The sequence below is a fragment of the Loxodonta africana genome, chromosome 2 (genome assembly GCF_030014295.1).
Source record: "Loxodonta africana isolate mLoxAfr1 chromosome 2, mLoxAfr1.hap2, whole genome shotgun sequence".
NCBI lineage: Eukaryota > Metazoa > Chordata > Mammalia > Proboscidea > Elephantidae > Loxodonta > Loxodonta africana.
The window spans coordinates 108,151,053-108,295,231 of record NC_087343.1 but is presented as its reverse complement, the minus strand read 5'-3'; the positions used below and the strand labels follow the sequence as shown (position 1 = coordinate 108,295,231).

The 144,179-nt window shown below is 38.4% G+C and overlaps 1 protein-coding gene across 2 annotated transcripts; it reads right to left on the bottom strand.

Annotated features, from left to right (window-relative positions):
- Positions 1–78,255: 78,255 nt before the first annotated feature.
- Positions 78,256–139,486, bottom strand: FAM174A (family with sequence similarity 174 member A). Of its 2 annotated transcripts, XM_064274427.1 has the most exons (3): positions 138,820–139,450; positions 107,159–107,293; positions 78,256–82,711 (listed from the first exon to the last, which is right to left on the bottom strand). In XM_064274427.1, the coding sequence occupies exons 1-3, from the start codon at positions 139,254–139,256 to the stop codon at positions 82,708–82,710; spliced, it is 576 nt and encodes a 191-aa protein (XP_064130497.1). In that variant the 5' UTR covers positions 139,257–139,450; the 3' UTR covers positions 78,256–82,707. The 2 variants fall into 2 exon arrangements, with proteins under 2 accessions (XP_064130497.1, XP_003405043.2); XM_003404995.4 differs by lacking the exon at positions 78,256–82,711 and having other exon boundaries at positions 107,155–107,293; positions 138,820–139,486.
- Between the last annotated feature and the right edge of the window lie 4,693 nt (positions 139,487–144,179).

The window sequence follows — 144,179 nt, the reverse complement described above, 5'->3', positions numbered from 1 at the left end:
AGGAAAGAAAGAAAAGGCCAAAATGGATGTCAGGAGAGACTCTGAAACTGGCTCTTGAAGGTCGAGTAACTAAAGCAAAAAGAAGTGATGAAGAGAAAGAGCTGAACAGGAGATTTCAAAGGGTAGCTCTAGAAGACAAAGTAAATTATTATAATGAAATGTGCACAGACCTGGAGATAGAAAGCTAAAAAGGAAGAACTTGCTCCACATTTCTCATACTGAAAGAACTGAAGAAAAAATTCAAGCCTCAAGTTGCAATATTGAAGGATTCTATGGGCGAAATATTAAAGGACGCACGGAGCATCAAAGGAAGATGGAAAGAATACACAAAGTCACTGTATCACAAAGAATTTGTCAACATTCAATCATTTCAGGAGCTAGCGTATAATTAAGAATCCATGGTATTGAAGGAAGATGTCCAAGGTGCACTGAAGGCACTGGTGAAAAACAAGGCTCCAAGAATTGATGTAATACCAATTGAGATGTTTCAACAAATGAATGCACCGCTGCAAGTGCTCACTTATTTATTCCAAGATATTTGGAAGACAGACACTTAGCCAAACATCTGAAAGAGATCTATATTTGTGCCCATTCCAAAGAAAGGTGACCAAAAGGAAGTGAAAATTATCAAACAATATCATTAATATCACATACAAGTAAAATTTTGCTGAAGATTTTTCAAAAACAGTTGCAACAGTACATCGATAGGGAACTGCCAGAAATTCAAGCCCAATTCAGAAGAGGACATGGAATGAGAAATACCATTGGTGATATCAAATGAATCTTGGCTAAAAGCAGGGAATACTGGAAAGATGTTTACCTGTGCTTTATTGACTATGCAAAGGCATCTGACTGTGTGTTTCACAATGAATTACGGATAACATTGTGAAGAATGGGAATTCCAGACCACTTAATTTCGCTCATGCAGAACCTGTACATAAACCAAAATGTAGTCATTCAAACAGAACAAGGGGATATTGTGCGGTTTAAAATGAGGAAAAGTGTGTATCAGGGTTATATCCTTTCACCATACTTATTCAAGCTGTATGCTGAGCAAATAATCCAAGAAGCTGGACTATATTAAGAAGAACAGTGCATCAAGTTTGGACGAAGAGTCATTGACAACCTGGGATATGCACACGACACAACCTTCCTTGTTGAAAGTGAAGAGGACTTGAAGAACTTGTTGATGAAGATCAAAGACCACAGCCTTCAGTATGGATTACACTTCAACATAAAAAAAAAAAAAAATTGTCACACCTGGACCTATAAGCAACATCATGATAAACAGAGAAAAAATTGGAGTTGTCAAGGTTTCATTTTACTTTGATCCACAATCAACACCCATGGAAGCAGCAGCCAAAAAATCAAAAGACACATTACATTGGGCAAATCAGCTGCACAAGAGCTCTTTAAAGTGTTGACTAGCAAAGATATCTCTTTAAGGACTAAGGTATGACTGACCCAAGCCATGGTATTTTCAATCTCCTCATATGCTTGTGGAAGCTGGACAATGAATACAGAAGACCAAAGAAAAATCGATGCCTTTGAATTATAGTGTTGGTGAAGAATATTGAATATATCATGGACTGCCAAAAGAGCGAATAAATCTGTCTTGGAAGAAGTACAGTCAGAATGCACCTTAGAAGAGGCAGGGCCAAGACCGCAGAGTAGTCAGATGCTTCCAGTGATCCCTCTTACAACAAAGACCTGAAAAAACATGTGAAGCAATTACATATATATGATAAGCTACCCCCCCCCCCGCAAAAAAAACCCTAGTGCCGTCAAGTCGATTCTGATAAGCTAGGAGCCCTGAAAATCAAAGGCGAAGTTAGGAAATCAGATCGAGTGGCAGGGGGAGGGAGAGATGGTTCAGAAGTGGTGAGGAGTTACCAGATCTGACTCAGTGGGAATCGGCATCCCTCAGGTACAATCCCCTGGCACGACCATGGCAGGGCTGGCAGTAGCTTTTGGGATGTGGTTTTCTCAGGAAGAGACAGTGAGCCTCACAGTCTACTCATGCTTCTGGAATCAGAGAAGAACAGAGCTCTCAGCAATAGATAAGTACTTGCATGTAATTTACCATATCCCCAGCCCCCAAGTTGGCTTCAGTGACTGTTCATTTCCCTGGGCCTGAGGTAGGTCCTGCTGTGTGCTCCAAGCCATTCTCCCAGCCTTGGAGAAGGAATAAATTAACCACTGGGTGAAAAGATAATCTGCTGGCTCCCCTAAGCTGGGAATTCAAGACAGAAGCAGCTCCTGCCCAGGCACAGTCCACAGACCTTGAATGCCTTTCACCCCTGCATGGACCTGTATGGGCCCATCTTAAGAGCTTAAGCCCTTGTTGGCAGACTGCAATGCTGTATGTCCCTGAGATCTGACTTCAACTGTTTCAGCTGTGCAGTGGAGAGGCAGGGTTTTTGACGTTTGTCACTATTCTGCCTATTAAGCAGGGTCTTTTTTACCTACCCACATCACAGGCCTAAGGACTGGTGGCTCTACCCATGTCACCTAGCCACCGGTGACGGGTCCAAAGATAAGTGGTGCTTCCAGACCTTACAACCAAAAGCATTGGGTGCCCGTGGTCTGGCTGCAGAACCCACCTACCTGTATGCTGTAGGGAACAGGGACATTCTTTTCTCACAGACATTTGGGGGATTATTGTCAGTCCCCTGCCCTGCTCAGAGTGTGACCACCTGCAGCAAACAGGCACATGTGCCTACATCAATTACTCTTGCCCCTCTAATACTGTAGGACATAGCCTGCACCACACACTTGGTGACTGACTACCTGGACACCTGAGCTGAATCCATACAGGAAAAGTGAATGGACTCCTAGGCTTATATGCCTGGTAACAGCTCTAGCCATCTGGTGACAGGATGTTAGAGCTTCAAAGGCAAAAATAATCAAGCTAGCTCACTCAATCAGCCTATTTGGGCATATCAAAAGAAAACTAAGCAAGAAGCTCGGATACAGTAAGCAAACATAAAATAAATTAATACAATAACTTATAGATGGTTCAGAGACAACAGTCAATATCAAATCACTTAAAGAAGCAGACCATGATCGCTGCAGCAAGCTCTCAAATCAAAGAATCAAGGAATCTTCTGGACGAAGATGTATTCCTGGAATTACCAGAGGTAGAATACAAAAGATTAATACACAGAACTCTTTGAGAGATCAGGAAGGAGATCAGGCAAAATGCAGAACAAGCCAAGGAACACACACATAAAGCAGCTAAGGAAATTAAGAAGGTTATTCAAGAGCATAATGACATATTTAATAGGCTGCAAGAATCCATAGAGAGACAGCAATCAGAAATTCAGAAGATTGACAATAAAATTTCAGAATCAGAATGCTCCTTAGAAGTGAGGATGGCCAGACTTCTCACAGGGTTTGAACATGTTATCAGGAGGGACCAGTCCCTGGAAAAGGGCATTGTGTTTGGCAACATAGGCAGTTAGCAAAAAAGAAGAAGACTCTCAATGAGATGGGTTGACACAGTGACTGCAACAATGGGCTCAAGCATAACAATTGTGAGGATAATGTAGGACTGAGCAGTGTTTCCTTCTGTTGTACATAGGGTCACTGAGTCAGAAAAACTCGACAGCACCCAACAAATCTTTAAAAAGAAGGGCAAAAGGAGGACTAACCCCAATAATTCATGATTTTCTTGTTAAAGGTTTAATTATTCCATGCACTAGCCACTGTAATACTCTTGTGTTCCCTGTTAAGAAGCTAAGTAATCACAGCAGTTGTGTACAGGATCTATGTGCCATTAACCACATTATGGTTACTAAATTTTCTGTGGATCCTAATCCACATTTACTCCTTTCTAATATACACCCTGAAGCCTTTCACTTTAGAGCGATTGATATTTACAGCACATTTTTCAGTATTCCCATACATCCTGAGAGCCAATATTTGTTCGTTTTTACTTATGTGTACCAACCATACACTGGACTTTGATGCCTCAAGGCTTCACCAAGTCCTCCACCTATTTTTCTTAGATTTTACTCACAGACCTACAACATCTGTGATTTGCTTATGGATGCACTGTATTATAATTTTTTGATGATTTACTGGTCTTTTCTGATGCTCAACAAACTTGTCTTGACAACGGCATTCTTTTATTAAAATATTTGGCTGAGGTTGTTACGAAGCCTCTAAAAAGAAATCACAATCAGCCCAGCTATCAGTTAAATATTTAAGACATAAAATCTCAACAAAGGGATTTCTATTGATGCCAAAAGAAAAGAAACTATCTTAGCTCTCCCTGTCCTCAGTACAGAAAAAAATAAAAAAACACCTAAGGGAATTTTGGGGACTTTGTGGATATTGCAGGACTTGGATACCAAATTTTTCATTGCTAGCCCAAACATTTTATCAATACCTAATGGCTTCAGTGCCTGACCCCTTTCAATTTTCAAAGGATGGCAAAAAAGCCATACTGACTTTAAAATAGGCATTAGCTAATAGCTTTAGGATTCCCTAATTATCATTTATATTTTTCACTTTTCATTTCTAAGGTATTTACGAACGCCTTAGGGGTCCTCATTCAGAAACATGGAGGACAACAAGGACCAGTCGTCTACTATAGCCTCCAACTAGATTCAATTGCCAGGGGTTACCCTCCTTGCCTCAGAGCAGTTGCTGCCATGGCCAGACTAGTGGAAACAATGGAAAATATAGTTTTAGGAAACTTCCTGGATGTTTATGTTCCTCATACAGTGTTGCCATTTAAACTCCACTTTAACAGAACATTTGTCATCTAGCAGGCTGACATAAGGTCATCCTCCTGGCTGTTGCTAACATTCAGCTATGTATTGTAGCTGCTTAAGCCCAGCCACCCTTTTACCCATTCTATATGGCAGCAATCGCCCCTAACACAATTGGTCAGACTTAACTAAAAAACTTTTTCTCCTAGAAAGGTTTAAAGGAAACTCCTCTTTTTAATCCTGATTTGATTCTGTTTGTGGATGAGTAATATTTAGGACCCTACTCCAACAGATCTTATTACCAGGGAAGCTATGCTGTTACCATCTCTACCAAACTTCTTGAAACTACTGTCCCTCCTGAAGTCACCTCAGCTCAACAAGGGCTTGCACTCACAAGGGCTTACAAACTGGCTTCTGGACAGTCAGTAAGTATTTACATGATTTGAAGTGTGGTGTCGGCGTATAGTATGCTATAAAAACAAAGGGTGTCATGGAATGAATTGTGTCCCCCCAAAAAATCTGTCTACTTGGCTAGGCCATGATTCTCAGTATTGTGTGATTGTCTGCCAATTTGTCATGTGATATGATTTCCTTATGTGTTGCAAATCCTGTCTTTATGATGTTGATAAAATGGAATTAGTGGCAGTTATGTTAACAAGATTAGATTGTCTCTTAAGCCAATCTCTTTTGAGATATAAAAGAGAGAAGTGAGCAGAGAGATAAAGGGACTTCATACCACCAAGAAAGCAGCACTGGGAGCAGAGCACATCCTTTGGACCCAAGTTTCCTGTGCTGAGAAGTTCCTAGTCCAAGGGAAGATTGATGACAAGGACCTTTCTCCAGAACCTACAGAGAGAGAAAGCCTTCCCTTAGAGCTGGTGCCCGGAATTTGGACTTCTAGTTTCCCAGACTGTGAAAGAATAAGCTTCTCTTTGTTAAAGCCATCCACTTGTGGTATTTCTGTTATAGCAGCATGAGATAACTGGGACAGAGAGGGTTCCTAACATCCTCTGGGACCCAAATTAAAAATGCCCCCCCCCCCCCAGTGGCAGACCTCTTAGAAACCCTTTTGCTTCCTTCCAAGACTACTGTCATCAAAATACAATCCCACCAGCTTAAGGGAATACCTTAAACAGAGGAGATTAAAGGAAACAGTTTAGCAGATAAAGCAGCTAAACAGACTGCCTCCCAAATCATCATTATCCCTGAAATAGCTAAAAGAATTCTCATGCATAATCATAACTCAGATCATGATGAAAAGGAGGGAGATAAGGATGTCCATGACATGATCATGGAAGATTTGACCCCTTCAGAAGTAACTTTAGAGAGTTTTCTTAAAATACAACAGGTTACTCTCATTGCAGGAATTGAAGATTGGAAACAATCAGGTTGCTCCTTTAAAAACACTGCTAGGTTATGGATGTGACCTGATGATAAAACTGTCTGTCATGGATTGAATTGTGTGCCCTCAAAATATGTGTCAACTTAGTTACACCATGATTTCCAGTATGTGTTTGCCCTCCATTTTGTAATTTTCCTATGTGTTATAGATCATAATCTCTGCCTGTGGTTAAAGAGGATTAGGGTAGGATGTAACACCCTTGCTCAGGTCACATTCCTGGTCCAATGTAAAGAGAGTTTCCTAGGGGTATGGCCTGTACCATGTTTTATCTTAAAAGAGATGAAAGGAAATGGAAGCAAGCAGAGAGTGGGACCTCATGTATCACCAAGAAAGCAGCACCAGGAGCAAAGTGTGTCCTTTGGACCCAGAGTTACTGCACGGAGGAGCTCCTAGTCGAGGGGAAAATTGATGACAAGGGCCTTCCTCCAGAGCTAATAGAGAAAGCCTTGCCCTGGGGCTGATGCCCTGAATTTGGTCTTCTAGCTTACTAGACTGTGAAAGAATAACTTTCTCTTTGTTGAAGCTACCCACTTGTGGTATTTCTATTATAGCAGCGCTAGATGACTAGGACACTACCCTTCCCATATCTCTGCATGTCCTTATGGCCCTGGCTTTGCATATGAATTCTCATATAGGATGAGATACAATAATTGAAACCTTGAAGACATATTGGTGGGGTAAATTTTTTGAAGCTGCTGAACATATCACAGGCCATTGCTGCCTTTGTCCCCATTATAACCCTAGGAAGCACATTCAAATGCCTCCAGGAAAATATTCCTTGTCCTCTGGGCCCATGTTTGAATGGCAATTAGATTTTATTCAGCTTCCACCATCAAATAGATGCAAGTATGTTTTAGTAATTCTATGCTTATTCTCACACTGCCCTTGGGGAGCCCCCAAAACTGTCTTCAGTGACTGGGGTACTCACTTTATTGGGCAAGTGATTCAAGAGATATGTAAATTTTTTTCCAATTTATGAAATACTGCCTTGCCCATACCGTCCACTGTCTTCTGGATTGGTGTAAAGAACCAGGTGTAATTAAAACTTAAATAGCTTAAATTTGTGACTCATTGACCCCGCCCTGTTCTAAAATTTTTCCCTTAGTCCTCCTAAATTTGAGATCTGCTCTATTTGGAAAGCACAAACTCACTCATGAGATAGTAACTTGCAGACCTATGTCCTTGTCCTGCATGGCTTACAAGGACCACAACTTAATACAATAAGACATATATAAACATTGCCAATCTTTGCTGCATTATTCAAAAACTTATTTTTCCCAAATTCAAGAAGCTTTTAATAATGATGAACCTAAATCTCAGTTTTTACCCAATGTTTTCCCAGGTGATTTTGCCTATTGGAAAAAGGCATCAGCTGAAGTATTCCTTAAAATCTCACTGAAAAGGACTCTAGTTAGTATTCCTCATCAACCTTTGTGTAGCCAAGCTAGAGGAGTGAACTCTTGGGTCTATCTCTCACAGCAAAAGAGGGGAAAGAATCTGCTTGGACCTATGAACCCACTGGGGACTTAGGGATTACCCACAAACACCAAGAGAGCCAGAAGCAGACAGCTTCAGAAGTAGACAGCTCTTCTCAAGATCACAGAACAAGACCCCACAAAAGTTCTTAAAATCTTTGAACTTTGCTTTACAGTTTTTGCCATTCTTTTGTTGATTACTTCGTTACATTAAGTTATTGTGGTATAATTCCCTGATTTGACATTTTATTTTTTCCATGCAAGTACTAGAGAGAATTTATTTTACTTCTGTGTAATAATGCCAGTTGTTGAACTTTAATACTCGCTGCCTTTGAAATAGCCTTATTCTACCAACTTGGATATATTAACAGGTAAATTAATCAGTATGAAAAATTTCATGCTTTTCACCTTTTTTTTTTTTAACCACCTTTGCTTCTGCTAAGGCTTTGGAAATAAAATGCTTTCATTAGATTAGCCCAATCAGTAGCTAGTGCTGCTAGTTTAACTGACTGTTGGATCTTTCATCCTTCCCTACTAACTGTACATGAAAACTCAGATCCCCTAGCTTCTCCTGTGCTGGATTATAGCTATGTGCCCCCCATAATTGTTAATTTTAACATCATCTTTAAACTAGCTATATGTGTTAGATTGTGGCATTCCCCTGGGTTACTGGCTCAACCCCAAATTTCCTGTTTTGACTTAACCTTTATCAAACCTAAGAATTGCTCTAATGTTGCTTGGAACCCCCCTGAGGACTATCCCCATGAGTTTTTAGTCTAACGTACCAAGTTCCCTAGATTTCAAATGAATCTCCTTGCAGCTAACATAAATAACAGTCTGGCTTGACAGAGTCCAGCGAGTAAAAAAAGTGAGACTTGTACTATAATTTGGAAGCCAATAATTCTAGAATTAGTATGCTTACTCATTTGTTACAGCTCTTTAACAAATAATTGGTTTGAGAAGATCAATCAAACCACCCCCCCATCCACTATCAATAGAAAAGATATGGTTTGTGCTTCTCATGAGTATGTATGTGCTCCTACATGGAAAAGCAAAACAACCCTATATTGATATAACAAACCCATGTGATGGGCCCCATGCTTGGACACTGCCCTATCTAAATGGATGGAATATGACAGGTCAATGCACTCTAGGTCATTTAGGCATACCGTTGCAGATATTCTCCTAAAATGAAAGCATCCTTTGGGCCAGCAATTTAAAAATCTTGACTTGTACCAAGAGATCTACTGACAACTATGGATATTACAACCCCATCCAACTTAGACCAGGGATGGGATGTAGATTTTTAAGATCATTCCTTTTATGGAGTATCCAAATTAGAATGAGAACTCAAGAATATTTCCACCTCCATGGAACAAATCATGAATGAAATTGCTGATGGAATTGCAGCATAGCAAAAATCCTTAAACTCTTTTGTAAAAATGTGTATAGACAACAAAATAGCCATAGATTTTCTTTTAGCACAACAAGGAGATGTTTGTGCTATAGCAAATACTTCTTGTTGCATCTGGATTAACAACACCCACGAGGTTGAACAAGGAGAAAATTTTTCAAAAAGCTACCTGGTTACATATAAAAGACTCAGAATCTGAATCCTTTTACACTGATATTTTCAGCTTGTTACTTTAAGGTATTGGATACTGGATTAGGTTTGTATTGCTAACTGGATTAATGATATTCACTGTTGTGATAATAATTGCTGGAATAATCAAATGTTGCATGAAATGTATAACCAATGTAATGATGGAAAAGACCAATTTGATGCCTATGAAAAGATTTATGTACATAGATAAGACCAATTTCCCAAATGGACTCAAGGTCATGCCCTGAATCAGTCTTTTGTACAGTCAGGCTCTTCCTCTAATGTTCCTTTCCTCCACACAGACCCTAAGATTACAGAAACTGAATGCTAAGTATGGCAGGGCAAAGAGGTCAGATGGTGTCCAACTACTAAATAGTGTGTCAGGTGTCTTAAAGGCTTACCTAAGTAAAGCAGCCACCTTTGGAATCATGTGTCATCATCTCAAGCCCCTGCAGAAGAAAGCATTCGTATAATAGTTATCAAAGGGTGTTAATGAAATCCTGGATCAAGGGAGGGAATGCGCGAAAGTTCCAAAATTGAGGTTCCTGACTTGTACCAAAATGAGGGGCTCAAGTCTGAGCCCCGACTCCAACTTGTTGTTGTCATCATTAGGTGCCTTCAAGTCAGTTCTGACTCATAGAGACCATATGTACCACAGAATGAAATACTGCATGGTCCTGAACCATACTCGCAATCGTTATGCTTGAGACCATTGTTGCAGCCACTGTGTCAGTCCATCTCATTGAGGGTCTTCCTCTTTTCTGCTGACCCTGTTCTTTACCAAGCATGAGGTCTTTCTTCAGGGACAGATGCCTTTTGGCAACACGTCCAAAGTACGTAAGACAGAGTCTCGCCATCTTTACTTCTGAGGAGCATTTGGGTTGTACTTCTTCCAAGACAGTTTTGTTTGTTTTTTTAGCAGTCCATTTTATAGTCAATATTCTTGGCCAACACCACAATTCAAAGGTGTGAATTCTTCTTCAGTCTTCCTTATTTATCTTCCAGCTTTCACATGCATATGAGGTGATTCAAAAATACCATGGCTTGGGTCAGGTGCACTTTAGTCTTCAAAGTGACATCTTTGCATTTCAACACTTTAAAGAGGTCCTTTGCAGCAGATTTGCCCAGTGCAATGCATCTTTTGCTTTCTTGACTGCTGCTTCTATGGGTGTTGATTATGCATCCAAGTAAAATGAAACCCTTGACAAATTCAGTCTTTTCTCCATGTAACGTGATATTACTTATTGGTCCAGTTGTGAGGATTTTTGTTTTCCTTATTTCTTCTGAAACTGTCAAAACCTTAGTTAGACTTAAGTACATAAGAAAGGATTTTCCCTGCAACCATCAAAACCTTAGTCAGACTTAAGTACATAACAAAGGATTTCCTCTTGCAACTGTCAAACCCTTAGATGGACTTAAGTACTGTCGTGGATTGAATTATGTCCCCCCAAAATTGTGTGTGTCAATTTTGCTGAGCCATGATTCCCAGTATTGTGTGGTTGTCCTCCATTTTGTGTTAAAGGGGATCAGGGTAAGATTGTAACAACCTTACTAAGGTCAAATCTCTGATCCAATGTGGCCTGCTCCACCTTTTATCTTATAAGAGATAAAAGGAAAGGGAAACAAGCAGAGAGTTGGGGACCTCATACCACCAAGAAAGCAGTGCCGAAAGCAGAGTGCGTCCTTTGGATCTGGGGTCCCTGCACAGAGAAGCTCCTAACCCGGGGGAAGACTGATGAGAAGGCCGACAGAAAGAGAAAGCCTTTCCCTGGAATTGACACCCTGAATTTGGACTTTTAGCCTACCGTGAGGATAGAAATGTTTCTTTGTCAAAGCCATCTACTTGTGATATTTCTGATATAGTAGCACTAGATAACTAAGACAAGTACATAAAAAAGGAAAGGCTTTCCTCTGTGGTTAAACTAAAGACATAGAAAGAATGTTCCTAAGGGAGGGTCTTGACACAGGACCCTTATCAGAAATCCCCTTAGCATCCCTCAGGAAATGTTTTAATAATTACCTTGGACCACCCTGTAAAACCCCCCTTAGTCATGTATTTAAACTAACCAATTCAAGTAGCCCACATTCCTGTTTCCAACCAATCACTGTAAAGCCCCCACTTTGAGTTGTTCCACCTCCTGCTGACTTAATCTTGCAACTTCCGATCAGAATGTTGTATTTTACCTCATAAAAATGCCTCTGTAACTCCACCATTTTGGAGCATTTGGTTTCACTTTGTGAGATCAGACGTGTGCCCTCTGGCTTGAACTGTTCGGAACCTTCAATAAATCTCTTTGCTTTTATTTTGATCAGAATACACTTTCCTACTTGTTGACAAGACTTTTACTAGGAACATGGATGTTGGAGACTGCTAGTGAAAACTCAGAAGAAAGTGAGGAATATGGTATAGAAAACTACATAATTCAGGTCTTCACGACTAAAGTTAAATGGTGATTTAAAATGCTCTGTGTATGTAGCAAATAAGGAAATATCCAGCATAGTCATAGTATTGGAACAATTTGTTTGTACATGATTTACTTTGAGACTGAGCTACCACTTGTGTCCACCAGCATGACTGGCATGAAGCAGCTCCAGGCCTCTCTTGAATCACTCTTACTTTCATAACAACAAAACAATCCCCACATAAAAAAAGGAAATGTGAGAGTAATTAAATTTCACTTTACTTTCCTGCCAAGAATCCTTTTTTTTTCTTTATTGTTATGCTCTAAATGGATTTACCATGTGCTTTTTTTTTTTTTTTTGGTCAAAAAAAGACTTCTCAAGAAGACATTCTGCTGTTTTGTGTTTTTTCTACATCTGTGTCTTACATAGCAAATGTGCTCACTATACAAGTCAAAACAAGATTTTTTTGTTTTGTGTTGAAGTTCAATTTTCACTCTCAAAATCAAACTGTTCTTTCTGCTTCACATCTAGTATAACTGATAATGATCACTGAAAATTTTGGGAATCGGATATGGTCTGGTAATATTTTTGATACACACAGCTAAAAAGATTTTGTCTGCCATTTCCACAGGCAGGCAGTCTAATTTTACTGTGACGACAGTAGCAATCAGATGATTTAGGGCTCATAAATAACCAAAATAAGTCCCATGAAATGTTGGAGAAGCAGATAAAAAATATATATAGAGACATTACAATAAAATATCATTAATAAGAAGGAAATCCTGATGGCGTGGTGGTCAAGTGCTACTGCTGCTAACCAAGAGGTCAGTAGTTCAAACCTGCCAGGCGCTCCTTGGAAACTCTGTGGGGCAGTTCTACTCTGTCCTATAGGGTCGCTATGAGTCGGAATCGACTCAACAGCAGCAGCAGCTTTTATATAGAAGAAGGTTATTTAAAATTGTTAGGAAAAAATATAACTTTTGATAATTTCAAATAAGCACAAATTTGTTCATATAGGGGTTATGTTATAATTCATATGAAGCTAACAAAGTACTATTAACTTGTAGGATCTTTAAGTCATGTACTTTAATAACAGCATATGGTATGTAAGATCATACTATGGCTTTTTATAAGTTTGTTATTGTTATGCTTATGTAAGGCTATGTTCCTAGAAGAATTTCAAATAGCTCATTTATAATGCCCTTTAGGAAGTCCTAAGAGCCCTGGTGGTGTAGTGGTTAACCATTCAGCTGATAAGTGACAAGTTGGCAGTTTGAAGCCACCAGCCACTCTGGGAGAAAGATGTGCCAGTCCACTTCTGTAAAGATTGACAGTCTTGGAAACACTATGGGGGAAGTTCTACTTTCCTATAGGTCCACTATGAGTCAGAATTGACTCAAAGGCAATGAGTTAGGTTAAGAATTCTTTCCTGGTCTTATTCCTTAACTTTTGATACCTACTAAAATGAGGTTAACTCAACCTTGATAAACTTCACACTAGTCCAGTGAAATTCTGTTAATGATGTCTCAAACAAGATGATTTCATTGTATCAGTAAAGCTAATAAGAAGGAGAATAGTTTCTTAAACATTCTTTCCTGCGGCTTCAAAGGACTTCAAAATGTTGCCTAGAACATGGAAACATGGAGAAACTATTTAAAAAACAAATATTATTGAACACGAAAGGAGAGGGGAATAAGACCTCAGTGGAGCTTATAAGTGTGATCACAGCTTTAAGAAATCTGACAATCACTTTTATGGATTCACAGTCTGCCATCCTTCTGCTTCAACTTTTATCCCTGAAATATATTGGCAGTCAGTGCAGTCTCCTGTAAAATAATAATAATAATAAATAAAGAGAAAAGACTTCAGCCCAAATGAAAAGCAGGAAGCCTGGCTGACATCCCTGAGCTAGACACTGCTGTTTCTCTATGTGCTGGCTGATAGCACGGCTCACATAATCAAGAGTACAGCACTGGAGAAATGACACTCATGGGGAGTAGAAAAATGATCGCCAAAGCAAAGACACTCTTGAGAAACTATTCAGTGTGGTGCTGGTGACCCCTTCTTCTGTCTCCTTTATACTTGCCACCTGTGCACCCAATTCTATCTGTGACTGCAGGCGTCTTGGTCTGTTTTATGTGGCTTCTGCTAGATACTGAGCAAGTAGGCTTTATCATAACGAAAAGATGGCGTACTAGTCAGAAGCAGCAAGCCATTCATCTGCAACAAAGACCCCCAAAAAAAAACCAAATACAACAGATACAGACATCAATCTGGAAACTTAAATTTTAAATGAAGGGATAAAATATTAGATCGGAAGCCACCAAAAGGAAAAAACTCATCGGAAACAGGAAATGAGTAGAGTTATGGAGTGGAGTTTCCCTGACAACAAGCATGGCACAGGGCAGTCATCTTGAGATAAAGCCAAAAAACCTGCTCAAAGAACACAGAAAATTACCTTCATGGAACTCCCAATAGAAAATAGAGAAATGGCATGGACACACCCAGAGTAAAATAAGGTCCTGTTTGTTGGCTGCAGCTCAAGGATGTGCCCAGACACTCTCACATGGTAACCAGAGGAGCGCACTCTTATTACCACCACGCTTCTGGTGAGTAGTGGCAAGAATTGTCCTTTCCCAGCAGCTCTGACTACAGGAGACCACATAAAAAACTCCTTATTCCTCTTCCTTCTAGATCTATCTGCTCCCCCTTCATGTCCCCTCCCACCTCTCTCTTCCTGCCAGCTAGCTATATGCTGCTGTGTTGTAGCTGAGCCACCTAGCTCAGCATACCTCACTTCCTGCTTGCCAGTCCAGCTGTATCACAGTGGAGCAACCCAGTACCACAACCCATTCCTCCCCACTGGCTGTGCACTGCTGCACAGCAGCTGGGCAACTCAGCCCTCCACCCATGCTCCATCCCTCCCTGCTGATTCTTCTCTGCTGCATCAAATCTGAGCATCCCAGTCCATGCTTCTTCCTCCCTGCCAGCTCCAATCACCCTGCTGTGCCAGAGCCAGGTGAACTGGTCCCATACCCAATCACTCCCCACCATCTCTACTCCGCCACACCTCTGTTGGTCAACCCAAACCAGCCCTCTTCTCTCCCTACTGCCTCCACCCCACTGCACAGCAGCTGAACGCTTCAACTGGTGCCCTTCCATCCCTGATGGCTCAGCCTCCCTGGGCAGCAGCTGGGTGACCCTACCTCTGCCCCTCCCTTCCTGCCAGATCAACTCTACTGTGCTGCAGTGGAGCACCTGGCCCTCTGACCCCCCCCCCCCACCAGCTCAGCCTCACTGCATCACAGCTGAGTGGCATGTCATAGCCATTTGGACAAGGTGGTGAAAGCTATCAGGCTCACAGACGAGCAAGCAACAAAGCAGGTCTGACCCATCCGCCTAGACATATCAAAACAAAAAAGCAGAGTGAAACAAACAAACATACAACCAATAAAGAAAATAATACCTGAATGCCTAGGAGAAAGCAGATAATATGAAAACGTATAAAAAAGTAGGGCAATATAGCTCTGACAAGTGACCAAAATAAAGAATCAGATGACTTTCTAGTAGAAGAAAAGGCAGTGGATCCACCTGGTATGGAATTCATAAGACTAATATTTAGGAACCTCCAAGAGATTAGGAAAGAGATTGCCTTAGTTAGCTAGTGCTGCTATAACAGAAGTACCACAAGCAGATGGCTTCAACAAAGAGAAATTTATTCTCTCATAGTCTAGTAGGTTAGAAGTCCAAATTAAGGGTGTCAGCTCCAGGGGAAGGCTTTCTCTCTCTGTCTGCTCTGGAGGGAGGCCATTGTAATTAATCTTCTCTTGGTCAAGAATCTTCTCAGGCACAGGGACCCCAGGTCCAAAAGATGTGCTCTGCTCCCAGTGCTGCTCTCTTGATGGTATGAGGCCATCAACTCTCTACTGGCTTCCCTTTCCTTTTATCTCTTGTAAGATAAAAGGTGGTGCAGGCCACACTCTGGAGAAACTCCCTTTACATTGAATCAGGGATGTGATCTAATCAAAGGTGTTACATCCCACCGTAATCCTCTTTAACATAATCAAAGCTTGCCTCATTAACCACAGGCAGAAATTTAGGATTTAGAATACATAGGAAAATAATATCAATCACAAAATGGAGGACAATCACACAATACTGGGAATCATGGCCTAACCAAGTTGACACATATTTTGGGGGGAAACAATTCAATCCATGACAAAGATCAAGGAAAACACAGACAAAACCAAGGAAAAAATATGCAAAATCGTGAAAAACATAGAGAAAACCAATGAAAATAATTGAAATCAAGAAAATACAAACAAAGGAATAGAAGAATTCAGGGAAATAATAAAAGAATAAAACATCAAAATAAACAACTAGAAATCACATAAACAATGAGAAATCAAATCAGCAACTAGAAATCCAAAATATGAGCAACAAAATTTCAGAAACTGAAAACTTAATAGAAGGCTTTAAAGCAAATTTGAAACAATGGAAGACATAATCAGTGATGTTGAAGAAAAATCCTTGGATTCCACTTTGTTTGAGGAAAAATCAGAGAAAAGAACATAGAAAAATGAAGCAAACCTAAGAACTATGTGGGACCCAATTAAGAGCAAAAATTTGCATGTGATTGGAGTTCCAGAAAGGGAGGGGGGAGAAAAATGCAAAACACAGAGAGGATTGTTGAAGATTTGCCAGCAGAAAACTTCCCTGACATCACAAAAGACAAAAAGATGATCATCCAAGAAGCTCAATGAGCGCCATATAGGATAGACACCAAAAGAAAGTCACCAAGACATAACCACACTTGCCAAAATCAAAGACAAAGAATCCTGAGAGCAGCTCGAGAAAAAAGAAAAGTCATAAAGGGAAAACAATAAAACTAAACTCTGACTACTCGGCAGAAACTATGTAGGTAAGAAGGTAATGGGATGACATATACATATAGGGGGAAAAAAAACCTGCCAACCAAGATTAATATATCCCGCAAAACTCTTCCTCAAATATGATGGTGAAAGTAGGACTTTTCCAGTTAAACAGCAAGTAAGGCTATTTGTAAATACCAGACCAAACTTAAAAGAATTATTAAAGGGAATCCTTGGATTAGAGAACCACTAAATCAGACAACAACCTGAGGCTAGGACAAAGGACAGCATCAGCCAGATACAAACCTAGTTAAAGAACTCTCAATAATAAAACAAACCAAAAAGATTTAAAACAGGTAACCAGAGATCTCAATCTGTAAATGAAGACAATGTCAAAACAATAAAATGGGGAATAAATAATGTAGGTATAGAACTTTAAATGGAGAGGAATCAAGGCAATATCAAGTAATAAATGACTGGTTTAAACTTAGGAAGATAAGCACAAATTTCAACATAACCATAGAGACAGTTAACAAACCTGCTCATGAAAATAAAAAGAAGAAAATCATAAAGGCTCAATAAACACAAAATACATAATAATGAAGGAAATGAAAGGAAGTTTCACAAAGAAAAGCAACTCAGCACAGGAAAGTTAAGAGGTGCAAAAAAAAAAGTCAGCACCACAAAAAATGCACAACAAAATGGCAGCAATAAAATTACAACTATCGATAATCACACCAAATGCAAACAGCTTAAATCTACCCTTAAAGAAACAGAGAGTGACAGAACAGATAAAAAAAAAACGCAACACATTAATATCCTGTCTACAAGAGACAACCTTAGGCACAATTACATAAATATATTAAAAGTCAAGGGATGGAAAAAAAATCTATCAAACAGTAACAACAAAAGAACAGGAGTGGCAATACTAATCTCAAATAAAATAAAATTTAAGGCAAAATCCACCATAAAAGACAAGTAAGGACATTGTATAAAGGCTAAAGGGACAATCCACCAAGAAGACATAACCTTATTAAATATATGTGCACCCAACAATGACACTCCAAAATACATAAAACAAACTCTAAAAGCACTGAAATGAGAAATAGAAGACTTCAGCACACCTTTCTTGGTAAAGGACACAATATCTACGAAGAAATTCAAAAAAGATACAGAAGATCTAAAGGCCACGATCAATCAACATGACCTCACAGACGTATATAAAACACTACCCAACAGTGGCAAAGTATATATCATTTTCCAACACACACAGAACATTCCCCAGAATAGATATTTTAGGCCACAAAACAACTCTCAATAAAATCCAAAACATCAAAATAATGCAAAGCATTCTTTCTGATCACAACACCAGAAAAGTAGAAATTAATAACATTAACAGCAAGGAAAAAATAAAAAATTTGGCAATTGAATAACGCCTTGCTTAAAAAACACTGAATAATAGAAGAAATAAAAGATGAAATAAAAAAAAAATTCTTAGGGTCAGGTGAGAATGGAAACATATCATACCAAACCTTTGGGGCACAGCAAAAGCAGTGTTTAGAGGTCAATTTATAGCAATAAACGCACAGATCAAAAAAGACAAACTGGTCAAAATTAAAACGTTAGCCCTGCTATTAGAAAAAATATGAAGAGAACAGAAAAAGAAGCCCAAAACCATCAAAAGAAAGGAAATCATAAAGTTTAGAGCAGAAGTAAATAAAATAGAGAACAGAAAAACAATAGAATCAATAAGACCAAAAGTTTGTTCTTTGAAAAAATCAACACATAATGACCAAACTGAAAAAAAGAAAAGCAGGAGAAGAAGCAAATAACCCAAATAAGAAATGAAATGGGGGACATTACAATAGACCCAACTGAAATAAAAGGGATCATAACAGAGTACTGTGAAAAACTGTACTGCAACAGATTTGAAAACCTAGAGGAAATGGACAAATTTCTGGAAAAAAGCTGCCTACCTAAACTGACACAAACTCAGATAGAAAATCTGAACAGACCTATAACAAGAAAAGAGATTGAAAAGGTAATTAAAAAAAAAACCTCTCCACCCCCACTCCCCCCAAATTAAATAAATATATAAAGCTCTGGCCCGGATGGCTTCACAGGAAAAGTGTACCAAACATTCAGAGAAGAGCTCACACCAGCACTACTCAAATTATTTCAGAGCATAGAAGAGGAAGGGATACTCTCAAATTTGTTCTATGAAGCCAGCATAACCCTGATACCAAAGCCAAGCAAATTTCCACCACAAAAAAAGAAAATTACAGAGCAATATCTCTCATGAATATTGATGCAAAAATTATCAACAAAATTCTAGCCAATAGAATTCAGCATCAAATAAAAAACCAATACACCACAACCAAGTGGGTTTCATACCAGGTATGCAAGGATGGTTCAACACTAGAAAATCAATCAATATAATCCACCAGATAAATATGATCATCTCAGTTGACACAGAAAAGGCATTCGACAAAGCCCAACACCCACTCCTGATAAAAACTCTCAATAAAATCGGGATGGAAAGAAAATTCATCAACATGATAAAAGGCATCTATACAAAACCAGCAACCAACATCATTCTCAATGGAGAGAATCTGAAAGCATTACCCCCTGAGAATGAGAAAAAGACAAGGAGGACCTTTATCACCACTCCTATTTAACATTCTTCTGGAAGTCCTAGCTAGAGCAATAAGAAGAGAAAACAAAAGACATCCAAATTGGTAAGGAAGAAGTAAAACTATCACTATCTGCAAACAATATGATACTATGGTATCACACATTTGTCAATTTGTCATACTGTGGTGATTGCACATCACCGTGATAGTGGATATTTTGCTACCATTATTTCAAATACCAGCAAGGTCACCATTGGTGGACAGGTTTCAGCAGAGCTTCCAGACTCAAATAGACTAGGAAGAAGGACCCGGCAGTTTAATTCTGAAAAAAATCAGCTAGTGAAAACCTTATGAAAAGCAGTGGAACGTTGCCTGATATAGTGCCAGAAGATAAATGGAGAAAAGATTGAAATTGTCCAGGATTTCATTTGGTTGGAATCCACAATCAATGCCCATGGAAGGAGCAGCTGGGAAATCAAACAATGCATTGCACTGGGCAAATCTGCTGCAAAAGAACCTCTTCAAAGTGTTAAATAGCATAGATGTCACTTTGAGGACTAAGAGGTGCCCGATCCATGCCATGATATTTCTACTCACCTCATATGCATGCGAAAGCTGGACAACAAATAAGAAGACCAAAGAAGAATTGATGACTTTGAATTATGGCATTGGCTTAGAATAATGAACATACTGTGGAGTACCAGAAGAACAAACACATCTCTCTTGAAAGAAATACAACCACAGTGCTCCTTGGAAGCAAGGATGCTGAGACTTCATCTCATGTACTTTGGATAGGTTATCAGGAGGGACAAGTACCTGAAGAAGAACAACATGCTTGGAAAAGCAGAGTGTCAGAGAAAAAAGAGGAAGACCCTAGATAAGATGGATTGACACAGTGGCTGCAACAATGGGCTCAAACGTAACACCAATTGTGAGTATGGCACAGGACAGGGCAGTATTTTTTTCTGTTGTATATAGGGTTGCTATGAGTTGGAACTGACTTGACAGCACCTAACAACAACAGTGATATGATACCATACATGTTCCAGTTCCAACTCATAACAACCCTATGTACAACAGAATGAAACACTGCCCGGTCCTGTGCCATGCCCACAATAGTTGTTATGCTTGAGCCCATTGTTGCAGTCACTGTGTCAATCCATCTTGTTGAGGTTCTTCCTCTTTTCCGCTGACACTGTAATTTATCAAGCATGATGTCCTTCCCCAGGACATCTGCAGCCAGAGTGAGCAAAAGCTCATGAGCCTTTCCAGATGAACAATTATATTCAATGCAGGCCACACAACCAAGGAAACTCCCTTTCAACTGACTGGATGCTCACAGCAGGTCCCATCATGAATGTTATCATATTATATCAGATCTCATCGTAGAAGTGATCACAACATCACAGGACTGCCAAACCACTGAGAATCATGGCCCAGCCAAGTTGACACACAACCATAACCATTACAACTACCAAAAGGAAATCAGGAGAACAGTATCTTTTATAATAGTCCCTAAAAAGATAAAATACACAGGAATAAATCTAGCCAGAGACATAAAATACATACAAAGAAAACTACAAAACCTTAATGTAAGAAACAGAAAGGGATGTACATAAATAGAAAAACATATACTCATAGATAGGAAGACTCAACATTGTGAAAGTGTCAATTCTACCCAAAGAGATCTGCAGAAATAATGTAATCCTGATCCAAATACCAACAGAATTCTTTAAAGAGATGGAAATCTAATCACAAATTTTATACAGAAAAGAAAGAGGCCTTGGATAAGCAAAGCATTACTGAAGAAAAAGAACAAAGTAGTAGACCTCACACTACCTAATCTCAGAATACATTATGCAACCATGGTAGTGAAAACAGCCTGGTACTTGTACAATAACAGACACTTAAATTGATGGAACAGAATTGAGAACCCAGACATAAATCCACCCACCTACAGTCAACTGAACTTTGACAAAGGACCAACGTCCATCAAATGGGGAAAAGACAGCCTTTTTAACAAAGCCACACTACCTGATCTCAGCACCTATTATACAGTCATGGTAGTCAAACAGCCTGGCACTGGTACAATGACAGACACATACACCAGTGGAACAGAATTGAGAACCCAGTTGTAAATCCACCCACCTATCGTCAGCTGATCTTTGACAAAGGACCAAAGTCCATTAAATGGGGGAAAGGACAGTGATTTTAACAAAATGTGCAGGCAAAACTGGATCTCCATCTGTTAAAAAATGATACAGGACCCATACCTCACACCATACATAAAAACTAATTCAAAATGGATCAAAGACATAAATATAAAACCTAAAAGAGTAAAAATCATGGAAGAAAAAATAGGGACAATGCTAGGGGCCCTAATATATGGCATAAGTGGAATACAAACCATAACTAACAATGCAAAACCACCAGAAAATAAACTAGATAAGTGGGAGCTCCTAAAAATTAAACACTTATGCTCATCAAAACACTTCACAAAAAAAAGAATAAAAAGATAACCTACAGACTGGGGAAAAAAAAATTTTGACTACAACATCAGACAAGGGCCTAATTTCTAAATCGATAGGCTACTGACAGCACCTTAACAATAAAAAGACAAACAATCCATTCAAAAATTGTGCAAAGCATATGAACAGGCACTTCACCAAAGAAGACATTCAGGTGGCTTAGACGCACGTGGAAGTGCTAGAGATCACTAGTCGCTGTTGTTGTTCAGTGTCATCGAGTCGGTTCCGACTCATAGCGACCCTATGTACTACAGAACGAAACACTGCCCTGTCCTGAGCCATGATCAAAATCGTTATGCTTGAGCCCATTGTTGCAGCCACGGTGTCAACCCATCTCCTCGAGGGTCTTACTCTCTTTTGCTGACCCCCTACTTTATCAAGCATGATGTCCTTCTCCAGGGACTGATCCCTCCTGACAACAGGTCCAAAGTCTATAAGACGCAGTCTCACCATTCTTGCTTCTAATGAGCATTTTTTTCGTGCTTCGTCCAAGACAGATTTGCTCGTCCTTTTGGCAGTTCATGGTATATTCAATACTCTTTGACAACACCATAATTCAAAGGCATCAATTCTTCCATCTTCCTTATTCACTGTCCAGCTTTTGCATGCCTATGACGCGATTGAAAATGCCGTGGCTTGGGTCAGGTGCACCTTAGTCTTCAAGATAACATCTTTGCTTTCCAACACTTTAAAGAGGTTTTTTTTGCAGCAGATTTGCCCAAGGCAATGCGTCTTTTTACTTCCTGACTGCTGCTTCCATGGGTGTTGATTGTGGATCTAAGAAAAATGAAATCTTTGACAACTTTAATCTTTTCCCTGTTTATCATGATGTTGCTTATTGGTCCAGTTGTGAGGATTTTTGTTTTCTTTATGTTCAGGTGCAATCCATATTGAAGGCTGTGGTCTTCGATCTTCTTCAGTAAGTGCTTCAAGTCCTCTTCATTTTCAGCAAGCAAGGTTGTGTCATCTGCATAACACTGATTGTTAATGAGTCTTCCTCCAATCCTGATGCCCCGTTCTTCTTCGTATAGTCCAGCTTCTCAGATTATTTACTCAGCATACAGATTGAATAGGTATGGTGAAAGGCTACTACCCTGACGCACACATTTCCTGACTTTAAACCACTCAACATCCCCTTGTTCTATCTGAACAACTGCCTCTTGATGTATGTACAGGTTCCTCATGAGCACAATTAACTGTTCTGGATTCCCATGCTTCACAATGTTATCCATAATTTGTTATGATCCACACAGCTGAATGCCTTTTCATAGTCAATAAAACACAGGTAAACATTTTTCTAGTATTCTCTGCTATCAGCCAGGGTCCATCTGACATCAGCAGTGATATCCCTGATCCCACATCCTCTTCTGAACCCAGCCTGAATTTCTGGCAGTTCCCTGTTGATACACTGCTGTAGCTGCTTTTGAATGCTCTTCAGCAAAATTTTCCTTGATAATTTCCACCTTTCTTGGGAATAGGCATAAATATGGATCTCTTTCTGTCACTTGGCCAGGTAGCTGTCTTCCAAATTTCTTGGTGTGGATGAGTCAGCACTTCCAGCACTGGATCCATTTGTTGAAACATCTCAATTGGTATTCTGTCAATTCCTCGAACCTTGTTTTTCGCCAATGCCTTCAGTGCAGCTTGGACTTCTTCCTTCAGTACCATCAGTTCCTGATAATATACTACCTCTTGAAATGGTTGAACGTTGACCAATGCTTTTTGGTATAATGACTGTGCAGTCCTTACATCTTCTTTTGATGCTTCCTGCATCATTGAACATTTTCCCCATAGAACCCTTCACTACTGCAACTCAAGTCTTGAGTTTTTTCTTCATTTCTTTCAGCTTGTGAAATGTCAAGCGTATTCTTCCCTTTTGGTTTCTATCTTCAGGTCTTTGCACATGTCATTATAATACTTTACTTTGTCTTCCTGAGCTTCCCTTTGAAATCTTCTGTTCAGTTCTTTTACTTCATCATTTCTTCCTTTTGCTTTAGCTGCTCAATGTTCAAGAGTGAGTTTCAGAGTGTCTTCTGACATTCATTTTGGTCTTTTCTTTCTTTCCTGTTTTTTAATGGCCTCTTGCTTTCTTCATGTATGATGTCCTTCCACAACTCATATGATCTTCATTCATTAGTGTTCAATGCTGTTCTTGAGATGGTCCCTAAATTCAGGTGGGACATACTCAAGGTCCTACTTTGGCTCTCGTAGACTTGTTCTAATTTTCTTCCGTTTCAACTTGAAATTCAATGGGAACAATCAATGGTCTATTCCACAGTTGGCCCCTTGCCTTGTTCTGACTAATGATATTGAGCTTTTCCTTTGTGTTTTTGCATAGATGTATTCAGTTTTTTCCTGTGTATTCTATCTGGCGAGGTCCATGTGTATAATCGCCATTTATGTTGATGAAAAAAGTTATTGGCAATGAAGAAGTCATTAGTCTTGCAAAATTATGTCATGTGATGTCTGGCATCATTTCTCTCACCAAGACCCTATCTTCCGAGTACCAGTCTTGCCTCTTTGTTTCCAAATTTTCATTCCAATCACCAGTAATTATCAATGCATCATTATTGCATTTTCAATCAATTTCGGACTGCAGAATCTCGTAAAAATCTTCAATTTCTTCATCTTTGGCCTTATTGGTTGGTGCGTAAATTTGAATAATAGTCGTATTAACTGGTCTTCTTTGTAGATGTATGGATATTATCCTAACACTGACAGCATTGTACTTCAGGATAGCTCTTGAAATGTTCTTTTTGATGATGAATGCTACTCCATCCCTCTTCAAGTTGTCATTTCTGGTATTGTAGGCCATATGATTGTCTGATTCAAAATGGCCAATACCAGGCCATTTCAGCTCACTAATGCCTAGGATATCAATGCTTATGTGTTCCATTTCATTTTTGACAATTTCCAATTTTCTTAGATTCATACTGTGTACTTTCCACATTCAGATTATTAATGGATGTTTGCAGTTGTTTCTTCTCATTTTGAGTAATGCCGCATCAGCAAATGAAGGTCCCAAAAGCTGGACTCCATCCACGTCATTAAGGTCAGCTCTACTTTGAGGAGTCAGCTCTTCTCCAGTTATCTTTTGAGTATCTTCCAACCTGGGGGCTCATTTTTGGCACTATATCAGGCAATGTTCCACTGCTATTCATCAGGTTTTCTCTGGTTAATTCTTTTCAGAAGTAGATTGTGGGGTCCTTCTTCCTAGTCTGTCTTAGTATGGAAGCTCAGCTGAAACCTGTCCTCCACTGGCAACTCTGCTGGTAGATGAATACCTGTGACATAGCTTCCAGCATCACAGAAACATGCAAGCCCCCACAGTACAAGCTGAGAGACACATAGTGGCAACATACACACACATACATATAAATGCAAATCAAAACTACAATGAGATACTATCTTACTCTGACATTACTGGCACTAATTTAAAAAAATAAAATAACATTGTTGGAGAGGTTGCAGGGAGATTGGAACTCTTATGCAATGTTGGTGGGAATGTAAAATGGTACAACCACTATGGAAAGGATGTGGTGCTTCCTTTAAAAGCTAGGAATAGAAATATAATATGATCCAGCAATCCCACTCCTAAGAATATATCCTAGAGAAGTAAAAGCCGTCGCACCAATAGACATATGCACACCCATGTTCACTACAGCATTATTTACAATAATAAAAAGGTGGAAACAACCTGTCAACAGATGAATAAATAAACAAATTATGGTACATACACACAATGGAATGACACATACTGATAAAGAATGAAGAATGTGTGAAACATCTCACAACATGGATGAATCTGGAAGGCATTATGTTCAGTGAAATAAGTCAATCACGAAAGGACAAATACTGTATGAAAACTGAAGAAAAGGTTTATACTCAGAAAGAAACAATCTTTGATGGTTATGGGGGGGTAGGGGAAATCACTAACTGTTGTTGTTGTTAGGTGCCGTTGAGTCAGTTCCGACTCGTAGCAACCCTATGCACAACAGGACGAAACACTGCCTGGTCCTGCACAATCCTTATAATCGTTGTTATGCTTGAGCTCATTGTTTCAGCCACTATGTCAATCCACCTTGTTGAGGGTCTTCTTCTTTTCTGCTGACCCTGTACTCTGCCAAGCTTGATGTCCTTCTCCAGGGACTAATCCCTCCTGACAACATGTCTAAAGTATACAAGACACAGTCTTGCCATCCTTGCCTCTAAGGAGCATTCTGGCTACACTTCTTCCAAGGCAGATTTGTTCTTTCTTTTGGCAGTCTATGGCACATTCAATATTCTTCTCCAACACCACAATAGAAAGGCGTCAACTCTTCTTTGGTCTTCCTTATTCATTGTCCAGCTTCCACATGCATATGATGAGATTGAAAATACCATGGCTTGGGTCAGGCACACCTTAGTCTTCAGGGTGACATCTTTGCTCTTCAACACTTTGAAGAGGTCCTTTGCAACAGATTTACCCAATGCAATGCGTCTTTTGATTTCTTGACTGCTGCTTCCATGACTGTTGATTGTGGATCCAGATAAAATGAAATCCTTGACAACTTCAATCTTTTCTCCATTTATCATGATGTTGCTCATTGGTCCAGTTGTGAGGATTTTTGCTGTCTTTATGCTGAAGTGTAACCCATACTGAAGGCAGTGGTCTTTGATCTTCATTAGTAAGTGCTTCAAGTCCTCTTCACTTTCAGCAAGCAAGGTTGTGTCATCCACATAACGCAGGTTGTTAATGAGTCTTCCTCCAATCCTGATACCCCATTCTTCTTCATATAGTCCAGGTTCTCGGATTATTTGTTCAGCATACAGGTTAAATAGGTATGGTGAAAGAATACAACCCTCACGCACACCTTTCCTGACTTTAAACCAATCAGTATTCCTTTGTTCTCTCCGAACAACTGCCTCTTGATCTATGTAAAGGTTCCTCATGAGCACAATTAAGTGTTCTGGAATTCTCATTCTTTGCAGTGTTATCCATAGTTTGTTATGATCCACACAGTTGAATGCCTTTGCATAGTCAATAAAACACAGGTAAACATCCTTCTGGTATTCTCTGCTTTCAGCCAGGATCCATCTGACATCAGCAATGATATCCCTGGTTCCACATCCTCTTCTGAAAGCAGCCTGAATTTCTGGAAGTTCCCTGTCGATATGCTGCTGCAGCCACTTTTGAATGATCTTCAGCAAAATTTTGCTTGTGTGTGATATTAATGATATTGTTCTATAATTTCCACATTTGGTTGGATCATCTTTCTTGGGAAGAGGCATATATATAGATCTCTTCCAGTCAGTTGGCCAGGAAGCTGTCTTCCATATTTCTTTACACAGATGAGTGAGCACCTCCAGCATTGCATCTGTTTGTTGAAATACCTCAACTGATATTCCATCAATTCCTGGAGCCTTGTTTTTCACCAATGCCTTCAGAGCAGCTTGGACTTCTTCCTTCAGTACCATATGTTCCTGGTCATATGCCACCTCTTGAAATGGTTGAATATTGACTATTTCTTTTTGGTATAATGACTCTGTGTATTCCTTCCATCTTCTTTTGATGCTTCCTGCGTCGTTTAATATTTTCCCCATTGAATCCTTCTCTATCACAACTCGAGGCTTGCATTTTTTCTTGGTTCTTTCAGTTTGTCGTACTGTGGGGGCTTGTGTGTGTTGCTGTGATGCTGGAAGCTATGCCACCAGTATTCAGATACCAGCAGGGTCACCCATGGAGGACAGGTTTCAGCTGAGCTTCCAGACTAAGACAGACTAGGAAGAAGGATCCGGCAGTCTACTTCTGAAAAGCATTAGTCAGTGAAAACCTTATGAATAGCAGTGGAACATTGTCTGGTATAGTGCTGGAAGATGAGCCCCCCAGGTTGGAAGGCACTCAAAAGACGACTGGGGAAGAGCTGCCTCCTCAAAGTTGAGTCAACATTAATGACATGGATGGAGTAAAGTTTTTGGGACCTTCATTTGCTGACGTGCCATGACTCAAAATGAGAAGGAGCAGCTGCAAACAGCCATTAATAATCAGAACCTGGAATGCACAAAGTATGAATCTAGGAAAATTGGAAATCGTCAAAAATGAAATGGAACTCATAAACATCATATCCTAGGCATTAGCGAGCTGAAATGGACTGGTATTGGCCATTTTGAATCAGACAATCATAGTCTACTATGCTGGGAATGACAACTCAAGGAGGAATGGAGTTGCATTCATCGTCAAAAAGAACGTTTCAAGATCTATCCTGAAGTACAACACTGTCAGTGATAGGATGATATCCATACTTCTACAAGGAAGACCAGTTAATATGACTATTATTCAAATTTATGCACCAACCACTAGGGCCAAAGATGGAGAAATAGAAGATTTAATGAGCTGCTGCAGTCTGAAATTGATCGAACATGCAATCAAGATGCATTGATAATTACTGGTGATTGGAATGCAAAAGTTGGAAACAAAGAAGAACGATCAGTAGTTGGAAAATATGGCCTTGGTGATAGAAACAATGCAGGAGATCAAATGATAGAATTTTGCAATGCCAACGACTTCTTCATTGCAAATACCTTCTTTCACCAACATAACACATGGACCTTGCCAGATGGAACACACAGAAATCAAATTGACTACATCTGTGGAAAGAGATGATGGAAAAGCTCAACATCCTCAGTCAGAACAAGGCCATTGGCCGACTGTGGAACAGACCATCAATTGCTCATATGCAAGTTCAAGCTGAAACTGAAGAAAATCAGAGCAAGTCCAAGAGAGCCAAAATATGACCTTGAGTATATCCCACCTGAATGTAGAGACCGTCTGAAGAATAGATTTGACACATTGAACACTAGTGACTGAAGACCAGATGAGTTGTGGAATGACTTCAAGGACATTATCCATGAAGAAAGCAAGAGGTCACTGAAAAGACAGGAAAGAAAGAAAAGACCAAGATGCATGTCAGACGAGACTCTGAAACTTGCTCTTGAGCATCGAGCAGCTAAAGCAAAAGGGAGAATTGATGAAGTAAAAGAGATGAACAGAAGATTTCAAACGGCCTCTCGAGAAGACAAAGTAAAGTATTATAATGACATGTGCAAAGAGCTGGAGATGGAAAACCAAAAAGGAAGTCACTAGATATTATATAAGTGGTAACTTTGGCGAAGGGAAGACGGTACACATTATAGGGGAAGTCAGCACAATGTGACCACGGCAAAATCATAGAAACTTCACAGACACATCCAAACACCCTGAGGGGCCAGCTGAGTTAGTTTTCTGAAGACTGGGGACCATGGCCTCAGGACATATTGAGTCAATTAGTATAACATAGTTCAAAAAGAAAATGTTCTACAGCTGACTTTGGTTAGTAAAGCCTGGGGTATTAAAAGCTTACTATTGGTCATCTAAGATACATATACTGGTTCCATACCATCCAGAGCAAAGAAGAATGAAGAAAACCAAAGACACAAGGGGAATGTTAGTCCAAAAGACTGATAGTCCACAAGTACCACAGCCTTCACCAGCCTGAGTCCAAAACAACTGGATGGTGCCTGGCTACCACCACTGACTGCTCAAACAAGGATCACAACAGAGGGTTCCAGACAGCATGGGAGAAAAATGTAGAAGAAAATTTCAAATTCACAAAAAAAGACCAGAATTACTGGTCTTACAAAGACTGGAGGAACCCCAAGACTATGGACCACAGACACCATTTTAACTCAGAACTGAAATCACTCATAAAGTTTATCTTTTAACCAAAGGTTACACAGGTCTATAAAACAAACAACAATGCACATGAGGAATATGCTTCTTAGCTCAGCCTTATAAATGAGAACAAATGGGCAACACTTGCCCAAAAGAAAAGACAAGAATAAAGGGAGGGATAGGAACACAGGACAAATGGAAACAGGGAAACTAGGATGGAGAAGGGGAGAGTATTGATACATTGTGGAGATTGCAACCAATGTCACAAAATAACTTGTGTATAAATTGTTGAATGAACAACTAATTTGCTCTATAGACTTTCACCTAAAGCACAATTTAAAAAATTTCAAAATATATATCAGTGCAGAGGCTCTTAAATTTTCATCTTTTTTTTTTTTTTCTGGTCCACAATCTTACTATTTCTGCCTTTAGGGTCTCTGTGTTAAGATGATTATTATCTCTTTTAGCATCCATCATTACCTCCAATTTGGGCAGAAGAAGGCATTTCTTTTTTGACATTATTCCTGAACTTTGCACCCTTACTAATAGCTCCACAAGACCTCAATTATAACACTTTATACATTGTATTATGAGTATTATAGTATTTATCTCTATTCTGGTCTGTAAATACCAAAAGGAAAAGTGTAATAGTTTGTAATTTTAAGCCCAGGGTTGAAGCTGAATAAGTGTTCATGGAAAGTCATTTGAGGAAGGCAGAATTGAGCATTGCTCATTGACATATGTGTCTTTACGGTCTTACCAAAACTGTGTTATGACGCTATAGATACTGATACTATTTCAAAATTATACCTTCTTCTTCCTGGATGGCAGGAAGAGGGTATTATTAAATTTTTAAATCAAAACCAAAAATTTCAATGAAAAATCTGGAACTTCAATTGGCATTATTTCAATAGGATCCTTTAGCATTATCTACCCTCTTTAGAATGCTCTGAGAAATGACTGTTCAGTCAAGATTTTCCTTGTAAACAGGGAAAACAACACTAACTCTAGCAACAATGAAATTTATTACAAGATTGTTTATTGGAAGGAATTAGTGGAGATTTTAGAGCCTCAAGAAGAATATTGGGAAGCTCACAGAGACTCAGGAGCTCAGGTGAGAATGAGTAAGATCCTGAGACAGGAAAAATCTCCCCAGGATGCTGCCTCTGGTGCCGCCCCCACTGGAGCTGCACCTGGATGCTTACATCGCCACTGTAGTCCCTGCAAAATAGTTGGATACTTGATGTGTTTTTGAATCACTTCCTCAAGACGCAAAGTCCAGAAACAATTGTCTAATGGGTTGCACCTGTGTTACATAACAATTTTCCTGCCAGGTGGTTGGGAAATAAAACATGTATCCTCTTTAACTTAAAGGAAGACCAAAGTGAGGAGTTATAATGTAAGACTACTGAAATGTTAAATGTTTGCTGTAATGAGATTCCATGAGGTTCTGAGCCGTTTGAGATCAAACTCTGTTGCTAAAACCTTCATTCTTGGGACCTTATTATTTTAGAGTTTTACATGTTCAAATTACAAAAGGCAGAGTAGGAACAGAGACATGGTAAATTATTTAGCACTGGTTCTCTATCTTTTAAAATAAATATTTTAAAATGTGGGCAACTAATGGGTTTAGGTTCAGAGCATTTTTCCACTGTCTCTGTACATAAATAAAGTAGAGGACACCCTCTTCCATTCAGTAGTTTCACTTAGGGTTTTTGTTTGTTTGTTTGTTTTAATTACAGGATATACTAAATCATTTTCATTCAACATCCGTACATACAATTTCCAAAGCACAAGTGTGTTAAGCTGTTCCATATACCTACGTTAATTGAAAACAGAAAAAAAAAATGTCTTACAGATTACAAGGCTTGTTTATAAAAACATTCTTAGCCCACAATGGCAAATAACACTATTTTAAGATTAGGAACTAATTTAAACTATTAAGCAACACAACTTGTTATGATATTTCCAGGTTGTTGGTTGGGGAAAGCTGATTTGAGAAAGGTGATGTTATATCTATGACTTGTGTGGAGGAGAGAAGACAAAATTCTCCATGTTCTTCAGAAAGGAGCTGAGGAGGAAGCGATAATGGACAAAAGGAGATAAGTATGTACACATTTGTGAGATTATCTGAAGTATAATTCAGTCAACCCAAGAAATAAAATATGGAAAGGGAAGGTGGGAGAAAATATGGCACATTATAGGAAGTAAGAAATGCTGCTACTTTAGCCTCTAGGAGTCACTACAGACCCAGAACTATTATTTGGGGAAGGAGATAAAAGCAAGGGTGAGAAATTTATCCTTCACAGGTAAGTACAGAGTGTTCACAATCTGGAGGATATTCTCAAACCGGATGTTCATCAACCAGGAATCTGTTGTCTTGTATTTACAATGCCATCTGATCTTTTTTTCTGAACACAATTAACATGCATTAAAAGTTTCTTAAGAAACAAAGTAGGTGAGAAAAACATTAGCTAATCAATCCATTAAAACCTTCATTATTCTAAAATGCTCCAAAATGCTATCATGTAATGAATGAAAACCAGTTGCCTATTTTTTCAGTTTCTCTTAGTTCATATAGATGGAAAATAAAGCATATCTCATGACAAGTGTCAATATTCTGGAAAAAAAAAAACTGCAAAATAATCCCCTAAAGTATACATGTAAAATTTTGTCTAGCATTAATCTAGAATTCTCCTGATTCTGATTCATATAGGAAAAGTGTATTTGGTATTTTATCTTAACATGAAAAGTCTCTAGTTCATTTATTTATTTTAATTCCACAGAGGCTACCACTATTAGACTTTCAGGCAACTTGATAGACATTTAAAAAAAAAAGAAAGAAAATGCACCCCTCTTGGGAAAACTCAGCTAATGCCAGGGCACAAGTGCTGGATTTCAGCCCTTTCTCACTCTTCTCAAGTGTGTCCAGTGCACAAACAGCATAACCATATGTGGCTGCTCTTAAGGGCACTATAGAATACTCCAAGGGAAATTTTACTTCCCCAACTTCATTGTATTAAACCTCATTTATTCATTTATACATATATGTAGATCATTGCACACCGTTTATGGAATCAGAGTCAAAACTCATCCAAACCCAGTGCTGTCGAGTCAATTCCGACTCATATTGACCCTATAGGACAGGGTAGATCTGCCCCGTAGGGTTTCCAAGGCTGCTACATTTTTCTTCCACAGAGCCACTGGGTAGATTCAAACCATTGACCTTTGCATTAACAGCCCAGCACTTAATCACTGCGCCACCAGGGATTCTAGAATCAGAACACATTAATAAATGCTAAAAAGCTCAATACTCTAGATGTCATGTTTTATAAATAAAGAATAACAATAACAGCTTCCTTTTTAAGCTCTTCCTTTGTGCTAAGTATTGCAGTAGGCATTATATAAACATATCATTTATTTCTCAAGAAATTTCAGAGTGCAAAGCCTTCCTAGCTGCTACAGGAAATTGTATATACTCTTTTCTTCATCAAGGACATAATGTTTGCCATAAAGATATTTAGAGGTATTCAGAGATGTCTAGTGATCTGCATATGTAATTGTGACCTACATTTGATTCAATTTCTAAATTGCTTTGTGAAGAATGAGTATATACTGCTATTTCATCCTATCCTTGCATATCTGCATATCTGTGTCAGGGAGGCTGTCCCAGATTGTGAATGTCTGAAGTAGAAGTACTGAAATATATATATATACATATATATATATTTATCACTCTAGGTATCTGGTTCACTTGCATATATAGTCATTCCATTATGCCTACATACAAATAGTTCCTATTACTAGAAAAAACTAATAAACAAACCATCTTATTACTTGTTAATCATCAACACATATCAATTCCAGAGATGTATGTAAAACATACATTTCCTCTTGGATTATCTTTTCATCTGTACATGTTCAAGACCAGGCTCCAATAATCCCCTTTCTCTGTCTGGTTTTCTCCTCCATATTCTCTCCCTTTTTTTTCTCATCCTTCTGCCCTCCCCTCCCTCATTCATTAACTCAGGTCCTGATATTATTGTGGCAATGTGGGAAGTGGAAACCATGAAGATGTTCTCAAAGTAACCTCTCAAAATATTTTATAGTTTATATAGATATATTTTAATACACAGTTATTCCCTAAACAACAAAAACAACAAAACACAATTTTCAACCAGAAGTGAGAAGAGGAAGAAACACAGTGGGTGACTGGGACAGTAAATCTTGCCCTACTTATCAAATATAATGAAAGAAGTGAAATTTAGGGTTCTAACCTGTAGTCTGTGTATACTAATCCTTTTTTATAAACCTAAATTTTCCATGATCACTGTGATGGTTAAGGTTGTGTGTCAACTTGGCTGGGTCATGATTTTCTGAGTTCTGGCAGTTGTATAATCTTGTGATCACTTCCCTGTTGAAATGTGATATGTGATCACCCCCATGATAGAATCTGCTGGGTGGTACCAGAGGGGGCAGGGCCTGTGGCAGCTCACCATCCCCTCAGCCGTCATCTGTCCACCCTCTGCCACCTACTTCCTTCCTGTTTGCCTTGCCAAGCGTTTTGGATTGTTCTGGATTTAGCAACCGCTTCTTGTTACCTGACTTCTGGTTCTTGGGACTTGAGCTAGCAGCTTACCTGTTGATCTTGGGATTTGTTGATCTTCATAGCTTGCGAGCAGCAGTCCTGCTCCCCAGCCTGCCGATCTTGGGTTCACCAGCCTCTACAGTTATGTGAATCAGGAGAAACCTCGCAGCCTTGCCTGCCCATCTTGGAATTCATTGCCCTCCACAGACTGTGAGTGGGAGCCCTGCTCTCCGACCTGTTGATCCTGGGTTCGTCAGCTTCTGGAGCTGCATGAATTGGGAGAGGCCTCTATCTTGATCCACTGACTTGGGATATTCCAGCCTCTACAATTGTGGGAGCTGTTTCCTTGATAAAAATCTCTCTCTACATGTATTTTTGTTTTACTTCTTTAGAGAACCCAGCCTAAGAGAATCACAAACAGCATTGCAAATTCTATCATCTTGCATAAAGTAAATTACTTGATATGTAGAGCTATGGTCAGAAAAATTCTCTTTCAGATTTAAAATAGCACTGTCTCACCGCACATACTTTCAGCCTGGTAAGCTCTAGATATCAAGTCTGCTTATCTCACAGAAGAAAAAACAATTGCACTGTTATCATCAATGCTGAGCTGTGAACTCCTAAAAAGCAAGTTCAATTTTATTCTACCTAATGTGGTGTCAAAAATGCTGCCAGTGACTTGCTGACCTTAGGTTTTTTTATTATTGGTGATGATGTATGAAATGGAAAGCACATAGTGTGATTTTCTAATAAGTAGGTAAGCTTTCACTACTGACTATATTATTCAAAAAAAAAAAGAACTTGGTGACTGAGTAAGTATGACAGGAAAGTTCCTGATGGGGAAGAACACTGGGATACCAAGATGTCAGCTTCATACAGGTACATCTTTGGAAATACTGTACTTTAAATCAAACAAAGCAGGTTACACAGAAATTTTTTTTAGAAAGCTACTATCACAGCATTCATGAATAAAGTAGTATGTTCCATAAAATTGCTTCCTTGGGACATACTTGATATTTTTAAAACAGAAACAAGTTATCAAGGAATATAAATCTCCATAGCCAATTTTCTTGCTGTAAAACACCATTAGGCTGCAATAAGGTTTGTGCTTTACTGCTAACTTTGTGAAAGAAGAAAACCTAGTATTCTGTTAGGAGTGAAAGAAAAGGAGTTTTATTAAGGAATAATACAGCTCTTTTAATAAAAAATTATTTTTTTTAGCTCAGCAGCACTAAGTAAAAATACAAACACTTTACCATTCAAGTGGAGACAGTGGTCTTTATACATAGGGAACAAAAGAAAGGTAGGGGGTTAATGATTTATTGTAGAAAAGATCATCTTCAGCTTGAAGTCCTTTGAAATGTAAAGGTTGGCCACATGGCTAGGAGGGAACTCATTACCACCTAGGTGAATGGCATCAGCCTGTTCAGTTATACATGATTGCAGTCATGAACACAGATTTCCCAGGAGCAAATTGGTTGCACCTTGACACATTCTTTCCATGAACAAAAGGTTTACATCCTGACCTTTTGCTTCCTGGGAATGCTTATGGCCCCGTCATTCTTATGTCTGACACAAGTATCTCTAGTTTGAATTTTTTCCATTTATAACCTAAAGGTTGGCAGTGTGAACCATCAAGCTGTGCCATGAAAGAAACCCTTGGCAATCTGCTTTCATAAAGGTTACAGCCGAGAATCCTATCAAGCAGTTCCACTCTGTAACACATGGGGTTGTCATGAGTCAGAATTGACTTGATGGAATAATTATTAATAATAAGCATGATATGTCACATGGGAAAAGAGGAAAAAAGAAATGATAAAATCTATTGCTTAACTTAAAATAAGTTACTATTTAGACTAATTTACATTTATTTCAATGTCCATATAATCAAATTAAATAATAAGCAAAATTTGGTAATATTCTGAGTCTTTTAGTAGCCCATTTTTAGTTTCTGGAGACCAAGTAGTGATAGAATAATCAGACATAAGTAGAATAAGTTGGAAAAATGCTATAAATGAACTATTGATTGTGTGATTTTCACAGAATCACTTAGAATAACTTAAATTGTGTTGGATAATTATCTATAGACTAATGTGTATATAATCCTGTTTTAATATATTCATGATATTACCTGTTTTAAATCTGCTCTACAATTAGAAATATCTCCGTACCTACCCCACATTGTATTTAAGTCTCCTCCCACAGTTTCTTTTTCCCTATAGGAAATTGCTGCACTATGACTACACATAATTAACATTAGATTAAGACAGCAAAGTCAACTATATTTCCTTTTAATTATCTTTCACCAGTTTAATTATTTAGTCTCATGCTATACATCCATCTTAGATGACTCTCTCTCCCTCTGGGACCCAGGGTGTTGAAGCAGTTCCAGTCTATGACATGCCAATTTAGGGATGGGTCAAAAGAGTCATGGCGTGTGTTGCTTCCACCCACATCATTGGCCAAAGCAAGTCACATCACCAAGCCTGATATCAGCGGATGGATGCAGTATAGAGGTGTCTGGTGCGGCAAACTTGAATATTTTGGTAGTGAGGCAGATTACTCCGACACTCAAATACAAGTCCTCAAATAGTACTGCCTTCATCTGCTAACCTACTATTCACTTTAGAAACCTTGTCCCTTACCTCTATTCTGAAAGTACTCCTGCTCAGGTCAACTCCAGATTGACATATCTAATGAACATTTTTTCTCTTTTTGTCCTGATATTTTTGACCTTTCAGAAGCAATTTTCCCACTCCCTCCTAATTCTCTTCTTTTCTTTTAGTATTCAATACTCCAACTTCTAGTGATATTACTGCTAATTATCTTACTTTTTTTTTTTTTTCTGTCTCATTGCTACCTCCTTCTCCTTTATCTGTTTTCTGAATGTTGGAATAACTCAGAATTTAGTCATACAGACTCTGTATTTTGTTTTATTCTTATTTTCTAATCTCTCCCTACATGATCTTGTCTATTTTTATGGCTTCAGATCCCCTCTATAGCCTGGCAACTATCAAGTATATACCTTTAACTCTGACCTTCTATGAGCTCTTCCCACTAGTATATCTTATAAGGCTTTGAAATATAAGACCTGTACATGTAAACACATGATTTCTTCCCTACTCCATTATGTATGCTTTCAGATTTCATCATCTCATTTGACAACATCTCCAACCCTTCAGGTTATTTTAGCCAGTGATCATGGCCTTACTCTTCAAAAACTATCTTTCCCTCATCTTTCTTTTATACCAATTCATCATAAAATTGTATTAATTCTAATAACAATATATGTCTGGAGTCCATACACTTCTCATCATCTCCACTGTTATCTACACAAGCTACCTTCCTATGTTATCTAAATCACTGCAATTGGTCCTGAGCTGTCTTTCCAACTCCTCATTTGCTTCCTTCCTGTTCATTCTCCACAGGGCAGCCAGAGTGATAATTTCAAAATCACTGCATTTCCCTGCATAAAACCCTTCAAGAGCTTTTCAGTGTAACCACAGTAAACTCTAAATATCTTAACTTGGCCTACAAGACCCTGCCTGAACCTGGTCTCTGCCTCTCTTTCTTATTAACTACCCACAAGTCACACTGGTCTTCCTTCAGTTTCTTAAGGATCTCAAGCTCTTTCTTGACTTAAAAATACTCTGTCTTACTATGATAGATGGCTAAGTCCATTTGATCTTATTTTAAAAATTACTTCCTTGGAGAGCCCTTTTCTAAGGCTCTGGTCTAAATTTATATTTGTTCTATAATTTATATATTCCTGTTATTCTCTTTCTTAGCATCATAATCTTTTATAATTTAAAGGCTCTACCTCTGACCCAAAGGTGTGCCCTTACCCTTGGAATAAGAAATTTGTAGGACTAAGGAGCTTTTACAACAGCCTCCCTTCTAGACCACATTCTGGATACTTGGGGCAAGGCATTCCTGCTTCAACAGCTCTGTACCTACTTACAGGACCTTCCCTGGGGTCAGTGAGTGATGTTGGAGTTAGGGAGCAGGGAGAAATTACCCAATAAGCAAGGTAAACACAATGCTTAGGGCATCAACACAACACGGGCACCAGTTGTCCAAAGCAAAGACCCATAGATTATAAGCAGACAGGACACAAGGAAAAGCAAATGCATAACAATGATTTGAGAGACTCAATTCATTATCCTTATACGTATGGAAGTATATATCCTTCAGCAACTTAACTATGATGAAATTATTGAGGAATTTGTAAGAGCAAAGAATAAAAAGAAATGTTTTTAATTATAACAAAAGAAATGAAAGATCTATCTAAAAAATAATATATGATAATTTGTTGTAATATTGGAAACCCTGGTGGCATAGTGGTTAAGTGCTACGGCTGCTAACCAAAGGGTCAGCGGTTCAAATCCGTCAGGTGCTCCTTGGAAACTCTACAGGGCAGTCCTACCCTGTCCTATAGGGTCACTGTGAGTCGGAATCGACTTGATGGCACTGGGTTTGGTTTGGTTTTTGTTTGTTGTAATATTTGTTTTCTGATCATTAAATTTTCTTTTATGACATCTTTTCATTTGTTCATTTATAATTGTGGCATTTATTATGAAACAAGCATTAAAATTGAAGTATGAGCCATTTAAAGTAAAATTGGTTGAAAGTGAATTTTTCATTGTGGGAGATCAGCAGAATTTTCCTTTGATTGTTGAAACAATTAAGCTCACTGACTCATTTTCCTTGTTGTAGAATATGTGAAATATCCTTTTTGTAGAAAATGTGGTATATAGTAAAAATATTAGTACCCTGCTAATTTAGTTCATCACGTTCTGTTAAAAGTGGTGTATGTTACTTTTGCGTTCAATTGCTAATATTATAGTCACATTTAAAAAGAAGTTACTGGGTCTTAAAAGCTAGCAAGTGGCCATCTAAGATGCATCAATTGGTCTCAACCCACCTGGAGCAAAGAATGAAGAACACCAAAAATGCAAGGAATATATAAGCCCAATAGACAGAAAGGGTCACATAAGCCAGAGACTCCATCAGCCTGATACGAGAAGAGCTACATGTTGCCCAGCTACCACCAATGACCACCCTGACAGGAAACACAACAGAGAATTCCTGGTGGAGCAGGAGAAAAGTGTGATGCAGACCTCAAATTCTAATAAAAAGACCAGACTTAATGGTCTGACTGAGACTGGAGGGACCCCAGAGGTCATGGCCCCTGGGCTCTCTGTTAACTCAAAACTAAAACCATTCCTGAAGCCAACTCTTCAGACAAAGATTAGACTGGACTATAAGGCATAAAATGATAATGGTGAGGAATGTGCTTCTTAGCTGAAGTAGACACATGAGACTATGTGGAGAGCTCCTGTCTGGAGGTGAGATGAGAAGGCAGAGGGGACAGGAGCTGGTTGAATGGACACAGAAAATACAGGGTGGAGAGGGGGAGTGTACTGTCACATTGTAGGGAGAGCAACTAGGGTCACAAAACCATGTGTGTATAAGTTTTTATATGAGAAACTGACTTGAATCATAAACTTTCACTTAGAGCACAATATAATATAAATAAAAAATAGAAAGAAGTTACATCATGGATAACTAAGACACACACACACACGCATATATATATATATATATATATATATATATATATATATATATATATGCGTGTGTATGTTTAACTCACATATCCCATTCAAATGGGTGAGTTAGCAGAGCAGGGGGCACCACGGATTATCAGTGCATAGGACCCTCACATGCCTTAAGCTTGCTGTGCTGGTAAGTGAAAAGAAAATGATGGGAGGCCAGCATCTTCCATTTGTACTCATGTTTTGGGCCTTGAAAATATGAGGAGCAGTTCTAATCCTTAGTGCTCCTCTTTAAATCATAGATTTAATGACCTCAGCAGCTATTTATTTTTATTTTGTGCTTTTTCAAAAAAAATTAGTACTGTTTTAAATTTTACTGTGAAAGTATACATAAAAAAACACACCAATTCAACAATTTCTACATTTTTAAAAAATTCCTTACTCCCAATTTTTTCCTCCCTCCATCCCCTCATAACCATTAATCTTTCATCTCAATAGATTTACCAATTCTAGATATTTCATGTGAGTGAGATCACATAATATTTATCCTTTTTGTGTCTGGCTTATTTCATTTATCAAATGAAGGTAAGTAAAGATCTAGTTAAACCTAAAAGTATATATAATCTTATTTCATCCTTACAACAACCTAGACAAAAGCTTTTCAATTTTGCAATTTAATAAATGGAGGCTCAGAGTTTAAGTAATGTCACTCGGATTTAAAACCATATTTGAATGGCTTATACAGCTCTTTCATTAAACCTTGCCATCAAATGTGGTGAGATTGCTGCAAATCTGTTCAATGTTATCCTTTGAGTCTTTTATCCCACATAATCCAATTTAGTTGTCCTGTCATGTTTTATGAATAGTGAGAGAATTAACCTAAAAAAAAAAAAAAGATACATTAAGAAGAAAGTGTCATTACGTATTGGGTAAAATTCACTCACTTATGTATACATGCATTTTCTGACCTTTGTTTGAGGCTATTACAAATCTACAAAATGTTGAGTATACAAACATAACGTATTTGGAAATGACCGCAAATCAATGGTAAAACTAACATCAGAGATATTACAAAATTGATGATTATAAGTACTTTTGTAGACACTTTTTGTGCCCACTCTAGGTTTTCCTAATCACTACCCAGATTTTTCCCTATTTTTACATGAAGTATCTGGAAATGCATTCAGTTTACTAACTCAAAAACATGAAAGATAACAAAGACCTATAGGTTATTACAGTCTACAGCTTGACCCTGTAGCCAGGGGATACCCTCCCTGCCTTAGAGCTGTGTATGCTACTGCCAAACTAGTGGAAACCATAGCAGATGTGGTGCTGGGAAACTTTTCAGATGTCCATATGCCCCATGGTGTGACTGCCTTAATTATGCCTTGACAGAACAACTTTCTGACAGCAGGCTCACCTCCTATGAAGCTCTCCTCCTGGCTGTATCTAACATTAGACTGCATTCCATGGTTTGGTTAAATCTAGCTACTCTTCTTCACCCAGCTAATGAGAACAACTGTCCTGCACAAGGTTATCTAGACTTGACTGAGCAACACTTGTTGTTGATGTTAAGTGCCATCCAGTTGATTCTGACACATAGTGACACTAGGTACAACAGAATAAAACACTGCCTGGTCCTGTGCCATTCTCATGATAGTAGGTATTTTTGAGCCCATTATTGCAGCCACTGTGTCAATCTATCTTGCTAAGGATTTTCCTCTTTTTTGCTGACCCTCTGCTTTACCAAGTGTGATGTCCTCCAGAAACTAGTCCCTCCTGATAACATCTCCAAAGGACAAGAGACTAAGTCCTGCCATCCACACTTCCAAGGAGCACTCTGGCTGTACTTCTTCCAAGACAGACTTGTTCGCTCTTCTGGCAGTACACGGAATGTTCAGCATTCTTTGCCAACACCATACCATGGACTGCCAGAAGAATGAACAAATCTGTCTTGGATGAAGTACAGCCAGAATGTTCCTGAGAAGCAAGGATGATGAGACTTCATCTCACTTACTTTCAACATGCCATCAGGAGGGGCCAATCCCTGGAGAAGAACATTATGCTTGTTAAAGTAGAGGGTCAGCAAAAAAGAGGAAAACTCTCAACAAGATAGATTGACATAGCGGCTGCAATAATGAGCTCAAAGATATCTATTATTGTGAAGATGGTGCAGGACCCAGCAATAATTTTTTCTGTTATACATGAGGTCACTCTGAGTCAGAACCAACTCGATGGCACCTAACAACAGCAACAAGAGACCATGGTGCACCTAGGTGAAATAAGTGGGCAGCCAACAAGGGAATCATTTGACCTATCTAAGATCAGAAGTGAATGTATCCAATGCTGATAGCTGCCACTTCCATTGAAAATCAAAATCTCTTGCCTAGTTTGTAGAATTGAGCCAGTCCTTAGACCGAGAGCCTATCTCTGTTACATCATCGTAAGTGTATATGACAATGATTACTTCAATCCTTCTCCAAATCAAGCTGCTAATTTACACAAGTAACAGTACCCAAGTAACAGTACACTGGAGCAAGGGAAATAACAAAAATTTTTTAGGGCAGTTGGAGACACGATCTAAGCTGAAACTTATATCATGATTCAAATCAGTAGTTGAGCACAAGCTATTTGTGCCACCCAGGAACCCTATGTCAGCATCATAGTTCTTCTATTATAGTGGTGGCATAAAGAGACAGAAGAGTAAATGGAGTCATGGCCAAGTTCAACTCACACTAGCTCCAATGTGTCCAAGAATCCACCCTGTCATCATTTTTTCCAGACATTGAATATATAATTGAACTGTATAACCTTAGCAGCTGGCTGAATCCTCGTATTGCTTCCTGAACTTTGGAGTAAGGTCTATAATTGTTTAAAAAAAAAAAAAAAAAGCCGAGAGGGAGACCATGAAACTGTCCTCGTCCCTACAAAGGTTAAAAAAAAAAAAATTGCATCTTAAATAGAATAGAGATTGGCAGCATCCTCAGGTTGGTGGTTCCCATCATATTCCTGTTTCATGAGCCAGTTTGATTTCTGCTAAAAACAGATGAAATCGGTGAATGATGGTGGACTACCATATGCTTAACCAGAGGGGGGAGGGCACAGGGAGGGTTGCCCCAATCTCAGCTACTCGGATGAACGTGATATCTTTACTACAACATATTAGCACAGCCTCTGACTCTTAAAGGCAGCTATTGATACACCAACTGCTTTCTTTTCAATCCAATAAAGAAGGAAATTTAGTAGTTTGAATTTACTTAGAACATAGAACTGTATATGTTCATAGTCTTGCCCCAGGGTTATATTAACTCTCTTGCTAACATAATATAGTCCAAAAAGATCATGTTCATCTGGACATTCACAGAATGTAACTATGGTCCTCTATATTAATGACATTTTCTTAATCAGAAACAAGACACAGAAAATGAAAAGTATTCTTGATGAAAAGACACATGTATGTCAGAAAGTGAGAGAGAAACTCTATAAAGATTCAGAAACCTGCTACTGATGAAGCTTTGAGTTATTCATTGGTCTGGAGAATGCCAGGATGTCCCTTCTAAAAATACAAAAGAAGTTATTGCATCCTATACCTCCTATCATTAAGAAAGAATTACAAAGCTTGTTTGATTTTTTCCATTTTTTTTTTTTAAGGTAGGATACTTCCCACTTGGAAATAACCTATTTAGCAGGTGACTTATTACTGGGTGACACAAAAGTTTCCAACTAACTCTGTAGTTTTGGCCGTAGACAACCAGATCCCATTAAAATCTTCAAGCATTCAGGAAAGAGAAGATTAATCCAAAAGAAAAAATTTTTTTTTCAAATTTCAAAATGTAGAGATTCTAAATATTAATTACTAAGTTGGCTTTAAGGAGCTCTGGAGGCACAATGGTTAAGCACTCAGATGCTAACTTAAAGGTTGAAGGTTCAAACTTACCAGCAACTGTACAGGAGAAAAGATCTGGGAACTGCTCACATAAAGATTACAGCCTAGGAAATCCTATGGGGAAGGTCTACTCCATTCTACACGGTTGCTATGAGTCAGAATTGACTCTGTGGCACACAAAAAAAACAAGTTGGCTTTACCTTGGCTAAACAAGACAAGGTGATTGCTGTGAAAGAGAATTGAAAAAAAAAAAAAGAGAGAGAGTGGAGCCACAGGAAAAGGGAAATTTGGGAAGGAACTTTGGGAATTATGATTGGAAGTCAAACATAGATGAATAAACATGATTACAAAACATGAGTACCAGGTCAGTTCAGGTCAAAAAACATCAATATATACTGAACTTAACCTGGGTGATCGTACCTTCCGTCAATGATGCTCAGCACTGTCATAAGAGAAAACATATAATCAGGGTTACATAGGTTAGGCATTGTTAAGATGAGAGTAGAGGAGGACAATAAGAACAATGTGGAATAGCCAGGAGAGTAGAGTTGGAATGGTTTTAGTTATACTGAACTACATATCAAATTAGTGCTATAACCATATGGGGAAAAAAAAAAATCACGTGGCTTTTTAGTACAATTCAGACTATACATCATTAGTGAAATATCCTTTAAGATGAAAAGAATTGCATGGAAATCTTAAATTCCTTTCAGTTGCTTTACTGTTAGTGAAAATATTGGTACTGTGATTTTAGGACAATTTCACTCAAACTGCAAGCTGCAGACTAAATAAAGTAAGGATGTTATTGTTATTAGGTACCAAAATTTTTTAATGTAGGGGAAAAGAGGTAAAAGTATAAAATCAAAGAAGTTAAAAAAAATTCTGCCATGTTGTATTAGAGTTAGAAATGTAAATAAGAATTTAGCATTTTTAAGCCCACTGAAAGATCCAGAAAACACCAAACCAAACCCACTGCCATCTAGTCAATTCTGCCTCATAGCAACCCTACAGGACAGAATAGAACTGTCCATAGGGTTTCCAAGGAGTGGCTGGGGGATTTGAACTTCTGACTTTCAGGGTTCCTGAAAGGCCCAGAGTGCTTCTAAGATCCAGAAACTAGGATCTTGCTTTCCATATACTGTACTAAAATAATCCAGGGCTTTTGGACGCATTCCAGGATTAGAACAGAGCAAACGCAAAGTGATTCTGGGACTTCTTTTTGTGCAAGAAAACAGGAAGCCTAATAGGAAGAGTTGTCAAAAGGACACAGTAGTCAGTTTAAAAGGACTCCCACTGACAAAATTTGAGTAATTAAAGCATCATAAGTGACTGCACATGAAGGTAAAACATTGAATGAATAAAAACCTATAAGTCACAGTGACATCAATAAAATGAAAGCTAAGAAAAATTTTTATTTGTGCAAGATGTATCTCAAATATAGTTATATTCGAAATAAATTTTGAGTAAATAAATTTGAATCATTATATTGACTATAGTCAGGAAATAAATGATTTCTAAAAGATATGTCAGTTTTCCAATAAATGTAGATGTTTTACTTACTTGCCATTATTTTACTTTTGCCAAAAATAAAAGGTTATGAATTTTGATATCAAATTATAAAATGATTATCCCATGATAATAGAATGTTATCATGTATTTTCTACTGGTGTAAATACTGGTTCCAAACCTCTTACTGTAAAGGAAGGTAAATTAAATGTATAAGAATTGATAAAATACTTTCAATGGAAATTATAAACTCTTTAATATGATTGTAACATATTTAGTAATAAAGTCATTTATAGGGGCCCCTTATAAGAATTATAAGCATTTTAATAATCAATTTAATGTGGAAATAAGAAAAATATAATATTTGTATTACACCAGAGATACATTTTTAAATGTAGGTACCATACGTCTGTTCAAAAGAGATTCTAGAAAGAAACTCTCAAAAACTCTTCCTTTTTGCTGAATTTGTTTATTTCTTATGAATAATACAACCACAGATCCTTCAATTCATGGGCCAAATTAAAAATCTCTTTTATTCTGGAATGGAGAGATCATAAATCCATGGCACTGACATGAAAGAGATTGTGAGTGTCCACAGAGTTTTTTTTTTTTTTTCCTGTAAACGTCAAGATGGTTGTCTTTAAATAATTTATGTGGTTGGGTGATCACTTAGGAAGCTGCAAATATGCCATTTACAATCTTTGCTAAGAAATCTCAGTTGTTTCTCCGTGAGAATGTGCTGATTTCCTGTGTGAAATGTCTGTTTTATAACTTAGCACTTTCTGATTATGATGATTTGATAAAACTCCTGTTTCTGTGAGTTCATACAAAAATAAAATACACACATATACATCTTTAATTTCATGAAATCCCATTATTTAAAAGTTATTACTGCTCTTTTCTTATCGAGAGAGCCTGATTAGCAAAAACAGAAGAGATGACACGAAGAGATTTCTTGTATTAGTTGTATGCCAAATGAAAATTAATTATTGGCCATTCTGAATGTATGTGGCAAAGGGAGAGAAGAGATATGGATAACTCAAAGAATTTCCCTCAGGAATTCAGACATGATGGTACATGTAATAACATTTGAATTCTAAAGGTATATGGAAAGTCCTCATGAGTAGAAAAATAATCCAAATCTATTAGCCTATGCCATGTTTCAGACTGCAAAGGAAGGCCATGAAGCCATGAAGCCTGTGTATTCTGGAAGAAAGCATTCCTTTAATAACTTCTCTGGGGCTGTTGTTTCTCTTATGCAGACAGTAATGCAGTTTATGCCCAATATTTTAAAATGCCTGGACCTAATAGGCAAAAGTAGAAATGGCTGTAAAGGATAAGAGATACACAAATAATTCACCAAAATAAACTTCTAAAAAGATAAAATTGTTTTCTTCCAGAAAGAAAACAATTTTATCTTTTTAGAAGTTTATTTTTTTTTTTTTTAATTTTTATTAAGCTTCAAGTGAACATTTACCATTCCAATCAGTCTGTCACATGTAGGTTTACATACATCTTACTCCCTTCTCCCACTTGCTCTCCCCCTATTGAGTCAGCCCTTACAGTCTCTCGTTTCGTGCCAATTTTACCTTCTTCCATCTCTCTCTATCTTCCCATCCCCCCTCCAGTCAAGAGTTGCCAACACACTCTCCCGTGTCCACCTGATTTAATTAGCTCGCTCTTCATCAGTATCTCTCTCCCCCCCACTGACCAGTCCTTTTCATGCCTGATGATTTGTCTTCGGGGTTGGTTCCTGTCCTGTGCCATCAGAAGTTCTGGGGAGCATTGTCTCTGGGATTCCTCTAGTCGCAATCATAGCATTAGGTGTGGTCTTTTAATGAGAATTTGGGGTCTGTATCCCATTGGTCTCCTGCTCCCTCAGGAGTTGTCTCTTGTGCTCCCTGACAGGGCAGACATCGATTGTGGCCGGGCACCAACTTGTTCTTCTGGTCTCAGGATATTGTAGGTCTCTGGTTCAAGTGGCCCTTTCTGTCTCTTGGGTTCTTAGTTGTCGTGTGACCTTGGTGTTCTTCCTTTGCCTTTGCTCCCGGTGGGTTGAGACCAATTAATGTATTTTAGATGGCTGCTTGTTGGCATTTAGGACCCCAGGTGCCACAATTCAAAGTGGGATGCAGAGTGTTTTCATAATAGAATTGTTTTGCCCATTGACTTAGAAGTCCCCTCAAACCAAGTTCCCCAGACCCCAGCCCCTGCTTCGCTGACCTTTGAAGCTTTCATTTTATCTCAGAAACCTCTTTACTTTTAATCCTGTCCAATTAGGCTGACCTTCCTTGTTTTGAGTGTTGTCTTTCCCTTCACCCAAAGCAGTTCCCATCTACAGATTGATCAATAAAAAGCCCTCTCCCTCCCTCCCTCCCTCCCTCCCCCCTTTGTAACCACAAAAGTATGTGTTCTTTTCCGTTTTTTCTATTTCTCAAGATCTTATAATAGTGGTCTTATACAATATTTGTCCTTTTGCAACTGACTCATTTCGCTCAGCATAATGCCTTCCAGATTCCTCCATGTTATGAAATGTTTCAGAGATTCGTCACTGTTCTTTATCGATGCGTAGTATTCCATTGTGTGAATATACCACAATTTATTTACCCATTCGTCCGTTGATGGACATCTTGGTTGCTTCCAGCTTTTTGCTATTGTAAACAGAGCTGCAATAAACATGGGTGTGCATATATCTGTTTGTGTGAAGGGTCTTGTATTTTTAGGGTATATTCCGAGGAGTGGGATTTCTGGTTTGTATGGTAGTTCTATTTCTAACTGTTTAAGATAACGCCAGATGGATTTCCACAGTGGTTGTACCATTTTACAATCCCACCAGCAGTGTATGAGAGTTCCAGTCTCTCCGCAGCCTCTCCAACATTTATTATTTTGTGATTTTTGAATTAATGCCAGTCTAGTTGGTGTCAGATGGAATCTCATTGTAGTTTTAATTTGCATTTCTCTAATGACTAATGATCGAGAGCATTTTCTCACGTATCTGTTGGCTGCCTGAATATCTTCTTTAGTGAAATGTGTGTTCATATCCTTTGCCCACTTCTTGATTGGGTTGTTTGTCTTTTTGTGGTTGAGTTTTGACAGAATCATGTAGATTTTAGAGATCAGGCGCTGGTCTGAGATGTCATAGCTGAATATTCTTTCCCAGTCTGTAGGTGGTCTTTTTACTCTTTTGGTGAAGTCTTTAGATGAGCATAGGTGTTTGATTTTTAGGAGCTCCCAGTTATCGGGTTTCTCTTCATCATTTTTGGTAATGTTTTGTATTCTGTTTATGCCCTGTATTAGGGCTCCTAGGGTAGATCCTATTTTTTCTTCCAAGATTTTTATCGTTTTAGTCTTTATGTTTAGGTCTTTGATCCACTTGGAGTTAGTTTTTGTGCATGGTGTGAGGTATGGGTCCTGTTTCATTCTTTTGCAAATGGATATCCAGGTATGCCAGCACCATTTGTTAAAAAGACTATTATTTCCCCAATTGACTGACACTGGTCCTTTGTCAAATATCAGCTGCTCATATGTGGATGGATTTATATCTGGATTCTCAATTCTGTTCCATTGGTCTATGTGCCTGTTGTTGTACCAGTACCAGGCTGTTTTGACTACTGTAGCTATATAATAGGTTCTGAAATCAGGTAGGGTGAGGCCTCCCACTTTCTTCTTCTTTTTCAGTAATGTTTTGCTTATCCGGGGGTTCTTTCCTTTCCATATGAAGTTAGTGATTTGTTTCTCTATTCCCTTAAAGTATGACATTGGTATTTGGATTGGAAGTGCGTTGTATGTATAAATGGCTTTTGGTAGAACAGACATTTTTACTATGTTGAGTCTTCCTATCCATGAGCAGGGTATGTTTTTCCATTTAAGCGTGTCCTTTTGAATTTCTTGTAGCAGAGTTTTATAGTTTTCTTTGTATAGGTCTTTTACTTCCTTGGTAAGATTTATTCCTAAGTATTTTATCTTCTTGGGGGCTACTGTGAATGGTATTGATTTGGTTATTTCCTCTTCGGTGTTCTTTTTGTTGATGTAGAGGAATCCAAGTGATTTTTGTATGTTTATTTTATATCCTGAGACTCTTCCAAACTCTTCTATTAGTTTCAGTAGTTTTCTGGAGGATTTCTTAGGGTTTTCCATGTATACGATCATGTCATCTGCAAATAGTGATAGCTTTACTTCCTCCTTACCAATCTGAATACCCTTTATTTCTTTGTCTAGCCTAATTGCCCTGGCTAGGACTTCAAGTACGATGTTGAATAAGAGCGGTGATAAAGGGCATCCTTGTCTGGTTCCCGTTCTCAAGGGAAATGCTTTCAGGTTCTCTCCATTTAGAGTGATATTGGCCGTTGGCTTTGCATATATGCCCTTTATTATGTTGAGGAATTTTCCTTCAATTCCTATTTTGGTGAGAGTTTTTATCATAAATGGGTGTTGGACTTTGTCAAATGCCTTTTCTGCATCAATTGATAAGATCATGTGGTTTTTGTCTTTTGTTTTATTTATGTGATGGATTACATTAATGGTTTTTCTGATATTAAACCAGCCTTGCATACCTGGTATAAATCCCACTTGATCAGGGTGAATTATTTTTTTGATGTGTTGTTGGATTCTATTGGCTAGAATTTTATTAAGGATTTTTGCATCTATGTTCATGAGGGATATAGGTCTAAAATTTTTTTTTTTTTGTAATGTCTTTACCTCGTTTTGGTATCAGGGAGATGGTGGCTTCATAGAATGAGTTGGGTAGTATTCCGTCTTTTTCTATACTTTGAAATACCTTCAATAGTAATGGTGTTAAGTCTTCTCTGAAGGTTTGGTAGAACTCTGCAGTGAAGCCGTCTGGGCCAGGACTTTTTTGTGTTGGGAGTTTTTTGATTACCATTTCAATCTCTTTTTTTGTTATGGGTCTATTTAGTTGTTCTACTTCTGTATGTGTTAGTTTAGGTAAGTAGTGTTGTTCCAAGAATTTATCCATTTCTTCTAGGTTTTCAAATTTGTTAGAGTACAATTTTATGTAGTAATCTGATATGATTCTTTTGATTTCATTTGGTTCTGTTGTGATGTGGTCCTTCTCGTTTCTTATTCGGGTTATTTGTTTCCTTTCCTGTTTTTCTTTAGTCAGTCTGGCCAATGGTTTATCAATTTTGTTAATTTTTTCAAAGAACCAGCTTTTGGCTTTGTTAATTCTTTCAATTGTTTTTCTGTTCTCTAATTCATTTAGTTCAGCTCTAATTTTTATTATTTGTTTTCTTCGGGTGCCTGATGGATTCTTTTGTTGCTCACTTTCTATTTGCTCAAGTTGTCGGGACAGTTCTCTGATTTTGTCTCTTTCTTCTTTTTGTATGTGTGCATTTATCGATATAAATTGGCCTCTGAGCACTGCTTTTGCTGTGTCCCAGAGGTTTTGATAGGAAGTATTTTCATTCTCGTTGTTTTCTAAGAATTTCCTTATTCCCTCCTTGATGTCTTCTATAACCCAGTCTTTTTTCAGGAGGGTATTGTTCATTTTCCAAGTATTTGATTTCTTTTCCCTAGTTTTTCTGTTATTGATTTCTAGCTTCATTGCCTTGTGGTCTGAGAAGATGCTTTGTAATATTTCGATGTTTTGGATTCTGCAAAGATTTGTTTTATGCCCTAATATGTGGTCTATTCTAGAGAATGTTCCATGTGCGCTAGAAAAAAAAGTATATTTTGCAGCAGTTGGGTGGAGAGTTCTGTATAAGTCAATGAGGTCAAGTTGGTTGATTGTTGTAAGTAGGTCTTCCGTGTCTCTATTGAGCTTCTTACTGGATGTCCTGTCCTTCTCCGAAAGTGGTGTGTTGAAGTCTCCTACTATATATGTGGAGGTGTCTATCTCACTTTTCAATTCTGTTAAAATTTGATTTATGTATCTTGCAGCCCTGTCATTAGGTGCGTAAATATTTAATATGGTTATGTCTTCCTGATCAATTGTCCCTTTTATCATTATATAGTGTCCTTCTTTATCCTTTGTGGCGGATTTAAGTCTAAAGTCTATTTTGTCAGAAATTAATATTGCTACTCCTCTTCTTTTTTGCTTATTGTTTGCTTGATATACTTTTTTCCATCCTTTGAGTTTTAGTTTGTTTGTGTCTCTAAGTCTAAGGTGTGTCTCTTGTAGGCAGCATATAGATGGATCGTGTTTTTTTATCCAGTCCGTGACTCTCTGTCTCTTTATTGGTGCTTTTAGTCCATTTACATTCAGCGTAATTATAGATAAGTAAGTTTTTAGTGCTGTCATTTTGATGCCTTTTTATGTGTGTTGTTGGCCATTTCATTTTTCCACATGCTTTTTTGTGCTGAGACGTTTTTCTTAGTAGCTTGTGAGATCCTCATTTTCATAATGTTTAACTTTGTGTTTATTGAGTCGTTACGTTTTTCTTGGCTTTTTTCTTGAGTTATGGAATTGATATTCCTTTTTGTGGTTACCTTTTTATTTACCCCTATTTTTCTAAGTAAAACCCTAACTTGTATCCTTCTATTTCGCCTTGTATCACTCTCCATCTGGCAGTTCAATGCCTCCTATATTTAGTCCCTCTTTTTGATTATTTTGATCGTTTAGCTATTGATTTCCATGATTTCCTGTTGTGTGTATTATTTTGTTTATTTATTTATTTTTTAGAATTAGTCTTAATTTGTTTGTTTTTGTGCTTTCTCTGTTTGAGTTGCGTTGATATCAGGACGTTCTGTTTTGTGACCTTGTATTGTGCTGGTACCTGATATTATTGGTCATCAGGCCAAACAATCTCCTTTAGCATTTCTTGCAGTCTTGGTTTAGTTTTTGCAAATTCTCTAAACTTGTGTTTATCTGTAAATATCTTAATTTCTCCTTCATATTTCAGAGAGAGTTTTGCTGGATATATGATCCTTGGTTGGCAGTTTTTCTCGTTTAGTGCTCTGTATATGTCGTCCCATTCCCTTCTTGCCTGCATAGTTTCTGCTGAGTAGTCTGAACTTATTCTTATTGATTCTCCCTTGAAGGAAACCTTTCTTTTCTCCCTGGCTGCTTTTAAAATTTTCTGTTTGTCTTTGGTTTTGGCAAGTTTGATGATGATATGTCTTGGTGTTTTTCTTTTTGGATCAATCTTAAATGGGGTTCGATGAGCATCTTGGATATATATCCTTTCTTCTTTCATGATGTCAGGGAAGTTTTGTGTCAGGAGTTCTTCAACTATTTTCTCTGTGTTTTCTGTCCCCCCTCCCTGTTCTGGGACTCCAATCACTCGCAAGTTATCCTTCTTGATAGAGTCCCACATGATTCTTAGGGTTTCTTCATTTTTTTTAATTCTTTTATCTGATTTTTTTCCAGCTATGTTGGTGTTGTTTCCCTGGTCCTCCAGAAGTCCCAGTCTACATTCTAATTGCTCGAGTCTGCTCCTCTGACTTTCTATTGCATTGTCAAATTCTGTAATTTTATTGTTAATCTTTTGGATTTCTACATGCTGTCTCTCTATGGATTCTTGCAACTTGTTAATTTTTCCACTATGTTCTTGAATAATCTTTTTGAGTTCTTCAACAGTTTTATCAGTGTGTTCCTTGGCTTTTTCTGCATTTATCCTAATTTCATTTGTGATATCTTTAAGCATTCTGTAAATTAGTTTTTTATATTCTGTATCTGATAATTTCAGGATTGTATCTTCATTTGGGAAAGATTTTGATTCTTTTGTTTGGGGGGTTGGAGAAGCTGTCATGGTCTGTTTCTTTATGTGGTTTGATATGGACTGCTGTCTCCGAGCCATCACTGGGAAACTAGATTTTCCAAGTAGTCAGCTAAAAAAAAATGCAGTCAGATCCCTATCTGAATTCTCTCTCTGGCTCCGGGTATTCGGATGTTAATGGGGTCGCCTGGGGAGGGTGGGGGAGGGATCTGAGAGCTAGGAGTGTAGCACCACAGAATATAGAGCTGAACACCACGTTCACGCTCCGCCCCCGTTTGCCAAAATCCGGGCTGGACGGGTCCCTGGCTAGGACACTGCTTTCCTTGCTCGGAAACCAGTCCCTTCCTCCTGGGGACTTCCTCCGGTGCGCGGCACCGCTCGTGGGCACTGGGTGGGCGTTTCCCGCACGAACGGGTGGGCCCGCCCCCAGGGTCTATTCAGGCAATTATAATTAGATCCCGCGGTCACGCCCCGCCTGTGCGCGCGCCCAAATCCCAGCGGGATGACTTCCGGGTTGAGACGCTGCTTTCCCTGTTCGGGAACCAGTCACTTCCTCCCGGGGACTTCTCCTTCCGGAGCGCCACACCTCTCGCGCGAACTGGGTTGGCGTCACCTGCACGGCCAGGTGGGCCCGCCCCCTGGGTCAATTCAGGGCAATAAAAATGGACTCCGTGCTCACGCCCCGCTCGTGCGCGCGCCCAAGCCCCAGCAGGACGGAACCCCGTCTGGGACGCTACTTTCTGCGCTTCGGGACCAATCAGTTCCTCCGCACGGCCAGGTGGGCCCGCCCCCTGGGTCAATTCAGGGCGATAAAAATGGACTCCGCGCTCACGGCCCGCTCGTGCACGCGCCCAAGCCCCAGCAGGACGGAACCCCGTCTGGGATGCTACTTTCTGCGCTTTGGGACCAATCAGTTCCTCTGCACGGCCAGGTGGGCCTGCCCCCTGGGTCAATTCAGGGCAATAAAAATGGACTCCGCGCTCACGGCCCGCTCGTGCACGCGCCCAAGCCCCAGCAGGGCGGCACTTTGTCTGGGATGCTACTTTCTGCGCTTTGGGACCAATCAGTTCCTCCCGGGGACTTCTCCTTCCAGTGTGCCGCACCTCTCGCGCAAACTGGGAGGGCGTCACTCGCACGACCAGGTGTTCCCGCCCTCTGGGTCAATTCAGGGTAATAAAAATGGACCCCGCGCTCATGCCCCGCCCGCGCGCGCGCGCGTGCCCAGATCGCAGCGGAATGGCTCCCCGTCTGGGATGCTGCTTTCCCTGTTTTGAGACCAGACACCTCCGGGGATTTCTCCCTCTGGTGTGCCGTGCCACACACGCGGACTGGGTGCGCGTCCTCCCGCACGAACGCGTGGGCCCCGCCCTGGGGTCACTCCAGGGAAACACAGCTGACCCCCCCCCCGCGCGCGCCCCGTCGGCTTCTCGCCTAACTCCCGGCGGACAGCAGGGCACCCCAGCTGGGACGCTGTTCTCCCCCCTCTCAGATCAGTCACTGCCTCCCGGGTGTTTCTCCCTCCGGCTGCGCCCCTACGCCGCCCGCGCCAACCTGCTAGGCTTCCTCCCGGGATGGGTTCGGGGGGGAAGGGGTGGGCCCCCTTTCTGTGCCGTCTGCCCCCCTGGGCTCTGCCCCAGATCGAGCTCCGAAGGTCACCTGCCTGGTGCGCTGGCTCCTAGTTCTGAAAACAGTCGCTGTCTGCCCGTATTTGTTCGTCCTCCGTCTCTAAGTCTGTGCTTGTTGTTCAGAGTTCATAGATTGTTATGTATGTGATCGATTCCCTTGTTTTTCCGAGTCTTTGTTGCAAGAGGGATCCGCGGGAGGGTCCACCTAGTCCGCCATCTTGGCCCCCCTCCTCCTTAGAAGTTTATTTTGGTGAATTATTAAACAACATTGGGAGAAATTTTAAACAACAAAACAAGTTTTTAATTCCCCTTAAGAATCTAAATTAATTTGCTTAGCCAGAGGAATGACCTTTGGGAGACAAGCAAGTTTTCAGTTCAATGTTTCTCATTCTTGGGAAATTCATTCATTTCTTTCACGATGATTAAGAGTGTGTGTCAACTTGGCTGGTCCATGATTCTCAGTGTTTCGGCGGTTGTATAATGTTATGATCACTCTCCTGTTGAAATTTGATATGTGATCACTTCCATAACGGAATCTGCTGAGTGGTACCTGGGGCAGAGCCTGTGGCAGCTCACCACCCTCTCAGCCTTCATCTCTCTGTCCTCCACCACCTACTTCCTTCCTGCTCACCTTGCAAAGGTTGTCAGCTTATTCTGGATCCAGCAGCTGTCTCTTGTCTGACCTCTGGTTCTTAGGACCTGAGCTAGCGGTTTACCTGTCCATCTTCAGATTTGTCGATCTTCACAGCCTACAGCAAGAGTCCTGCTCTGGACCTGCCTATTTGAGTTAGCCAGCCCCTGCAGCTAAGTGATTCAGGAGAAACCTTGCTGTCTTGCCTGCTGACCTTGGGGATTCCTCAACTGTCATAACCTGTGAGCGGGATCCCTGCTCTCCAACCTGCTCATCTTGGGTTCACCAGCTTCTGCGACTCCGTGAATTGGGAAAGGACTCTGTCCTGATCCAAAGACTTGGGACGTTCCGACCACTGCAATTGCGTGAGCTGTTTCCTTAATATAAATCTCTCTATATATATTTGTATGCATTACTAGTTTTACTTCTCTAGAAAACCCTGTTCTATGTCCTGAGTTTAGAGACCACCTCAAGAATATATTTGACTCATTGAACACTAATGACTGAAGACCAGACGAGTTTGGAATGACATCAAGAACATCGTAAGCAAAGAAAGCAAGAGGACATTAAGAAGACAGGAAAGAAAGAAAAGACCAAAATGTATGTCAGAAGAGACTCTGAAGCTTGCTCTTGAACATCAAGTGCTAAAGCAAATGGAAGAAATCAAGTAAAAGAGCTGAATAGAAGATTTCAAAGGGCAGCTCAAGAAGACAAAGTGTTATAATGGCATGTGCAAAGACCTGGAGTTAGAAAACCAAAAGGGAAGAACATGCTCGACATTTCTCAAGCAGAAAGAACTGAAGAAAAAATTCAAGGTTTGAGTTGCAGTCGTGAAGAATTCTATTGTCAAATGCAGGAAGCATCAAAAGAAGATGGAAGGAATACACAGAGTCACTGTACCAAAAAAAATGGTCGACTTTCAGTCATTTCAGGAGGTAGCATATGATCAAGAACTGATGGTACCGAAGGAAGAGATCCAAGCTGCATTGAAGGCATTGGTAAAAAACAAGTCCCCAGGAACTGACAGAATACCAACTGAGATTTTTCAACAAACAGATGCAGTTCTGGAAGATATCACTCCTCTATGCCAAGAAAATTGGAAGACAGCTACCTGGCCAACAGACTGGAAGAGATCAATATTTATGCCTATTCCAAAGAAAGGTGAGCCAACTGAACGTGGAAATTATCAGACAACATCATTAATGTCACAGGCAAATTTTGCTGAAGATCATTCAAAAGTGGTTGCAGCAGTGCATTGATAGGGAACTGCCATAATTCAAGCTGGTTTCAGAAGAGGATGTGGAACAAGGAATGTCATTGCTCATGTCTGATGGATCCTGGCTGAAAGTAAAGAACAACATAAAGATGTTTGCCTGTGTTTTATTGACTATGCAAAGGCATTGGACTGTTTGGATCATAACAAATTATGAATAACATTGTGAAGAATGGGAATTCAAAACTCTTAATTGTGATCATGAGGAACCTATATACATAGATCAAAAGAACAAGGGGGGTACTGCATGATTTAAAGTCAGGAAAGGTGTATATCAGGGTTGTATCCTTTCACCATACTTATTCAATCTGTATACTGAGCAAATAAACCAAGAGGCTGGACTATATGAAGAAAAAAGTAGCACAGGATTGAAGGAAGATTCATTAATAACCTGTAATATGCAGATGACACAAGCTTGCTTGCTGAAAAGTGATGAGGACTTGAAGCGCTTACTGACAAAGATCAAAGACTACAGCCTTCAGTATGAATTACACCTAAACATAAAGAAAACCAAAATCCTCACAACTGGACCAATAAGCAGCATCATGATAAATGGAGAAAAGATTGAAGTTGCCAAGGGTTTCCTTTTCCTTGGTTCCATAATCAACACTTATGGAAGCAGCAGTCAAGAAACCAAACAATACATTACATTGGGCAAATCTGCTGCAAAAGACCTCTGTAAAGTATTAAAAATCAAAGATGTCACTTTAAGGAATAAGGTGCACCCGAGCCAAGTTTTCAATCACCTCATATGAATGCTAAAGCTGGGCAATGAATAAGGAAGACTGTAGAAGAACTGACACCTTTAAATTATGGTGTTGGTAAAGAATATTGAATATACCGTGGACTTCCAAAAGAACGAACAAATTTGTCTTTGAAGAAGTGCAGCCAGAGTCCTCCTTAAAAGCGAGGATTGTGAGACTTTGTCTTAACATACTTTGGCCATGTAATCAGGCAGGTTCAGTCCCTGTAGACGGACTTCCTGCTTGGTAAAATAGAAGATCAGCAAAAAAGAGGAAGAAGACACTCAATGAGATGGATTGACCCAATGACTGCAATGATGGGCTCAAGTATAACAATAATCACGAGGATGTTGCAGGACCAGGTGGTGTTTCCTTCTGTTGTACATAGAGTCTGTATGAGTTGGAACCGAATTGAAGTTACCTAACAACAACAATGTGCGAGATACTGTTGTAGCTGTGGAGGATAAAGTAGTAAATGAGGCAAAAACTTACCTTCATGAAGTATACATTTCTGGGTTAGTAGTGAGAGGAAAAAAAACCCATAAAATTAAAATAAATGATCCCTGGTGGTACAATGGTTAAATGCTCGTCTGCTAACTGGAAGGTCAGTGATTTAACCCACCAGTGGGTCCACAGGAGAAAAGACCTAGGAACCTACTCCCGTAAAGATTTACAGACTGGGAAACCCTATGAGGCAGTTGAACTCTGTCCTATAGGATTTCTTTGGGTCAGAATGGACTTGAGGGCACACAAGAACAATAATTTTAGAATGTGAGTATTTTGTTATTGTTAGATGCTGTCGAGTTGGCTCCTATGTACAACAGAACAAAACACCTCCGGGTCCTGCATCATACTCACAATCATTGCTATGCTTGAGTCCATCGTTGTAGCCACTCTGTCAATTGATCTCATTGAGGGCCTTTTTCTTTTTCCCTGACCATCTACTTTATGAAGCATGATTTCCTTCTCCAGAGATTGGTCCTTCCTAATAACGTATCCAGAGTAATTAAGACAATGAAGTCTCACTATAATCGCTTTTAAGGAGCATTGTGGCTGTACGTTTAATATAGATTTCTTTTTTCTTCAATATTTTTCGTCAACACATAATTCAATGGCATCAACTCTTCTTTGGTCTTCCTTATTCATTTTCAACTTTCACATGCAAAATGAAGCAATTGAAAATAACATGGCTTGGGTCAGGTAAACTTTAGTCCTCAAGGTGACATCTTTGCTTTTAAACACTTAATGAATTCTTTTGAAGCGGATTTGCCCCATTCAATAGGTCCTTTCATTTCTTGACTGCAGCTTCCATGGGTGTTGATTGTGGATCCAAGTAAAAGGAAATCCTTGACAACTTCAATATTTTCTCCATTTATCGTTGTGTTGCTTACCAGTCCAGTTGTCAGGGCTTTTGTTTTCTTTATGTTGAAATGTAACCTGTACAAAGGTTGTAGTCTTTGATCATTATCTGTAAGGGCTTCAAGTCCTCTTCACTTTCAGCAAGCAAGGTGTGCATCTGCATGTCAAAGGTTGTTGATGAGTCTCCCTTCAATCCTGATGTCCCATTTTTCTTCATATAGCCCAGAGTCTCAGATTATCTGTTCAGCATACAGACTGAATAAGTATGGTGAAAGGATACAACCCTGAAACACACCTTGTCTGGTTTTAAACCAGGCAATATTGCCTTGTTCTGTTGGAACAACTGCCTCTTGATCTATGTACAGGTTCCTTATGAGCACAATTAAATGTTTTGGAATGCCCATTTTTCACAATGTTTTTCCATACATACATGTATGCATACATATATATGTATATTTATGCACACACACATATATAATATATATTGTGTGGGTGTGTGTTTGCTGATTCTAACTCACAGTGACCCTATAAAACAGAGTAGACCTACCCCATATGGTTTCCTAGGCTGTAAATCTTTACGGGAGAAGATCACCAGGCCCTTTCTCCTGCAGAACCGGTGGTGGGTTCGAACCACTGACCTTTAGGTTAGCAACTGAGCACTTAATCATTGTGCCACAGGGGTTCCTTTTGTGTGTGTGTGTGTATATGTGTGTGTGTGTATAAAATTCTACTTTTCTTTTAGAAAGATTAGCTGGATACTAGATTGATGTCATTTTCCTCTTAGCAATTTGAAAATATAATTCTATTTTCTGATATTTTTATTATCAATGAGGTATGCTAAAATCTCCTGTTTTGTATTCATTCTTTTTTCTTTGGTAGTTTAGAGATTTTATCTTTGTTCTCGCTATTATATAGCTTTATTAGAATGTGTCTAAGTGTGCATTTAATTTTTTTCCTGCTTGTTTGATTTATTGTTTTTTAACGTAGTACGCTTGGCTTTCTTCAATTCTTAAATGTTTTAGCCATCATAACTTAGAATTGTGTTCCTCCTCAATTTCCTCCCTGAACTGCTCCTGGAAATTCAATTACACACTTGTTGAGTTTGCTTCTTTCTATCTCTTTGTTCTAAAATTCTAGTGATTGTCTCAGTTTTACATTTTGGTATACTAATTATATCTTTGTATGTGCTACTTATTGTAGAGTTTTTCCATTAAATTTACAGTTATCAATTATTATATTTTTAATTCCAATATTTTTAACTAGTTTATTTTCATATTAGCCTGTTATCGATTAATAATTATAGGTTTTTACTACCTGTTTTTTTTTCTTTTTTATGTCAGAGACTCCTATATGTCCACTAAGAGATTATGAGTAAAGGCAAAAAGTGCCAATTCCAGACATAGTCATAAACCGCTCTTGCATGCTTTTCCATGATCTTCCCAACTTTATGTGGCCTTCAAGTTTGTGATGACAGCAGTCTTCGAAGCTAAGTTCTAAAGAGAGAAGAACTGCTTACCTTTTCCAGTTTCTGAGCAATTATATGGGGCAGAGCTGGTGCCAAACTAAAGTTCCTACCAGTTGGAATCAACTTGACAACAAGTAACAATAACAGCATTGCTATATGAGAAAAAAATAAAATTCTTGTCCTTTAAGCCAGCAAATCTTAGCTTGAAAACTCATTTTGCATTGGAACATTTCCCTTTTCCACAAGATTACCCCTCTCTAAGCAGTAGTTTTTGAGGTCATCTCAGCCTAGCTCCAAGAATCCACAGCTCAGAAATAGGTCATCCAAAAGTGATTTGGAACACTAGGTGATAAATAGTGTCTCTGCTTCTAAACCAGTGTATGGCTTGGCCAGGATCCAGGTTGTACTGCTGTCTCTTTTTACATCCTCCCCTACCTGCAAGCAGTTTGGCTACATTCATGCAGCTACCCTGATTTTGTAGCATGAACATGAGCTGTGCTAAATCTCTGTTCACGTACAAAAAACAAAAACAAAAACCTGTTGTCGTTGAGTCGATTCTGACTCACAGCGACCCTATAGGACAGAGTAGGACTGCCCCATAGATTTTCCAAGGAGCACCTGGCGGATTCAAACTGCCAGCCTTTTGGTTAGCAGCCCTAGCTCTTAAACACTACGCCACCAGGGTTTCCTCTGTTCATATACACGGTTTGATATTCCAGACTCAACTCCTGCTTCTGAGGAGTTTGGCCTCTTGGATCACAGAGCTTCATTTCCTGCTGTGACTTCCCCAACATTTCTTATTCATGTATATACATATTCTTTATCCTATGATATTGTTTCATAAACTATTTTTTGTGTTTGTACAAGTGGAGACATTTTACCTATGTACTTAATGTAACGTCATGACTTCTCATAATTTATCCTAAATAGTGAGATCTATGCAAATGTATAAGGGTATTTGTTTTAGCACTGTTATAAAAGTAACAAATTAGAAATGAAATAAATGGCTGAAAATAAGAGTTTGATTAAATAAATTACACTATTGCACAGAATAGAATAGACTACTATGCAGTTAGTGACAATAGCTTTGTAAAAGACTACTGACAAAACTATACATATATTAATTTTTTAAAAATTACAAAATAGGTGTTGTAGTACAGTTCATCTATGTATGTATGTGTTTACATGTAAATGAATACATAAACATACATACGTTTTATAAGAATTAGCACAAAGCTGATTTCTATGAGGCAGAGGTTCCAAATGTTCCAAATGTCCAGCTTTTCCAAACTGCTGCACTGCTCCATCTGCTCTAACCTCAGCTACTCCCTCTCTCCTCAGTACTCTCCCTCAAGTCTTTGGGTGCAGTAATTCATTGCACCTTCTCACAGAGCTCATGAATCCTACTTACAGAAGTGGTTTATTAGAGCAGTAGCAGTGTACAGCTCGAGATCAGGAACAACTCAGAAGTAACATAACAACTCAGGATACAGTTCTTGATCAGGACAGCTGCTTCTCACCCTCTGTTCCTGGGCCCTGCTTGGGACCTTGTCAGGCAAGTGTTACAGCTCTTAGCTCCATGGGTCAGCAAGCCCCACCGCAGCTATCTAGGGCTGGTCTCCTGTTTCCTGCCATCTTATGCCACTATCGCTCTTGCTACTGCTGCGCCACCAACTTTCTTGCTGTCTCCCATGTTATAGCTCCTTCCTTTCTCTCTCTATGTCTCCCTTTAAGCCTAGTGGGATGGCAAAATTGATCAATCCCCTTGTTAGGGTTCTATCCACCTTATTTGCATTAGCAGCAAGCCCTCCAATCCCCCGGTGGGCCACTAGCACCTTATTTGCATAGTCTCACCCAATCATTGTGTGGAAGTAGAAAAGATTATGGCTAGAGAGCTGTGTTAAGTAATTCACCAAACAAAGCATGTTTGTTTTTTGTGCCCATATACAATATTTTACAATGATAAGATATCACATTATTTTAAATTTATGTGCTCTTAATTTGCATTTTCTAAAATTTTATGGTGACTTTTTTTTTAATTTCTGAATATAGAATAAAAATTTTAATTTCTGAAGGTAATACCAAAAATCCACAATGAAAATAGAGTTGATATAACTGGCAATGTACTTAAAGGCATATAATTAAGATATCATTTAATTTCTGATCTGTTCGTTCTATTGTTTCCAGGCACAAAAATAATACCTATGCCTGTTTACAACACTCTAGGACTTGAATCTAGGATTTTAATCTTGCTGCTTCTTCTTGCACATGCTTGGTAAACAGATGGATGTTCCATTATGCCCCAAGGGCCAGAAAACTTGGGCTTTCTGAAGCAAAATGATAATTATTTGTTAATCTCCTCATGATTCCACTAATGACCTGGCAGATAAGCACATCAGTAAAATGTGTAAAGTATACTAAGTTGGTGGGAGTATGAAAAATTCAACGAATACATAAGGAAAGAAATAAATTGATCCAACAATCAGTAGAGAGAAAATTTGCCAGCATGTATTCCTTATAGAAGTGTAAGGGAAATAATAAGTTAAATGAGAGCAATGGAGAGAAGTATCAAGAAAAAATAAGCTTGAATCTTCAGAAGATGGTTTTATGATTGTGCACATGTTTAGAAAAAAAATTTAATATAGAAATTTTTTTGTTGTGAATTATGTCTTTAAAACAAAAAAAAATCAGTAGGGCTTTTACAACTATAAAACATTACTGGACTAATTGCTTTTAAAGCACTATACATAATCAAAGTTCTTTGAGGGCTGGGCCAATAACTATCATTTCTATTTCTTAGTGCTCCCCATGTAGTAAATGATTATTAAATCATTACTGAATTCAGTGGAAATTGTTTGAAGTTCTCAAAAATGAAACAGTGATAAAAGCAATTATATAAATGTGAAAATCAACTAGATCAAATTCAGTAAACCTATCTTTTATTTAAAAAAACATTTTAAAAGTTCTGTTTTTAATACCTCTGTTATGAAAATTACCTTTAAAAAATTCTTTAGTTTTAGAAGACTTATCCTTGTTTTAACTTTTCCTGTGTCATTTGCTTATTTGTTCTTTCCCTTTTTAAGTCTAGGGAGAGTGGGAGTAGATATGGATAGTTTTTGTTGTTGTTGTTGTTTTTGAAGTGAGACATTTAAAAAACCTAGCATTCAATGTTTATAAATAATTAATGCATCTTAGTGTAGAATTTAACTGATGTACACAATAACTCATTTAGCCAATGAGACCAACTTTTCCCTAAGTTTCGAAGGCTATAATAGCTTTAAGGTTTTTAGATGAGGAAAAAAAGAAAAGAAAATCTGAGGGCAACTATATATATGGACCCTGATGTTCGGCCAATAGATACGTGTTTTATATAAAGCAAAACCTGCTAACCATAGAAGCATAAACTTAAGTCATGTTAGTCAGCCATCGTTAATGGTGAGACTGAGTTGTAATATAGAGTCTGACTCTAACGACAGCCTTGGCAGATTTTCCTGTTGCTTCAGCTGATATACATAAGCATTCAGCCTGCTAAGGACCACAGACAGGCATGCTGCAAGGACAATATAAAGAAATGAATAGAAAACAAGATGAAAGCAAACTGTAGCTCTTCACCAAAGAACGCAATATATTAAAGGTCTCTTTTTGATATCTGTAATGTCAAACATCATCCCTATTTCTAATTCTCTTTAATTAATCAAAAATTTTGGAAAATAAAATTCATTTTTCAAAGGTAATGTGTTGGTGACATTACAGAATAGGTTGAGTAAGTCCAAGGTGATATTTTTCTTACATATCATACTTGTTTATGTCCTCATATTTTCCATATAGCCTAGGTAATTTACATCCTCTTAGTTCTAATATTCTCTCAAGAATTAATCAGTTTATTCCCCATGATTATTACCTGATGTATCTGCAAAATCTTAATGAAGCTGCTTTTCACTAGCAATTTCAGCTCTTTAATAGTTGAAACCTATCTCCAAGCCCAATATTTAAAACCTATTAAAAAAAAAAAAAAAAACTCCTTGCCATGGCGTGGATTGCCGCTCATAGTGACAGAATAGAACAGCTCCACAGGGTTTCCAAGGCTAGAAATCTTTACAAAAGCTGACTGCCACATAGTTCTCTTCTGGAGCAGCTTGTGGGTTCAAACTGCCAACCTTTCAGTCAGCTGCCAAGCCCTTAACCACTGTGCCACTAGCACTCCTTTTTGAAACCTATAGAAGATAAAAGTAAAGACTTGAACCCACTTTGAAAATCACATTCTATCATAATAAGATAAATGGTAAAAAATAAAAAAACAGAATTAGTACTAGCAACTAAACCATCCTCACAAACTGAATTTTAAATATCCAACAACGTCAAACCATTTTCCATCAGGAAATACTGTGGAATTAATGACTTAAATATTAAGAATAAGTTACATTATCCATGGCCTAAAGGAGAATTTGAAGTGATATTTTTTTTTACAGAATCCCTTTATACTCTCCCTGACCACCCTGAGGTATCTTCTCTCCCTGAATAGCCTGAGAGACTTTCTTATTTTTTAGGTCTTAAGTTTTAATGCAGCCTTTTCAATTCTCTAATATTCAGAATTATTCATATTTTTTAAACCATGTCTCATTCCTCTCCCCCAAAATTTTCATACTCAAGCATATCTTTAAAAAATAAATATAGTATAGGTTTCAAATTAAGAAAAACAAAGTGTCTTAGTTACCTAGTGCTGCCACAAGTGGGAGGCTTTAAAGAACGGAAATTTATTTTCTCACAGTTCAGGAAGCTAAAAGTTGGAATTTAGAGGTAGCTTTTTTTTTTCTTGTCTATTTCAGCTTCTAGCAGCTGCCAGCAATCCTTGGCACTCCCGACCTTGTAGCTGCATCTGTTTCTGTTGTCTGTCCTCTTCTCCCTGTGTGTGTCTCTGTGTCTATTCTGGATGTTTTAAAACTCAGAATTTAATGCTAGTAGAGTAGTGGTTAAGAGCTACCACTGCTTACCAATAGGTTGGCAGTTTGAACCCAACAGGCACTCCTTGGAAACCCTATGAGGCAGTTCCACTCTGTCCTATAGGGTCGCTATGAGTCAGAATCGACTGGATGGTAATGGGTTTGATTTTGGTTTTTTTAGGATACACTCTACACTTGCAGCGACTTCATTTACATAAAAAAGAAAACCTGGATTTCCAAACAGGGTCATATTTACAGTATTTCCACACACATTTTTGGAGAGGATGCACAAATCAATCCATGATAGGAATTCAAGAGATTTTGTCAAAGTGAAAATAACATATACTAGCAATAACTAGGCCCTTGTGTGGTGCAGATGGTTAAGCACTCAACAACTAGATGAAAGGTTGGCAGTTCAAACCTACCCAGAGGTGCCTTGGAAGACAGGCCTGGCAGTCTGCTTTCAAAAGGTCACAGCCTTGAAAACTCTTTGGAGCAGTTTTGCACTGCACCAATGAGATCGCCATAAGTCGTAATTGACTTGATGGCAACTAACAACAACAGCAATAACTATCACTTATGAGATTATGGGTGGCTCAAACAATTAAGCACTGGGATACAAATCAAAATGTTGACAGTTATCTAACTCAGAGAGAGATGCCTCAGAAGAAAGATCTGACTATCTGTTTTCAAAAGGTCACAACCATGAAAACCCTATGGAGTGCAGTTCTATTCTGACACACATGAGGTTGTCATGAGTCAGAATTAATTTTTTTTTTTTTTGTATATAATCTTCACACTAAGTTATGGAATAGGTGTTATTTATTTTCCCAGTTTTTGAAAATGGGGGTGCTAAGATGTATAAAAATTAAATAATGTATAAAAATTAAATAATACCCAATGCCATACAGCTAGTGGAAACTGAATGTCACTTAAGCTTGAGTGCTGAGCCTACTATGATGTATTTGACACTGTGCTATGTTGCGTATCAACAAGAAGGGAAAAATAAATGAAGCCAGGTGCAGCAGGTTCTACAGATCCGTTTATTCAACACCCATTCTTGCATCCTTTTAGCTTGAGTTTCTGTACAATACAAGCTGTAAGCTAAAAACTGCTATTCCCAGACTACTTTGCCATATCTGTTGGGGAAAGAATGAACCAAGATGAGGTAGGCTTTCCACAGGGAGATATGATCATCTGGCATACATACATACTAACAGAGGCCTGTTTCTCTGGGGGCAGCTGTAACAGTTTCTGTTATCTAGTTAGCAGTGCCATTGGTCTTAAGTAGCAAGTGTGGCAACAGTAATATTTCCCCCTGAACCATTCTGGCTGTAGTGTCTGTATTTGCATAGCATCCACGCTTTTCTCTGGCCCTTTTTGGGATTTTATGAGCTAACCGTTGCTACTTAAATTAGTGAAAATACCATATATTGCGTTGTTGTACCTAAGTAGATTGATTTATTCCACAGTAAAATATGGAATTGGTTGACTGAAGGAAGTAAGTAGGGAGAAGGAAATTCAGATCTTAGGTACTAGAAACTGGGAAATTGGTGTCAAATAAAATAAATCCTAATTTGATCGTAAGAAGCTTTATTCAGAAAGAAAGGAAGATTATTGCAATAGGGCACTTCCATCTCAGATATCTGTATATTTCTCAGGAGACAGGCAAAAAGCTGTTTGTTTTTAACCCTTTGGTGATCTGTGAGATTTACTGCATCTCAACCACTTTTTATGCCTCTGGAGTCCTTTGGGAAAGAGGTAGCCCAATTTTAACCCATTTAGTCCTAAGTTAGGGGCATTTTGAAATGCGTGAAACTCAAGAACCCTGAGTTGGAGCCTCATTTTTGTGTAGACTGAGCATTGCCCTAGGTGATACCTCCTGTATGTGTGAATTTTCTAAACTTTTGACAAGGTGGCCTTTATTTCTGTGAGATAAGCCTCCTCACTACATTTCCCAGTTACTATGTTCTCGTGAGAATGTTCTTATCTCGAGAATAAGCTATTCTCAGTTTTCATTCAGTCATAGTGACCATTTTCTCCTTGATGCCATTCATTGCTCCCAGGTGTCACTGGGTCCCTGCTTTTCTAGCTTCGGAACAGTACATAATGCGTTTGCAATAAGGAATAATACACTGCAGTGGCACTTTTCAAGAGATTCAAATTCCTTTAAGTTATTCTTACCCTGCATTCAATCTTTGGGCCCAATCGTTGCTTCCACATATAGCAGGTGGAATGCACTGCTGTGGGCAGTTCTTTCCTCTTTTTAGCTGTTAGTACTGTTTTTGTTATAATGGTGAATACACAGTAGTGTTAGTTTTCCTGAGATTCAAATTCCTTTAGCTTTATTTATTTGGCCTGTTAATACTGCTTTTGCAGTAATAAAAATGAATGGTAGTGGTAGTTTTCCTGAGATAAAAATTTTTTTGTTTTATTTATTTGGTCTGTAAGTACTGCTTTTGCAAGAAGGAAAAATGCATTGTACCATGTTTTGAAAAGTTTCATGAAAAATAATAAAAAGGCTAAGAAGAAGGAGACTAAAAAAAATGTATGCAGTCATTGCCAGGTGCCTTTATGTTTTACATCATGTTTTGCAAATTTTTAAGAAATAAAATGAACTTTTAAAAAAAATGGTTTTATCATTGACTCCTATTGGTAGGATTTATTACATCTAAGGTTCACTGGGACATATGTGATCCAAGATAATGGGTATCAAAATCCATAACTTATAACAAAAATTCTGAATTGGTCCTTTAATCAGCATGCCTTCCATTAGTGAACACACATGGTATCAACAAATATTCAAAGGAGAAAATAATTGAATCACCTTATTAGAAACAGGGGTAAGCAAGGCTAGAAAGACCTAGAGCGAAGAAATGTGGGATGAAAAGGTGGCATAATCTGATAGTAGATTAGACAGTATTTTACCCAGAGGCCAGCCTATTCTCAAAAGAGGTTGGCTGACTCAGGCTGAGGGTGGGCCAAGATTCAGGGACTTGGGGGACTTGGAAGAGTTTAACCAGGGTTTTCTTGTTGTTTGTCTTTGAGTCAATTCCAATTCATAGTCCTGTAATAACCATGTGTCTGTTTGCCTTGCTGCTTTCAAGACTATTGGATATATAACCAGGAATGGAATTGCTGGGTCATATTTTTTTTATAGGGTCACTATAAGTCAGAATCAACTTGATGACAACATTTTTTTGCTGTTGTTGTATTTTGATTTATGGTAGCTCTATGTTTAACTTTTTGAGGAAGAGCCAAACTGTTTTCCACGATGACTATGCCATTTTGCATTCTCACCAGCAATGGATGAGAGCTCCAATTTCTCCACATTCTCAACAACATTTGTTATTTTCCCTAATTTTTAATCTTAACCATCCTAGCGGGGATAAAGCACTATCTCATTATGGCTTTCATTTGCATCTTCTTAATGGCTAATGACAATGAACATCTTTTTATGTGCTTGGTGGCATGCATATATCCTCTTTGGTGAAATGTTTATTCAGTTCTTTTGCCCATTTTGATGGAGTATTTTGTTCTTAAGTTGTAGGAGTTCTTTTTATATTCTGGATATCAGACACTTATCTGATAACACGCTTCCTCAAATTTTTCTTAATCCACTTCCTTCCTTAATGGAAGTTTTCATAATAGATAATCTCTTTCTTCTCTAGCATTGTGTATGTTCTGGGGACAGAAATTTGTCTTTAATTGATAAATTGCCAGATATCTGGGAAACACAACTGGTCCTGTTGGTGAAAGTGAACATAACCCAGATATCATGGATTCTGAGTTGGATGTAGTAACTAGATGAACATTGGATATTTCTATTGGAATGCTACCACTCATCTGTCAGTCTGCTGTACTGTGCTAGTTTGTGTGTTGTTATGATGCTGGAAGCTATACCAATGGTACTTCAAATACCAGCAGGGTCACCCATGATGCACAGGTTTCAGCAGAGCTTCCAGACTAAGAGAGATGAAGAAGAAGGACCTGCCAACCTACTTCTGAAAAAATTGGCCCATGAAAACCTTATGAATATGGTGACAACACATGTGGACCTCACCAAATGGAACACACACGAATCAAATTGGATACATCTGTGGAAGGAGATGACGGAGAAGCTCAATATCATCAGTCAGAAAAAGGCCAGGGGCCAACTGTAGAACAGACCATCAATTGTTCCTATGCAAGTTCAAGGTGAAGTTGAAGAAATTTTTTAAAAGTCCACAAGAGCCAAAATACAAACTTGAGTATATCCCACCTGAATATTGAGACCATTTCAAGAATAGATTTTTGTGCACCGAACACTAACGAATGAATATCAGATGAGTTGTGGAATTATATCAACGACATCTTACATGAAGAGAATAAAAATTCATTCAAAAGACAGAAAAGAAAAGAAAGATCAAAATGGATGTCAGAAAAGACTCTGAAACTTAATCTCAAAAGTAAAGTAGCTAAAGCGAATGGAAGAAATAATGAAGTAAAAGAGATGAACAGAAGATTTCACAGGGTGGCTCGAAAAGGCAAAGTAAAATACTATAATGAAATGTGCAAAGATCTGGGGTTAGAAAATCAAAAGGGAAGAATATGCTCAGAATTTCTCAAACTGGAAGAACTGAAGAAAAAATTCAAACCACAAGTTGCAATATTGAAGGATTCTGTGGGCAAAAAGGTACATCATTGCTGATGTCAGGAGTATACTGACTGAAAGCAGAAAAATACCAGAAAGATGTTTATCTGTGTTTTGTTGGCTCTGCAAAGGCATTCAATTGTGTGGATCATAACAAATTATGGATAACATTGTAAAGTATGAGAATTTCAGAACACTTAATTGTGGCCGTGAGGAACCTGTACATAGACCAAGAGGCAATCTTTCCAACAGAACAAGGGGATGCTTCATGGTTTAAAATCAGGAAAGGTGTGCATGAGGGTTATATCCTTTCACCATACACATAAAATCTGTATGCTGAGAAAATAATCTGAGAGGCTGGACTATATGAAGAAGAATGGGGCATCTGGACTGGAGGAAGGCTCATTAACAACCTGCAATATGCAGATGACACAACCTTCCTTGCTGAAAGTGAGAAGACTTGAAGCATTTACTGATGAAGTTCAAAAACTACAGCCTTCAGTATGAATTACACCTCAATATAAAGAAAACAATAATCCTCACAACTGGAACAATAAGCAACATCATGATAAACAGAAAAGGTTGAAGTTGTCAAGGATTTCATTTTACTTGCATCCGTAATCAACACCTATGGAAGCAGCAGTCAAGAAATCAAAAGACTCATTGCATTGGGCAAATCTGCTGCAAAAGACCTCTTTAAAGTGTTAAAAATCAAAGATGTCACTTTAAGGACTAAGGAGCACCTGAATCAAGCCATGGTGTTTTCAGTCACCTCATATGCATGCGAAAGCTGGACAATGAATAAGAAAGACTGAAGAAGAATTAATGCCTTTGAATTATGGTGTTGGCAAAGAATATTGAATATACTGCCAAAAGAATGAATAAATTTGTCTTGGAAGTACAGCCAGAATGCTCCTTAGAAGCCAGGATGGTGACTTTATCTCACATTTTTTGAAAATGCTATCAGGAGGGATCAGTCCCTGAAGAAGGACATCTTGCTTGGTAAAATATAGGGTCAACAAAAAAGAGGAAGAGCCTCAACAAGATGGGCTGGCACAGTGTCTGCAACAATGGGCTCACATAACAATGATCATGAGGATGGCACGGGACAGGGCAGTGTTTCATTCCGTTGTACGTAGGGTCACTACGAGTTGGAATGGACTTGATGGCACCTAACAACAGCAACAACAACAACAAAAAACCTTCCTTGAGGAAATGTGCCTAAGAAACCAGACCTTCATCTTTCCTTGGACCTTATTTAAATGATGAATCCAAGATTTCAAACTAATCTCATAATGGGATTAAGTATGGAGGATATTAGAGAAACATCAATCTGTTTTGCATGTGGGAAGAACATGAATCTAGGTAATCAGACAGCAAACTATGGTAGATAGTCTCCAAAAATGTCCACTATTCATTCTTTCTCTCTCTGCCCACACATGCTGCTTCTCACTTGAAAGGTAGGTTCTAATTTCCTCCTTTTGTATCTAAGCTTGCCCTAGTGACTTGATGAATAGAATGTGATGGAAAATATATTGTCAAATATCTGAGACCAGATCATAAGAAGCCTTGCAGCTTCTACTTTGACATCTTATATAAGCACTTCTGGGATGTTTCTTCTCAGAATTCACCACCATGCTATGAGAAGTCCAAATCCTGGGTAAGCACTCCAGCTGAGCTCCCAGACAATAGAAAGTATCACCTCCCAGTTATGAGATAATCACCTTGGACTTTCAGCTCAATTGAGCCCCCAGATGACCCTAGCCTCAGCAACAAGTTTACCGAAATCACATGAGACCCCTCAAGTGAGAACAATTCACTTGAGCCTGTTAATATACAGAACTACATGAGATAATAAATCACTGTTTTAAGTTATGAAATAATAGATGACTGAAACATCTGTTAGAAGTGTCAACCATTTTTTTTTTTTCTTCTGGCTCTTCCTCCCTTTGGTGATGGTGGGGGGTATAGAATGATGGCAGGAGCTGGAACAATCATCTTGAGAACACAAAGGAAAGGTCAAGACATTTTTAGAGACACTCACTGTGAATTCTTTCAGTTATATAAGAAGCAACAGTAACTGCGAATTTTCTAACTTCAGGATATTAGAGAAAAATAACCTCCTATTGGGTTTTAGTTACGTAAGCCCATGTATCCAAGCTGATCAAATTTCTGGAAAATTCTGAATATATAGGATGGAATTCCATTGTGCTGAGTTGCATTTTAATGTCAAAGCATGGTGGTGGCAGGGTAGCTGCACTTCTTACTTGGTGGCTGGCTTCCCCCAGAGCAAGTGTTCTAAGAAGTCCAGGATAAAGCTAAAAGGCTTCTTACAACGTAGGTCAAAAGTCTCATTTTCTGCTGCATTCCAGTGGTCGAGTAAGACCCTGAGGCCAGCCCACATACAAGGGACAGTAGCAATTCTCCTAAAGTCCGTAACATGATTAGCCCTGCTAAAAAGTAGGGTAATTTATTGAGAAGGTTTAGGGTTTTGGTGGATATTTAGCTATACTATTATTTTTTCTTTTTTTGAAAAATTAGGCTAAAATTATTATAGTCTTACTACAACATAAAACTTTGGAGCCCAATTGCCCAGTTGTCTCTGTGTCAGAGTGGAATTTACTTCTTCCTTTTGTTTTTTTGAGCAGAAATATGGTCCTTTTAGTGTTTCCCCTGGCTCATCCACCAGTAGAAGCTGTGTGGCCTTATCTTCAGGCAGTTTCCATATATGGTTTCCATCTTGTGAATAAAAGGTCATAGTCCTTGTGCTGATGAAGCTTGTCTTATAAAAGCTGACATTAATAAAACAGTCAAACAAAGATAAAGTTTCGACAAAGGTAGGTGCACAAGGTATGATGGTCAAAATAAGGAGATTCAACACTGTTGGAGAGGTCATGGGAAGTTTACCTAAAAGAGTCATCTATCCTGAAAATTGGGGAAGGAGATAAGAGGATAGGAATAATATTCAAGGGAGGAGAAATAGCATGACATTGGCTTTGTTGTAGCAGAGAACAGGAGTATAAGAGCATGAAAGACAACATGGTAGTTAAAGAGCAAAGGCCAAGGGTGAACGTGGATGAAAGGAGGCTGGAGCGGTCAGTGATTAACAGAACGTACATGGTCTTTCAGGTTACATTAAGTATCCTTGTATTTACCCTCAGAGTAATGGGAAACTGTATGCAGGTTTTAAGCGGGAAGATAAAAATTGTTTTCAGTAGATCACTCTGGCTTCATGGTGGAGAATAGAATGGAGTTAGAGCAAGAGTGGATAAAGACAGACAAGTTTGAAGACTATTGGGATGATCCACTTAAGGGTGGAGATGAAAAAGAGTGGTTGAATTTTTAAGATACTTAGAATCAACAGAATGTGATTTTAATTTGGATATGAGTGGTGAGAGAGATGTTAAAAAAGGTTCCATGATTTCTGGTTTGACTATTTGAATGAATGTTGGAGTTATCCACTGAGATGGGGGACATGATTATGAGACCTAGTTTATGAGAGATGATCATTAATTTGAGGTACCTTTGGGCTATCCATATGGGGCTGAGAAGTAGTTGAATATATAGGTCTTAAATGTTGGAGAAATACACATTTGTGAGTAACCTGCATAAATGTATGATAACTGAAGTCATGAATATGCCTAGGGAGAAATGAGTGTGTTGAGCAGAGTATCTAGGTAACTAAAAGTAGAGAGAGCTACAAATAAAAGTAGACAAAGAAGAGGAAAAATAAAACATGACAAAGGAATATATCAGAGAAGCCAAGGAGATGATTTTTTTTTTTTAATAGATTGTTTCATAGAATTATTTTGAGAAAGATTGCCTTCAATACCATTAATACCTATCCTTCAGTTAATCTAAACCCTTAGATGGCTGAATATAATAGAATTATTTTTTTTCCTTGTGAAATTGTTTTTACTGAATTATGCTATGTTGTGATGTCACTAGTCTATATTAAAAGATGCTGTAATAAAGATGCACCTGATATCCTTTTCTGCTTTTGTGGTAAAGATGTTGAGAAAAGTGTTCACTGGACTTCCATTACATTGCCTTCTGAATCAAGTGAAAGAAATTTCTCCTTGGTCTCTATACTAGCAATAACTGCACAGTTTTGCCTCCGTCTTCAGTGACATTTATAGCATATTCATAACAAGTGTATGGAATTTCATAGCATAGATCTGGGGCAATAAAATTCTGGTGTGACATCATTTCCCTTCCTACCTTTTGTATTCTTGTGCCTCAATTTCTTCATTTACTCAAATTAATTTTATCTTTTTTATTATATGTATATCTATAAACCACTTTATCCTTTCTTTGAAAACAAACTGAGATTTACATCAGTAAATACAAATTTTCTGAATCAAATTCAATAGTACATTCTTGTACTTATTAGCTGTTTGGTTTGGAGCAAGTTCCTTGACGTTTTTGAGCTTCAATATCCTTATGTGTGAATAGGGGATATAATAGTCCCTCCCTCAAATAATTATTTTAAGAACTGAATGAATTAACAAATCTAAAGTATTTAGCACATTAGTGTGTAATTAGTCTTAACTGTTAATTATAGATGGAGAATAGTGCGCTGTAGAAAAAGAAATATTGAAGCTATCTAAGACGGGGTGGGGGGGGAATGATAAAGCCAATAGGAACAGAGACAGAGTTCAATACAAGGTTCATCAGACTCTGTAGCTCTGCTCTTAATCATGGCATAATTTATCTTCAGACTGCCAGAGGTTCTAAACCTTGGGTTACAACAAAATCACTCATGAGAATTTTTACCTGTACTGATTGCTTAGGACACTCGTTAGGCCACTGTAACTCAAATCCTTAAATTTGGGACCTGTATCCACTGCTGTTGAGTCGATTCTGACTCATAGCAACCCTATAGGACAGAGTAGAACTGCCACATACAGTTTCCAAGGAGCAGCTGATGGATTCGAACAGCCATCCTTTCAGTTAGCTGCCATAGCTCTTAACCATTACGCCACCAAGGTTTCCAGGTTTGGGACAAGCACATGTATGTTGTTTTAAGTTTCCACAGGCCAGGAAACTGTAGGAAAAAAATCTTGTTCCTCAACGCTTCCACGGAGAGTCTTTTTGGTCACACTAACAGTTTTGTTTTTTAGTTTCCTAGAGAGAATTGTTTTCTATATCATGTACACCATAAAGGAGTCTAATGTAAATAAAATTATGAGCAGATATACAGAATAGATGCCTTTGCTAGGAAGAATATTAAGTACTTTGAAGGGCAACTAAATCAGGGGCAGTAGGCCTGCAGATGTGAGAAATAAACTTGATCAATCTATCCTTACAGATCAAAGTTTATTTTACCTTACAGCGAGAGTTAAAACAATAAAAACTATTGAATATTGGAAAACAAAATCCACGTATCTTAAAAACAAAGAATTATAAAATCCATTAGAAAAACCAAGTCAAAGAATTGGAAAGATTACTTCTGGAGCCTATCTAGCTATATTCCAAGAAAGAAATAATTGCCAGGAGAAAAGATTCAGAGTTTGTCTTTTCTGAAAGGTGAAACTTATTGATTTTACCTTAGATTTTAGGATTTGTTAAAAACACAACCATGGGTCCAGGCACTTCACAGATCTAACAAGCAAAGGGCAGCTAATCAAAGGTCACATGTCTGTTGCTTGGAAACAGGTAAATCTGCTTACTTCCTGGACCTCCTTGCCTGCATTAGTACTAGTTTACTTAAGGATTTGCTGATTTATCCGTGAGAAACTACTGAACTATGAGACCTCCTGTCATAGATTGAATTGTGTTCCCCCAAAATATCTGTCAACTTGGCTAAGCCATGATTCCCAGTATTGTGTGATTGTTCATCATTTTTTCATCTGAGGTGATTTTCTTATGTGTTGTAAATACTATCAGTATGATGTTAATGAGATGGATCAGTAGCAGTTATATTGATGAGATCTACATGATTAGATTGTGTCTTAAGCCAACCACTTTTGAGATATAAAACAGAGAAGTGAGCAGAGACAGAGGGACCTCATATCACCAGGAGCAGAGCATGCTCTTTGGACCTGGGGTTCCTGTGTGGAGAAGCTCCTAGTCCAGGGGAAGATTGTTGACAAGGATCTTCCTCCAGAGCCAACAGAGAAAGCCTTCGCCTGGAGCCAGTGCCCTGAATTTGGACTTCTAGCCTACTAGACTGTGAGAGAATAAAGTTCTGTTTGTTAAAGTCATCCACTTGTAGTATTTCTGTTATAGCAGCAGTAGATGAATAAGACTCCTTCTTTACCTCTGAGTTGGAAAATTGGTGCGAGGGTCCAGTTAGGAAAAGATTGAGAGATACATTTCTTTAGAAGGCTGGCTGGAGGCCAATCTATTCATCTATTCAGTTGCAAAGAAAAAAAGGGGGTGGGGAATAGGGGGTTTTGTCATGTCTTAGGGTGAGAGGTTAGGCTCTAGAATGATGATTAAGAATAGATTTGGTGGGATAAATACGTAAAGTGAGGGAATAAGAGCTAAAGTTTAACACTTAAAGACTGTCATCTTTCCTATTTAGGAGATAAAGGAATAGAGAAAACCGATTTAAGCTATAAGAATTAGAATTTTTTCAGGCAGAGGGTGTGCAGGGTCAGAGGATGAAATGTGTTCCTATTCCTTTTTAGGTATTGACAACTGGTGTGGACCCAGGTTGCCTCAAAAGGACCCTGACAGGTTAAAAGAAATAAGATATTTTACTTTGCTTCAAAAAGCCTGTTTGAAAAAACTACCTATAAAAACTACCTCTGAAAGAAATTGTATAATAAGAATGGAGTCAGATCCAAATGAATATGCATATATTAGAGTGTGAGGCAAACAACAGAGCCAAAAACCTGGCTATAGGTCCTATACTGTGAATCTATAATGGGTTCTATTAATGGGAGATTTAGCATCCATGGTTTCTTAACCAGCTAGACATAAAAGTTGCATGCAGGGTTCCTCCCCAAATTTCTTCCCTTCTATTTTTACCTCCTGTTTTGGAACATGCTATTGGCATGGATTGGAAATATACATTAGAGACCATGGATTCAAAATGATCAACTTCTGATGCAGAGACTGAACAGCGTGACATGCAAGGAAAACATCAGCAGTATCTTAGTAAATCAAGCACAATCTTTGCATAGAGAGTAATTTTTGTTTGATTCTTCTAAGTCACCAGGGTAAAACTGTTTATAAAAGTCATCCTTGAAAGTGATGGGTAGCTATAGGATTAAACAGGGAAATACGTATTTCTGTTGGAAAAGCAGCCGTCTTGTAAAGCTCAGCCCTTCCTCCAGGCTGCCCAATCAGGGCCTCGGGCCTGGAACCACTTCTTACAGGGAGATAGCAGTTTATACTGGGTGTTCTGCCTTGTTTGGTGATATCTCCCTGTTAACCGTTTAATGTATACTTCTTAGTTATGCTTATTACCCATGTGCGTCACAGGGCAACTGGCCAACCCCACTGCTGTATCTATTCCAGGCAGGGATGGAACAGCGTCTTTTGGCTGCATTATGAGAGGAATGTGTGCAACCCACCACCTAGTGTTAACTGTGGGATGTGACCCGCTGGCCAGGGAGGACTGAAGCCTGCTATCAAAGCTGATTTTACTCGGCTTCTCTCTTCTGAGTAAAGCTATTCCACTGCCAGGTCCTGTGTTTCTTGGTGACCTTGAAACCTGCAAACTATAGGTAGGTTGACATCCTAGTGCTGCTGCTCCTGGTGGCAGGCATTATTATATTCTTTGCTATCCTACATGCAGTGAGACTCCACCCCTGGAAGTGTGACAGGTGTCATTCCAACAATTCCAACTGCCCAAGATTGTGGAATGAATTACTGCACTGTATTCATCCCTTCAGCCATTTTTCATATAGGCTCTTTTTCCTACTATGATAGAAACAAACTATCTTCCTTTATTGTTTCATTTAATAGAGGTGGAATTTGAGTTTAAAAAAAAGCAAATAAGGTAAAAAAAATATATATATATACAGCAAATAAATAAAAATGCATAAAAGTTCAAACTAAAGTACAAAACCAAAAAAAACCAAGAATAAAAAAAAAAAAAGAGAGGCTATGTGATAAAGGGTAACAGGCTACATCCTTGGTAAAGCAACAAAACACAAAACCCATCAAGAAGCTAACAAGGTGCATGTTGAGCAACCAGTCCTAGAGTTTATTTTTGTACTTACAGTGTATCTACCTAATAATTAAGAGAAATGAGGCAGAGAGAAGCTAATTCATTTTCTATCCCCAAGCAGTCGTTGGTCAAAAGCTTCCAGGTCATGTGTAGAACATTAGTCCAAAATCTTCCTCTCTTTCCATTTACTCTCCTACTGAGCTATGAACTCAGTTCTACTAGTCTCCATTTAATCCCTAATTCCTGGGTCAGGAGGTTGAAAACGAGAAAGGAGAATAATAACCATTTCATCAGCATGTTTGTTACTTATCTAATGAAGCTAAGTGACTTTATATGTGTGCTCTCTGGCACTTTAATCAAAGTGTGGCTTGTTAGGACGATTTTAATAGCAGATGTGCAGTATGGGAATGACTATATAAAGATAATGAAAAAAGGACAATTTTAGCAAACATGCTAGACTCCCAAATCCAGTTGAAGGCTTTCCTTATTTCAAAGTAGTCACCTTGAGAAGTTGCATGTTTTTAATAAACTTGTTGCTACTGCTGAAAACATTTTGGTAATATCCCCTTTAAACCAGTGCTTTTTTGAATCAGTTTTTTTTGTTTGTTTGACCCTGCTGAGAATTTGCATTTCCACCTCTGATACACTGAATCAGAATCTGCACTTTAACAAGATCCCCAGGTGATTCTTATGTATACTTATGCATTTATACCTAAAAATTGTCTGGGGATCCATAAGAATCCCCTGAGGATCTTGTTAAAATGTATATTCTGATTCAGTATATCTAGGGGTGGAAATGCAGATTCTTAGCTGGGTGTTGAAATGAAAAGAATGTTTGAAGCCCCGCTAAGAATCTGCATAAGGTCGTTTATGAAAAGGACCATTATTTACTTTATTACTTACCTTATTAGAATTCTTATACTGTAGTAGACTCACCCTTTACCTCCATTCAGTTTTTCTGTAAAAGCCACTTACACCTAACAGCAGCTGGTAAATATATCACTATTTCCTAGGTATTATAGTAAAAGGAAACCCTAGTGGCATAGTGGTTAAGAGCTATGGCTGCTAACCAAAAGGTCGACAGTTTGAATCCACCAGGCACTCCTTGTAAATCCTATGGGGCAGTTCTACTCTGTCCTTTAAGGTTGCTGAGTCAGAATTGACTTGTTGGCAATGGTTTTTTTAATAGTATATGATTTTCAGATATAACAGAGGTAGGTATGGGGTTCAATGTAATCAACGAATGCATTGTTTTAATATTTTAAGATGGACATATTGCATGTAAGATATCTGGATTTTTGGCTTCTCTTGCAAATTAAAAAAATAAAAATAAAATATTGAGCAACACTGGGCAAAGTAATAGTGTTGCTAATAGTGGCTGCTGAACAGAGGATGACCCTTTTATCTTCACTTTAGTCTGGGCTTCCACGATATACCCATATACCATGATATCAGCATAACCTGACTCGCTATGGCAAACCAGTTAGATAAAGCCAAGCTGGTATTTTGAGTGGCCCAATACTCCCAATTAACCTAGTTTTTGGAGGATTATCTGTCTTTGCCCTGTTGAACTCTGGAGTGGCTTTATGGTTTAGTTTGGACAATAAAATATGGGTTGATGTGAAATATATCACTTTGGGAAGAAGTTTATAACTCAGCATGCATTTCTCCACGTCTGGACCTTTAGCTGCAAGACAGGCAATATTCCAGGCAGAGGTCGTGCCTTCAGCCTTGGTGTCAGAAAACAGACAATATAGACCATAATCACAGTCCAAAACAAACATGTAGCACGAGTAAAAAATAAATCTTTGTTGTTGTAAGCCATTGAGATTGGACGACCATTTTTTACCACTGTATGACCTAGCCTATCCTGACCGTCACATGCATTTAAATTACCTCTCTGGCCCCTGTAAGCAACTGAGTTCGTGACCCTTACTTTTCCTATATGAGGCATTGTTCTCTTCTAATTTTCAGAATGCAAAAACCTGAAACTCAGTGAGGTTAAATAACTTATTCACAGATAATGAGTCAGTCTCTACATTCAGGTCTGGCTGGCTTCAAATTCCATGCACTTCATTTCTTCCCTTTCCTATCCCATAACATGATTGGGGCTTTGAACCATACCATTATTTCTTTTTTGTTTTTTTAAATTATTATTGTACTTTAGATGAAGGTTTACAGAAGAAACTAGCTTCTCATTAAACAGTACACATATTGTTTCGTGACATTGGTTACCAACCCCATGACATGTCAACACTCTCTGTTCTTGAAGTTTGGTTCCCTATTACCAGCTTTCCTGAACCCTCCTGCCTTCTAGTTCTTGCTCCTGGGCTGGTGTGCTCTTTTAGTCTTGTTATGTTTTATGGGCCTGTCTAATCTTTGGCTGGAGGATGAACCTCAGGAGTTACTTCATTACTAAGCTAAAAGGTTGTCTAGGGGCCATATTCTCAGGGTTTCCCCAGTCTCTGTCAGGGCAGTAAGTCTGGTCTTTTTTTGTGAGTCAGAATTTGTTCTACATTTTTCTCCAGCTCTGCCCAGGGCTATCTACTGTGATCCTTGTCAGAGCAGTCAGTGGTGGTAGCTGGGTACCATCTAGTTGTGCTGAGCTCAGTCTGGTGGACGCTGTGGTAACTGTGGTGCATTAATCCTTTGGGCTGATCTTTCCCCTGTGTCTTTTGTTTTCTTCATTCTCCCTTGCTCCAGACATGGTGAGACCAATGGAGTATCTTAGATGGCTGCTTACAAGCTTTTAAGACCCAAGATGCTACTCACCAGTGTAGACCATTTTCTTCCTAAACTATGTTATGTCGATTGAGCTAGATGTTCCTCGAGTCCAAGGTCCCCACAGCCCTCAGCCCAGTAATTCGGTCCCTCAGGGAGTTTGGATGTCTGTGGAGCTTCCATGACCTTGCCTTGGACAAGTTGTGCTGGCTTCCCCAGTATCGTGTACTGTCTCAACCTTCACCAAAGTTACCACTTATCTACTGTCTATTTAGTGTTTTTCCATCCCCACCACTCCTCTCCCTTGTAACCATCAACGATTGTTTCTTTTTATATGTAAACCTTTTCATGAGTTTTTATAGTAGTGGTCTAATACAATATTTAGACCTTTTGTGATTCACTTTACTCAGGATAATGCCCTCTAGGTTCATCCATATTGTGAGATGCTTCGCAGTTTCATTGTTCTTTATCACTGTGTAGTACTCCATTGTGTGTATGTATGTACCATAGTTTGTTTATTCATTCATCTGTTGATGGGCATTTAGGTTGTTTCCATCCTTTTGCTATTGTGAACAATGCTGCAGTGAACGTGGGTGTGCATGTGTCTATTTGTGTGACAGCTCTTATTGCTCTAGGATATATTCCTAGGAGTGGGATTGCTGGATCATATGGTATTTCTATTTCTAGCTTTCTAAGGAAGCACCATATCGTTTTCCAAAATGGTTGTACCATTTTGCATTCCCACCAGTAGCGCATAAGAGTTCCAATCTCCCTGCTGCCTCTCCAACATTTATTTTCTTTTTCTTTGATTTGTGCCAGTAATGCCAGGGTGAGATGTTATCTCATTGTGGTTTTGATTTGCATTTCTCTAATGGCTAGTGATTACGTGCATTTCCTCGTGTGTTAGCCACTTGAATGTCTTCTTTGGTGAAGTGTATGCTCATTCCTTTGCCCATTTTTTAATTGGATTATGTGTCTTTTTGTTGTAGAGGTGTTGGATTTTCCTATAGATTTTAGAGATTAGACCTTTGTTGGATTTGTCATAGCCCAGATTTTTTTCCCAGTTTGTAGGTTCTCTTTTCACATTTTTGGTGAAGTCTTTTGATGAGCATAAGTATTTAACTTTTAGAAGATCACAGGTATCTAGCTTATCTGCTGGAGCTTGTGTGTTGTTAGTTATGGTTTGTACCCTGTTAATGCCGTGTATTAGTGCCTCTAGTGTTGATCCTATTTTTTCTTCTATAATCTTTATAGTTTTTGGTTTTATGTTTAGGTCTTTGATCCATTCTGAATTAGTTTTTGTGTATGGTGTGAGGTATGGGTCCTGTTTCATTTTCTTGCAGATGGACATCCAGTTTTGCCAGCACCATTTGTTAAAAAGACTGTCTTTTCCCCATTTAATGGACTTTGAGACTTTGTCAAAGATCAGGGGACCGAAGGTGGATGGATTTACATCTGGGTTCTCGGTTCTGTTCCATTGGTCAATGCATCTATCATTGTACCAGTACCAGGCTGTTCTGACTACCATAGCTGTATAGCAGGTTCTGAGGTCAGGTAGTACAAGTCCTCCTACTTTATTCTTCTTCTTCAATATTGCTTTATTTATCTGCTGCTTCTTCCCTTTCCACATAAAGTTAATGATTTGTTTTTCCATCTCTTTAAAGACTGTTGTTAGTTTTTGGACCAGGATTGCATTATATTTGTAGATTGCTTTGGGTAAAATTGTCATTTTCACAATTTTGAGTCTACCTCTCCATGAGCATAGTATGTTTTTCCATTTATGTAGATCTTTTTTGATTTCTTGCAGTAGTATTTTGTAGTTTTCTTTGTATAGGTCTTTTACATCCTTGGTTAGATTTATTCCTAAGTATTTTATTTTTTTAGGTGCATTTTTTTCCATTATTTCTGTTTTTCACAATACTCAAACAAATAAAATGGCTTTGAAATTTACTGGCTTCTGAAATATTCAATCGAAGATGACATCTTAAGCTGACATGGAAGTTACTAAAATAAAAAAAAATGCTTTTATAAACAAATTGTGTAAAATACACGTTCATACAATAATTCTATAGTTTTTAGGTTTATTTTATAAACAAATTCTATCTATACCAATTTAAAATAATTTTAAATCGTATTGTGGATACAATAACTCCTTTATTAATACTTAAAAAATCCAAACACATAGTAATAAATTTGGCTTTTTCCCCCCCAAAAATGGGAAATACATCTTGGTAAAAGAAAAATCAAATTTTTTATATACCAGTTGGTTGTTGAAATTTCTAGTTGTTTAAATAACACCAAAGAAATATAATTAACATTAACTGATTAGTACATAAAACAGTTTATAACAGTATGGTAAACAAGAAACTAAAACTAATGAGAAATCACCCTGTTTTATAAGCAATTTTCAAAAAGATTTCTATTACAGGACAGTTTATCCTCAATAGCTCTGAGCCATTAGAGCACTTCTATACAGATAAAGATAAAACAAACTGAAACAGTACTTACTGTAACAACAAATTAAAGGTTATCATAATGTATGTAACTTAAATACCCTCCCTCCCCCATTGATATAGTGGCTTCTTATTCCTTAAAACATAGAAACTCCGCCCTTCACTGTAGAAAGATGAAGTCCTCTCATCAAAAGGCACATTCTTATCTGTAAGACAAATAAATAAATAAATAAGTAAAGTGCCCCTCCTGGATCAAATTCAAACACATGTTTAAATATTCATAAAGATATGGAAGGAAAAATGACGACAAAATATTTAAGTAAACTATAATGAATGACACCAATAAAAAACATACAGTTACTTTGTCTATATTAATTACATCAGATAACACCTTCTGAATTATAATTCTAAAATTAAAGACTAACTATGTCATAGTTGAGAAGGCCCCTAGGTTTGCACTTGACTATTAACCTAAAGGTGGTAGGTTCGAACCCACTCAGTGGTACTAGAGAAAAAAAAAAAAAGACCTGGTAATCTGCTCTCATTAAGATTACAGCTAAGAAAACTCTGCACACATGAGGTTGCCATGAGTTGGAATTGACTTGACAGCACTAAAAACAACAATCTTTCATAAGATCAACAGAATGATCTTCCTAGTACATAATTCTGGTATCATTCCTTCACCCAAAAGCATTTGATAGTATATGGCCATTGTTACAAATTATAAGATCCAAAACCTTTTTACACACACACACACACACACACGGGAAACCCTGGTGGCATAGTGGTTAAGTGCTATGGCTGCTAATCAAGAGGTCAGCAGTTCAAATCTGCCAGGCGCTCCTCGGAAACTCTATGGGGCAGTTCTACTCTGTCAACGGCACTAGGTTTTCACAAGTTGGCCCCAACATACCTTTTCTGACAGATATCCACCCCCCACCACCACCACCACCACACAGCCTGTGTTCATTACAGGCTCACTACCACATGCACACACACTCCTACAGCTTGCTACCCTGGCTCATGCTTTCTAGTCTGCTTGAAATGTGACTTTCTCTCCTTTCTGAGGCTCTTATTTGCATATTCTTTAAAGTGCATCTGCAACTTAAATGTCATCTCCTCTGTGAAATCTTGAAATCTCCTAGGCTGTTATCCCTAATTTAGTTGCTCTTTCTCTGGAATCCTACAGTAGCTTGGAAAAAGATGTGGAGGGTCAGAGTGGCATGGGAACAATAGCCAAGAGTTCCTTCTGCCTGGAGAAGCGATACAGAAGTTGCAAAAGGTAGAAAGAGCCTTGAAGACAGAACCAAGAATGCACACACTGCAGTCGGTATGGATCAGTGAACAACAAGTGGCAGAGACAGAGGCTAAAGCCCCCAAACCAAGCAGGATGTGTAATACTTCAACTGTGGCTAGCAAAGATAAAAGGCTGAAAGTGGATCCTTTCCTATGAACAGGTCTGCATTTAACAGACCACATTTTTTATAATTCAACATCTCTGAAATTGGGATTCATCTTCCCATTGATGGCATCTTACAACAGCTGTCAGACAGATGGACAGTCCTACATAGTCGCCACTGCCTGTACATGCACAGGTGTGGTTACAGCTCTTTATACTGCTGTCACTTGAAATGAATTATATGCATTGCTGGTACTATAACAGAAGAGTTTAACTGATGTTTAAAATACCTTCAAAGAGATTATATTAAGAATCATCATTTAAGCAAAAATTATTCTATATGTAGAAAGGCATGAGAGAAAACAGTAGGCTATAATTGGGTATCAGTGAAACAAATGCTATAATACTGGATCAGTGGCATCAATTTTCTATTTTCTTGCCAATCAACAACCGTGTCTTTTAAGAAAGGAAGATACTCCAGGTAGATTAAACTCTAATTTCTGCTCTGGAGCCCTGGTGGTATAGTGGTTAAGCATTCGGCTGCTAACCAAAAGGTTGGCAGTTCTAATCCACCAGCTGCTCGTCGGAAATCCTACAGAACAGTTCTACTCTGTCCTGTAGGGTTGCTATGAGTCAAAATCAAGTCAACAGCCAGTGGGTTCAGTTTTTTGGTTTGAATTTCTGTTCTAAGAAACTATTACACACTAAGCAATGCAACTGAAGCCAGAAGACACAGGCAAATTCCTCAGAAGGAATAAAACTGTAAAAGCCATGAGAGGCTGGTATGCCCAATTCCTGCATTATTAAAAAATATCATTACATTATTTCATAATTAAATTGGTAGTGATTTTTTTCTTTCTTAGTGGTACATCTTAAAAATTAATAGTCTTAGATTAATGAGTAATGGTATAAGTCTCCACAGAACTTAGATCACCTGAAGTGAAGGGATGGAGACAAGACATGGAGAGAATCTTAATTAATGAGGCTTAAATCTTGAATTGATAAAGGTTAACAAGAAAATAAGTTAGCTGAAAACTGAAATTTAAGTTCTTCACCATCAAAATTTAAAATGTAGAAAATTTAAAAGTGCTATATCCTTGCTCAACCAAGTTCTGTGGCAGTGACATGTATGAATCAGTAAAGACAAATGTATACAAATGTCCTATAGTCTCACACTAAAATATAGGTTAAATGGTAAACACAACATTTAATGCCTTGATGGCTTCCGATGTATTTAAAATATAGTATGCAACATATGTGTGTGCTTTATTAAGTTTAATAAATACACTAAAAAATGACATTCATTAATTTAATCACTAAATACATATTGAGCTTTTATTATTGGCTAGGATTACTTCTCGATGCTGGTGGGGGATAATAGTGAAGGAAAAAAAATGGAAAACAAACAAACATAATTCCATGCTTTCTAATTACAGAACCACAAATGAAGCTTAGATATGACTAAAAGGGCAAAAAACTTTGGCCTAGAAGGGAAGCCTGAATGTCACCTTAGTTGATTATTTGCTGGCAGCTCTAAAGTCTTTTTTCTTAAAAATGGCTAAAACAAATAGTCTCTGAAAAGATGTACTAAGAAAAGCCACTCTCCTTGTGTTATTGATTCCTACTCCCTCTAAAAACAAACAAACAAACAACACAGGACATATTATTAGTATGCTCTCTACCTAAAACCAAACTAAAATCAAACCTGTTGCCAACTCGTAGTGACTCATAGTAGATTCTGACTCATAGCAACCCTATAGGACAGAGGAGAACTGCCCCCACAGGGTTTCCAAGGCTGTAATCTTTACAGAAGCAGATTGCCACATCTTTCTCCAGTGGAGTGGCTGGTGGATTTGAGCCACCGATTTTCCAGTTAGCAGCCAAAAGCTTAACCACTGTACCACCGGGTTTCCTATACCGTCGTTATGAGTCGGAATTGACTTGATGGCAATGGGTTTGGTTTTAATATGCTCGATATTTGATTCTAATTCCTACTGTCCTGAATACCTCTTACTTTTCTGCAAAACCACTACTAATGAACAATAATTCTTCATGATACAATCCTTCATTCAGTGACACCTAAACCCAAATGTTTCTCTCTTGCCAGCTGCCAAATTTAGTCTTTAAGAAATGTGTTAAATAGAGTGACGTGATATAAGCTGCCTTTCTTTTGCTAATAAAAATCTTTAGTTTTGTGGGTGGTGAAGGTGAAAGTCTGTTGGCAGGAAGAGGCTGGTTCTGAAAAATTTTGCTTTTCTGATAAAAGAGGCAGATATGGCTGGCATGAGTTCTTACCTCCCACCCTCTTATTGTCTGGACACGGGGGTGATAGCTGAAACTACAGCAGCCAAATGAACAGGAGAAGATAAGCAAGAAGGAAAGTTCAAGAAAATTGCACACATGTAGACCCTGTTATCAAAGAGACATTGAATCAATGCCAACCACTGCACATTCCTCACGATAAGAGAAAAATAAACCTTTGAGTCTTTATAATGTTAGATTTTCTTTCTTGTAGTAAAAAATCATCACAAGAAACAATCACCATGTTAAGTTCTGTAAGGCAAGGAATGTATATAATATTAATAAACTTCACGGAAACTTCAGTTTTAGCATTTTCTAAGCCTCTCTAATGCTTTGTCTCTACATATTATACAATGATACAAAAAAAGGGGGGGTGTTATTTTAAAGACAGTTTAAAAGCTAGCTCAGAAAAACTTAAAATATAAAAATGGCTATAAACCCAAAACAAGTTTGAACGGAAAAATTGAGTATTGTTATGGTTTGTGCGTTTAAATAAATTTGCAAATGGTAGACTATTGGAAGATTTGTTTCCAGGTTCTTCTAAAGAAGACACAATATCTTTGGAATTTAGAGAATGCATACTATCTGAAAGAGCTCAAAAAAACCCTTTGCCATCCATTCAATTTCAATCCATAACTCTGGAAAGGTTAATGATTTGATAATTTTGTTTAAGCTTTTCCCAATCATAAACATGAGGTCCCAGTCCCCGTGTTGTCCTGCAGCCCCAATCACGTAAAGCAACTACATGGTCAGTTATGCTCACTGCCTCCCATGTCCATCCGACCCACTATATACATAGACAGTCTTATGATCCAAGCAATCACTGCAGACTTAATTTTGAACCAACACAACTATTTGATTAAATCAATCAACTGCTGTATGATCAGAAACTTGTGATGCATTTGTCCTGCAAGAGTTTCATTTAATAAAATGTAAACCAGATCAATCACTTAAACTCTCTGTTGTCCAACACAAAAGCCATTAGCCATAAGTGGCAGCTTAAAATTTCAATTAGTTAAAATCAAATAAAATTTAAAAATTCAGTTCTTCAGTCTCACTAGCCACATTTTAAATGCTCAAGAGCCACATGTGGCAAGTGCCTATCAAATTAGACCGTGTAGCTCTAGGTTGTGTACCAAGACGAGAAAATAGCATCACAAAGCAGAACTTTATGTTAGCTGCATTGGTTAAAATAATATACAAATGATTCATGTTCTTAACCAATAAGCACATTGTGATGTCTAGCTACTAACAGAAAGGTATATTTTCTTCTAAGGTTCAATATCCAGAGAAAGTAAAACAAATAAAAGACCCAGCTGAATTCTCTCTTTTATTACCTGTTTAAGTAATGATTAACACTGCATACATAGTCCCCTTAAGTAGATAAATAAAATACGGGCTCTCTGACTAATGTCATGCCACTGGACATCATAAAACACAAAGTAATTTCTAAAATAAACATTAATACTTTGATACCTTCCTATATTCTGCTTACCTTAGCTAACTTTAGTGTTTATTCTAATAATATATTATGCCCAACACTGAAAGCAATGTTTTAGAAATTAGAGCTATTCTCAAAAAAATAACTGAATAAGATCTGCTTAATGAGGGCTTCTAGTTGAGCATGTATCTCAAATTTGCTTTCTGATTCTGATATGCTGATTAATAACCAGAAAATATCATGACACAATAACACTGAACACAAAATGTAATGAACATACACAGTACAATATTAAATTTAGTGAAGTGTAATAGAAATAGCCAAAAAGAGAATTTAGAGATTTTGAAATTACATACTCGGCAGAAATTATTAGAATAGCCTTGGAATGAGAGAAGTACTAGCTTTTAGAAACTGCTAACAAGATTGTCAAAATGTCCTCTAGCACATGTTAGTGTAACAATACTAATAACTTTATGTTCAGTAGAAATTAAACAAAACATGAAAAAGGTATTGTTCCCATTTGTTGGTTTGCACTGTAAAACATTTTCAACTTGCATTTTTGAGACAGATTTTGAGTATTTATCTCCAACATTTCTCTTGCAGAAAAATAAAGGTAATTTTAAGCATTAGTCAGCCTTTGATTCTTTATAAGCTTTTCTTTCAGAGAGAGCTGAAATATTCTACATAACAGAACCGAGATTTTTCACTTTTATAAGTCCTTTGTGGAAAATGACTCACTAACTAAACAAAAAAAAAAAATTATCTCTAATATACCAAATTAGGATATCACTAGCACATTCTAGAAAACTTATATTAACCAAGTTAAACTATTTTTTTCCACCTACAGGGAAGCCTGTGAGAACCTTGTTTTTCCAGGTCTCACAAGTTTTCTGTCTTTGACAGGGTATAGTCACCACTTTTCTATTGCTCATTTAATTGGAAAATATTTGAGTTTTCCTTCTCTGACAACTTCCCATCTTACACAGTGTCACGGATTGAATTGCGTCCCCCAAAAGTATGTGTCAAATTGGCTAGGCCGTGATTCCTAGTATTGTGTGGTTATCCTCCATTTTGTGATCTGATGTGATTATCCTTTGTGTTGTCAATCCTAGCCTCTATGCCTATGGTTATGATCCTATTTGGGAGTATCTATTTTTTTTATTATGTTAATGATGCAGGACATAATCTACAGGATTAGGTTGTATCTTGAGTCAAACTCTTTTGAGACATAAAAGAGAGAATCAAGCAGAGGAGAGAGACCTCATTATCACCAAGCAAGAAGAACCAGGAGTAGAGCATGTCCTTTGGACCTCGGGTCCCTGTGCTGAGAAGATCCTAGATCAGGGGAAGGCTGATGACATGGATCTTCTCCCAGAGCCAAAAAATGAAAGCCTTCCCCTGGAGCTGGCACCCTGAATTCAGATTTCTAGCCTCCTAAACTGTGAGAGAATAAACTTCTGTTTGTTAAAGCTATCCATTTGTGGTGTTTCTGTTTTAGCAGCACTAGGTAACTAAGACACACAGTTTCTAGGTTTCCTAGGTTTTACTGTACATACAAATTTTTCTCCATTTGATTGTATTAACCTTAGTGCTTTAAGTACTAGACACAGGGATTATGGTGGTTAACACCTGAATATCCACAACACTCCAAATGGTAATCCTAAACTAATTGTGGTAGTTTTATTTTCCTTCCCAGGATTTGGTTTAGGAGTGATCACACAACCAAGAAAAAGAAGAAAAAAACAAAAACAAAGAACAATAATCTCTTGGAGGACTTCTAGCGAAACTATTCTCATTCCTAAGAAAGAAAAAAGGAGAGCTAGTCCCCAAATTCTACTGAAAGTTACCTTTTTGGGTGTGATTACAGGAACTGCTGGCACCATCTTAGAAGCCTAAGAACAAAGCCAACATAGGAGATAGGCACGACCACGGAAATCACAGGGGAGCCAGAGCCCTGAGGTACATGCCCGGGGTCTGTCCTATCTGTGATAATAAATTTCCTCATTGGTAGTTTCATATGGTTCATTTTAATATAAAGAAACAGTGGAAATAATTATCACAAATCCTTTTAAACATTTTGGTGTGTTAAAAGTTGGGTTAAAAAAAAAAAAGAAAACCCTAAGAAAGAGCAAACTGCAAAAAGTTTTGTGCTATGATAAAGTTGTAAGCAAGGAAATTCATTTGCCTTCTCTGGAAATGACTTGCTTCCTGTCATTTTATGGATAGAATTTGGAATTAAAGAGGAACTAATTTTAGAAAATACTTAAACAATGAAGACAGCATTAATGAGAGATGATCCAACAAAAATAATTATTTGTGGTCCTAATGTAGACTAGTATGATTTTGCATTACAGTTGGAAATGTGTCATAATATTCCAGTTCCTCATTTTTTATTGTTGTTGTTTTTCTTTCTCATTTGAAAAACTCTTAAGTGATAGAAGGTGGTAGTATAGAAGTCAGGATGAACAGAATTTAGAATCATTCATTTTATAGGTATAAAAGCAAATAAATACTAGACAAATTGAATGAGATCGTAGCAGGAAAAGATGCCCAAGTTACTTAAACTCTGAACCTCAATTTTCCTATCTGTCTTGATGTTATGGCGTATGCAAAGAGCCTACCACAGTGCCTGATACATTCTGCACAACATGTATTTACTAACGAGTGGCCATTACAACCATTCCTATTACAGTTGTTACCCCACTCCATTCAGGCCAAAAAAAAAAAAGATTCCTTTCTATGAAAACCTGCAACATTTACTTAGAAATCCTCTCCTATCTAGGCTTTTAGTTATTTGCATAGTATATCCTCTACCAGGATATAAAACCAAGAAAATCCACTGCCGTTGAGTCGAATCCAACTCATAGTGACCCCAGTTTCCAAAGTTGTAAATCTCTGCTGAAACAGACTGCCACATCTCTCTCCCATGGAGCCACTGCTGGTCTTGAACCCCTAACCTTTTGGTCAGCAGTTGTTTGCTTTAACTACTGTCCAACCAGGGATCCTTTACTAGAATATAGGTACTTTGCTATTTTTTATACATTGTAAGAGTTAAATTTGGGTGAAGAAATATACAACAAGTGAGAATAGTGATCTAAGTAGAATTACTTTATTATTTTAAAAAATTAATATAGCTGAAATGTGACTAAAAAAAGTAATCTCAATACATTTGTATCAAGAGCAAAAATTGGACCAAGTCATTGGTTTAATTATAATATTTCAGTTTGGGAGGTTTGTAGAACTGAAATTATGTTCCCTTATCACTCAGAATCCAACTCAACAGTATAAAGTTACATATATACATTGTTTACTTAACAACAAAAAATTATTGGTTTATGTTTAACTGTCTTAATCATATTTAGGATGCTTACATAGAGTTTTGAACTGGTTAAATGTTGCTTTATTAGCAAAGGGCACATTTCAATTAAAGAGAACTTTTATCTTAAATGGATTTTCGTTACTATCTTTAATTAAGCAGATTAGTGTATCTTCCTTAAGTAGGTGTACTACTGAATTTTTTTTTCATTAAATTATTTTGGGTGTTGGGCAGTTGACAAAAATATTTTAGGATACTTCTATAAAACCTTCAGTATTTCTAAGAATTTTATCAGGAACAAATATCAGAGTCGAAAAAGGAATGATAAATCTCAAACTACAAGTTTTACATTTCCTAAGATTCTTTGATATTTGATATTCTGTCTTGAAAGAAGTACAGCCAGAATGCTCCTTTGAGGTAAGGATGGTGAGACTTCATCTCACATACATTGAACCTGTTATAGGAAGGGACCAGTCCCTGGAGAAGGACATCATGCTTAGTAGAGTAGAGGGTCAAAAAAAAAAAAGGAAGACACTCAACAAGATGGACTGACACAGTGGCTCCAAAAATGGGCTCAAGCATAACAACGATTTGTGAGGATGGCACAGGACCTGGCAGTGTTTCGTTCTGTTGTACAAAAGGTTGCTGTGAGTCAGAACCAGCTCAACAGCAACTACAACAATATTCTTTAAAAACCCAACCCCCGCTTTGCTGTTGAGTCAGTGCTGACTCATGGTGACCCTATAGGACAGAGCAGAACTGCTCCATAGGGTTTCCAACGCTGTAATCTTTATGGAAGCAGACTGTCACATCTTTCTTCCACAAAGTGGCTGGTACGTTCAAACTGTTAATCTTTAGGCTAGCAGACGAGCACTCTAACCACTATGCAACCAAGACTCCTTTTATTCTTTAAAAGTACTCTTTAGGAGGCGGAGCCAAGATGGCGGACTAGGCAGACGCTACCTCTGATCCCTCTTACACCAAAGACACGGAAAAACAAGTGAATTGATCACATACATAACAATCTACGAACCCTGAACAACAAACACAGATCTAGAGACGGAGAACGAACTAATACGGGGAAGCAGCGATTGTTTCCAGAGCCTGGAGCCAGCGTACCAGTCAGGTACGGCACAAGCACAGACAGCTGCTCCTCCCCCCTGAACTAACCCCGGGAGGGAGACCAGCCGGTTCCACAGGCGGCGTGGGACGCAGCCGGTAGGAGAAGTCCCCGGGAGGCAGTGACTGGTCTTGGAGCAGAAAGAGCAGCGTCCGAGCCGGGGAACCGTCCCGCAGGGATTTGGACTGGACGCAGGTACGGCATAAACACGGAGAGTTGCTCCACCTCCCTGAACTAACCCCGGGAAGGGGACCAGATGGGTCACGCGGGTGGCGTGGGACTCAGCCGGTAGGAGAAGTCCCCGGGAGGCAGCGACTGGTATTGGAGCGGGGAGAAGAGCGTCCCAGCCGGGACACTCGGTCACGGCACAAGCACGGGGACCTGCTCCACCCATCTGAACTAACCCCGGGAGAAGGCCCAACTGGTTCTCGGGGGCAGCACAGCCACGTGGCTGGAGGGATGAGAAGTCCCCGGGAGGCAGCGACTGATTTTGGAGTCGAGAGTGCACCGTCCCAGTAGGGGAGCATTGACGCTGGGCGTGGGGCTGGAAGCAGAGGATCTGACCGTGAGTCCAGCGGGCCAGACCCCCCGGAGGCAATCTCCACACAGCCAGCACACATAGGCGACGCGCCCGCGGGAATCTCAGATATAATAGTCATTCCAAGCAAGACAAGCAACTCTGGCTATATTCTGAGGTGTTACTCTCCTATCTCTCTGTTCCCTCCCCCACCCTCCCCAGGCGGCTTCATTAACATCTGAATAGCCTGAGCCAGAGGGAGAACTCTGATAGGGATCTGACTGCATTTTTTTTTAGCGGATTTTCTGGAAAAACTAGTTTCCCAGTGATGGCTCAGAGACAACAATCCATATCAAACCACTTAAAGAAGCAGACCATGACAGCTTCTCCAAGCCCCCAAACAAAAGAATCAAAATCTTTCCCAAATGAAGGTATAATCTTGGAATTATCAGATACAGAATATAAAAAACTAATTTACAGAATGCTTAATGATATCACAAATGAAATTAGGATAACTGCAGAAAAAGCCAAGGAACACACTGATAAAACTGTTGAAGAACTCAAAAAGATTATTCAAGAACATACTGGAAAAATTAATAAGTTGCAAGAATCCATAGAGAGACAACATGTAGAAATCCAAAAGATTAACAATAAAATTACAGAATTAGACAATGCAATAGGAAGTCAGAGGAGCAGACTCGAGCAATTAGAATGCAGACTGGGACATCTGGAGGACCAGGGAATCAACACCAACATAGCTGAAAAAAAATCAGATAAAAGAAATAAAAAAAATGAAGAAACCCTAAGAATTATGTGGGACTCTATCAAGAAGGATAACCTGCGGGTGATTGGAGTCCCAGAACAGGGACGGGGGACAGAAAACACAGAGAAAATAGTTGAAGAACTCCTGACAGAAAACTTCCCTGACATCATGAAAGACGAAAGGATATCTATCCAAGATGCTCATCGAACCCCATTTAAGATTGATACAAAAAGAAAAACACCAAGACACATTATCATCAAACTCACCAAAACCAAAGATAAACAGAAAATTTTAAAAGCAGCCAGGGAGAAAAGAAAGGTTTCCTTCAAGGGAGAATCAATAAGAATATGTTCTGACTACTCAGCAGAAACCATGCAGGCAAGAAGAGAATGGGACGACATATACAGAACACTGAAGGAGAAAAACTGCCAGCCAAGGATCATATATCCAGCAAAACTCTCTCTGAAATATGAAGGCGAAATTAAGATATTTACAGACAAACACAAGTTTAGAGAATTTGCAAAAACCAAACCAAAGCTAAAAGAAATACTAAAGGATATTGTTTGGTCAGAGAACCAATAATATCAGATATCAGCACAACACAAGGTCACAAAACAGAACGTCCTGATATCAACTCAAATAGGGAAATCACAAAAACAAACAAATTAAGATTAATTAAAAAAAAAAAAACACATAACAGGGAATCATGGAAGTCAATAGGTAAAAGATCACAATAATCAAAAAGAGGGACTAAATACAGGAGGCATTGAACTGCCATATGGAGAGTGATACAATGCGATATAGAACAATACAAGTTAGGTTTTTACTTAGAAAAATAGGGGTAAATAATAAGGTAACCACAAAAAGGTATAACAACTCTATAACTCAAGATAAAAACCAAGAAAAACGTAACGACTCAACTAACATAAAGTCAAGCACTATGAAAATGAGGATCTCACAATTTACTAAGAAAAACGCCTCAGCACAAAAAAGTATGTGGAAAAATGAAACTGTCAACAACACACATAAAAAGGCATCAAAATGACAGCACTAAAAGCTTATTTACCTATAATTACCCTGAATGTAAATGGACTAAATGCACCAATAAAGAGACAGAGAGTCACAGACTGGATAAAGAAACACGATCCATCTATATGCTGCCTACAAGAAACACACCTTAGACTTAGAGACACAAACAAACTAAAACTCAAAGGATGGAAAAAAGTATATCAAGCAAACAATAAGCAAAAAAGGAGTAGCAATATTAATTTCTGACAAAATAGACTTTAGACTTAAATCCACCACAAAGGATAAAGAAGGACACTATATAATGATAAAAGGGACAATAGATCAGGAAGACATAACCATATTAAATATTTATGCACCCAATGACAGGGCTGCAAGATACATAAATCAAATTTTAACAGAATTGAAAAGCGAGATAGATACCTCCACAATTATAGTAGGAGACTTCAACACACCACTGTCGGAGAAGGACAGGACATCCAGTAAGAAGCTCAACAGAGACACGGAAGATCTAATTACAACAATCAACCAACTTGACCTCATTGACTTATACAGAACTCTCCACCCAACTGCTGCAAAATATACTTTTTTTTCTAGCGCACATGGAACATTCTCTAGAATAGACCACATATTAGGTCATAAACCTTTGCAGAGTCCAAAACATCGAAATATTACAAAGCATCTTAGACCACAAGGCAATAAAACTAGAGATCAATAACAGAAAAACTAGGGAAAAGAAATCAAATACTTGGAAAATGAACAATGCTCTCCTGAAAAAAGACTGGGTGATAGAAGACATCAAGGAGGGAATAAGGAAATTCATAGAATGCAATGAGAATGAAAATACTTCCTATCAAAACCTCTGGGACACAGCAAAAGCAGTCCTCAGAGGCCAATTTATATCAATAAATGCACACATACAAAAAGAAGAAAGAGCCAAAATCAGAGAACTGTCCCTACAACTTGAACAAATAGAAACTGAGCAACAAAAGAATCCATCAGGCACCAGAAGAAAACAAATAATAAAAATTAGAGCTGAACTAAATGAATTAGAGAACAGAAAAACAATTGAAAGAATTAACAAAGCCAAAAGCTGGTTCTTTGAAAAAATTAACAAAATTGATAAACCATTGGCTAGACTGACAAAAGAAATACAGGAAAGGAAACAAATAACCCGAATAAGAAATGAGAAGGACCACATCACAACAGAACCAAATGAAATTAAAAGAATCATTTCAGATTATTATGAAAAATTGTACTCTAACAAATTTGCAAACCTAGAAGAAATGGATGAATTCCTGGAAAAACACTACCTACCTAAACTAACACATTCAGAAGTAGAACAACTAAATAGACCCATAACAAAAAAAGAGATTGAAACGGTAATCAAAAAACTCCCAACAAAAAAAAGCCCTGGCCCGGACAGCTTCACTGCAGAGTTCTACCAAACTTTCAGAGAAGAGTTAACACCACTACTACTAAAGGTATTCCAAAGCATAGAAAATGACGGAATACTACCCAACTCATTCTATGAAGCCACCATCTCCCTGATACCAAAACCAGGTAAAGACATTACAAAAAAAGAAAATTATAGACCTATATCCCTCATGAACATTGATGCAAAAATCCTCAACAAAATTCTAGCCAATAGAATCCAACAACACATCAAAAAAATAATTCACCCTGATCAAGTGGGATTTATAACAGGTATGCAAGGCTGGTTTAATATCAGAAAAACCATTAATGTAATCCATCACATAAATAAAACAAAAGACAAAAACCACATGATCTTATCAATAGATGCAGAAAAGGCATTTGACAAAGTCCAACACCCATTCATGATAAAAACTCTTACCAAAATAGGAATGGAAGGAAAATTCCTCAACATAATAAAGGGCATCTATGCAAAGCCAACAGCCAATATCACTCTAAATGGAGAGAACCTGAAAGCATTTCCCTTGAGAACGGGAACCAGACAAGGATGCCCTTTATCACCGCTCTTATTCAACGTCGTGTTGGAAGTCTTAGCCAGGGCAATTAGGCTAGACAAAGAAATAAAAGGTATCCGGATTGGCAAGGAAGAAGTAAAGTTATCACTATTTGCAGATGACATGATTATATACACAGAAAACCCTAAGGAATCCTCCAGAAAACTACTGAAACTAATAGAAGAATTTGGCAGAGTCTCAGGTTATAAAGTAAACATACAAAAATCACTTGGATTCCTCTACATCAACAAAAAGAACACCGAAGAGGAAATACCCAAATCAATACCATTCACAGTAGCCCCCAAGAAGATAAGATACTTAGGAATAAATCTTACCAAGGATGTAAAAGACCTATACAAAGAAAACTACAAAGCTCTACTACAAGAAATTCAAAAGGACATACTTAAGTGGAAAAACATACCCTGCTCATGGATAGGAAGACTTAACATAGTAAAAATGTCTCTTCTACCAAAAGCCATCTATACATTTAACGCACTTCCAATCCAAATTCCAATGTCATATTTTAAGGGGATAGAGAAACAAATCACCAATTTCATATGGAAGGGAAAGAAGCCCCGGATAAGCAAAGCATTACTGAAAAAGAAGAAGAAAGTGGGAGGCCTCACCTTACCTGATTTCAGAACCTACTATACAGCCACAGTAGTCAAAACAGCCTGGTATTGGTACACCAACAGACACATAGACCAATGGAACAGAATTGAGAACCCAGACATAGATCCATCCACGTATGAGCAGCTGATATTTGACAAAGGACCAGTGTCAATTAACTGGGGAAAAGATAGCCTTTTTAACAAATGGTGCTGGCATAACCTGATATCCATCTGCAAAAACATGAAACAGGACCCATACCTCACACCATGCACAAAAACTAACTCCAAGTGGATCAAAGACCTAAACATAAAGACTAAAACGATAAAGATCATGGAAGAAAAAATTGGGACAACCCTAGGAGCCCTAATACAAGGTATAAACAGAATACAAAACATTACCAAAAATGATGAAGAGAAACCAGATAACTGGGAGCTCCAAAAAATCAAACACCTATGCTCATCTAAAGACTTCACCAAAAGAGTAAAAAGACCACCTACAGATTGGGAAAGAATTTTCAGCTATGACATCTCCGACCAGCGCCTGATCTCTAAAATCTACATGATTCTGTCAAAACTCAACCACAAAAAGACAAACAACCCAATCAAGAAGTGGGCAAAGGATATGAACACACACTTCACTAAAGAAGATATTCAGGCAGCCAACAGATACATGAGAAAATGCTCTCGATCATTAGCCATTAGAGAAATGCAAATTAAAACTACGATGAGATTCCATCTCACACCAGCAAGGCTGGCATTAATCCAAAAAACACAAAATAATAAATGTTGGAGAGGCTGCGGAGAGATTGGAACTCTCATACACTGCTGGTGGGAATGTAAAATGGTACAACCACTTTGGAAATCTATCTGGCGTTATCTTAAACAGTTAGAAATAGAACTACCATACAACCCAGAAATCCCACTCCTAGGAATATACCCTAGAGATACAAGAGCCTTCATACAAACAGATATATGCACACCCATGTTTATTGCAGCTCTGTTTACAATAGCAAAAAGTTGGAAGCAACCAAGGTGTCCATCAACAGATGAATGGGTAAATAAATTGTGGTATATTCACACAATGGAATACTACACATCGATAAAGAACAGTGACGAATCTCTGAAACATTTCATAACATGGAGGAACCTGGAAGGCATTATGCTGAGCGAAATTAGTCAGAGGCAAAAGGACAAATATTGTATAAGACCACTATTATAAGATCTTGAGAAATAGTAAACCTGAGAAGAACACATACTTTTGTGGTTACGAGGGGGGGAGGGAGGGAGGGTGGGAGAGGGTTTTTTATTGATTAATCAGTAGATAAGAACTGCTTTAGGTGAAGGGAAAGACAACACTCAATACATGGAAGGTCAGCTCAATTGGACTGGACCAAAAGCAAAGAAGTTTCCGGGATAAAATGAATGCTTCAAAGGTCAGCGGAGCAAGCGTGGGGGTCTAGGGAACATGGTTTGTGGGGTCTTCTAAGTCAATTGGCAAAATAATTCTATTATGAAATCATTCTGCATCCCACTTTGAAATGTGGCGTCTGGGGTCTTAAATGCTAACAAGCGGCCATCTAAGATGCAGCAATTGGTCTCAACCCACCTGGAGCAAAGGAAAAGGAAGAACACCAAAGCCACACGACAACTAAGAGCCCAAGAGACAGAAAGGGCCACATGAACCAGAGACCTACATCATCCTGAGACCAGAAGAACTAGTTGGTGCCCGGCCACAATCGATGACTGCCCTGACAGGGAGCACAGCAGAGGACCCCTGAGGGAGCAGGAGATCAGTGGGATACAGACCCCAAATTCTCATAAAAAGACCAAACTTAATGGTCTGACTGAGACTAGAGGAATCCCGGCGGCCATGCTCCCCAGACCTTCTGTTGACACAGGACAGGAACCATCCCTGAAGACAACTCATGAGAAATGAAAGGGACTGGTCAGCGGGTGGGAGAGAGACGCTGATGAAGAGTGAGCTAATTATATCAGGTGGACACTTGAGATTGTGTTGGCAACTCTTGTCTGGAGGTGGGATGGGAGGATAGAGAGAGAGGGAAGCAGGCAAAATTGTCAAGAAAGGAGAGACTGAAAGGGCTGACTCAAGAGGGGGAGAGCAAGTGGGAGTAGGGAGTGAGATGTATGTAAACTTATATGGGACAGACTGATTGGATTTGTAAACGTTCACTTGAAGCTTAATAAAAGTTATCAAAAAAAAAAAAACAAATTTATTTTCTCACAGTTCTGGAGGCTAGGAGTATCAATTCAGAGTATCAGGAAGGCTATGTTTTCTCTGTCTACTCTAGGGGACTTGACGCACTTACTAATGAAGATCAGAGACCACAGCCTTCAGTATGGGTCACACCTCAACATAAAGAAAACAAGAATCCTCACAACTGGACCAATGAGCAAGATCATGATAAATGGAAAAAAGATTGAAGTTGTCAAGGATTTCATTTTACTTGGATCCACAATCAACAGTCATGGAAGCAGCTGTCAGGAAATCAAAAGATGCATTGCATTGGGTAAATCTGCTGCAAAGGACCTCTTTAAGGTGTTGAGGAGCAAAGATGTCACCTTGAAGACTAAGGTGTGCCTGACCCAAGCCATGGTATTTTCAATAGCATCATATGCATGGGAAAGCTGGACAATGAGTAAGGAAGACTGAAGAAGAATTGACGCCTTTGAATTGTGGTGTTGGCAAAGAATATTGAATATACCCTGGGCTGCCAAAAGAACGAACAAATCTGTCCTGGAAGAAGTACAATCAGAATGCTCCTTAGAAGCTACGATGTGTCTTACATATATTGGACATGTTGTCAGGAGTCAGTCCCTGCAGAAGGACATCGTGCTTATGCTTGGCGGAGTACAGGGTCAGCAGAAAAGAGGAAGACCCTCAATGAGATGGACTGACACAGTGGCTGCAACGAGCTCAAGCATAGCAACGATTATAAGGATGGCTCAGGACCGGGCAGTGTTTCGTTCTGTTGTGCATAGGGTCGCTATGATTCGGAACCGACTCGATGGCACCTAAGAACAACAACAACAATCTAGGAGAAGATGCTTCCTTGTCTATTCCAGCTCCTATTAGTCCCAGGTGTTTCTTGGCATTCTTTGGCTTTTAGATACATCTTCACATGACCATCTCCCTCTGTCTGCTTCTCTGTGTCTCTTCTCCTCTTTTGTAAAGACACCACTCAGATGGGATTATGACCCACACTACTCCTCTGTGATCCCCTGGTAGCTTGACTGAACATCTTCAAAACATTTTTCACACTCACAGGTACTGAGGGTTAAAACTTCAACATAAGCTTTTTGGGGCATACCGTTCAATCCATTGCAAATGTTACATGAGGTAATCCTTGCAAAGTGCTTAGCTCAGCTCCAGACAGAGAGAAAAACTTCAACAAATTAGTATCATCTCCCAAATTCTCATAAAAAGACCAAACTTAATGGTCTGACTGAGACTGGAGGAATCCCGGCGGCCATGCTCCCCAGACCTTCTGTTGACACAGGACAGGAACCATCCCTGAAGACAACTCATCAGAAATGAAAGGGACTGGTCAGCGGGTGGGAGAGAGATGCTGATGAAGAGTGAGCTAATTATATTAGGTGGACACTTGAGATTGTGTTGGCAACTCTTGTCTGGAGGGGGGATGGGAGGATAGAGAGAGAGGGAAGCAGGCAAAATTGTCAAGAAAGGAGAGACTGAAAGGGCTGACTCAAGAGGGGGAGAGCAAGTGGGAGTAGGGAGTGAGATGTATGTAAACTTATATGAGACAGACTGATTGGATTTGTAAACGTTCACTTGAAGCTTAATAAAAGTTATTAAAAAAAAAGAAAGAAAAAAAAAGTAGGCTTTAATCTGCTTTGGTTAACAAAACATGTGGCTAATATAATCAATATTGCAACATATAATACATGCAACCACAGTCACCAGAGGCACTCATGTAAAATGGTTGTAAAACCTACCCCCCATCCATTACAGGATATTTTAGTAATCCTAGCAACTGATGGTAGTTATTCACAAGAACAACAACAACTATCTCACATGCCACAATTCTCAATCTTTCTATTACTACTTTCAAAATGATTAATGAAGGTATTAGTGGTCTTGGTTTTAAGGGTCGATGAGATCCAAAGAGGAGCAATAAGCATTAGATTGGAAAAGACTAACATGCAGAAAGGTGAAAATTAAAAGAAAGCAATACAAGAAATACTGACAGGAAATACTGCTTCTCAATATTTATAATATGTCAAAGACAACTGAAGATACAGCTTTTATTAATAAGTATGATCTTCTGTGCAAACTTAATATTTTTTCAAGTACATAAGTAATGTATATCAAGTATATGCATATTTTAATTTTTTATCTGATCAAAGGGAAAAGTGGTTATGTAAACACTAGTCACATAATTTACCACTTTTCAAATACTTTTTGGAAGATTAGTGCATACAGATAATTGGAATCCCAGAATCATATAATCTAAGGGTTCTAATAAATTTTAGAGGACATCTTACAAAACTCTGTAGCCATATTTGACACATAATTGGTTAAATTCCAATATTTTCACTAGAATGTCAAGAACGTGAATGAGATTACTGTGTTACCTTATTTCAAAATATCAGGCACTTTTTCAAAATATTTTCTAAAAACCACTATGTTATGAATAAATTTCTTGAAAAATATAATTTATCGATATTGACACAAGGAGACACAGAAAATCTGAATAACCCTGTATTTAGTAAAGAAATTTAATTTATTAAGAAGAATTTTCCAGGCCTTGATTGTTCCACTGGTAAATTCTATCAAATATTCAAGGATAAAATAACACCAATGTTACACAAACTTTTTAAAAAATATAGAGGCAAACCAATCACTGGCCAATACAGTTTAAGAAACCTTCAAAATTCTAATATCAAAACCTGACAAAGATACCACAAATTATATATATATGTGTGTGTGTGTATGTATCTATATCTCAACATACATCATGAATATTGATGAAAAAGTCCTTAAGAAAACATGAGCAAACTAGCAAACAGAATCCAACAATATACAAAAAGGATATCGTGAAAAAGTGGGGTTTATCTCAGGAATGTAAGGTTGGTTTAACATTCAAAAATCAATAATAATTTACTATATTAAGAGACTATAGGAAAAAAAAGATCACTTCAGTACATGTAGAAATAGAATTTGACAAAATTCAACACCATTCATGACAAAAGTTCTTAGCAATCTAGGAATAGTTGAGAGCTTATTCATACTAATAAAGGGAGTCTACAAAAAACTGACAGTTAATATACTTAGTTGTGAAAGATAAAATAATTTTTCCTTGAAACTGAGAACAAGTCAGGGATGCCCACTTTCAGTACTTTTATTAAACATTGTTCAGAAGGTCATAGCCATTGCAATAAAGTAAAAAAAATAAGACATAAAGATAGGATGGGAAGGAGTAAAACTGTCCCTATTTGTTGATGACAGGGTTGTTTACTTAGAAAATCTCAGGAAATCCACAAAGATACAACAAATCCACAAAGAAATAACAAATGATTCAAGCAAGGTCACAGGATAAAAGACTAATATACAAGAAGCAAATATATTTTTATATATTAGCAATTATATTTTGTATATATTAGTAGTGAACTATTTATATATTAGTAGGAAAAACGATACTATAAAAACAAGCAAACAAAAAGAAACCCCAAACCATAAATCCAAAACTAAACTTACTGCCACAGACTCGATACAAATTCATAAAATCATAAATACCTTGGAAAAAAACAGGATTAAGAATATTGAAGAACTCTACAATGAAAATTGCTTAACATTGTTGACAGAAATTAAAGAAGACCAAAAGGAATGGCAAGATATACCAGTTACATAGATTTAAAGACTCGATATTGTTAAAATAGCAAATCTCCAATTGATCCATAGATTCAATGCAGACTTAATCAAAATCCCACCATGTTTTTTTTTTTTTGTAGAAATTGACAGACTTATTCTAAATTATATATATATATATATATATATATATGCAAAAGACCTAATACAGTAAAAGAAACTGCAAAAAGTAAACAAAGCTGAATGGCTTACGCTACCTGATAAAAGGACTATAAAGAGCTACGGCAATCAAAACAACTTGATGCATAATACATACATAAAGATAATATATAGATCAATGTAATGGAATAGAAAGTCCATAAAATAGATTGCGAGATACATGGTCAACTGATTTAACAAAGATGCCAAAGTAATTCAATGGGGAAAAGAAAATCTTTTCAACAAATGGTGCTGTGTCAACCAGACATCCACACAGAAAAAATTGACATAGACTTTTACATCACAGCAAACACAAACAATAACTCAAAGTGGATTACAGAGCTAAGTAAAAACCTAAAAGCATAAAATCTCCAGAAGAAAACACAAGAGAAAAATCTTTGCAACCTTGAGGCTGTATAAAAAGCACAAACAACAAAAGATACTGAAACATTAAAAAAAAAAAAAAAATGCAGAAGCTCCAAAAACAATACTGGATTTTTATCCTGATCAAACGGAGGAAAATGCAGAAAAGAATTTCTAATTCTCATGGAATTCAGACTTTCTGGAGCCATGGAGGTTGGATGAACCCCTGAAAACTACTGCCCTGAGATATCTTTAAAACTGAAACCACAAATATCACCTAACTCTTCTTATAAACAAACAATAGTTCAGATTAACTTGTAAAAAATGTCTGTCTTGAGCATTATGTTCTTTTAAGAAATGCCTACATGAGATCAAAGTGACAACAGCAACGCGAAATATTAGATAAAACTTAGGGGGAAGTGAGTTTACATTAATGCAGAAGAAACAACTCAGAAAAAGAAGGTAAAAATGCTTGCACAACTTTAAGAATGTAACCAATGTCACTGAACTGTAACGTGTAGAAACTGTTGGGCTGGTGTATGTTTATGTCTTGCTCCATATATTCTCAACGACAAAAAGATACTGGAATGTTAGACCTGCTCATGTAAGACCTGCTCATCTGGCCTTGGGAGGTTCAGTAGATGCCTTTCATACCACAACTGTGAGAAATAAATTTATAAGGGAAGTTCCAGCATTCTTGAGGAGCTCTGTGGTTGCTCTTCTCTACATGGGTCAGAATTAAGCGTGAAAACTGCTACCATTGAACTGGGATCCCAATATACAATGGGAATAATGTGATTCAGGGGTGGAAAGGGCAAAGTGGCGGCACTTCGTCATTAAAGACAAATGGTATCACTATTTACTTTGTTTCAAAAGCAAAATATCATGGGGATTATCTGCAGTGATTCTTCTCTCTCACTCATCATTGATAATTCAAAGCATTAAATTTCTGCTAAAAGCAAGGGGATTAAAAAAAATGAATGTTTCACAGTTCTCAAACAGCTCACATTCTAGCAATAGTCATACAAATAAGTAACTCTATTATAATACAAATTTCACAAAAAGTGATTTTATACTATGAGAATAAAGAGTGAGTGATATTTTTCTGAAGTTAAAATTAGCATAATGAAAAATCTTAGAGGAATGGTACTATTTGAATTAAACCACTCCAAAAAAAAGAGACAGCAAGAAGATAAGTGGTGGACAAGTCTTTCCAAGAATAGCGTAAGCCAATGGTGCAGTGGAAGAAAAGGTATTCCTTCTCTTACATGAGGCTGCATCCCACCACTTCATCATCTCCAAACCATTATACATTCTCTAGAAATGCTTTCACCCAAGGTCACCAATAAATAACACTGGATTATATACAGTGGAAGAGCCCTGGTGGTGTAATGGTTAAACACTTGGCTGCTAACAGGAAGGTCGACGGTTCAGACCCACCAACTGCTCTGCAGGAGAAAAGACTTGTGATCTGTTCCTGTAAAGATTAGAGCTTAGGAAACCCTATGGGGCAGTTCTATCCTGTCCTTCGGGGTCACTATGGACTTGGAATCAACTGGATGACGTACAACAACATATTCTGTGGACACTTTCAATCATTTTCTTTGGATCCTGGAGTGGAATTTGGAACTATTGATTATACTTTTCCTAAGCTTCAAGAACTACATATTCATCTGAATCTTATTCTTCCTTCTCTGGCAGCTTTCTCATTTCACTTTGTCTTCATTTTCCCCACTAGGGCTCTGATCTTATCCCTCTATAAACATTCTTTCTCCTGCTATCATTCATTCTTTTAGCTTCTATCCGTTTATATGACTATCCTGGGAAACTCTTTGTCAAACTCCTCCTTTAGGGCCTAAAAAAGCCCTATAATGTTTTCTCTGTGTAAGTATTGAATTTTTTTTAACCTTTATGGGCATAAACAAATAGCATTAACCATGATTATTATATGCTACTAAAGTGAATCACAGTAAGATCTATATGCATCTTTGCCACAAATAAATTCCAAATGCTGAATAAATCGATGGCACAATGCTTATTTAATCTCTCATACAAACATTAAGATGAGAGAGGGACCTGCCCATTGAATCAATCTTAAATGAAGTACGTAGTTTGGGCTGTATATCTCATCACTGAAAATAATTCCTAAGCTACAGACTGTAACAGAAATACAAACATATCTTTATCTCTTTGAAACTGTTCAAAAGTAGCAGAAATGAAATGCGTCCTTCTTGCCCAAGATGAAAGACAGAAATAGGGATCTATATCTGATTAAGCCAAAAAACCAAACCCAGTGCCGTCGAGTCAATTCTGACTCATAGCGACCCTACAGGACAGAGTGGAACTGCCCCATAGATTTTCCAAGGAGCGCCTGACAGATTCGAACTGCTGACCCTTTGGTTAGCAGCCATAGCACTTAACCACTACGCCACCAGGGTTTCCACATCTGATTAGACTTTGAAAAAAATCACAACAGAGGCCTAGAATCAGTGTGGTGTTATTTAAATAACATTTAATGTTGTTTGGAGAAAAAAATAAAATGACACACACACACAAAAAAAACCTATTTTACTAGTCTTTGTTTCTTGATACTACTATTTCTCATTTTAAAACAGCCCAAAGTAGGTCTGGCCTAGAGAAGAGTATTATCCCTGATTTTGGCAAGGTTGAAAGACAATAATGGTGAGTTCCAAATTTGTGTCTCTAGCCAAGACTCTTTGCTCTGTATTGCTGGCTACTGTATATATATGAGATGTTAACTACTTGAGGGTAGGCATTTTGTCCATTTTTGCTCACTACTGTATCCCCAGAACATGGGAGAGTGTTTGGGGCACATGGCAGGCAGTTAATTCTTGTTTTTAATGAAAGAATGAACTAATCCAACTTACTACATCCAATCTGTTTTCACTAGACAGAGTCTATAATGAACACATAGAGTGGTTTTGTTCATGTTTGAATATTCAGCCTATAATACTATTCTAACTGTATAACTGGCATTTCATGAACACATTTTTATGACATGAATGAATTACCAGCAACTGTAAAGTCCTTTATATACACGGGATTTAAGAATGCAATTTTCATTGAGTCTTTTTCTTTAGTTCCAAGATTTCCATACTCTTCATTACACCTGTGTTCTGCACTGTTTTCCTTCACCCAAGTAATCTCCCTCTATTTCAACATTTCTTCTCCCTTTGAATGGAGTCCTTATCCTGTTTGTATTGAAACTAATCCTATATCTATTTCATTTCACTTATCCAAACCTCTTAGGAAAGGTCCTAACATTCAGTTACAACAGATCTGAGTTTAGATATTATAGTTACGCTTTCAGACTTTTTACCATCGTCTCTACAACTCTGCCAGAAAGCACTGTTTACAAAAAGAATAACCAAAACTAAAAACGAGAATATCTTCAGAATACGAAAAGCAAACTGAGCTTATTAAATATTTCACACACAAACACTAAATATTTCACACATACATATACAGTTCTTACATATCACCAGTATACACTAGTCAAAAGGACACAAATCTTTAAGAAGATATACAATGAATACTTTTTTGGGGGATGGTATTGTATTTATGACTATTTTAGTAAAACAATGTGAATATATAAGCCACTGGCTAGTAACAGAAAGAACTTCATTAAACAGAGCTGATCTTTAGAATAAAATTTGTTAAGTAAAATTCTACTTTCTCCCTTCAAGTTACCTATCAAGGACTTACATCCTAATTCACTGAATTAAATGGCTGAACACTTACCTCCGAGGATGGTTAGCATCAAACAATGTGTTATCATCATCCTCATCATCTTGTTCTAAAGGTGTCAATTCCATGTTTTCTATGTTAGTGTCCAAAACTCCATATCTCCTTGTCTTTCGATTTCTTCTTCTCATCCTATTAAAACAATTTAAAACGTAAAAATACTTTAATACAGGCTAAATGATCTTTATTTTACATTTACTTGTAAATTAAAAAAAAAAAAAATTAGTCTGTTCCTCTACCTTTGACATAAGAGGAATCGAACATCAAAGTTGCATTTCAAGAATGCAATCCGTGTACTGTTCAGGATTATTTGTAATTCATAAAACAAAACCCCATTCCCTGTTTGTATGTCATCACTGTTTCTTCTGCCTGATACATTTTCTTCTCCGTGTCAACCTGATGGTGATGACAGATAATCCTTTAAGTCTTAGTTCAGGTAACACATCTTTACAGCAGCTTTCTATCCCTGCCCTATTCCCACCTCCTCCATGCCTTCTCACTGAGATGTAGGGTTAGGTACTCTCTGCCCCAGTGAGAAAAGCACTTAAATACATACGCAGGAAACCCTGGTGGCACAGTGGTTAAGTGCTACCCTAAAGGTCGGCAGTTCAAATCCGCCAGGCGCTCCTTGGAAACTCTATGGGGCAGTTCTACTCTGTCCTATAGGGTCGCTATGAGTCAGAATCGACTCGATGGCAACGGGTTTTTTATGGGTTATACATACGCAAACTCTACACCAGCGGTTCACAACTCTGGCTGCACATCGGCATCACCTGGAGTGGTTTGAAAAGTCCCATGCTCAGACTACACCCCCACACCAATAAAATTACAATCCCCAGGAACAGACACTAGGCATCAGCACTGTCTTGAAGTTTTACAAGTGATTCCAATATGCTAAAAACCACTCTCCTAGATCAGTGATTCTAAAAGTACACTTTCCTGGATCGGCGAAACCGGCATTGCCGAGGAATTTATTAGAAATGCAAGTCCTTGAGACCCACCCCAGACATAATAAGAAGCTTTGAAGGTGGGGCCCAGCAATTTGTTTTTAACAAAGTGGTTCTTGTGATTTTGATACATGCTAGAAGTTTGAGAACCACTGCCTTAGAGGAATGAAGTGTTTTTAAACGACTGAATTGTTGTCAGCTGTATATATGAAAAGGTTTCATGACTTAGAGCCTTACTGTTTCTCTCTCAAATAACTTGTTCTTTTCTCTCAAATCATTTATTTCAATTTTCTTTTATTTGCATTTATGTATATGTTTAGGGCCCTGGTGGCGCAATGGTTAAGAGACTGGTTGCCAAGCAAAAGGTCAGCAGTTTGAATTCACCAGCCTCTCCTTGGAAACCCTATGGGGCTGTTCTACTCTGTCCTACAGGGTCACTATGAGTTGGATCGACTCCCAGGGCAACGGGTATGTATATGTTTATTTGGGTGTTTCTTTGCCTGTCTCTCCCACTAAGTTCCGTGAGGGCAGCAGCCATGCCTGTATTGTTCACCACTGTATAACTACTTTCTAGAGCACTGTCTGACCAATTAACATGCTCATTAAATTTTTGTTGAGGGCCTGAAAGAAACCGCATTTTAGCTCAGTGATCCATAACCATGACCCTGCAATCAACGCCTAAGTCAGCTCCAATGCAACAGCCTCAACTTCACACACAGAAAAAGGTGGTGAAATTGGAGTTTAAAAGCAAAATAGAAGGTATTTTAGCAAGTAGTCAGAAATAAATTCCAGTTCACTTAAATTCTGATTCACTTTGACAGAATAAGTGTGATAGAAAATACTTGGACTACAGCACCAACTGTAAAAAGCAAAGCCTCTTTAATGACCAGTCTGGAAGACAGACTGCCTTATACTTACATATATTCTGCATTCAGTAAATACTTATCTTACTGTGTATCAAGCCCTGTGCTAGCTTCTAAGTGTAAAGTACTTCATCTCAGTGATCAAAATTTACAAATTGTTATTAACCCTGGATAAAAACCAAGAAAATTTCTACCAATCACTGGCTATTATCTATCTACATATCCAAAGGTGACGGAACAGGTAACAGGCTTAATTACAGTGTTTAAAGCTACAAATGTAACTGATAAAAGAGTCAATACTACAACTTCATCGAAAAAAGAGAATGGTAGATTGGCGGCAGTATAAAGTATAAGATAGAGTATGCTTTTATAATGAGGACATTTTAATGTTTAAATTGTTAAATTAAAAATTATACACACACACACACAAACACATGTACCCCATACCAGAGGGCTAAACTTTTTCTGTAAGGGATCGGAGGATAAATATTATAGGCTCTCTGGGCCACATATTGTCTCTATCCCATATTCTTCCACTTTAATAGCTCTTTTAAAATATTAAAAAAAATTCTTAGCTTATATCATACCAAAAAAAAAAAAAAACCACTGCTGCCGAGTCGGTTCCAGCTCAGCAACCCTAGAGGGCAGAGTAAAACCACCCCACAGGTTCCCAAGCAGCAGCTGGTGAATTCGAACTGCCAACCTTTTGGTTAGCTGCCAAGTTCTTTGCCACTGCACCACCAGGGCTCTCTTTGCTCACAGCCCTTACAAAAACAGGCCAGTGGATGGGATGTGGCCCATAGGCCACAGTTTGCCAACTCCTGATTTGGCCTTATGAAAGTAATCAACAGAAAAACTAAGATTAGAAATGGATAAAGGCATTACCTCTGAAAAGTGGGAATGGAAAGGCATATAGGGCACTTAGTTCATTGTAGGTCCTTTAGAACCACATGATTTAATAATATTTGCATGTATTACTTTGATTTGAAAAAGAAAATAAACCAAAGTGAGTAAAGACACTTGGCAAAAAAGGTTAAGGACATTGATTATAAAGTCCTCTTTTGCCTTCTCTTAGTCTATTGACCAATTTTCTAAACCATATGACTTTCCAAACACTGGCATTTGCAGTCTACAAAAAAAGAAATTAATGCCATGTGAAGTTATTTTTGGAGATAATCTAGACTCTCCCAGGTCATATATTACATATGAAAGTCAATACGTTTACTTCCTGGTCATTGCCAATAACAGGATATCTTGACAAGTATTAAAACAGGGAATGACACAAACACAGAACTTAAGGGCTTTTAAAATCTGTCTCAGCTGACACTCTTCTCCACTCCCAAGATCTCCATCACAATTTGAATGAAGTCCCAGTCTTTAAATCAGTGGCCAAACCAATCTGCCTAAAAACGCTATTTTCTCTTATCTGTTTAAGCCTTCTGACTGCATGGGTTTGGGCAATTTTATTATTTACTGTAGCTCACATTGTCCATCAGTTCAATCACGTACATGATTCCAAACATGAATCCAACTTCTTTAAAAACAAGAATGTATTTCCTATACGTATAGCACATTGCTAGACACCAAATGAACTACTGATACAGTTCAATTTAAACTAATTTATTATTTTAGTAGAAGTTACTACTTCGTACACCAGAACTCATTACCGCCGAGTATATTTAAACAAATTTATTATTTTAGTAGAAGTTACTACTTCATACACCAGAACTCATTACCGCTGAGTATATTTAAATGAATTTATTATTTTAGTAGAAGTTACTACTTCATACACCAGAACGCATTACCGCTGAGTCGATTCTAACTCATAGCAACCCTACAGGACACAGTAGAACTGCTCCAGAGGGTTTCCAAGGAGCAGCTGGTGCATTTGAACTGCTGACCTTTTCATTAGCAGCGATAGCGCTTAACCACTAAGCAACCAAGGCTCCAGGATTCACACAAGAATGAAGCAAATTAAAAAATTGTGTATTGTTAAGAAGATGGTCCCTATATAGCACAAATGACTTGACTGCTAACCTAAAGGTTTGGACCACCCAGCAGTACCACGAAAGAAAAGGCCTGGCAATCTGCTTCCATCAAGATTACAGCCAAGAAAGCCTTATGAAGCAGTGCTCCTCTGTAACCCATGGGATTGCCGAGTCAGAGCTGACTCCACGGCAACTAACAATAACAATAATCATTAAAGAGAACAAACTTGAAATGCTACTGCTCCAAAACTGTCTTTCCTCAGTATAGAGTGATGAGTCTATGGTTATGATAGCTAAACTGCATAAAAACGTCAAATATTAAAACACATATATTACCATATGTAGTGATTTCAGGCAAGGCCGAAAGCACTTACGAATCTTTAAAATTATTGTGCTAATCATTGCACAATGAACCGTCTACTTAAAATACAAACAATCATTAAGTGTAAAATACAATACACATAAAAATATATTGAAATTTTAAGTAAAAAGGCTACTTCTATCTTTTAATATGCTGTGCACATTATTTTTAAACAAGAGAAAAATTTATGTATTAACAGCCATGGTGCTTTTCTTATAAATAAATGTTTTCAATAAGCTAAATCACAACCCAAAATTGTCTATATGTATGTTAATTATACACATATAATTACATAGACATAACACACATGCATACTTTTCTACTAGACACATATATAGTAACTACATACTGCAATCAGAAAACAAACTTGTGTTGGCTCCTAATGAACATAAATATAAGGACAGTATATACCAACGGGTAGAAATGGAAGTATGGAAGCCTGAGAGGGTAAAAGGAGAAATCTATATGGTTTATTATTTTGAATTAAATTAAATTATCATATGGCAGGCACGAATAAATGACCCTGATCAGATCCCTTCTAGGTATTCAAATTTTATTATTATTCAAATAGCTGTCTTAATAAAGATATATATGCTTTATCCATTACACTCGGGTTGGTAAGAATACCTGTTTAGACACCATGTATACGCTACAGTATAAAAATAAAACTGAACTACTAAAGTAAGCTTGATAAAATTTTATGTAAAAATGTATGATGCCACATAAAATAAACACAACAGAATAAAAGTACATTTCATTTTACTACACTACGAAAGGAAGAAAACCTATCAGTGTAACTTACTGTACACAGTTTATTCATACCTCCTTTTCCTCATTTTCTCTTAACTGAACATTTATGGGTACGTATTAAGTATAGAATAATGTAAGTAATATTATTTCTTAATTCGTCCTATAGCGTGTTCAAAACTAGACTGGGGAATATATTATTTACTATAATGTGTGTGTGTGTCTTCACGCATGCATGCGTGTGCATATTGGCAGAAAAGGTTAACCCTCAACTACTAGTAGAAAAACTGGCAGTTTGAACCCTCCCAGAGACACCTTGGAAGATAGGCCTGGTGATCTGCTTGTGAAAGGTCATAGCCTTGGAAACTCTACAGAGCAGTTATACTGTACACACGTGGCCACCATAATAAATCAGAATTGACTTGATGGCATCTAACAACTATACACACACACACACTCTCTTCACTTATCAGCATAGTTAGGTTCCAAAGACCAGGTCATTATGTGAAAATCATGGTTATGCAAAATTGTAGGATGACCAAATCATGTCACAAAATGGAAGATGACTATACTATTACATAACTGTCAAATTATATCATTACATAACGACCAAACCACTGAGAATCATGGCCCAGGCAAGCTGACACATAACCTTAACCATCACAGCCTGCATTACTCTCACTACATACCTCAGCATTTGTTACAGCCAGAAATATGTTGTTAATGTGCAAAATAGTCAGAAAGTCGATTTTTTACTACTGTCATAAATGCAAAATATCAGATAATGAGATAGTCGATAAATGAGTAGCAGTGATTGTATATGTTATGTATATGTATGTATGTACGTATATATACATGCACACACACGCATATATTCTCCCCATGTGGTTTGACATGATAAAGAAGAGTAATCTTAATAAATAAATCTACAATTAATGGTATAGAATTTTGTTTTATTTTTAGCAAAAAAAATTGAATTATGGAACAAGATTGAATTTGAGACTAATTTTTTGCCACTGAAACATGAGCATAAAGATCAGTGAGCCACAATTTTAATTGATTTTCACCCAAAAATCCAACCCAATTGGATACATGACACATAGTAAAAGTTGTTTTGATCTCTCATCTTCATTCTACTTCTCCATAACCCAATCCCCATCAATTATTAGTTCAAGTCTTCTCAGAAGGAGACACCAGTAAGTGGTTAGAGTTTAAGAGGTGTTTTTAGGGGGAATGCCTGTGAGTAAAGAAGGAGGGAGAATGAGAAGACAAGTAGATCCCTCAGAGGATAATTTAATACAGGTCTGACAGTTTTGAAAGTAGAGAAAGGAAGGAAGATTAGGTAGAAGAACTGCAGGCTGCAGTGCAGTTCTAAGGAAGTCTTAACCAGGCCAATGAGATACCCACAAGCACTAGCTGCACGTTAGATAAGGCCCATGCCAGTCAGGATAGCCAGGCTCTGCTGCACTCAGTCATTTGCTGGGAATATGGCTAGGAATCACACATCTGACAATGGTGCCACAATGGACCCAAAGGTAAGGAACTACGTTTCCTGCAGCAGATTCTCTTGAAGGGAGATTTGATCAGTGTACCTCCACAGCTGCTACAATCATAAAGTCCTACTGATTGCACTACCCCAAAATCACTGAAATCCATTTGTTTTCTTCTAAGGTAAAACTAACTGAGGAAGGTCAAAGATTACATCTCAACATAAAGAAAACAAAAATCCTCACAGCTGGACCAATAAGCAGCATCATGGTAAATGGAGCAAAGACTGAAGTTGTCAAGGATTTCATTTTACTTGGATCCACAATCAATCCACCATGAAAGCAGCAATCAAGAAATCAAATCAGTTGCATTCGGCAAATCTGCTGCAAAAGACCTCTTTAAAGTGTTGAAGAGAAAGATGTTACTTTAAGGACTAAAGTGCACCTGACTTAAGCCATGGTATTTTTAATTGCCTCATATGCACATGAAAGCCGTACAAGGAATAAGGAAGACTGGAGAACTGATGCCTCTGAATTCTGCTGTTGGCGAAGAATAGTGAATATACCCTGGACTACCAGAAGAACAAACAAATCTGTTTTGGAAGAAGTACAGCCAGAATGTTCCTTAGAAGCAGTGATGGTGAAACTTTTTAAAACACTGATGTTGTTGTTATGTGCCTTTGAGTCGATTCCCACTCATGTTGTTGTTAGGTGCCATCAAGTCAGTTCCAACTCACAGCAACCCTATGTACAACACAACAAAACACTGCCAAGTCCTGCATCATCTTTACAATCGTTGCTATGCTTGAGCCCATTGTTGCATTGTTGTAGTCATTGCATCAATCCAACTTGTTGAGGGTCTTCTTTTTCTCTGATCCTCTACTTTACCAAGCATGATGTCCTTCTCCAGGGACTGAGCCTTCCTGATAACATGTCCAAAGTTCTTGAGACAAAGTCTCCAAATCTTTGCTTCAAAGGAGCATTCTGGCTGTACTTGTTCCAAGGCAGATTTGTTTGTTCTTCTGGTAGTCCGTGGTACATTCAATATTCTTTGCCAACACTGTAATTCAAAGCCATCGAGTCTTCTCTGGTATTCCTTATTCATTATCCAGCTTTCACATGCATATGAGGTGATTAAAAATTCCATGGCTTAACTCAGGCTCACCTTAGTCCTCAAAGTGACATCTTTGTTTTTCAATATTTTAAAGAGGTCTTTTGCAGTAGATTTGTCCAGCGCAATTGTTTGTTTGATTTCTTGACTGCTGATTTCCTAGGCGTTGATTGTGGATCCAGGTAAAATGAAATCCTTGACAACTTCAATCTTTTTTCCGTTTGTCATGATGTTGCTTACTAGTCCAGTTGTAAAAGTTTTTTGTTTTTTTTTTTGATATATTGAGGTGCAATCCATACTAGGGCTACAATCTTTGATCTTCATCAGGAAGTGATTCAAGTCCTCTGTTTCAGCAAGCAAGGCTGTGTCATCTGCATATTGCAGGTTGTTAACAGGTCTTCCTCCAATCCTGATGTGGCATTGTTCTTCATAGAATCCATCTCTTTGGATTATACGCTCATCACACAGATGGTGAAAGTATACAATCCTGCTGCACACCTTTCCTGATTTTAAACAATGCAGTATCCCATTATTCTGTAACTGTAACTGTCTCTTGGATTATGTACAGGTTCCTCAAAATACAACTGGGGAAGAGCTGTCTCCTCAGAGTAGAGTCAGCCTTAATGACCTGCATGGAATAAGACTTTCAAGACCTTCATCTGCTGATGTGGCACGACTCAAAATGAGAAGAAATAACTGCAAACATCCATTAATAATTGGAACATGGAATGTATAAAGTATGAATCTAGGAAAACTGTAAATTGTCAAAAGTGAAGTGGAATGTGTAAACATCACTATCCCAGGCATGAGTGAGCTAACATGGACTGGCATTGGGCATTCTGAATCAGATAATCATATGCTCTACTACTCTGGGAATGACAAACTGAAGAGGCATGGCATCTCGTTCACCGTCAAAAAGAATATTTCAACATCTATCCTGAAGTACAGCACTGTCAACGATAGGCTGACATCCGTCTTAGTCATCTAGTGCTGCTGTAACAGAAATACCACAAGGGATTGCTTTAACAAAGAGAAATCTATTTTCTCACAGTCTAGTAGGCTACAAGTCCAAATTCAGAGCATTCGCTCCAGAGGAAGTCTTTCTCTCTCTGTCGGCTCTAGAGAAAGGTCCTTGTCATCAATCTTCCCTTGGTCTGGGAACTTCTCAGTACAAGAACCTCTGGTCCAAAGGCTGTGCTCTGCTCCCAGCGCTCCTTTCTTGGTGGTATGAGGTTCCCGTGTTTCTCTGCTTAATTCTCTCTTTTATATCCCAAAAGAAATTGGCTCAAGACACAATGCAGTCTTGTAGATTGAGTCCTGCCTCATTGACATAACTGCCACCTACCCCCCTCATTAACAGTACAGAGGCAGGATTTATAGCACACAGGAAAATCACATCAGATGATAAAATGGTGGACACTCAAACAATACTGAGAGTCATGGTCTAGCCAAACTAATACACATATTTTTTAGGGGACACAATTCAGTCCATGACAATATCCATATGCCTACAAGGAAGACCAGTTAATATAACTATTACACAAATTTACACACCAACCACTAATGCTAAAGATGAAGAAATTGAAGAGTTTTACCAACATCTGCAGTCTGAAATTGATCAGACATGCAATCAAGATGCATTGATACTTATTGGTTATTGGAATGCAAAAGTTGGAAACAAAGGATCAATAGTTGGAAATATGGCCTCGGTGACAGAAACAATGCTGGAGATCGCATGATAGAATTTTGCAAGACCAATGACTTCTTCACAGTAAATATCTTTTTTCAACAACATAAATGGCGACTATACACGTGAATCTCGCCAGATGGAATACACAAGAATCAACTTGAATACATCTGTGGAAAGAGATGATGGAGAAGCTCAATATTATGAGTCAGAACAAGGCCACGATCAACTGTGGAACTGACCATCAATTGCTCACACGCAAGGTTAAGTTGAAGCTGAAGAAAATCAGAACAAGTCCACAAGAGCCAAAGTATGACCTCGAGTATACCCCACCTGAATTTAGAGATCATCTGAAGAACAGATTTGACATACTGAATGCTAATGGCAGAAGACCAGATGAGTTGTGGGATGACATCAAGAACATCACACATGAAGAAAGCAAAAAATCATTAAAAGGACAGAAAAGAAAGAAAAGACCAAAATAGACATCAGAAGATTCTTCAAGTATACTCTCTAAAAACCTGAAAACTGAAGTTTATCCTTCCAAAAGTAAAACTGGCTTTTTTTTTTTTTTTTGTCTTTTAACTTCTTAGCATTCTAGATGGAACCAACGCCAGAGATATCCCTGCTTTGCTACACAGGGTAAAATGAGTTAATTCTCCTCTTCTTTTATGTCTCAGAGTCATTATAATTTCATTTTAATGTAAAGCAATGGTGGTCTTAGGAGGTATTGAGACGCTTCAATGCACTATCTGATATAATCCTTACAACAGTCTTATAAGGTAAGTACACAGAAATGCAGGACCTGGAGAAAATTAAATTTGGATAAAGTTAGACAACAACACAAGTGATTTCATGAGTTTAGGGCCTGAATGGAGCCCTGGTGGCACAGTGGCTAAGAGCTTGGCTGCTAACCAAAACGTCAGCAGTTCAAATCTACCTGTTGCTCCCTGGAAACCCTATGGGACAGTTTTACTCTGTCCGACAGGGTAGCTATGAGTCAGAAGTGACCAGACGGCACCTAACAACAATAGAGCCTGAGTACTTAAACATTATGCAGTGAATGAATAATCAAAATAATTGCTCAGCGTCACAAAATTAGTTGTCAAAACAGTCTCCTGACACCCAATACAATGATCCCACATTGTATTAGATTGGATAGATTCTTTTGGTTAAACTGCATTTCCTCATTCACCCCTTTTTTCATGAAAAGTAATAACTTAGCAGCTGCTAACAAGTACATTTACGTTCTTCTGATTAGTCCATCTCTTAGTTTAGACCACTGTTAACAGAATCTGTTTTTTGTTTGTTTGTTTGTTGTTTACCCCAAAGACAACCCCTTTCTTCTGGTTTAACAGAATCATAATTTTGTTTACAGAGCAACTGAGTCCAGCCCCAAACAACCAAACCCAGTGCCAGTTGAGTCGATTCCAACTCATAGCGACCCTATAGAACAGAACAGAACTGCCCCATAGAGTCTCCAAGGAGTGCCTGGCAGATTCCAAGTGCTGACCCTTTGGTTAGCAGCCGTAGCACTTAACCACTACGCCACCAGGGTTTCCTGGGTCCAGCCCAAAAGGACATGTAATTACCACAATAACTGGTATAAACCCTAGGTCTCTGGGTGGTGCAAAGAGTTTGCACTCATCTGCTAACTGAAAGGTTGGTGGTTCAAATCCAACCAGAGGGGACACAGAGAAAGGTCTGGTGATCTGCTTCCATAAAGATTATGGCCAAAAACCCTGTGGGGCAGTTCTACTCTGTAACACATGGGGTCGCCATGGTTTGAAATTGACTCAGTGCCAACAGGTTCGGTTTTGGTTTCTGATATAACCAATCATAAGAATATAACTTCCTTTTGCCAGTCATGGTCTAGGGGTGAGTAAACGAAACAGTTCAGACAAATGAGATTAAAAGGGATAAAAGGAGATGTCTCTAGTAGTCTTTAGCCTTTTCTCCCTGGTTAAAAAAAAAAGAAGTATAGAAGTCTCTTTTTAGGCCCCCTTCCTCCTCCTCGTTTGAGACACTATTATGTGAAAAGATAACCTTTAGAGCCGAGGTAGCCATCTTATGGGTAGATAAGGACGGAAAAAGCCAGAATTCTTGATAATCTCACAAAGTCACTGAACCAAACTTGGGTTTGCTCATATTCAGTCTTCATGACAATTAAACAACAACCACAGCAAATGTCCTTATGTAAAGTCACTTTCAATTAGATATACTATCACTTGTAGCTGAAAACTTCCTAACTGATAAGGGCACTTAGCATATTTGTTTCTCTGAGTTAAAGTGTCAGTCTTCCATTATTCAGATGTGTGTTTCCTCCTGAACCTCTTCTTTTTAAAGCTCTTTTAATCAGGTGCTATTAGCAATCCCTCCAATCTATAACCACAGTGTCACAAAAGGTCTATCTTTTCATAGCTTCATTTGATCCTTGTTTTTTCAGCTTAGCTCAGTGGTCCCATCTCTACCTAGGTCATCATATCCTTTTTCATCATATTCTCTCCTCAGAGACTCAGCAGCCCAAATTCAAGTACACAATTTTTTTTCAAACTGGGCTTCCAGAACTTTAGGATCCCATGGAGTGTGGTCAACCACTCCAGTGCGGCTTTTATCTACTTTACCTACTGGGTTCCTACAACTAAAAAGGACAGAAATCTATATTAAAACAACATACAAAACGTGCTATTCATGGAATCTGTCATGTCCACAGAGCCCTCGTGGTGCAGTGGTTAAGAGCTTGACGCTAACCAAAAGGTTGGCAGTTCAAATCCACCAACCGTTCCTTGGAAACCCTGGGGCAGTTCTACTCTGCCCTGTAGGGTCACTATGAGTCGGAATCAACTAGACAGCAACAGCTTTGGGTTTTTTTGGGTCATGTCCACTGTCCCTAGACTTTCTAAGGAAACTTTAACTAAAAACTCCTCTGAATGGGCAGCAATGCTTAATCATTTTCTTCCATATAAAATTTTCTTCTTTGAGCCACAATTGATATGATCTGGGAGGGGGCACCTTTTCTAAGCCAGGGCTGCCAATTTCTAGGCTGGACTGTGACCTATAATATGGCCTACGTTACAAAGATAAACTGATCAGACTATCTGCTTTAGGAAGTTAATATGGGAGAAAACATACACGTGCAGATAAAAACATAAGGCAGTTTGAAGACCAGAACTGCCCCATAGGGTTCCCAAGGTTGTAGTCTTTACAGGAACAGACTACCACATCTTTCTCTTGTGGAGTGGCTGGTGGGTTTGAACCACAGACATTACTAAAACCAAAAAACCAAACCCATTGCCATCAAGTCGATTCCGATTCATAGCGATCCTACAGTGACCCTATAGGACAGAGTAGAACTGCCCCATAGGGTTTCCAAGGAGCGGCTGGTGGGTTCAAACTGCCAACCTTTTGGTTGGCAACCACAGCTCTTAAGCAGTGCGCCAGCAGGGTGCTCACCAAACCTGGAAAAACTCACTCACTCACTTTGCAGCCCCCATTTAGATTGGCTTATAACTAGTTCTGGTCAATGAAACATGAATAGAAGCAGCTTGTGTCACTTCTAAAGGAGCCCTGGTGGCTCAGTAGTTAAGTGCTCAGCTGCAAACTGAAGGGTTGCTGGTTCAAACCCACCAGCTGCTCTGTGGGAGAAAGATGTGGCAGTCTGCTTACATAAAGATTATAGCCTGGGAAACCCTATGGGTAGTTCTCTCCTGTCCTATAGGGTCACTATGAGCCAGAATCAACTCAAAGGCAAGGGGTTTGGTGACATTTCTAGGCTGGCTGAGGCAGGCAAAAGCCCCTGTTCATTCTTTAGTCTGTTTATGTCACTAAGCTCTGACAACTGTGGAGACCTTATGCTGAACTGGCAAAACCACAGATTAAAGCAGGCTAAATCACTGAGTTACCACATGGACGAAAACTGTCCTGGAGAGCAGCCCTGGCCTGCAAATTCTCTTAAGGCAGAAATAAATTTCTTTTGGAATAAGCTACTGATATTGTAGGTTACCTCAGCATAGTCTATATTGTCCTGATTGAAATACTTGGCCTCATATCAATTCTCAGATCTGTAAAATCACCCATTTACCTCAGAGATGAGGATAAAATAATATTTGTTATGTTTATTACAGAACATTATAAAAACTTATAAGTTTATATAATTTTAAAGTATTTCTAATATGCTTAGTGAATGGGAAAATAGTCCTTTTAAACAAAAACTGTAGTGGTAAAACAAGGTTATGATTATGTAAAATATATAACATGCTGCTAGGCAAATTAACTTTCTATGGACTTTGGTAATTACAAAAAGATAACTAAAACTGTCATCTTAATTGAGGCAATGGGGGCTGGCATAGGAAACTACATACACACATATATGTGTATAAACTAGTACAGAAAAGTAGAGACAGTTTTATCTCTGAGTATTTCATTTGCCATATCATTTAGATGACTGATGAATACATAAAATTATCATGCAAGCTAAAGTCAAACCAAAGTATATTTTATCACTTTTATTTTAAAAAATACACATAACACAGTGTGACTACATAAAAAGAGTAACACCAAGATCTCCAAGAACATTCAATATCTTCATGTCATTATAAGAATAGTCAAACTTATATTTCTTATTATAAAAAGAAAAGAACATTAAAGAAAATACCATTACATTAAAATGCTCTCAAAAAGAACTGAGGAAAACCTAAATGATTTTGTTAAAAAATCACTTTAATTACCGTAAGATTCCAAATTTATTATTGAATCATTTTTCATTACGTTTTATATCACACTGAACAACGCACCTTATCAATATATCTTTCAACTCAATATTAACCTTTTACCATATTTCTCATATTTGAGAAAAGATAGAGTATAAATAATTTTAAAACAGAGATTTGACAGTTTCTGCACCAAAAATAAAATTAACGGCAAATTTAGAAGAGTAATGCTAAAATGGGCACTGGATATTATGATAAAAGAACTCAAGAATTTTGACGAGTAGGAGAAAAAGAAGTGATGTTTAAGAGAGTTATGGGTAAGGCATTAGGACCAAACTAATCAGAACACACGCTAGCTGTAACTGGCCAGTTATACTGGTTAAGTGTACGGTTACACACCATCTGAGTATTAGTACTAGAGTTTCAAAAGTCACATTTCTTTGATTGTTTCATTTTCAAAAACAGCTCTGGTATAACTAATGAGAAGCATCTCAATCCATTTTCTCCCTTTTTGTCCCAAACCCAATCTCTATTAAATATAGAGAAATGTATCTTATGGGTGCACTCTATTAAAACTATCTTAAGGATTGTGGTTATCTTAGATAAACACTGATGACTAACTTGCATATCATCTTGGGTAAATATTTCCAAATAATTTATGTATTTTTAAATTTAATTAAAAAATATGAATTTAAACAATCCAAACTGTCTTTTCTGCAAAGCCACAGATTGTAAGCTCCACAGCACATCTATTATGCAAATATTTGAAATGAGTTTAAACAAGTTAATTATTATAGGATTCATGTTGACACCTCTCTCTCAAAGTTACATCATAATTTTCATTTCCATGCTTTGTTTTTGTTTTTAAACACATTCTTCCTTATTTTCTTAAATTATTTATTTCAGGAAGCAATTCGACATCTACTGTTTTCCAAGTACAGCCTATGGAGCAAACAGGATAGAAAAGAAGGCAGACAAGTGAACCAACTATTGCAGTTCAGTGGAATAATGTCATAATACAGGTAATCACACAGTGGTCTGGGACTGTAGACGTTTCATTTTCATCTTGAAAGACAACTAGGAGTTAGCCAAAAGAAGAATGAAAGGATGTATGCAATTCCTTTCCTTGAAAAAGATACTTCCAGAAAGATACGGCACATTTGAGGCTGGAGCCCAAGGTGTACATGAAAAATAATGAGGGGGAAAGAAAAGGTCACAAACACAAATGCGTCTTGATTAAGGAGGACCTTAAATGCTAAGCTAAAAAATATGAACCGTATCCTATAAAAAGCCATGGAGCAGTGCTGTCCAATAGAACTGTTTGGGACTATTATGCTGTCCAATATGTGATATATATGGCTATTGAACTCTTCAAATGTGGGTAGCATGTCTAAGGAACAAATATTTTTAATTTTAATTAAGTTTAAATGTAAACAGTCGTATGTGGCTAGTGGCTACCATGTTGGACAGCACAGCCATAAAGGCTTATAAGCACAAACACAGCATGATCAGATTTACATTATGGAAGGTACACTGTCTTAGTTATCTAGTGCTGCTATAACAGAAATACCACAAGTGGATGGTTTTAATGAAGAGAAATATATTTCTTCACAGTAAAGCAGGCTAAAAATCCAAGTTCAAGGTGTAAGCTCCAGAGAAAGGCTTTCTCTCTCTGTGGGCCTTCTCATCAATCTTCCCCCAGACTAGGAGCTTCTCTGCACAGGAACCCCAGGTCCAAAGGCCACACTCTGCTTCTGGCACTGCTTTCTTGGTGGTATGAGGTCACTCTGTCTCTCTGCTCACTTCTGTTTTATGTCTCAAGAGATTGCCTAAAGACACAATCCAATCTTGTAGGCTGAGTCCTGCTTCACTAACACAACTGCTGCCCATCCTCCCTCATTAACATCCTAGAGGCAGAATTTACAACATATAGGAAAATCACACAATACCAGGAAATCATGGCCCAGGCCAACTGATATACACATTTCTGGGGCGGGGGCGGGGGGGAATAATTCAATCCATGACATACAGTCTGTGTTCAGTGTGGAAAAAAGACTGAAAGAGGCACATTCTGGGAAAGGAGAAATTAGTTCGAATGGTACCCTTTTAGCCAAGTGGTAAAGTCCTAAACTAATGTGATGTCAATAGTGCTCACGAAGAACAATTGATTCAAGAGATATCTAGAAATTAAAACTGGACAATTGAATGTGGATGGTAAGTAAAAGGGAAGGGCCTGGCAAGTTTCTAGTTTAAGAAACTATATGTATGGTGATGCCATTCACCTTATGGAGAACTATGCAGAAGCATATATTTGGGGATAAAAATGCTGATTGCAATTTTGAACATTATGAGTTTGAATCACCTTTGGGTCATTAAGTTAATCTGTCCAGTAAGCTTTGAGTGGCTATATACCTCTGAAACTCAGAAGCCAATTAGCAGCTTAGAGGTGGTAGTTAAAGCAATGAATTTTAGATGACATCACCCACAGAACGTGAACAGTCAAAACACAAGGATTAAGGAAAGGGCCCATAAAACAAGGAAATTTAGGGGACAAAAGTCTTTCCCTTCCATAAGCATTTAATGAATACCTTCCATACTCTGGGGGCCGGACTGAGCCTTTAAAGACCAAAGATGAATAAGATACAAGGCCTGCCTTCCAGCAGTTAAGAGCTGTAGAGGAGTCTTAAGAGTAAGGAGAAAATCAAAGGAGAAACCAAAGTAAGAAATCATGTACAGATTGTTATAGGAAAGACAGAGAAGGAAAGACAGAGAAGTGTCCATGACATTAAAAATGATGTGGTCATTTAATTATCCTTTACAAAAGTAGTTTCAGAGCGAATAAAATGTGTGGGCACAAGACATTTTGATGCAGGATATCTCTTCTTCCTGCTCACACTACTTCTACCACATGAGCTTTATTTATTCCATCTTTCTGTCTTCATGTGTTCTCAATGATCTTCCTTTCCTACACCTTCAATATTCCCTTCTTTACTGGCTCTTCTCCTACTACTGGCATTTATACACCCTCAAATATTCCATTGTGAAACGGACATCCTTTCTAGCCACCATTCAATACATGTCCCTGTCTGCAGGGTCAAGATTGTTAAAAATAACAAAAAAAATATCCAAGGAGAAAGTCAGTTGAAAGTAGATTTAGTTCCAGGGCAAGTTCTTAAATGACTGACCTGAACAGAGATAAGGATTTCAGTCTTTCATAGAAATATAACCATTTTTGCTATATTAACTGACTTTTCAAATGGTCTTGCTATAGGAACGTGATTCAAGGGCAGCCTCTTCCCACTAGCTTGATTTCTTGACCCATATTGCTCAAAATTCAATTTATTACCATACAAAGCAACAGCATTCCTACACTAGATGTTAAGATCCTTGAGGAGAAACTGGACGTCTTAGTTATCTTTGATAGCCTAATACTGAGAATGTCTTTGAAATCCCAATACTGTGAACTGATTTGAGTGGGTTTAAAATTGGCCCATGTAACTTTCCTGAGTACTTCATTACACAGTCCACATTCAGCACCATTCCTACAAGAGCTCCTCCAATATGTAAATGGTTTGCCTTTGGGGTAGCCACGCAGCGCCCAAGCCTGACAGAAATCAGCACAAGTAGTCTCATACATTTACTCCACACAGATACCAATTTCTATGTGTCCCATGACATGAAAAAGGCTAGAAAGCATCCCCAACAAATTATCAGTTCTTTACTTTTACCTCCCAGAACCTCCCACATAATACAAAAACCCCAATGCCACCGAGTTTATTCCAGCTCATAGCTACCCTAGAGACAGAGCAGAATTGCCCCATAGGGTTTTTGAGGAGTGCCTGGTATATTGGTTAGCAGCCCAGCTCTTAACCACTGAGTCACCAGGGTGTCCCATATTTAATACGTGTATATTTAAATACTGAAAATCCTATTATCACGTGTGAGAAGACAAAATAAAAAGACAGCTTTGGAAGCTCTTCCAGAAGCCTAAATAATGTCTATATTATGGGAGAAAAAGGAGGTGAACAGTAGTAAAGATCAGAAAAAATAAAAGAAGAAAACTAATAATCACTATCACCACTAAAATGAGTAGTTTACTGTGTGCCAGGAACTGTGCTGAACACTTTGAGCGGATCCTTAAAACAATCCTTTCAGGAAGACACTATAATTTTCCCTATTTTTACAGAACCTGAGTTGACCTTAGAAATGTCATGTAACTGATCGAAAAGTACACAGCTAGTGGTGTGCAGCAGGGATTAAAACTCATGCAAATCTGACTTCCCTGTCAGGCTACACAAAATGGCATAAGGATAGCATAACAGAGCAGAAGTTAATGAAGGAGACTATCTCAGGAAAGAAATGATCATTAATAACATATGCGGTAGAACTTGTCACAGTGAAGACTCAAAAAGAACCCACTGGATTTGGTCATTCGGAGGTGATCAATGGTCTTATGAATTGCTGGTCTTTCAGGAAAGTTCAAAGTTCCTCTGCCTTCCATTTAGCTCTACCTATAAGGAGAGGAGATCAATGATCTTAACTGATCAAACTGCAGGGTGCTTTTTGAGCTAGTCCTAGGGAATAGAGCTTTAAACTTCTGAGTGAAAAAATATCTAGCAACATAAATAATGCATCTTCCTCCCCAGAGCCTAGAACAAAGATGGAGCAGAGAGGTGAACATCTGTTGATTTTGGTGACTGGGAACCATTTTCTTCTAGCACCCCATATTCCTTTATTGGAAACCCTGGTGGTACAGTGGTTAAGCGCTCTGGCTGCTACCCAAAATCCACCAGGCGCTCCTTGGAAACTCTATAGGGCAGTTCTACTCTGTCCTATAGGGATGCTATGAGTCAGAATTGACTCAATGGCAATGGGTTATTCTTTTATTGGTATTATCACTCCCATAATAAATAGTCTGATGGCATAATAATTAGGATTGTTACCAACCCTGACCAATAAAGAGAGGCCAATTTGTTCCTCCTTCCCTGGAATCTGATTCATGAGGTAACAGACTAAAAACTACAGCATACTCATAAAATGAAATGTCCCTGCAAAGAGAACTCTGATATTTTGACTTCTTGTCTCCTAAGTTGCCTTGGTTCCTGCCTGTTCCCCAAGCCTAATTCTCCAGATTCTCCTCCCTTTTTAGAGATGCCCAGTGTAAAAACCGTGTGGGGCAGGGTCATCATCTGACCTTTTCAGATAACTTCACAAGAATCAAGATCATCAGCCAATGGCTGATTCCTATGAGGTGGAGGTCAAACATACCTCTAGCCTCCAGCATTTTTACCAATTCTGACACCAGCCGCCCCTCCTACAGCTTTCTCTACTTCTCTGCTGGGTTCAATAATTTGTTGCAATGGCCACACAGAACTCACAGACAATACTCACGATTATGGGGTTTATTAGGGAAGTAAGAGGATCAGGAATGATTCAGGATATAGCTCTTCAATCAAGACAGCTTCTTCTCAGCCATGCCTTATGGGCAGGCCTCTCTCTGGCCCTCGGTCTCTCAGCCTCTCAGCCCCTGGGCCCATGTCCTGCTTGGGCAAGTGTTACAAAGCTCTTTAGCTCCACCAATAAGTGCCCAGAGGTACCCCAATTCACAGTAAGCCTCAGCCCAAGGGCGCTCTCTTTCGCTCCATGGGTCAGGGAGCCTATCTCTACCAAGTGCCTAGAGCCACCCCACTCTACCAGCAAGCCTCCTGCCCGAAGGTGCTCAGCTCTCTCGCTCCAGCACACTGACACTAGCCGCCTCACTCCATGGGACAGCCCACCACACTGTCTTGCACCAGTGTCCCGGTTCAGCTGCTGCTGCTTCTCTGCCATGGCTTCTTAGTGTCTTATGCTGTCTCCAATGCTACAGCTCTTTCTGTCTTCTGTGTCTAGGAGGTTCTCAGTGCAGGGACCCTGGGTCCAAAGGACACACTACTCTCCTGGCTCTTCTTTCTTGGTAGTAGTGAGATTCCCCCTCTGCTGTGGAATTGGCTCTCTTTTAAGTCTAGCTGATGACAAAACTAACCAAATCCCTTGTTAGAGTTCCATAAATCTTATTTGCATGGCCCCATCCCCATAAAGGTGCCATGCAGCTTATTTGCATTATTAGTAAGCTGTCCAATTCCCATCGTAGGCCACAAGTACCTTATTTACATAGTCCCACCCAATCATTTGGTAGGAGTTACAGGACCATGGCTAGAAAGGCCATATAAAAGCTATCCATGGACTATGTGTTAGTACTGGTTTTAATATTTAGGTAATGGCACATATTCATTGTTGTGTACAAATCAGAAGCTGGAAGTAAAGCACATTTTTCAAAATGCAAAAAAAGAGGAATCCATCATACTGCATCCAGATTTTTCAAGTAAATTCCTTTAGATTGAGATGTTTCATGTGTTTAACCAAAAGTATTGATACAAACAGTAATCTACTCCTCAATATTAGAAGGAAGCATGAATGTAATGGTGTATAGGAAGAGAAAGATAAGAGAGGTTATTACTGTTGAAAAGCCTAATAAAATAATAACTACTATTTTCCCTACCTGAACATTTTCTCAGCTTAATCAAACATACTTCATTTATTCATTCATTTACTAAATGTCTGGGTACAGGCACTGTGCTCAGAGATTAAAAAAAATTAAGTAAAATACTCTTTTCATGAGTTTTTATGAGTCTTCTCCAGTAGATTCACTTCACATTGGTTACTACTGTGACTGCCATGCCACTTAACATTTTAGCACTTAACCATACAGCCAATTTAACACTTTAAAATATATTTATAAAAACATTTTAGAAAAGTAATTTTCCTCTCTGCAAAGAATAACAATTCCTTGAGAACTGGTACTTGCTAAATACATTACCAAGCTTCTGGGTCTCTCTCTATACAGAAAGCATTCAATATATACTGCCACTGAACCAGGCATATTAGTCTTGTCAGGAAAACTCCCCTTTCTATGGATACAAAAACAACTAGAAGGAAAGGTGCATAAAGGCAGGGAATTTTCCAGCTTGTTCATTGTTACTCTTCATCACAGGGCCTGGTAATGGCACACAGGTGCTCAATAATATTTACTGAATAAAGGGCAGTGAATAAAAATAAATAAATAAATGGCTTAAATAGTCAAAGCATTCTCTTTTGGGATAAGTTAAGAGATTTCTATTGATGTCTTAAGATTTTACAAGTAGTGCTAAATCATATGTCTTCTGGGAGAAAAAGAAAATAAATTCCTTCACTGAAATAATTTTCAGTAACCAGATGGAAGAGATACCATTACCAATCTCATATTCATAATTCATTAACGACTTGCTCCAGGAGGAGATGAAGCAAAAATACGTATGATCGGATTAACAAAAGCTGCTTTGAAATATCACCACTCCCTGATGATGTCTAACAAATTAATAAAATCTTTAGAGGAGGGGAGGGAGGTGAGGGGTTGAGATAGGATTTTTAATTATTTCAGCCTGACACAGATATGATCCATAAATACTAAGGCTGACTCATTTTTCAAAATAGTAAAATTTGGGTGTTTTAACATTCAACAAAAATCATTTGTTTTAAACAGGCAGTGTGGAAAATAGCCACTTCCATTCTTTTCCACAAATAAACTAGCCATCTCCATATGCAACGTCACTTTAAATTGGTTATTCTAAGTAATCACAGGCGGTAACACGGTGGTTACACATGTTGAGCCAGTTGAGACAGAGCTGGGTTTCTCTGCAGTTCTGCCAGGAGCTGTATACGCGCCCTTGGACAATTTCCTCATCTGTACAACAAAAATAATAGTATGTACTTCAAAGGTTGTTCTAAGAATTAAGTGGGCAAATGCATGTAAAGCATTTGCCATTGTATTTAAGACATCAGTAAGCAATTAATAAATGTTAGCTAATGTGATGGTGGGAGTCCCTCGATGTGATGGTGGGAGTCCCTTGATGGCATAAATAGTTAAGCATTCAGCTGCTAATGAAAAGGCTGGTGGTTAGAATCCATCTAGAAGTGCCTCAGAAGAAAGGCCTGGCAATCTAATTCTGAAAAATCAGCCATTGAAAACCCTATGGAGCACAGTTAGATTCTGGACACACAGGGTTGCCATGACTAAAAGCCAACACTGGGCCAGCTAATAACAAGGTGATGGTAAGTAAAATGTCAAAATTAGTGTTCTGGTTACAAAGTAGGTTTCTTTTCAAGAAATCTAATTTTGTGTCTTAGCTTATAGGCTTACTAACCATTAAAACTAATTAGATATTTATTGTATATTTACTATATTTTAAGTATTAATATGACTCAAACTTTAATACATTTTCATAGCATCCTGGACATCTTTTATTATCTATATGATTATTTCATTAGTGGCGCTCTGCTTTTTTAGTTTATATGTGCCACAGAGGCAGAAATGTCTATTTTGCTCAAAACTGTATGCCCAGTGCCCAGCTCTCGACAGCTCAATAAATACTGACAGGCTGAATGAAGGCTGTCAAACTAAATTTCATGCTTATCCTCACCATATAAGATAGCTTTCTACCCTCATTTCACAGGAAAAGATCTGAATCTGCGAGGTTAAGTGACTTACTAAAGATTGCTATTGTTTCTGTGTGCCGTTGAGAAGATTCTGACTCATAGTGCCCCTACAGGACAGGGTAGAACTTCCCCATAGAGTTTCCAAGGCTGTAATCTCTATGGAAGCAGAGTGCCAGGTCTTCCTCCCGTGGAGTGGCTGGTGGGTTTGAATGGCCGACCTTTTGATTAGCAGCTGAGTGCTTAACCACTGTGCCACCAGGGCTCCTTTGCTAAAGATTTCAGAGGGAAAAAGTGGGAGGACTGGAACCTGAGCCTTGCTCTCCTTCCAACACACCACACTGAATACTAGATTAAAAAGTGGCAGTGTCATCAGCACAAAAAAGAACTAAATTCCTGCATTTAAGGTGAGGACCATTCTTCACAAAGTTATACCAGAAACTGAGTTTATATAATGAACATAAAAAATCCAAACCTGTAGCCATAGAGTCGATTCCAACTCAGAGCAACCCTTTAGGACAGCAAAGAACTGCTCCATAGGGTTTCCAAAGGGTGCCTAGTGGATCTGAACTGCTGACCTTTTGGTTAGTAGCCACAGCTGTTAACCACTGAGCAACCAGGGCTCCATAATGAACATACCAACAATAAATCAAACCCGCTGCCATCAAGTCGATTTTGACTCAGAGCAACCTTATATGACAGAGTCAAACTACCCCACAGGGTTTCCAAGGCGCAGCTGGTGGATTCCAATTGTCAGCGGTAGCTCTTAACCACTGCACCACCACAATCCTATAGAGTAACTTTTTTTTTCCCCTGGTTTGTAGATTTTACTGTAGGAAGAATGTCCTACAGAAAGTAAGGAAATCTAAGTCTTCATGGAGATCTTCATACTTCTTTGTTCTATCAGGAAATTGCAATTACCCTTAAATTTCCAAATACTCACTGCCTATCTACACAGCAATTTAAAGAATTAACTATTTATTCATTAAGCAACTACTTATTCAGTGTCTACCACATGCTGTACATAATGCTCAGCACTGGGGATGCAATAGCGAACATGATAAGCAGCCTCAATAATTAATTTTAAGGAGTTTGCTATGTTCCTACTGTGTTCCTTGCACTTAAACTTTTCAGTTCTTACAGAGAGATTCTGATTGATCTTTGAAATACTTCCAGACTCTGAAGTGGAAGTTACTTCTAGCCACATATTTGTTATCACTGAATTAGGTTACAACAAAACAATTTGGAATTCTCATGGAATTCAATGCAATAAAATTTTACAAGTAAAATATTCTGTCACCTCCTATTAGTTAAGGAAATTAAGATTTTGGCTCATTTGTCCTCATTGGCAAAAGTTACTAATACTGGTGTGCTATCATACATACTTTGGAAGTAGGGGTTAAAATGAGCATTAACTAAAATCCTAACCTGGAAGTAAAAGTATCAGTTTTGAACATTGCCCAGACACTGTTAGCATCAATGAAGCTTTTGATGTTGGGTAGCCAACTAATTTTAGGACTTGGACTGCATGAATGAGCTAGATGCTGTTTAAAGAATGCAGCCTTTTTTAGCCATAGTTCAGACTTTGGCTGTTAACACCCACGTTACTGTGTCATCCAACAGAATCTGACTGAAAAGACAATCCCCTTCCAAGCATAACAGCAATGACAACAGAATATCAAAGGCAATAATCATTTGTGTCATTTATATACAAGATTAGAAATGAAGTAGAAGCAAAAAAAAATGTAAAGGATATTCCAAAAACTTATCATAAGGCCATGATTCCCAAAGTGTAAGAAACATAATACTCAGGACAAGCTGGATGTCTGTAGGAACCATTGAGAAAAATAATTACCATTTTAATTTTCTTTTAATCTTTTTTTAATATCAAGAGAAAGTCTCAGTTTGGCGTTAATATGTCTTCAAGGCCTCCTGAATATTTCCTGGACTTGCTGACCTAAAGACCCAATTGTATCTAGTTCAAATAATATTGTTTACACCAGTGGTTCTTGAACTTTTCAGTCTTGGGATTAGTCTACATTCTTAAACATTGAGACCACTGGTTATGCAAAAATTCTCAACAAAATTCTAGCCAACAGAATTCAACATCATATCAAAAATATAATATACCACAACCAAGTGAGATTCTTATCAGGTACACAAGGATGGTTCGATATTAGAAAATCAATGTAATCCACCACATAAATAAGAGAATCACATGATCACCTCAATCAACGCAGAAAGGCATTTGACAAAGCCCAACACCCATTCCTGGTAAAAAGTCTCAATAAAATAGGTATAGAAGGGAAATTCCTCAACATAATAAAGGACATCTATACAAAACCAAAAGCCAACATCATTCTTAATGGAGAGAGACTGCAAACATTCCCTTCGAGAACAGAAATAAGACAAGGATGTCCTTTATCACCATTCCTACTTAAAACTGCGCTGGAAGTCCTAGATAAAGCAATAATGCAAGAAAAAGAAATAAAGGGCATCCAAATTGGTAAGGAAGAAGTAACTGTCCCTATTTGGGGATGATGTGATACTATACATAAAGAACCCAAAAGACTCCATGAGAAAGCTAATGGAACTAATAGATTCAGAAGAGTAGCAGGATACAAGATAAACATGCAAAAATCAGTTGGATTCCTATACACCAGTAAAGAGAACTACGAAAACAAAATCAGGAAAACAATAGCATTTACGTTGTTGTTATTAAGTGGTGTCAAGTCGGTTCCGACTCACAGCAACCCTTTAGGACACAGTAGAACTGCCCATAGGGTTTACAAGGAGCAGCTGGTAGATTTGAACTACTGACCTTTTGGTTAGCAGCCGAGCTCTTAACACTATGCCACCAGGGCTCCCTAAAAAAATTAATTAATTAATTAATTAAAAAACCTAAGGATTAAGTCTAACCAGAGATGTGAAAGATCTAGACAAAGAAAACTACAAAATAAATACTACAAGAAATGAAAAGAAGACCTACATAAATGGAAAAACATACCATGCATAGGTAGACTCAACATTGTGAAAATTGCAATCTACAAATACAACGGAATCCCAATAGCATTCTTTAACAAGATGGAAAAACTAATCATTAACTTCATATGGAAAGGAAAGAGGCCCCGGATAAGTAAAGCACTGTTGAAGAAGAAGAATAAAGTAGGAGGACTCGCACTAACTGACCTCAGAATCTACTATACAGCTATAGTACTCAAAACAGCCTGGTGCAAGTACAGACACTTTGGCCAATGGAAAAGAATCGAGAACATGGATGTGAATCCATCTACCTATGGTCGTCTCATCTTCGACAAAGGCTCAAAGCCATTAAATGAGGAAAAGACAGTCTTTTTAACAAATGGTACTGGCAAAACACTATGTTTATCTGTAAAAAAAAAAAAAGAAACAGGACTCATACCTCACACCATACACAAAAACTAACTGAAAATGGATGAAAGACCAAATACAAAACCAAAAACTACAAAGATCACAGAAGAAAAAACAGGGTCAATGCTAGAGGCCCTAATACACAGCATAAACAGGATACCAACCATAGCTAACAATATACAAACATCAAAAGATAAGCTAGATAACTGGGATCTTCTAAAAATCACACTTAGGTTCATCGAAAGACTTCACAAAAAGAGTAAAAAGAGAATCTACAGACTGGGGAAAAAAATTGGCTATGACAAATCCCACAAAGGTCTAATCTCTAAAATCTATAGGAAAGTTCAATACCTCTACAACAAAAAGACAAATAATCCAATTTAAAAATGCACAAAGGATATGAACAGACACTTCACCAAAGAAGACATTCAGGCCGCTAATGGACACATGAGGAAATGTTTGTAATCACTAGTCATTAGAGAAATGCAAATCAAAACTATAATGACATATCATTTTACCCCCAAATTACTGGCATGAATCAAAAAAAAAAAAAAACAGAAAATAACAAATGCTAGAGAGGCTGACGAGAGTTTAGAACTCTTATGCACTGCTGAAAGAAATGCAAAATGGTACAAGCATTTTGGAAAACGATATGGTGCATTCTTAAAAAGCTAGAAACAGAAATACCATACGATCCAGCAATCCCACTCCTAGGAATATATCCTAGAGAAATAAGAGTTGTCAGATGAATAGACATATGCATACCCATGTTCACTGCAGCACTACTCACAATTACAAAAAGATGGAAACAACTTAAGTGGTCATCAGCAGATGAATGCATAAACAAACTATGGTACATACACACAATGGAATAGTAAGCAACAATAACAAACAATGATGAATCGATGAAACATCTCACAAAGTGGATTAATCTAGTGGGCATTATGCTGACCGAAATAGTCAATTACAAAAAGACCAATATTGTATAAAAACCACTATTATAAAAACTGATGACACAATACTGGGGAAGCCAGCACAACTTGACCAAAGCAAAGTCATGGAAGTTTCATGGACACATCCAAACTCCCTGAGGGACCAAACTGCTGGGCTGAGGGCTGGGGACCATTGCCTTGGGGAACATCTAGCTCAACTGGCATAACACAGTTTATAAAGAAAATGTTCTATATCCTACTTTGGTGAGTAATGTCTAGGGTTCTTAAAAGCTTGTAAGCAGCCATCTAAGATACTCCACTGGTTCCACTCCATCTGGAGCAAGGAAGAACGAAGAAAACCAAAGACACAAGGGAAAGATTAGTCCAAAGGCCTAATGGACCACAGCTACCACAGCCTCCATCAGACTGAGTCCAGCACAACTAGATAGTGCCCAGCTATCACTACTGACTGCTCTGACAGGGATCACAAAAGAGGAACAGAGCTGGAGAAAAATGCAGAACAAAACTATAACTCACAAAAAATGACCAGACTTACTGGTCTGACAGAGACTGGAGAAATCCCAAGAGTATGGCCCCTGGACACCCTTTTAACTCAGTACTTAAGTCACTCTTGCGATTCACCTTTCAGCTAAAGATTTGACAGGCTCACCAGCCCAGGGGCAAGGGCAAGAAGGCAGGAGGGGACAGGAAAGCTGGTCTGGGAACAGAGGTCAAGAAGGAAAGAGTGCTGACATGTCTTGGGGGTGGCAACTAATGTCACAAAACAACATGAGTATTAATTGTTTAATGAGAAACTAATTTGCTCTGTAAACCTTCATCTAACGTATGAGAAAAAAAGAGGGAATAAAAAATTGAGGGCCCTAAAGGCCTTTTTTAATGTAGATTATATACACATCAATATTATACGTATCAACCAAACCTGAGAAAATTTAAAAATACTTATCAGTTGATTTAAAATAACAATAATAAATCCGTTACATGTTAATTAACTCAGCTTTATAACTTGTTAGGTGCCATCAAGTCAATTTCGACTCATAGCAACCCCATGTAAAAGAGCTGAACTACCTCACAGGGTTTCCTAGGCTATGAGCATTAAGGGAGCAGACTGCCAAGTCTTTCTCCCACGGAGGGCTTCGAACTGCCAACTTTTCAGCTAGCAGCCCAGCACTGAATCACCAACTATAACCTCTAAAAGGAAAAAAAATACTGAGAAGAGTGGCATTTTATACATTTTGGCATATCCCTATAATGCCTGGGTTAATAGAAAATAGCTGGGTTCTCATATTTGCTTCTTCACTCGCTCTTTTGCAACCTGCTGTCTGGTTGAAGGATATGAGGCAAATCCAGCTGCTCGTAGATATAAACTTTGAGAAAATGGAGGAGAATTTTAACAGTCTTTTCAGATACTGGTACTTATTCTTGTTTTGATACTACACAAAAACTCCACAAAAGGTAGTTTCTTAAAGGTTAGTTGTAATGTGGAATCTGAAATGATACCAATGAACTTTCTGTACTCCATTACAAACTTGTGAGAGAATGTATTATTTTGAAAATAGTTTTCACCTTGCAGATCTCCTGAAGGAGTCTCAGGAACCTCCTTCCCTCAGGGTTCCCTGGGCCACACATTGAGAACCACTGGCTTATGCTGTGCTTTTCAAATCAGCTATTTAAGCCAAGTGATGTTGGTTTTCCACTTATAATAACAATAAATGACTTTTTTAAAAGGAAACTTTTAGTTAAAATAAATAATTTTAAAATATATTAAATAATAGTACAGAGGGTATAGGTAAACCTAAATACCAAACCTCTACCGCTGAGTTTTGATTCATAGTGATACTATAGAACAGAGCAGAACTGCCCTATATGGTTTCCAAGGAGTGGGTGTTGGATTTGAAATGCCAACCTTTTAGTTAACAGCCTGAGCTCTTAACCACTGTGCCACCAGGGCTCCAGATGATAGGTGGTTATAAGAAAAAAAAAAAAAGTAAAGGAGTTTTAAGGAAAACAAAGAACCAGTCTAATCCTGTAAATCTACCCTCTACACCTTTATATGGACAAAGCAACTGCCTAGATAGCTTTCCCTCAGCTCATTTCTTGGTTCTTTCTAACCCTGGTGGTGCACTGGTTAAGCACTACGGCTGCTAATCAAAAGGTTGGTAGTTTGAATCCATCAGGTGCTCCTTGGAAGCTCTATGAGGCAGTTCTACTCTGTCCTATAGGTTGCTATGAGGTGGAATCAACTTGACGGCAACAGGTTTTTTTTTTTTTTTATTTCTAATACTGAGATCTTGGCTTTATATGTCAATTTCTCAGAGAGGGGGGACCTATTAATCCACTTAAAAAGGCCTGGTGGCACAACTGTTAAACACTCGGAAGCTAACCTAAAGGTTGGTGTTCAAACCCACCCAGTGGCTCTTCAGGAGAAAGACCTGGGGATCTGCTTCCATAAAGATTATAGCCAAGAAAGCTCTATGGGGCAGCTCTACTCTGCCATATGGGGTTGCTATGAGTGGCAATCAACTGGCCAGCACCAACAGCAATAACAATTACAGATTTTTAAAAAATCAATCTTATTACATTGTTGGATATTTTAGTATCATGACTGACACCATAAAACAACTTTACTTCAGTGACAAGAGAATGTATCAAATGGAGGTTACCGATAACAATAACAAATACCACTAAATGCATTATATAATTCTTTATCTACTTGCTAAAGCATTAAGTGTTGGTGGGAACATAAGTGACAATCATGTTTTTATTTATGGCATGGTATTTTCAATATTATAGTCTACTAATTCAAAAGATTGATCATAAGTTAGGACACAGACATCTTGTTATCAACTAAATAAATACTATATATATACACACACACACGTGCATACGGTGCATGGTATTTTCAATCGCCTCATCTGTATGCAAAAGCTGGACAATGAATAAGGAAGACAGAAGAAAACTGATACCTTTGCATTACGGTGTTGGTGAAGAACACTGAATATACAATGGACTGCCAAAAGAAGGAACAAATCTGTCTTGGAAGAAGTACAGCCAGAATGCTCCTTAGATTCAAGAACGGTGAGACTTCATCTCACATGTTATGGACATATCAGCAGGATGGATCAGTCCCTGAAAAAGGACATCATGCTGCTTGGTAAAGTAGAGGGTCAGCAAATAAGAGGAAGATCCTCAACAAGATGGACTGACACAGTGGCTGCAACAATGGGCTCAAGCATAACAACCACTGTCAGGATGGCACAGGACCGGACGGTGTTTCGCTCTAATGTACACAGGGTTGCTATGAGTGGGAACCCACTTGACGGCAACTAACAACATATATGTATGCATATATTTATATACATACATATGTCAGAGTAATCAGTGGACTGTACAATTGTGTTATGATTAGACCCCATGTAGTAGCAGGCAAATCATTTTACCCTTGTGAACAAGTTTCTCAATTGTAAAGCAAAATGTGTCACTGAAGTGATAATATCTGTTCCAAATCTGAAAGTTAAATGACTCCATAATCTATCATTCTTTAGGAAGTGTAGATTCATAAAGCTTTTTTTTTGTAAATTTAAACTTTTAAATAACTTAGAGACTTACTATTTATAGATGAATTCATTTTAGAAGGGTTATATGTGTGAGAAACATCTTATTTATCCATTTACTAATCCAGATTTTCCTAAGTAAATTTAAGTGAGATATATTCATAGTTTTGTTAGGATATTAAGCACTTGCTCCAATATTAACACTGAACTGATATTTCCAACATCATTTTTCTTTCCTGTATCAACAACAGCTTCCCATCTTACCATGCAATTGATAACATTTGCTTTGAAATACTTTGTGCCATGAAGAACGAATGCTAAACGTTTCTGATTAATGGGACACAGCAACATCTATTAAGTTGAACCTAATGCAAAAACTGTCGCTGGTCTAGGTAAAAAAAAGCTGGAATATAGGCGACTTTGTATGGTACAACCTAACTACTTAGATGAGAGATCAGAAACCAATTCTAAAAAACACTGCTGGTAAGGAAGAACTCTTCTTTTTCTAAATTTTATAAATAAAAAGACCTAAAATAAGACACCTCTACATTAAATATCGAATAAATCTGTCTTGGAAGAAGTACAACCAGAATGCTCCTTAGAAGCAAGGATGGCGAGACTGCGCCTTACATACTTCGGACATGTTGTCGGGAGGGATCAGTCCCTGGAGAAGGACACCATGCTTGGCAGAGTACCGGGTCAGTGGAAGAGAGCAAGACCCTCAACGAGATGAACTGACACAGTGGCTACAACAATGGGTTCAAGCATAACAAGGATTGTACAAGGGTGGCGCAGGACAGGGCAGTGTTTCATTCTGTGGTACACAGGATCGCTATGAGTCGGAACCGACTCGACGGCACCTAACAACAACAACGTTACTATCAATCCACTCAAATAAATAACTGATTTCCTAGTAGTACGTGGCAGCATTGTAACAAGGACTTATAAACCAGACTAAATAGGAATCCTGCCCTTAAGGAGATTGCATTCTGAAAGGCAAAATGAAAAGTTAGGTACACAACAATATATGGAGTAGAAAGGGAGAAGTACCACAAGATAGGTCGAAATTCATGGGAACATAAGATTACTATCAGTTCAGGCTAAAGGCTCTCTTTGAGGGGGGCCTCACGCAACGTGAAGTGATACAAAGGAAAAGGAACAATTACTTGCATGCTAATACAGAACTTAACCTTTTCCACAGAGTTTATCCTCACATTCTGACTCTCGCAGGCGCCCCTGTTACAGGGGACGAAGAAGGGGCGATTAAGGGTCACAGAAACCTGCGTCGTTCCAGGGAAGTTTAATAGGCGGCCTCTCTCAAGTCCTCGGGGGTGCCCTAACGAGGCCTCGCCTCACCTGACCGTCCTGACGACGAAATACACAAGCACGGCACCGCTCACCACCATCAACACCGTCAAGGCGCGCTGGGTCATGGGCTTGTCGCCGGGGTTGGGGCTCACAGCGAGGCCACCGCTCATTACGCCTCCTTCTCCAGTCTTCTCTTCGCGGTCCTCCGCCACAAGCCCGGCCCTCGGGGTGCTACCATTGCCGCCCTCGGCACCCCGCGGCCCCGTGGCCTCGGCCGGAGCGCGGCCGGGCAGCTGGGCGGCGGTGGAGCCCGGCGGCAGCGGCGGCGGGGTTCGCGGCCCGGGGCCGGGTGGCCCTGGGCCTGGCGCGGCCTCGGCCGCCAGCAACAGCACCGCCATGGGCCCACTCGGCGCTGGCAGCAGCAGGAGCAACAGGAAGGCGGGGACCAGTAGACGGCTGAAGCAGCAGCAGTACGAGGCCTTCATCGTCCCCGGACCGCCCGCTGAGCACGCGAGAGCGCCGGGCCCGCCGCCCTGGCTCCAGGCCGGAGCATGGGCGCAGGGGAGGGCCAGAAAGAGGTGACCAAATCCCGGGCTGAGGCCCAGCGGTAGCAGGTGGTAGAGATGGTAGCGGAGGCAGCTGCCGGGAGAACCGGAAGTTCGTACATCTCAGCAGCCACTGCTGCTAAGGACGCTTTCGGTTGCCAATGGTGGGGGCGGGGCGCGTCCACTGACGTCTGAGACACGGGCTCTGCCGGAAGAAATGGACTTCCGGGCGTTGAAGAGCTTGTATTCCCTCCCCGTTTCGTAGCGAAAGGAGTGGTAGCTGGGATGGGTCACAAACAGTGTTGAACAGCGTTCTGTAAAATGTGCGGCGATTTTGCATGCGGGAGCACGAGAGATAGGAAGCTCATATTTTGAGTTCCCTGGTGCAAAACCGCAAAAATACCTCTGATCAGTAACATGGAACTTCGGTGTGAGTGAATGCTGACAGAAACACGTGGACCAGAAACCGAAGTTAGTATTTGTCAGTTTTTAAATGTATTCATTTAGCAAATCGTTTAGAGTTCCTACTCCTTGCTTAGTATTGAGAAACAGTTTTAATTTTCCTGGAATCCAGATTTCTGGGGTCCGTGGAGTTGGGGTGACCCACTCAGGCCATTGCCCTGAGGGTGATTTTTGAAACTTGATTCTTGAGCAGACTGATTTCCTGAAGTCTCCTGTAAGTCTAATAATAGCCTAGGAAACAGTTAAGTGAAGCCAGTTTTGCCTTAGGTATTGGGCTCTTTTGAAGAATTATCTATGTGTAATCAGTTTCAAGAAATAGAAACTCCAGGGTCAGACTAGAAGCTGGTATTAGGGTAAACTGTTTTTATAAAAACACTGTCCCCTGGCCCTTTTCTACGGCGATATAAGTAAAATCGGGTATAAGAATCTTTGGAAGTTCTTTTCATCTTTGGAACATTTTTGACTTCTTAGTCCTGGTGAGGAAACCCTGGTGGCATAGTGGCTAAGTGCTATGGCTGCTAACCAAAAGGTCAGCAGTTGGAATCCACCAGGCGCTCCTTAGAAACTCAATGGGCAATTCTACTCTGTCCTATGGGGTTGCTATGAGTCAATCCACTCAATGCGAATGGGTTTGGTTTGGTTTGGTTAGTCCTGGTGATGCAGTGGTTAAGAGCTACAGCTGCTAAACAAAAGGTCAGTAGTTCAAATCCACCAGCTGCTCCCTGGAAACCCTTTGGGACAGTTCTCTCTGTCCTATAGGGTCGCTATGAGTTGCAATTGACTCCACCACAATGGGTTAGGTTTTTTTTGTTTGTTTGTTTGTTTAGTCTAAATGTTACCCTGATTTACAAATCGTATATTAAATAAACATAAGTCAGTTTCTATTATTGGCTTAATATGATTTTTGTTTTAACAGTACTGTGCTAAGTTCTGGGTATTGAATAAAAAAGCAAACCCACTGCTGTCAAGTGAATTCTGACTCGTAGTGACCCTATAGGACAAAGAAGAACTGACTCATAGGGTTTTTAAGGAACAGCTCTTAGATTTGAACTGCCAATCTTTTAGTAGCAGCAAAGCTCTTAATTACTGCGCTGGGTATTGGATAGTGAGCAAATAAGACATGATCCCTGCCCTCATAACACTTATATTCATGCTAGGATAATGACAATAATCATACTTTGGAATTATGATAACTGTGCATTATGATTAAAAATACAAGATCTACAGTACAGATTTTGTAAAGCGCTATTTTAGGCAGGGTAAGCGGGATATAGTGTCTTCTACCTGCTTCCAGGGAGCAGGGTGATGATGTTGTTCCTGCTTGGTAAAATTACGCAGGGAATAGGCATTACAGTCGTTTTGATGCCTAAGGTGCACCTGACTCAAGCTATGGGCTTTTCAGTTGCTTCCTATGCATATGAAAGCTGGACAATGCAAAAGGAAGACTGAAGAAAAATTGATGCATTTGAACTATGGATTTGGCAAAGAATATTTAATATACCATGGACTGCCAGAAGAACAAACAAATCAGTCTTCAAAGAAATACAACCAGAATGCTCATTGGAAGTAAGGTTGGCAGGACTTTGGCTTGCTTACTTTGGATGGGACATCAAGAAAAACTAATCGCTAGGAAAAGATATTATGGTTGTAGAAGATCAATGAAAAATGAGCGAAACCCTCAATGAGATGGATTGACACAATAGCCAAATTGATGGACTCAAACATACCAACAGTTACGATGATGGTGCAGGAGCCAGCTCCATGGCAACTAACCTCTTTATGCTGGGCTTCAGTGTGAGAAAGTCCTTTTGTGACACACCCTACCTTCAGCTTCCTATTTGGTGGTTTATAAGTAATAAAATGGTTCTTTGGATTTCCAATCTTAATTACTCATGGTTTTTATTTATAGATTTATTCAGAGCCATACATGGAAGAGGGTTAATATTTAATGTCACACATCCTCTCCCCCAAGATACTCCAACATTCAACATGTCAAATCAAACAAACAAAAAACCACATCATCATTCTTTCTTGACAAAATCAAGTTTTGCCATTGTATTCTTTATTTTGATTAATGGCATTACTCTTTACTCAGTTGATCAGGCAAAAAACCTCTGTCACCCAAGGCTTTCTATCAGTAGCAATCCTTGCCAGTGACTAGGACATGCAATGGACTGCATGATTCTCAAATATTCAAATCAAACTAATGTTTTCAAATAAGTAGAGCAAAGCTATGTTCTAATATTTCTCAAAATGTGATTTTAAACCACTTGATCAGAATCAAATGGGGAATTTGTTAAAAATGTAGATTCTAGGTCACTATTTCCACCATGTGTCTGTCAGTATGCCATACTGTGGTGGCGTGCATTGTGCTACGACACTGGAAGCTATGCTGCCAGTGTTCAAATACGAGCAGGGCCACCCATGGTGCACAGGTTTCAGTGGAACTTCCAGTCTAGGAAGAAGGCCCTGGTTAACTACTTCTGAAAAAACTGGCCAGTGAAAACCTTATGACTAGAAGCAGAACATTGTCTGATACAGTGCTGGAAGATGAGCCCCTCAGGTTGGAAGGCACTCAAAATATGAATGGGGAAGAGCTGCCTCCTCAAATCAGAGCTGACCTTAATTACATGGATAGAATGAGGCTTTCTGGACCTTCATTTGCTCATGTAGCACAATGCAAACTGAGAGTAAACAGCTGAAAATATCCATTAATAATCAGATGTGGAATGTACAAAGTATACATCCAGGAGAACTGAAAGTCATCAAAAGTGAATCAGAACTCATAAAGGCTAATATCTTAGGCATTAGTGAGCTAAAGTGAACTGTTATTAATCATTTTGAGTAAGACAATCATATGTTCTATTATGCCGGGAATTACAAATTGAAGAGGAATGGCATTGCGTTCATTGTTAAAAAGACCATTTGAAGATATATCCTGAAGTACAACGCTGTCAGTGATGGGATAATATCCATATCCCTATTAGGAAGACCAGTTAATACTACCGTTATTCAAATTTCCACACCAATCACTAATGCAAAAGGTAAAGAAGTTGAAGATTTTTTACCAACTTCTGCAGTCTGAAAATGATCAAACACACAATCAAGATACATTGATAATTACTGGTGATTGGAATGTGAAAGTTGGAAACAAAAAAGGATCTGTAGTTGGAAAATATGGCCTTGGTGATAGAAATGACACTGGAGATCACATGATAGAATTTTACAAGACCAACAACTTATTCACTGCAAATACCTTTTTTAGCAACATAAATGGTAATTATACACGTGGACTTTAATAGATGGAATACAAAGGAATCAATTCAAATACATCTGTAGAAAAAGACTATGGAGCAGCTCAGTATCATCAATTAGAACAAGGCCAGGAGCCTTGGAACAGACTATCAGCTGCTCATATACAAGTTCAGGTTAAAGCTGAAGAAAATTAAAAGAAATCTATGAGAGACAAAATATGGCCTTAAGTTACCCCACCTGAATTTAGAGACCATCTCAAGAATAAATTTGATGCACTGAACACTAATGACCAAAGACTGGACGAGTTGTGGGATGACATCAAGGACATCATATACCAAGGAAACAAAAGGTCATTTAAAGACAGGAAAGAAAGAAAAGACCAAAATGGATGTCAGAAGATCCTTCATGTACATTCTGTAAATAATTGAAGTTTATCCTTCCTAAAGAAAAACTTGCTTTTGTTTTTTGTCTTTTAAATTCTCAGCAGTCTAGATGGAACCAATGCTATAAATATCCCTGCTTTGCTATACAGAGTAAAATGAATTAATTCTACTCTTTTTTGATGTCTCTGGATTGTTATGATTATTCCACTTTGGTGTAAAGCAATGGTGCCCTCAGGAGCTATGGAGATACTCTGAAACTTACTCTTGAACTTAGAGAAGTTAAAGCAAATGCAGGAAATGAGGAAGTGAAATTGCTGAACAGGAGATTTCAAAGGGAACCTCAAGAAGACAAAGTAAAGTATGATAATGAAATTTGCAAAGACCTGGAGAAAGGAAGCCAAAAGGGAAGAACACACTCCACATTTCTCAAGCTGAAAGAACTGAAGAAAAAATTCAAGTCTTGAGTTGCAATTTTGAAGGATTCTATGGGCAAAACATTGAAAGGTGCAGGAAGCATCAAAAGAAGATGGGAGGAACACACAGAGTCACTGTACCAAAAAGAATTGGTCAACATTCAAACATTTCAGCAGGTAGCATACGATCAAGAACTGATGGTATTGAAGGAAGAAGTTCAAGCTGCACTGAAGGCACTGGTGAAAAACCAGGCCCCAGGAATTGACGGAATACCAATTGAGATGTTTCAACAAATGAATACAGGTCTAGAGGGCCTCACTCATCTATGCGAAGAAATTTGGAAAACAGC

Coding starts and splice junctions, on each gene's coding strand:
- FAM174A (XM_003404995.4), bottom strand. CDS start 139,256: ATGAAGGCCTCGTACTGCTGCTGCTTCAGCCGTCTACTGGTCCCCGCC. Junction 107,294..138,819: donor TTCGTCGTCAGGACGGTCAG/GTGAGGCGAGGC, acceptor TTGTTTTAATAG/GATGAGAAGAAGAAATCGAA.